Source organism: Carettochelys insculpta, chromosome 7 (assembly GCF_033958435.1).
Source record: "Carettochelys insculpta isolate YL-2023 chromosome 7, ASM3395843v1, whole genome shotgun sequence".
Taxonomy (NCBI): domain Eukaryota; kingdom Metazoa; phylum Chordata; order Testudines; family Carettochelyidae; genus Carettochelys; species Carettochelys insculpta.
In genome coordinates this window covers 57407123-57551301 of record NC_134143.1, presented here as the reverse complement: position 1 = coordinate 57551301, position 144179 = coordinate 57407123, and the positions used below count along the sequence as shown (strand labels likewise).

Sequence of the window (144179 nt, the reverse complement as noted above, 5' to 3'; positions counted from 1 at the left end):
GGTGCCAGTCAGCTGGAGCGTAGGGCCGCTCCAGCCAACAGCAGCGGGGCTGTATGATCCCTGCATCTGGCTGCCTTAAAGCAGCATGCACGCAGGAACCCCATGGCAGGAAGCTGAGAGTGTGCTAGGAGCATCTCCCGCACATGCTTCAGCCCCACTCTGTGAGCATCAAGACCATGGCCAGTAGCCAGCCCCCACACAAGCCCCCCGTCACCCCCCCACCGAGTCCCTGCAGGGCTCCCAGGATTCTGGGGGGGTAGAAAAAACAAAGGGCCCCATTCTGGATGGAGTGGGAGCTGTGGGACCTCCTGGGCCTCTGGAAAGAGGAGGAGGTCCTCCATGAGATGGGCGTCAAGCAGTAAAATGCCGCAGACTTCAGCCACCTGGCTCAAGACCTCCTCACCAGGGGCCACCCGGAGCGTACTGTGGAACAGATATGCTCCAAAGTGAAGGAGCTGCAGCAGGGCTATGCCCGGGGCCAGTGACCAAGCCAGCTGTTCCAGGTCAGCCCCAGCCACCTGGCCCTACGTCTGGGAGATCCAGGGCATCCTGGGGCCCCAGGACAGGTTGCCACCCCGGCGCTCCTGGACACATTGGCCAACGAGCTGCAGCTGGAGACAGAGGAGCAGCACAGACCAGGGATTCAGGAGGTCAAGGGCACCACAAAGTGGTTCAGTGAGGGGGGACGGGGGGCTCACCATCTACATCCCCTCCCACTCATCCAGCTGGGCAACTGGGAGCTGGGCATCCCTGGACAGCACCAAGGGACCCTCTGGTATGTACATGGTGGGGCACGCACCTGTGCCATAGGGTGGGGGCAATGCACTGACCAGCTGGCCGCACACAGAACCAGTGATCCCAAGCCACACACAAGCCAGCCCACCATGGTATGCGGCACCCTGTGGTGGCCCACCAGCGATGCCCAGTGGACAGCGCCACAAGCTGCACGCATGCCGGTGGCCAGTCGGTACTGGACAGCACCCAGGGACTGTGCACCACAGGCTGGGAAGGCCCACCCACGTAAGAGGCCCCCAGCTGCATCGCCATCAGATGGGATACCCAGCCCATGGGAGGTGGGTTGGCACCCTGTGGGGAGGGCGGGAGCCTCGGGGGGGGAAGGTGCCCTGCTGGGGGTGGGGATCGGTGCCCAGTGGGGAGGGGGGGCTTTGGAGGGGGTGGCTCGCAGCCAGACCTCTCTCCCCAGCCGTGGCACATTATCGACATGCTGCCCCCGCTCCATACAGCTGCACCATCTGTGGGCCAGGAGAGCCCAGACGCTTCACTGTTCCCAAGAGGCCCCCCAGCGGATATAGGAGGCGGCCAGGCACCACCCCACACTGAGTGCCGTTGGGGGCCACAGCCGGAGGGCCCACCGCCAGGCTGAGGAGGGCCCAGCCAGCCAGCACCAGGCTGAGGTGGCTGAGCAGCACCTGTGGTTTGTGGAGCCTGAGCTGCAGTGGCGGAGGGCGGTGTGGGAGAGACTGCTGCACACCCTGGAAGGCATTGGCCTGATGCTCCAGCAGAATGCAGCCAATGTTGCTTGCCCCCCCGACAGCTCCCCCCCACCAAGCCTGCACTTCCACTGCCCCCACCAAGACTGCTCCCACTGCTCCTGCTGAGCCCCTCCCCGCCACTGGCACTACCTGCCAGTGCTCCCCGCACCCTCCCCTCCCAGCCAGGGACCCCGCACCCAGGGCAGCAGGGAATTCAGGGGCTGAAGGGGGTCACAGTCCACCACTCTGGCCCCAGAATGAGACACCCCACCCCCTCCAGGTTAGGTGCCCCCCATCCCACTCCAGGTTCAGAGCCGCCTGTCCTCCTCCAGGATGGGTGCCCCCCACCCCGCTCCACACCACATCCCCTCACCTGTACATAGTTCAACATACCATCACATTCTTGATAAATGTGTATTTACCATACACCTGCTTGTGTTGTGCTCCTCGGGGAGGGACAGTGAGTGGTGGATATGAATGTGGGGTGGGTGTGGGGGTGGGAGTGGGTGCGGGTCACAGGCAGCCATCCACAGAGGCCTGACTGAGGGCCTCCCTAATCCAGTGACTGCCCTCATGGGCCTGGTGGATGGGGGCAGTGCCCGGATGCTCGTAGCCATAGCCAGCCACAGGGCCCCCCCTCCAGGGACATAGGTACCCCACCTTTCCCTTCACAGCATTGTGGAGGACACAACAGGTGACCACCACTTTGGGCACATTGAGGACACCGACCTCCAACTGCATGTGGAGGCACCTCCGCCACCCATTAAGGCACCTGAAGGCCTGCTCCATGACATTGCAGGTGTGGTTGAGGCACTGGTTGAATGCCTCCTGGGTGGGGTCAAGGTGTCCCATGTACAGTCACATGAGCCACAGCTGGAGGGGGTACACTGCATCTGCCACCATGCAGAGTGGCATGGTGACAAGCTCCCACACCTGGCTGTCCCACTGGGGGATGAACATGCCGTTCCCCCATATGCTAGGAGAGCCCGGAGTTGCAAAAGACCCGGTCATCATGAGTGTGGTCGGCCCAGCCCACATAGATGTCCATGAACTAGCCCCTAGCATCCACCAAGGCCTGGAGCACCACTGAATGGTAGCCCTTCCTGTTGACTTACTGGCCAGTGCTGTGTGGTGGGGCACAGATGGGGATGTACATGCCCACTAAAGCACCAAAGCAGTTCAGGAAGCCCAGGTCCTGGAAGCCCACGACAGTAGTATCTGGATCTCCCAGGCAGACGACCCTGTGAAGTAGTATTCCATTGATGGCTCTGGTGACCTACATGGGGGAAGATGGGGACACGTGCTCTAGTGCGGATGTGGCAGGCCATCTTTTCCACTGGACCCCAGCCCCATCCTGCCTGCTGCAGCCAGGGTTTCCCCTCACCCCTGCCCCCCCCACCAACCCATGGACGGCACATGACCCGGCCCAGCCCTGCCATACCTCCATTAGTACAGCCCTGACGGTGGCCTTGCCCACCCCAAACTGTTGTTCCACGGAGCAGTAGCAGTCTGGGATGACCAGTTTCCATATGGTAATTGTGACCCATTTCTCCAGTGTGAGGGTGGTCTGCATGCAGGTGTCCTGGTGCCAGAGTGCAGGGACGAGCCAGTAGCAGATCTTGAAAGTCTTCTTTGACATGCGGAAGTTCCGCAGCCACCTTTTCTCGTCCCGCTCCCCCAGCACCAGGTGCTTCCACCAGTCTGTGCTGCTGGGGGGGTCCAGAGGCATCGGGGCACCCAGGGGAACCCCAGTGGTGCCCTGGGTATGGGAGGCCCAGGGGGACTGCCCAGCCACCCAGGTAGATCGGGTGCAGCTGTGGCAACAGTGCAGAGCACTTGCAGCAGGGTCTCCAGGATGAGGTTGTCCTCCTGCAGGAGCTGTGGCTGTGCCTCCATCTTGCAGCACAAGTGGGCTGTGCCAGGCTGGGGCAACTGGGCAGCACTCATCTTGTGTGGCGTGGAGGGTGTAGGGAGGGGCCCTTTAAGGGAGTGTCTGGCTGCGGCCCCCAAAGGGCTTGTTGGCCATGGGACCCTGTCTGCTGTGTTTCCTGCCTCCCAACCTTTGAAGAAGAGCTTGGAGCCATGTGGACATTCCCATTCAAAAGATCATGGCAGCACTGAGAAAAGGTGGATCGACGGGTCGATCTGCTAATGGCATGCGGTCGCTCCCTTTCGATGGCCACTATTTCAACTGCCGATCATCGATTTTTGCTCTTTTGAAAAGGTGCTCATGTGTAAACCCAGCTTATATGTATTCCATTTAGGTTTGAAACTTGTACCATATAGTACCCGTTTTACTGTCAGTCTTGGACTCTGTGTTCAGTTGCACATTTCTTGCTTTACCATAGGCTTAACATCATGTTTTCTCTCCTAGAGCACCAGCCCTGCTGAATTACATCTAAAGACTGCAAAATCCACAGTGACACAGCTTGTAGAATTTGTCAATTGAACTCAACAGATATTTGTCAGAACCTGTGCTGCAAATATCCCTAAAATGATGTCGAGTTCACAGCCCTTTTTAGCTGACAACATTTTGTGTGTCTTGGACATCCCTTTCTTTGTCTTGATCAGTTTCTGTCTAGTCCTGGTCATCCACAGTCACCATTTTCCACAATTAATTTATCTATCAATTGCAAAAGATACAGATACTCATTGAACGATGGGGTCCCTAATTAACCTTTACAAGTTGTCGCTTTCTCTAGGCCCTTATGGCCTTTTTCAATTTTCCAGTGCAATTTGCTTATCGTTACAGCACATTCTTATGAAATTATCAGCAAAAAAGACTCATCAGAATGCTGAATTCTCCCAGCTTTTTATCTTACAATTCAATTAAACAACAGGGACCCAATATACTAACACAGTAATGAAACTCAAGACTCTAGTGGAGCAGAAGTGAGCTTGTAAATAGCATATTTAAATGGACTATCCACTTCCTGTTCTGTTTTCATGGGTGGTTCTTTCTTATGAATAAGCACAAAATCCTCCTCTCAGAGCTGGTAACATGCAGATCAGAGAGGAGAATTTGGCTCTTCATAATTTCAAGACATATGAGTCACCTGTTGTTGCTCTACCAAATTTGTTACATCAGATAGCACCCATAGTGGGCACATAATGATATTGCAGTTAGTTTAAGACAGACTACGTCTGTCTAGAACACTGGAAGTAGGGATACATGGCACCTTACTGGATAAGAGGTGGATGCACCAACAGTTACAGACTATACCTCCAGACCCTAAATTTATCCTACTTCAGGGTGTTACTCATAATAGTTTTACATCTAGAACAGAATTAAAAGCTGCAGCATGGCAAATCCATCGCCTATAGCTCTTATGGAGTGCACATGTGAACAACAACGAACCAGAATTTGATTCACTGTGCTTTAATAGGAAAATGATTCCTCTGGATCTACAAGTCCCATTGAAAGCTGACATAATTGCAATGATAAGATGAGAGGGTGGCGGGGGGGCATCTTTTATCTTTTATAACTGAACCCCAAGCACTAAGATTAATAATTTTTGTTAAGTTAAATTGTTTTCTGGACTAAACTTCACACCGGTGTCAGAACACTATGCAAATTGATTGTGCGTAACATTTTTACTGAACTGACTGCTTAACAAGACTTGAAAGCTGGAAGAATGTTAGAATGCTAATATCAAGAGACAAGACAATCTGGAAGGATCTATATATTTCCAGTTGGCATTATCTGATTCAGTTTTCTGTGAGTCCGAACTGTAGCTTTTTGAGGTTGCAACCTTATAATTGGCAGACTGTACGCATCTGAAATAATAAATCTTGGAGTCATCATTAATTCTGCATTGACACATCTAAACTACACTCACTCATTCTCAAATGCTTATAATTTACTTGAAGACCCTTAAAATTCTCTCCTTATGTGACAGCATTTTTTAAAGCCAGAAAATTAAGCTTGCTGAAAAATGTACATATTAATGAACAGTCAGTATTTAAATTAATGTGACTGTAGTATATGGCTGCATGGCATGGTAGAACATCACATACCCACAGCCAGAAAGTGGGCAGGCAGGAATTTCAATTAGGAAGGATTATCTATTGCTGTTGTTTATCTGGATAGGACCAACCATGTGCTAAATACTCTACAGACACTTTTAACCAGTTTCCTGACACAAAAGAGTTTATGAGCTAAGATCCCAATGCTATGAGAACTGCACGCTCAGGCACTTCCCTACTGCTTGCTAGGCTCTGGAAGGGACTCTGGTCAGTTGAGGGATTCATTTATAGGATCAGGGTCTTCGTAGACATGCAAATGCAGAAAAAGAGGAAAGGAAGCATGGGAAAGCAGTGTGAGGTTACGGTTACATTACAGAGGTATTTTGAAGGGTATTTTATTTCAAAATAACACAGCTACACACAAAATGCATTTTGAAATAGCACCCAGCTACTTTGAAATAGCATTTTTGGACACATAGCGCTATTTCAGAATATTTCCATTGGGCGCTATTATAGCTTATTTCAAAATAGCGCTATTCCATGTCTTAACAGTGCCTATTTTGAAATAGCTGCTTTGACATAGGCACTATTCTTCCTGCAATGAGGGTTACCAGTTCTGAAATACCTCATCTGCTATTTTGAATCTTTTTCTAAAGAGCATGTGCGTAGTGTAGAGGCACATCTATTTTGAAATAACAGCTGTTATTTTCAAATAACTCCGTAGTGTAGACATGCCCTGAATGAACAATGGACTTTATCCCAGTGATTGGGAGAGAGGCTGTGGAGGGACAGAAATGCTGGCCTGTTGGATAATTCTGCCTCTTGTAACTCTCAGGTGCAAAGCAAGATTTTTGTGATGTGACCTTCCCCGTTAGAAAAAAAATGTGAAACACATCAACAACCCTCCATATTACAGACACTGCCTTACGGTGATGGATTTCCTCTTTTCTAATGCAAGCTTGAAAAGCTGGATTGGATAAATCCCAGTCTACAGGAAAACACTTTCTCTTAAATTACAATTGTTGTGGGTAAATGGCTGTAATATAGATTAGTAAATGGTAGAATATAGTCTTGTTTTCAACATTTTTCTCCCAAGGGATCAACAGGAAGGAACTGTCTCTCAGTCAGAACAGCTAAGCTAAAAGAATAAGTGAGTTACCATAGCAATCTTTTGTTCTAATGGGGGTTCCTTCTGTTCACAGTACCACTTGCCTTCCCTTTTTGCAGCTGAAAGTTCAGTCCCTAATCTTTGAAATTTCCCCCAGTGCCCAAATGACAAGTGAACGTTATGGCTTTTACTGAGCTTCTCTGCCTTTCTGAAAGTCTGAAGCAGGGAACTTCTACAGTCAGAGATGATAATTTTCAGCCTCTCTCCAAGCTGCCACTTTCCCTCTCATTTTCAAAGCACTCTAAAAGTCTTTAGTTGTACAACTCCTGCTGGTGTTAAATGGAGTTTGTGCAACTTCATCTCTGCATGGGGCTTTGAAAAAACGGAGGAATTATTGTTTTCAATTGATACTACTCATCTTTAAAACTGCCCCTTGATTTTAAATGTATGAATGCAGCTGTGAGTACTGTGTGCTATGCATTGAATCTAGGATAACTTGGCTTTGCATGTCAAAGGGAAGGAATAACCAAAGAGAGGACCTTGAGAAATGAGGGAGAAGTTGAGTCTTTCACTGAAAGGTTCTTTCACTAACTGCAAGGCAATGTGCTTTATATTGTTAGCAGTGGGATTATTTTCCACATTATCTGCACATATCTTAGGCAGCGGGAAATGAAGAATCATAGAATCACAGAACACTAGAACTGGAAGGGACCTGGAGAGGTCATCAAGTCCAGTTCCCTGCCCTCACAGCAGAACCAAGCACCATCTAGACCATCCCTGATAGGTGTCTATCTAACCTTCTCTTAAATATCTCCAGTGATGGAGCTTCCACAGTCTCCCTAAGCAATTTATTCCAACGTTTAACCACCCTGACAGGAAGTTTTTCCTATTGTCCATCCTAAGCTTCCCTTGCTGAAATTTAAGCTCATTGCTTAAAGGAGGGAGGCATCAGAGTAGGTCCTGAAATGAGTGGCCATCTGTGACCACACATGGGAGTGCCATCTTATTTTAATCAATGTACTTTTTTAATCAGAACATTGTTTTACCTCTCAAAATTTTGACTTTTCATCAAAAAATGAAAATAAAATGTTTCCAGCTGAAAAATGGTAGTTTTTCCAGAAAAATCATAATCTTTTCAATTTTCAAAAGTTTGGATTTTCATCAAAATTTCTTTCTGCATCAAAAAGGTATGTTAGTCAAAAACCTATTTCCCCATTAAAACAGTTTTGACAGAAAATTTCTAACCACCCCTTGTTTTTATTACTATTTTGGAAAGACCAAGAGTTTAACTTAAAAATAAAAAAAACAACAACCTTGTGTTGATATATGTTGCAGGGTCTCTGGACCAAAGGATAAATGAAAACAAATCAGACATCAGGAATGGTAACACACATAAACCTGTAGGGAAACATTTTATCATCCTTGGACATTCAGTAATAGATTTAAAATGGATTTAAAAGTAGCAATTCTTCTACAAAGAATTTTATCACCTAATCACAGAGGAAGACATCTCAACTGGAGTTTATTTACAAATTCAACACTATCATCTTAGGCTTGAATAAAAATATTAACTGGTTAACACATCACAAAGGCAATTTCCCAGCCTTTGATAGTCACATTTCGACATCACACACTATGAATGAGACACATGCAGGCTGACTTAATCAGTTACATTAACACTGGTCCTACAATTGACATATAACTTCTTTTACTCTTATACGTACCCTGGATTTTGTAATTGTCACTTGAATTCATCTGATGGAGTTTTACTAATAAATTTGTTAGTCTCTGAGGGTACATGTTCTCCAGCCAGATGGACCTGGTCAGGGTTAATCTTTCAGGGTTCAGTTTTTTGTGCCAGTGGACCCCTGGACTTGTCAGTCTCATGAGAAGTAAGGGAAGTTGATGAGACAGTTTCTCTCATTGACCTCCCTCTGTGATGGGGGCCAGGTAAGTCGAGTGTAGATAAGTTGATTCTAGCTACACAATTGCCATAGCTAGAACTGTGTATCTGCAGTCAACTTTAAAGTCTAGTGGAGACCTGGCCTAAGATGCCACAGGACTCCTCATTGTTTTTAAAGTTATAGAGTAACACGGCTACTCCTCTGAAACCTAGACGTCAACAGTGCAGGCTTTACAACTCTAAGCTGCTGCCATTGTACGTGGGAAAATGTAGGATTAAATTTATTCCATAATATGCATTTTCCTTATCACTGATATGAATAATTGGCAATTATATAGCTGCTTCTATCCAAAGATCTCAAGTTACCTCACAAACGCTAGTACCTATGAGATAGGCAGGTGCCACTATTTCCCTTTTACAGCTGAGGAAATTAAGCCATAGGGGAGCCACCTGTGAATAACTCTCAGGGTGTGTCTGTATTAGGAATGAACTTCGAAGTTAACTTTGAAGTTAGGCACTACTTCGAAGTAGCGACCAGAGAGTCTACAGACATTTCTCCTTACTTCAAAGTTAACTTTGAAGTTGGGAGCCCAAATTCAAAGTCCTTACTCCATTCCCAGGAATGGAGCAGTGCCCTACTTCAAAGTATAACTTTGAAGTAGGGTGTGTGTAGACTCTGAACTTCAGAGTTGCTTACTTTGAAGTTGTACTTTGAAGTAAGCAACTCCGAAGTTCTTTTTGAAGTGTAGACACAGCTGCAGTGCCTTTTGAGATATGTTCAGATCCCTGAACTCCTACTCAGGCTAAATAACTTGCCTGGTGTCATGCAGAAAGTTAATAGAATTGCTGGAATAGAACCTGGAGCTTTTGATTCCCAGTCCTGTGCCTTAACCTTCACCCACTGCTGAGAATAAAAATACATTAACTGTGTCATCATGGAAATTCATTCCCCAAATGCATTTAGGAACCAAGAACCATTCTTTAATGTTTAGATGAAAAAATACCCTGTATTTAACTAGCAAATTGAAAAAAATATCAGGTATCTTATACAGTGTGAGACTGTGCAGTTTTCACACATCACTAGAATAGCTTATGCCTTTGGGTGATTGTATGCAGCAGCCATTATTACTGTGATGTATTGTCAATTAGCATATGGAATGTCCTAAAAGAGCATAGATGAATGGCCAGTAGTTCATGAGTTATTGCAACATACATGATCCTTGGTTACAGCATTACCCACAAATGCATTATCAATTACCCTATGCACGTTTTACAGTTTGGTAAAAAAAATTCCCAGCTTAGTATGCACAATGCAAAATACTCTCACTAGAGGCAAATGTATGGCAGGAGAACTGTGGATCACATTCTGGGTACATTTGTAGCACATTCACCTGAGAGCTGGGTGGCTTCCTGAGCTGAACCCTCTGGCATAGATCTGACTGAAGTCAGCATTGACAACTGGGAGTGGCCTTGCCTGGGTGGGTGCTGGAAAGGGGATTAAGAGCCCCTTAACAGCAATGCGGTGCAAAGGCAATCCAGGTTGGCAGGGGTGGCAGGCCCTTTGGGACTCTAGCACACCACACTGCATCCCAGATCAGCTGGGGGAGGGGACTGTGTTCCAACACATTACAATATTATTACCATTAACACCATGTTGGCTTGTACCGCTCACCACAGTGGTCCTCAGACATTGTAAATTCAGGATTACTTCTTGTAACAGGAGCTCTTCATCTGGGCCCCATTCCATGCCAAATTCCCAATTTTAATTCCACACCTTGCCAGGGACAGTTATAATCCTTGGCTCAATGCAAAGTTAATATTAGGGCACTGAGAAAGAGCAGAAGTGAAAATAATCTCACTTTTATCCACTTGGTACAGTGCCTGGTTACAACTAATCATTTCTGTGCTGTTTATGTAGTTCTTTCTTGACACTGGGCTCCAATTTGACATGAATTAATGTCACTCTCAGAAAACCATCAGCCAGTATAGTTGGTCAAGCTCTCCGATGGAACACTCAAGGAAAACACAAAAAAGGAAGACCTCGGACAATGTGAAGATCTACTGAGACTGAAGGACAACAACTGGGGAACTCCTGGGGTCAGAGAGAAGTTTTGTCCTACAACAGAGTGAAATGGAGGAGACTTGTAGATGACCTATGCTTTCCACTCCGAGTAAAAGTGTTGAAGTCAAGTAAGTCTTCCCATTGCACTAATTTCTCCAGGTAATGGTGCAGTTGGACTCTCTCCTCCTTCATGTTTACTGCTTCAGGCGGGCAGAGAAAGGAAACTTTATGCCATGGAGAATATTGTTATTATGAAATTTGCTTTTATTTCCATTTGAAACAAAAATAGAAAAATATCTTCTGTTGAGAATGGAAAGAACCCATGGAGGAATTTCATATGCCACACTATCCCAGAGTTGCAGACCTCGGAAGCCCTGCAGCCCCCAACTCCAAGGCAGTCCATCCTTTTTTGTAACCAGCTCTATTTACTAGCTCCTCCAGTTCACCCCATCTGCAAATTGGCTTGCAAAGACATTTCTGAAAATTACACAAATGAAGCAGCTGTAGTGAGATGCCAGCTTCTTTTGACTGGGCCAAATAAACCTTTGGGAAGCAGTGGAGTCCTGGATTAGACTCCAGGTTCACTACTCGAAGGCTGAAAAATGCTTCACTATTGAGAACAAGACCATTTGATGGACCACCTGGAAGCATTCTGTGGTGTGGACAAACATATAACCATAAATTTTGCAGTGCTGATGCATACCTATCTTCATTAAAGCAGGGAATGTAAAATTGTACATTAGGGGGCTGGTCCTTAGCTAGCTGAAGATCTTGTCTGATATAATTTTTACATATGAATTGCCCTACTTTTTAAAATTGGGTTTATTGCTGGAGTCCCTCTTTCTCCTTGTTTTGTTGGCAGATTTATCTGGGAAGTGTCATGGATGCTTTGATTGACTTGCTTTGTGATCCTGTGATTACTCTCTAGAAAGGGCTACAATACTTCCCCTCTCTCGTTGATGGAAGCACCTGTCTAAAGTGACACTGAGGACAGAGAGCTGTGTCCAAAATGAATACTAGAAATAGAGATCAAATTTGCATATATTTAATCGCGGCTGCCAATAAATGGAATGCCCCAAATCCCTGCAGATCCTGTAGGCTGGCATTGTGCAGAGCATACTTGATGCAGCTGGAGGAGAAACAGTCTCATCCCTAGCAGTCAGCCAACCAATTTAAATTCCACATAAGGGGAAAGCAGCAGTCTTGGTAAATAATGTGGAGTGGATATAATGCTTCATCACAAACCTGAAGTGAACAACCCATTTTAGCCTCAGGCAAGAGAAAACTGTTTGAAGCCTCGAATCAGATTTCTAATTGCATAATTAATTATGACTCTCCCTTTGCTCCCCCTTCCATTCAAAAGCAATATAATGAAGAATCTATTACCACCCCTCCCATCCCAAAAGAAGGAAACAGAAAAACAGAAGATGAGGCAAAGATAGAAAGGCATATTTTAAATAACCATTGTTTGTAGTCTAAGGCACTAAAGAATAGACAGCCAGACACAAAGCTGGGGTAGGATTGCTTCTCTGATGTCAATAGAACTGTATCAGTTTACACCAGCTGAGGATGTAGCTCACTAGGTCTGGGATGCAGCAAAATGAAAAAGGGCTAGACTGAATTCTAGCCCTGAGCTGTATGTATTGTATAATCATCACTCAGAACATCCATATCTGACAATCAATACAGTTCACATGTTGCAAAACAAATCTTCTTGCAGTGAAAGGAGGAATTGTTTTGTGCCTGAGCGCCTAAACCTACCAGTCAAAAGCATAATTTGTCGGACATTTATTATTAACATAAGTAAGTGAAAAGATTTCCTTGGAAACTCAGTGAACATATAGGCCTATATAATGCAAAAGTAAAGCTACTGGCTCCAAAAGCTTATATTGCATTTCTGACTGTCAGTGGCTTAGAAAGAGGTGGATGCTCTCCATTTTATGTTGCTAAGTGAAAATGGGCTATCTATGGTACTAAAAAGCAAGGAGAAATAATGAGACATTCTACATCCAAATATCTGTTACTCATATAGCTGTCAGTCATGCATAGCCAAACCTAATGCTGTATAACAAGATTTACCCATTAAGTCACACTTCAGATATCTTTAATTCTCAAATCCATTCTGTTATATCAGGACACGGGCTATAAATCTAAACTCACGTAACTTTCAGACAGTGTTTGTTGTGTGAACAGGTTAGTGGGTTTAGGAGAAGAATGGACACCTCACACAAACTTTAAGGTTTATGTATTACTACAATGAGATTTTAATACCAGATTACAAAGGGAGACATCTGAACTAGAATTCATTTGCAATGCTTCTTTTTTTTTTTTTTTGCATGAAATGTGGAGATATACACATCTAATAAAACTGAAAGGGACCTCAAGAGCTGAAATCAGTGGAGTTTCGCCACTGACTTCTATGAGGCCAAGAGTTCACCTCAGATGGGCAAATGTTGGAACTTGGACAAAACCCTTGTGTGCAAACAACTCACCCAGATTTTACAACTTTTTGGGCAATATTAGCTTGTCCAATCATGAAACTACCTATTAATCTTTGAATTAAATGTATTTTTCCATTTTAACTTGTTTCAGTTAACTAGTCTTATATTGTGCATGTATAAGCAATGAATATTTAATGTTCAGTTATGTGAAATCCAAAGGCAAATAATAAATATTAGGAACAAAAACTGTTGCGGTGGCTAATATAGGCAAAAGGTCATGAAACTGGATCATAAAAGGAGGAAGAGTTGAGAACCCCTGAAACAAAAAGAGTAAAATACATTAGCAGAACTCTGTCAGGACATTTTGGTCATTACAGGGTGCTTTGGTGTTTTACATTCTTTTTCTGCACCAAGTACAATGTTGAAACAATCAGTTACTCCCCCACACCACTCTCATATCATCAACAATACTGAGGGATGAGAGAGAGAGATGGTCATAGGGCTGACTGTATAATTGGAAGGCATAGTTGTTTTCATGTGTCCAAAGCCTTTTTTGGAATAGCAGTTTTCTTTTCTTTTCTCTCTCTATTTTTTCACAACAATATTTGAAAGAAAAACCCAGGTACAAGAGAAAGAGTTTCCCATCTCTGAATCAATTACAAAAGTCAGTTTGCTGGAAGAATAATAAAGCTTTATTCTTACACAGGAATTCTCTAGTGAGCCTAATCAAATGCATTTCTAAGAATAGTTTTACAAACATTTTATAGATACTATAAATCTATGATACTTTTGCAGTGCAACCTCAGTGAAGGAACCTCTAGGATTGAGTTACCCTTACTGTTTACTTGTACCTCCATGTCTAACTGACACTCAGTAAAAAGCTTCCTTTAGAACAAATGAGAGTGTAAAACAGTTCTGCACCTTGGAAATTTTGGCAGAAATTATGTTATGGTTATTAGCTAAATTATTAACAGAAATGTTCCTTTGTGCAGAGTCGGAAAACTCTGAGTGGTGTTAGGTTCTTCAGTAACACTCAATAATAAGTGGGTAGTCCTCATTAATTCCTTTTAGTATTCATTGGAACAACAACATTAACTATGATGAACGCACTTAGAATTAATTTGAATGTAGTACAGAATTGGGTAGGCATCTCCTCTTGTGTAGTTTTAATTGATATCCACTTCAACACTGTTATCCTCTGTGAAACTGAGGATACCCACAATATTGTCCTTTATAAACACTTACAGAAGAGAGTGTGGGATATTTCACTAATTTCATATTTGTATACAACAACATTGGTTTCTAATAACACAGTGTTATATGCTTTCTTTAGTGGGTCACGACTGTGGCTAATAGAATAGGGCTGAAATAGGATCTGAGTAGATAAATCACAGGGTGAGATTCTGCTCTTAGTTATGCCAGAATAACATCCATCAATGCCTGTGGAGTTACTCTGTATTTGCACTGGTGCAGCTGAAGCCAATGCTTCTGATCTCACACAGAGACGAATTCTGCCCTTAAATTACACCCATCTAACTTCTTGTAAGCAAGACATGAGGAGTGAGTCTTCCACTCTGCTCAGAATGGATAAGGCATGAACTGGAGGCCTCTGTCCAGTTCTGGGCACCACCCTCCAGGAAAAACATGAGCAAATTGGCAAAATGATCGGGGAGAGCAACAAAAATTATTAAGGGCCTAGAAAGCATGACCTAGGAGCTGGGGAAAAATAGGTTTGGTTAGTCAGGAGAAGAGCTGACTGAGGAGGGACCTGATAACAGTCTTCAGATAAGTAAAAGGCTGTTATAAAGAGTAGGGTGATAAATTGGACTCCTTAACTGCTGAGGACATAACAAGAAGTAATGGGATTAAATTGCACCAAGGGAGATTTCGGTTAGATGTTAGAAAAATCTTCCCAGCTGTCAGAGTAGTTAGCCCCTGGAACAAATTGCCTAGGGAGGTTGTAGAATCTCTGTCATTGGAGATTTTAAAGAATGGATTAGACAAAAACCTGCCAGGGATGGTCTAGATAACACTTCTGACACACCACAGGGGATTGGACTAAATGACCTGTTGAGGTTCCTTCCTGCCCTGCCCTTCTGTTTCTATCATTTACTGTAATTGCATAGCTGGAACAGAAGCCAGAGCTGGACACCATTGAGTCAGTCTAGTTGTCAGTTAGGCCTGATCCAAAATCAACTAAAGATAATGGGAGTCTTTCCAATGGTTATAACGGACTTCCAATAATAGTCTGGTGCATTAGTACAGGGCTGGAGTGACTCTGCTTTGATGTTACATCAGACTGAAACCAGTGTAACTTAGTGCAGAATTAGGCTCCATTGTGGCATTAGTCTAAATTTACACGAGGCCCATTGGTGTGGGAGTCCCTGGGTGTGTTGCAGAATGAGCCCACCTTATACTCATTCCCACATGACAACCATGTGGCTGTACTGACACAGGCAAATGGTAAAAGAAAAAATTACACTATTACCTGTGGGTGAACACTTCTCAGAACAATTATTGTGTCTCTGACCTGTCAGTCCGTATCCTTGGGGGAAATCTGCACAACTTTTTCAAAAGATGAGTCTGGGAGCTTAAATCCATAACTGCTAGAGACTAAAATCATGTGACGTTCTGAGGCATGGAGAAGGGTTCTGAGTTGCTCAAAGGCTTGTTTCTCTTATCTGCTGAAGTTGGTCCAATAAAGATATTACCTGACTCCTCTAGTCTTTCTAAATCTAAAATTAGGGCTGTCAAGTGATTAAAAATCAATTGTAATTAATTGATTGGTTAAAAATGTGATTAACTGCACAATTAATCATTTCATTAAAACATAAAACTTTAAATATTAAAATGTTTAATTAAAACAATAGAATACCATTTACTTTAAATATTTTAGATGTGTTCTACATTTTCAAATATATTGATTTCAATTAAAACCTAGAATACAAAGTACAGTGCTCACTGAATACTTCTTTTTGATTACAAATCTTTCCAATGCAAAAAAAAAATGTTTTTTTTCAATTCATCTTTTATTGGTATTAGTGCAATCCTTTTATCATGCAAGCTGGACTTACAAATGTAGAATTATGTACCAAAACAACAGCAGTAAAAAATAAAACAACAAAAAACTTTAAGCTTGCAAGCCTACTAAGTCCTTCTTGTTCAGCCAGCCTCTCAGACAAACAAGGTTGGTTACTACTTGCTGGAGATACTACTTCCCCCTTCTAGTTTACAATGTCACCTGAAAGCCAGAACAAGTATTTGCATGACACTTGGAGCTGGCATTGCAAGATGTCTTAAAGATTCATATGTCCCATTCCAGATGACCTGCTTCCATGGTGATAAGGAGTTCTGCTTGAAAATGATCCAAAAGCAGCGTGGACTGATGCATGTTGATTTTCAACACCTGAGTCAGTTGCCACCAGCATAAGGTTGACTTTTGCTTTTGGTGGTTTGGGTTCTGCAGTCACAAAGTTGCTCTTTTAAGACTTCTGAAAGCATGCTCCACACCTCATCCCTCTTAGCTTTTGGAGGGCACTTCAGACTCTTAAACCTTAAGTTGAGTGCTGTATCTATTTTTAGAAATCTCTCATTTGCATTCTGTCAAATCTTGCTGTGAAATCATTCTTAAAAAGAACGTGCTGGGTCATCATCTGAGCCTTCTACAACATTAAACATATGGCAGAATGTAAGTGAAACAGAGCAGGAGACATACAATTCTCACCCAGTCCCTCAGTTTCAAATATAATTTATGCATTATTTTTTAATGAACATCATCATCATCATCATGATAGAACCGTGTCCTCTGGAATAGTGGCTGAAGCATGATGGAGCGTACGAATGTTTAGCATGTCTGGCAGTAAATACCTTGTACCTCCAGATAGAAAACAGCCATGCAAATACCTGTTCTCATTTTCTGGTGATATTATAAAGAAGAAGCAGCAGCACTATCCCCCATCAGTGTAAATAAACTTGTTTGTCTTAGTGACTGGCAGAACAAGTGGTAGGACTGACTGGACTTGTAGGCTTTAACATTTTACATTGTTGTTTTTTAGTGCAAATATGTAATTTAAAAAAATTACATTTCTAAGTTACATTAATTGTAATTACATTACAATTCTAAGAGATTGCACTTAAGCACTTGTGTGAGATGAATTGAGAAATACTATTACTTTTGATAATCATTTTACAGTGCATACATTTGTAATCAAGAATGATAACATTATGTTAGCATTATAATATTATTATTATGAAATGAGCACTGTAAACTTTGTATTCTGCATTGTAATAGAAATCAATATTGAAAATGAGGGAAAACATCCAAAATGTTTAAAACATTTAATAAACTGTTATTCTATTTTATAAGTACAATTAATTGTAATTAATTTGTTAAATTGTGATTCATTTTTGTATTACTCACATAAGTAATTGCAATTAATCAATAGCTCTACTTAAAATAGTGTTCTGATTACACTCTTCACCTTTATTCCCTTCACTTTAATTCTAAAGTCCTGTGGCCATGGTCTTCCCTCCTGTATAAAAAAAACAAACCTCATGATGTGTATCATCTGAGAAGTAGTAATCACAGTTCAAACAGAGATATATATTGGTCTTTAAAAATGTTGGCTGCTAAAAATCTTTCTGGCATTGTGGATGTGAAAGCAATCAGAATGATGTGAGGTTAAAGAATAGATGTCATTATGGTGTTTCTGAATTTTAATTACGTAACACTCCTCAGTATTTTAAAATATATAGAGAAATTATTAATATTTACACCTGAGCCTATATTCTGCTCATCAAGAAAGTCTGTTTATGTCCCATCATGATAATTTTCTAGCTTTTTATCCAACAAGAGCTACACCTGCCCAGTGAAATAAAAATCTAAATGTGCATCAGACCCAAACAGAGGACTAGATCCTTAACTGGTATAAATAGATTTTGCTCCACTGAAATCAGTGCCAGCTAAAAACAGCTGAAGATGGCTACGTCTACACGTGAAGCCTCCATCGAAATAGCTTATTTCGATGTAGCAACATCAAAATAGGCTATTTCGATGAATAACGTCTACACGTCCTCCAGGGCTGGCAACGTTGATGTTCAACTTCGACATTGCGCGGCACCACATCGAAATAGGCGCTGCGAGGGAACGTCTACATGCCAAAGTAGCACACATCGAAATAAGGGTGCCAGGCACAGCTGCAGACAGGGTCACAGGGCGGACTCAACAGCAAGCCGCTCCCTTAAAGGGCCCCTCCCAGACACAGTTGCACTAAACAACACAAAATACACAGAGCTGACAACTGGTTGCAGACCCTGTGCCTGCAGCATGGATCCCCAGCTGCCGCAGCAGCAGCCAGAAGCCCTGGGCTAAGGGCTGCTGCCCACGGTGACCATAGAGCCCCGCAGGGGCTCGAGAGAGAGCGTCTCTCAACCCCTCAGCTGATGGTCGCCATGGCGGACCCTGCTATTTCGAAGTTGCGGGACGCGCAACGACTACACAGTCCCTACTTTGACGTTGAATGTCGAAGTAGGGCGCTATTCCTATCCCCTCATGGGGTTAGCGACTTCAACGTCTCGCCGCCTAACATTGAAGTTAACTTCGAAATAGCGCCTGGCGCGTGTATCCGTGACGGGCACTATTTCGAAGTTAGTGCCGCTACTTCGAAGTAGCGTGCACGTGTAGACACAGCTGATCTGACATAGTATCTTCTTATCCAGCTTTACCAGTAGCTATTGTTACTTTCAGGATATTTGGGCAAGACAAGCAAACTCCTGCTTAAATTTTGAAATATATTTGTCAAATTCTTACTTGGTGATAAATTGTAGGATTAGCAGACAATGGTTTAAATGAGTAATTCTGCACATTGTAAAATGTGCATCAAAGTGACTAGTGAATTTAACTGATATGGAATAAGAGGCTGATTTGCATTGTGAGCTGGAACAATACCTGCTTATTTACTTAATAACCAGTTTTCCCTTCGACAAAATGCCGTAGGTTGTTTGAAATTACCAGGAACACACACATAAAATCAGTTGTGTAGTCTGCTCACTGTCTGCTGTTTTTTCTCATCCTTTAATGCAGGCAAGTGAAAAGGCAAAAAAGCAAATTTAAAACAGAAAAAAAATCAAGCATGGCACACTAATGGTAAAGCAAATATAAGCACCAGAGTCTCATATGAATTTCTAAGCTTTATTACAAGGAATAATTACATTATTAATACATTTTCCAGGCATCTAATCAGTAATACCAAGTATATGTATGAAGACTGTCTTCAGGTACTGCGTAGGCTGTGTCTGTTCAGAGAAGGCAAAGCTTGTGGGTGAAACAAAACAGTAAATACTGGAAATCCTTCTTATTAACTCAGTCCTAATCCTCAGCAATTTTGTTCTCTGCCTGATCCTAGCCAGCCAATCACGTCCTGTAATTCAAGTCAAAGCAGCCTAAGAGTTGCAGCACCAGAGTTACTCTGGTTGCTAATGCCCCCCCCACCCCAAATTCACAGAGCAGCCGGAAACTGCCAGGATGTAAAGATGCTCTGGTCATGCCCCCTTTTCTCAAATCACACCCCATATGCCTTAGAAACCATTAGGTTGGCCTTCTACCATCAGCAAAGCACATAAAGTGGTATGGTTGTTTCAGTGCTGGCTATGCCAGCTCTAGGATCGCTTTGCTTCAGCAGAATGGGACTGGGGAAGAATTCTTGTTCATACAACTCTTTTTTTTTTTGTCTAAAGCATCGCTTTCCTGCCACCACCTGGTAAAATACTTCGGCAGCATCTCCATTAGAAGCATCTGTTGACAGCAGCATCTGTCGACAGAGTTGTGTTGACACAACTCTGTCAACAAAGTGTATCTATACATAAAAGAAGATGGAAAGAGCGATCCATTCTGTTGACAGAGAGCAGACAGACTGCCCAGCCCTCTCTTGACAGAACAGCCAATACTGTTGACAAAACTCTGTAGCGCAAACACAGCTTTGGGCGAAAATGACTTCTGCAATTTGCGGGAAGCAAATTGTGTAAGTTATTCCAAGCTACCTTATTTCAAAACAAGTGAAGGTTTATTTCAAACCTGATACAATGAGGGTTACCAGGAATGAAACGCTGCACTTGAAATATCCCTATATGGCGTTTGGCCACACAGTTTCTATTTCGGGATACAAATGATATAGAAACTGTAGTGTAGCCTTAGCCTTGAAGTACCAAACAACCTTAAAAAGCAAATTCACATGAAGGAAAATACCCTGTATGTTTCAAACAGTTACAGCCAGATAAGAGGGACTAATATGAAGAAGTTGCTGGGAAAAGTCACAATAAAAACATTTTTGAATTTTAAGACGGTACATGTTCTTTAGAGCCGGGGAGAGATGGACAGAGCTGGTACTTTGCAGGCTGAAAAGGAAAGACCTGCAAATATCGAAATCCCCTTATTCCTATCAGCTGACCTGTAGACATAGCCATTATCATGGACCCTTAATTAATTTCAGGATAAACCAGCTGGCTCTTTCCATCTTTAGACCCAATCTAGCTTCTGCATAAATATTGAAACTTGTCCATGCTTATTAACCAGAAGACTCTGAATGAGACACTGAGAGAAATCATAGTACAAAATACTGAATTTTTACTATGTAAAAAGGGATTAAGTCCTAACTAAATAACTCCAGTACACCACCACCCCCTTGAAAAAATAACCACGTAGTTCTGTTATACCAGTTACATAATATATGCTTTTAAAATGTTGTATTATTATTAAGATTATATACATTGCAAAAGAATCTAGGAGTCCTAATCATGAACCAGGACCAATTTGTGCTATGTAATACACAAGCACGAAAGCAAAAGACAAGAAGACCCTGCTCCAAAGAGCTTACAATCTAGTGTTGTAAGCCAAGGGAGGTGGTAAAATCTCCATCACTGGAGATATTTAAGAAGAGGTTAGATAGATGGCTTTCAGGGATGGTCTAGAAAGTGCTTGGTCCTGCCATGAGGGCAGGGGGCTGGACTCGATGGCCTCTCGAGGTCCCTTCCAGTCCTACTCTTCTATGATTCTATGATTCTAGTATACATATTCAACCAAAGAATATCTTTTGTTACCTCTGCTGACCTAATGTTTACAAAGAACCACGAGATGTTTGGGGGAAATAATAAGCATTTTTTATCATCTTGAACAACTTTTCTTTACTTCATCGTAAATACATAAAACACTTAAAACCCGGGAAATGCAAAGGAAGGGCTGACCCTTGGGAGCAGGTATTAAAAGCTGATTCCAATTTTTCAGACACAAGTGTATAGGTACCTTCACTCCTGGTTAGCAACTAACAGCGACCCCTTCAATGAACACTTAATTGTTCATCAAAACACTGTAGTAAGAAGAAGATGTAGTATCTTTTAAAGATATCACCAGCTGTAGGGTGCAAGAAGACATTGTGACGGTCAAAAGTGCAGTCCGACCCCTCTGTGAACCCTCAGGAGAATTCCAAACAGACCAGTCTGTGCAAGGTGAAAAGCTGCAAAAAAACTATCCTGCCAAGGCGAACAGCTGCGAAACAAAGTACGATTGCTGAAACTTCAAGGCTACGCTGGCAGTAGGCCACAAAAGATAGTAAGAGTAGTGCATATGCAATTTTAAGCAATTTTATGTAAATAAGTTTAAGGGTTATTAGTTAGTGTTAGGAGGCCCGTTATAGAGCCTCTCCCCAGAGCAAAGCTCCGATACGTTGGGTTTTCCCCCACTGGTGACTGCGGCATTTCCGGGGCTCCCATCGCGGGTGTCACGCTTTCAATAAACCAAATATAGCACTCGCCTTCTGGGTGCAGCCTTGTTTCTGGGGAACCCGAGCCTGGTTGGTTACACCAGCATTTCCCCAAGTTCTGGGGGTGTGAAAGTCTTGTTGCAGGAAGGAGGAAGTTGCATAAATTAATATTCACAGGTCTCCACCACACTGGTCAAGTTGCAGGGCAGGGTGTTGTTTGTTTTTTTTTTAAAGGGAACTTTCCAGTACAACAAGCTCCACTTGCAATACTGCAAACTGGGAACATACCACTTTATTCAATTGCATCACTGAACAGAGTTGATAATGAAAATTCTCAGTAACTAAAGAGTTAACCTCATAAAGGCCACTTTACAACTGGTGGGAATTATTTCTGTTGGGGACTCAACTTTCAAAGGGCTGAAAGCATTCCTGTAAGTGATCTGCAGAAGCTGACATGCTACCTGGGTATTACACGTCAAGTTAAACAAACACTTGACAGCCTGCGAGGATCAAGATTTTGGTTCTCATTCCATAAACTGGTGAGGCCTTTAATTAAATAGAAACTGCATCTGCATATTGTTCAGAATAAAGGTCACATTAACCAGGCTCAGACTTAAGGCAAGTTGAGCAAGGTGGTTGCCTTAAGCCTCGTATCTTCAAGGCCTTGCTCTCCAACTGATGATAACATTCACCACCCACCAGCCAGGCCCTGCTGTCAGCATGCTGCCTTGGGCCCTAAAAAGCATTTGGCCAGACTGGATATTGACTTATACCTAATCTCTCAAGGCATTTCTGATGGGTTTATCATCTGGGACAGTAGAGCCAGCTGATATTGCAAGATGGCAAATTCACACTGGTGCTGTGTTTTTCTGGTTCATGGTTTCCATGTGAGTGATAATAATTTTAAACGTCATCTGCACAATCTGTCCACTAGTTCCCTGGTAAAATTACAGGAAAGGTATGGGAAGTAACAATATGTTTACCAATTAAGCAGGATATTTTCATTTGTCGAACTCTACATTTCCTATGATAGTTTGAACAGCAATGACCTGTACGTATATTGTGTGTAACCCTTCTGCCAGAAGGAGTCAGCAGCAACCAGGGCTGGGTTAAACATCTAGGGGGTCCTTTTCACTCATCTCATAGAACCGGCTCAAGCCCCCACTCAGTAGCGTGGGAAATTTACACACCCCTGGGCACCTCAGAGAGGCAATGCTTCCCCACTCACAAGCACAGAGTCTGAGTGTAGGAAAGAAACTTCTAATGAAAGAGGCAGAAAAGTCAAGTGGCATAAGCTTGGGAAAATACCACACCCAGAGCTCATAACCAATCCTCAAGTAACTGTCCCAGCTCAAATGGACTGAGCAATGTCCTTGGCCTCTCAGGTTCACCAGTCCAATACTGTAAACAGCCAATCCACACACACAACTTTCTCCACACCCCCATTTCAAATGCCCCACTTACAACTCGGTCCAGTCCATGCGGGCCCCGACACCTCACGCTGATGCATTCCCTCACGGAACCTGAGGCAATGCCATCTTTGCGCAGGTCTGGCATTCTGCTTGCTCCTACCAGCTGTCCATGTCGGCTATTCACCAGTCGCACCATCCACCCTCTGCTCCTCCTACCATCAGTCTGCCAGTCATGCCATCCCTCCACCGCTGCTCCAACCAGCCATCTGCTGGTCACACTGTCTGCTGTGGGTTTGGCCTGAGGCAAAACCCTCTGATTTCAGCTCCTAGTGGCCTTAGCTACCACCCTGTGATTTCAGCTCACAGTGGCTATGTCTACACTAGCCAAAAACTTCGAAATGGCCATGCAAATGGCCATTTCAAAGTTTACTAATGAAGTGCTGAAATACATATTCAGTGCTTCATTAGCACACGGGCTGCCATGGCGCTTCGAAATTGACGTAGCTCGCCGCCACGCGGCTCATCCTGATGGGGCTCCTTTTCGAAAGGACCCTGCCTACTTCGAAGTCCCCTTATTTCCATCTGCTCATAGGAATAAGGGGACTTCGAAGTAGGCAGGGTTCTTTCGAAAAGGACCCCCGTCGGGATGAGCCGTGAAGTGGCAAGCCACGTCAATTTCAAAGAGCCACAGCTGCCCGCATGCTAATGAGGCGCTGAATATGTATTTCAGCACTTTATTAGTAAACTTCAAAATGGCCATTTGCATGGCCATTTTGAAGTTTTTGTCTGGTGTAGACTCAGTCAGTATCTACCAAAGTAGAGTTGCATACAAGATACAAACACTAGCATCCCACTCTATTTTTTTAAACAGGTAGGGAGAGCTAATTAAACCAGGCTTATAGTTACAGCACTAAGACTTAGGCCAGGCACTCAGCTAATTAATCCAACCCATATCCCTCCTCTTCTGCTTTACAAGGCTTTAAAACAGGGGAGACCCATGTAATCCATGTCTCACACAGTTATAATGACTGCCCTGCCCCCCACAACAACTTGAAGCATTGGTGAGATTTCACAACTCTTATACTGAGTGTTAGCATAAATTGTGATTTTACAACAATGTGTTTACAACTGACAAAATCTCATTGCTTCTTTGCTACTCATCAGGCTTTGCACACCTTTGCATTCTCATGCAGATGATCTCTGAGAAACACATTTCTCCCAGCCTTCAGCAGCATTGAGTTCCTGCTGGCACATTCTTTACATGTGTCTTCAGTGAAGCAACAGCTCTACCTTCTGGGATGCAGATCACTTAGGTCAGATTTTGCCACCTTCAGAACAAGCTGTGGTGTGAGATCAGTTAACAAAACTGGGTTACCAGCCTAATAAAATCATCTTCACAAGAGGTATGAAAAACTGATACAAAATCCGAACTTCTTCTACGCACCACGGACCTACCCAAAATGTCTAACAAAACATCATCTGCATGTCTCTGATCCATACAAAAGAAAGGTATGCATTCTAAAAGTTGCAGCTTTTGAGCATCTAGTTCAGCTAAGATAAGATTGTGAGATAACAATTCACTCTGCTGGTTCTGTGACAGAGGTACATGCACCAAAAATCTGACAATGACCTAGGAATTCCAAGTAGGAAAGAACTTTCTTGTTAGCATTATCTGGTCCCTGATTTAGGAAGAGAATTCACATCTTATTCACAGAAGCAGTAGCTCAGCAGCTGCTGCTATCACAATTAGCCAGCAGAGAAACCTTCCCTGCCACATTATCACTGACACATTCTGGGGTGGTGGAAGCCTGCTGAATGATAATATAACATGATTCATAGTGGGAAATCCCCTGGGCATAGTACTTCTGCAACTTGAACATATGGTTGCAATGAGTGCATCCATAGCTGTGTATTTTAATTTCTTCCAGCATTGTGAATGAGTTTTACTGTGCATTTGGGAATACTGTTGCTAGCCAGTGAGCCAGTCTGCCTACTGAGAGTGTGCAACTCAGGAAAGATAAGTACAGTGTACTGGACTAGGTGTATTCCTCGTATAACTCCACTGAAGTTACACCAAAGATTATTCTGGCCAGAGACTTTTCATTGAGAAAATATTACTGATTCTTATACTGTTACTGTTATAGAGGTTCCTGGAATGGGTGGAGGAATATTATGACATGTCAAATCAAGATTAGAGCCACTGTATTATCACAAAAGACAAATCCTCAGGGTCTATCTTCCTGGCATCATAACAATATTCATAACTTTGGATTTCCTGATTGGAAGATGATAAAAGTCCAAGTGTGTCACTCATTAAGTTATTGGAACCCAGCTCTTCTCATGACTTCTGGGGGCTAGTTCCAAGCACAGACAAGACAGAACCAAGCCTCCAGAGCTGAACAACCAAAGTTCTGGCCTAGTCAGCATCATAGATCCAGATAATTTTTATGAATGGCCCCTGGCTTTTACAATGTGCCACTGCAACTCTCAGGGGTTCCAGTTTTGCAACATGCATGTATATCATGAGGTAGCTATGGCTGGGTGTGGGCCCAGAAGACCCCTTGAGATGTTTCCCAATGTGCTGATCATGCTGCTGACACCCACCTTCCTGCTTTCTCGGGATCCCACCACCCTGTCCTGTTGAGCCAGATCCTTTGGTCTCCCACAGCTAAGGCACAGGGTTGGGGTTACCATCCCCCAGCAAAGCAATCAAGACACTATCTCTCTGCAAAAGTTTTGCACAAGGAAGGCTCATTAGGTAAACTCCCTTTATCAATGAAAGGAAGACATGCACAGATATTACTTTCTCCAGGTAATAATAACTTAAACTGGTCTCAATTATAAACAAAATAGTTTTTATTAAGCAAAATAGTAGGATTTAAGTGATAATAAATTAGAACAAGCAGATCAAAGTGAGTTACTAAATTAAACAAAAGAGAAAATGCCTAGCTAATTCTGTTCCCCTAAGAATCTAGTTACTCATGAGTTCTTACCCTAAACAGCTGCCTTTATAACAGGTGAAAATTTCAGGTCAGAAATGATCTTATCCAGTCCTGGGTGTCCAGTAAAGTTCTCTATCTTTCTTAGGCTGAAGACAAAAGATGGAGGAACCCCATGGCCCTTTTTATACCTTTTCCATGTGGTGGGAATTCCATTGTTCTTTTTGTGCAAAAGTATTCTCCATGATGAGGATTATCAGATGACTGAAATCACCTATCCCTGTCCTTTTAGGCAATCAGCCATTGCCTGCCTGGTAATCTGAACATAGACAGCAAAGTTATTCAGGTGCATATTGTTCCCCCATTAAAGGCCCTTTGTTGGCTAACTACTACTATCTCCACATAAGCAATACGCTCAGTAGAGTAGGCACCCTTCCGGCTGAGGTCTTCAGAAAGACAAATATTTGGTACACAGATATATAGACAATACTTAAACCTTCAATTACAAAATGATACCTGCATAAAAATAGGATTTAAATATTCAGCAGATTTTGCCATTGAAAATGATAAGTCATAAGACACATCTCTGAATTACACATATTTATATTCATACCCCATTCTACATAAAGCATGGAGGTGGGGGGGTGGTCCATCACCCTCCTTGGATTCCACATCAGTTTTATATTTCTTGTTTAACTTTTTTTCACCTGGAGGCCAAATATCATATCTCAGCAAATGATCTGAAGAAGAGCTCTGGGCATTTGAAAGCTTGCCTCTTTTTCCAGAGGAAGTCTTGGTCCAATAAAAGATATTCCCTCACCTGCTTTGTCTCTCTCATTTTCAACAAAGTCAGTAGAAGGGCCAGATTATAACTACTTCAAAAAACTTAATAATCACTTAACACACGAATAACACCAATGAGGTTATGGTACAGTAAGGTCTCAGGGTACATGACCCCAGAGTACGCAACCCTGCTCTTACGCGGCTGACCCGAGTCCTACAGTAAACTCTGAAAATGCTCAATTTCCAGTTGTGCTTAACTCACTCCCCCAGGGCCTAGCTCAACCCCCCACCCAGCTTTGTATGGTCCTGGCTCAGCCCCCATCCCCCCAGCTCTGCTCATCACCCACACGTAGCTTCTGCTCACCCTCAACCCCCGCCTCTAGCTCTAGCTCACCACCCTTCAGTCATGACTCTGGCTCAACCTCCCTGGCCCTGGTTCAATCCCCCACTGGCTTACCCCCCACGTGTGGCTCCAGATTGACCCCCAACCCCATGCCTGGCTCTGACTCACCACCCCCCATGTGTGGCTCCAGTTCAACCAACCCCATCCTGGTTTAAACCCCCCACATGTGGCCCCAGTTCCATCTTTCTGCCCTGGTTTAAACTCCACCATGCGTGGCTCTTGTTCAAGATCCCCTTGCACAGCTCCAGTTCAATCCCCCCAAAGCCTGGCTTACCACCTGAGCAGGAGTCTGGCTTATCACCCTTAGCACAGCTTCACCCCTCACCCGCCTGCAGCCCTAACCTACCCCAGGCTTAGTCCCAACCCACTGCCAGGCTTAACCCTCCCCAACTACGCCCCACCCCAGAACTTACCTGTCTGCTGCTTCTCCAGCTGCAGAACATGTGTTCTGCCAGGAAAAAAGCTGGACCCCCACTTATGTGAAATCTGGGTTACGTGAGGGTGTGTGGAATGGACACCCTCACATAATTTGAGGGTCTACTGTATAAGGTGCAACTAAGAGTAAAGTTATCAGAATTTGGCCTCCGGTGATTGTCTATTCACTATCTTGCAAAATTGTATTGTTTAGTTTGGAATTATAATAAGTGCCAAGAAGAAAAAATGATTGCTTCCTGGGGCAGGAGGGGAGACTCTAGATCATAGAATCATAGACTCATAGAACAATAGAGCTGGAAGAGACCTAAAAAAAGCCATTGAGTCCACCCCCTGCTCTAAGCAGGACCAAACCCATCAGATCAGCCCCACCAGGACTTTGTCGAGGCGAGACTTAAACACCTCCGGGGATGGAGACTCCACTACTTCCCTGGGTAGACCATTCCAATGCTTCACCACCCTCCTAGTGAAAAAGTTTTTCCTAATGTTCAACCTGGACCTTTTCAGCCACAACTTGAGACCATTGTTCCGTGTTCTGCCATCCACGACCACTGTGAACAGCTTCTCTCCAGCCTCTTTGCAGCCTCCTTTCAGTAAGTTGAAGGCTGTTATCAAGTCCCCCCTCAGTCTTCTCTTCTGCAGACTTAACAGTCCCAGTTCCCTCAACCTTTCTTCATAAGTCATATGCTCCAGCCCCCTAATTATTTTGGTTGCCCTCCGCTGGACCCTCTCCAGTGTATCCACATCCTTCCTATAAATGGGGGCCCAGAACTGGACACAGTACTCCAGATGCGGCCTCACCAAAGCCGAATAAGGAGGAATAATCACTTATCTGGATCTACTGGCAACGCTCCTCTTGATGCAACCTAATATGCCATTAGCTTTCTTGGCTACAACGACACACTGTTGACTCATGCCCAGCTTGTGGTCCACTACAACACCCAGATCCTTTTCTGCAAAACTACTACCAAGTCAGTCGGACTCCAGTCTGTAACAATGTTTGGGATTCCTCCGGCCCAAGTGCAGGACTCTGCACTTGTCCTTATTGAACCTCATCGGTATACAAATGCAGCAATTGTGAAGTCATAGAAAAAATAAACTTTTGTGTGTACCTAGGAAACTTGATTGGTGCCAATGGCTCCATCAAGGGTAAGATATTAAAAAAAAATGTGCTTTAATACAACAGCTGAAGAGACATTGATGAAATTATGGCTTGATAAAAACATTACAGTTGGCAACAAAGTGAAAATGTCTGAAACCCTTTACTACCACCATTATTCCTGGGTCTGCAAAAAAGCTGCATTTAGTGAAACAGACAACAGAAAACCAGATGCAGTGGAGATGAGGGTTTTACAGAAGACGGCAGGTAGGAAGTGGAATAATAAGGCAAATGAAAAAGCTAGCAGGTGAACAAGATGTGATTGGCTTCCATGGAAAAATAGAGACAGTGTGGACACAATGGAAACCAGATGGCAAAATAATGTGAACACAACCAAGGCCGATCAGACTTAGATGCAGTCACTGACTCAGTGCCAGGATATTGTGTGCAGAGACATGACCAGGCTGGATTTAATGGATGAACAAGCCATGGACAAAAATGAATGGTGGCCAGCTACCGTATCTATAAAGATACTTTGTGATAAGAAGTGATTCCTCTGTTACATATACAGCCCTATGAAGGCTTTAATATAGGTCACCATGCAGTATATTATGGTTATAAGACTGATTTAGCGCATATATTTAGGATCATTAATTGTTTTTATGAGCAGTAAGTCATAACAGAATATGAAGTGCATGCTGTACTGGAAAACGTGCTAACTGCAGTGCCACAAATAGCCAACTGACTCTTTAACACATTATATGCATTGCACTCATTGCATTCAGCTTGGTTGCTGCTACTTCTCCTATAACAGAGCCCTCCAGATCCTGCAGTCTGGTTGCCACATAAGTCAATCAGCACTGGAGGGAGTGATTTCAAGATGATTTCTTGAGTATGATTGGAGAATCCTGAACATGAGCTTCAGCAGTCCTCACTGGAGTATAACTCACATGCAACTGTTGTAGAGTGAAGATAGGCCCACATCCATTAGAGTAAATATGGAACTATAAGACCTATTTCAAAGCTTTTATTCCAAAGGCCGGTGAGAAATGATGAAATCAGCTGAAAACAATGTTACACTTTACTGGGCTCTGTAACTAAAGCCACTTACAGTCCTTACTTTGTTCATTTAGTGGTATGTGTAGCACTGTTGCATACAGTGCTTTTTTTGTGCCAGTACTTGCTGGTACTGAGTACTGTCACCTTGGCAGCCCCAGCTATGGGACTGGTTGGAGGACGGCAGGGAGCTGGCTGAGTACCGGCACCTCTTTTATCACAAAACAGGCACTGGTTGTACGCATCAGCAAATTATCTCTGTTTCTGTAGGTAGATGCAGTGGGTAACCATATTTACTGTGGTGTAGTTCTAGGCCACAAGGTGGCTCTAAGCACATGCGTTCAGGGCCTAATAAATTTTTAGCATGTGCACTTGACATAATTTCATTAAATGAGGAAAAGTGAAATGCACTGATACTTTTAATTTTCAGAATAACTGTCTAATTAGACACAATCATGAGACTATTAGAGACACTTACACAGTAACTAAAGAGAAATGTTAACAAATTTCTTGTGTAAAGGTTTAAATAAGATATTATTCTAAATGATTACATCAAAAGGACTAAGGTTTGTAATTCTTCTAAGCTGTAATCAGTGAAGTTTCTTTTGCTCATGAGAGCCCGCTTTAAGGTAAGAAACAATCACCAATGCACAGAGAGTAGTTATTTAGGAATCAAACCCTCAGCAGTTCCACTGGATATAGCTAGACTAAAAGCCAAATGCTAGTGGCCATGTGCATCAAAGCGTGTTTTCCTTGATTTTGGTTCCCTTTGGTTTTCTAATGGAATGTGTAAGGTTGAGGGTTATTTAGTAAAATAACCCAATGTGTGCAATGCAGTGTCTAAACTCTATAATCCTGCATTGGCAATTATATGTCTCTACCTGCACAGGCTATACTTGTCCCTAGAAGGAAAACATTTCTGTATGTGGCAATAGTACATATACAGCCAGAATTTTAAATCAAAACATTTAAGATTTTTTACAATGAAAAGCTTGGTTCATGTTCACTCAAACCTTAGCAAACCATTTGACAAATTTGGGCTGATTGAAAATCAAACCAGGTGAGACTTTGGTTTCAGATTTCATTCCACACATCTTGCATGATTTTGATGGAGAATTGATTTTCTTGTTTTCTGAAGTATGTTGCTATGGCTTATAAAGGTCACTTACAGGTTGCAACAAATAGGGCTGTATGCCAGATTTTCTAACCAGTGGGCCTGATTTTCCCTTTATGGAAATAAATTTTCTATTGCCTTTAACAACAGTTGAACCAATAAGAAAAAAATGTAGAAGAAAAAAAGTTTTGCTCTGTTATGCCTATGTATAACCAGAGCTAATTTTCATTTAGTGGTTTCAACTGAGTATAGAAATTCAATGGAAAGGCTTAGTGTAATTACGCCCCATTTATACAAGTGTTAGAGACAGCAACATCCACAGAAAGCAAGAATGTCTTAAGTATTCTAGTTGTCTTTTTACCAGCCAACTCTCAATATCTGGGCTTGGCTTTCCACACTGGAGGACCTCTTTGAGATCCCATATGCTCATAACACCTACATTGTACATGTAAATGTGGCATTGGTCATCTCGTTCTGTTAATTAAGACTGGGTGCTAGCTCTGTCCCACTTCCTATGGTTTCTCTTTACAGCTAACTGAAACCATACCTCTGTAAGTATGCTTTCTCTCACACACCTTTCAGAAGCAAAAATATAGGTTAGTTCATTCTGGAGTTAATTTTTGTAATGACTTGGATAGATCTGAAAGTTCTCCCAGGGCTTTTTCCCATATACATCATGATTTACCCAGAAACAACTGATCCAAACAAAAGTAGTCCATGTTTTCCATCACTTTCACTGCTTATACTTCTGGTTTTGAGAAATAACCTGAAATAACAGATGGTACCTTGAGTTAGGCTATAAGACTTTCCATCTAGAAGACTATGCACAAAGTTCATTCCAAGTGTATAGTGACAAAATTGTTCAATGATGCATGTAAAATGAGTTGGTGGTGACAGTCTAGTTCCTAATGCATGTGTAGGCACATCACTTAAACCACAATCTCTGAGCGTGGTCTTGCACTGAGAAGGACGGATGGATTCCTGCAGCTGTACATCTACTTCAAGGTTTTGGGTGGATGCAGGAGTTTGCCTGTACAGTATTCGCTGCTGGGTGAAAGTCTGAAATTGAATGTATTGGTACCCTTGCTGAAAATCTGAAATCAGAGTCCCAAGACAAGGTTTTGAAATCCATCTCCTCCCCCGCATCCCCTCCCCAAGATGCAATAACATTAGCAGGGCAGTATAAGGAAATTTATACTGCTACCGCCCAAACAGGACATGTTCTGTGTAGAAGATGGGCTTGAATTTCTAGTGCTATCAATTATTTTCACCATCATTAAAATCACTAACTGAAGTAGGAGAGGAAAGGACAGAAAATGGACTGGAAAAATTATCATTCTTAAGACTAGAGCAAGTTGTGAGTTGTTCAACAAAAAGTTTTCCCATTGAAAGTACTGGTTCAGAGACACCAAAATGTGGCACTGGAACTGGACAGTTTTGATGCATTTAAAAAAATCAGGGAAGTTTTGAAGTTGTTAAAATGGGACATTTTGATGTCTGCAAAATGCAAAGTTCAATTTTCTTTGTTCCAAATTACTATCTGTTTTGAATTCTAAATTAATTTAAATTAAAAATGTGTTTTAACTAAATAAGATCAACATCAAAATGAAATACTTCAACTGACTCAAAACTATTTGGGCTTTTTCGAGATAGTATGAGACAAAAAATTGAGATTTTTATATTTGTTTTCTAGTTTGGGATAGGAATTGCTTTTTTCAAAATCTTGAACCTTTTCCCGGGACGGAAAAATTATTCCCCATCCATTTTTACTTAGTTCTTCAATGAAAAACCTTTTATAGTTATGACCTTCTGTGTTTATAGCCACACAGCATGGACAAGGAGGTAGTAATTTTTGTTTAGTGGCATGTTTACAGCCATACAACATGGACCTGGAGGTAATTACTTCTGGTTAGTGGTTGAATATCAGCAGAAACCATGGGGTCACATACAGATACAACTAACATTGAAATGAAAGAAGTCAACTTACAGCAGGGCTGAATTTGGCATAGGAACTTTAATGACAACCTGGCGCTGCTACCCAAAAATCAATGTTAATGGAATCTGGCTTAACAAAATGTTTGGCATTATAATGAATGATAACAGAATGTGTTTAAATCCTCATCACATATAACCAGTGAGAATGTTAAAGAATTTCTGTGTATGGTGCCTTAAATTAGAAGATGTCAATTTACTGAGAAACAACAGCTGCAGAGACAAGGGTGGGGGGAAGAAAATCAAGGTATTTGCATAGCTCTCAACTGTAAGGTGAGCCTTTTCATTTCATGTCATATAATTTGTTTGTTTATTGTGATTGTGATTGATTTTGGCTATTTTTTGATTTTGCTGTAACACTCAAATCCTCACTGAATAAACCCAAACTCCTGTAGACAGAGTTCATACAACCACAAAGAACTGGTGGGATCACAGCACTGAGGCAACAAAACTAAAACAAAGACTGAAAGAGCTGTTTGATTCTGTCTCCCTACATCGCTTACAGCAGTTAGTGCTCCATTGGGATTGAGCAACCCTATTCTTGCTTTTTGCTAAAAGGTGATTTTTTAAAAAAAATTGTAATTATTATCTACTTTTCACATTGCGGTAGCACCTAGGAATCCCAGTCATGGACCAGGACTCCAGTGCACACAGAATCAAACAAATGGCTTGTGCCCCAGGAAACTTACAACCTAAATATCATCAAAATTCATACAACTGCTGTAAACGATAAATCTATGATAAAAAAGTCACATTTCACAGTATCAGACACTTTGACTTAGTTTTCACCCTTCCTTTTCCAGCCCCATTTAGAAATTACAACATGTGTAATTCCAATGTATTTTCTTAGGCATCCTGGCTCTCAATACAATAATGAGGAACCACACTGTGGCAAAAGTTTTTTGATAGAAACCCTTGGGCAAGAACAATCACAAGGAAAACACACTACTGAAGATACCGCTGGTAACTTCCATGCCTATTCATTCTAGAGCAACCTCTTTCTTTGGGTGCCCCACCCCACCCTGAAACGTCCTACAAAAACTCCACAGTCCACTGGTGTCACAACTACTACTTTTCTGCATATAAATGTTAGCGGGAGGCAAATAGGGCCACTTGCTTATGCACTGGGGCTTTGGATTTCTCACACTCCCTCCCACTCCTGATCCAAAGCCCAGTCTAGTCAGTGGACAGACTCTTGTTGACTTCAATAGGCTTTAAATCAGGCTGTCTGTCATTTACTCTTTCACAGTGCTGTGGAGATGAGAGTGGCTTTGAAATAATCAACATTCAGAATTCTGGGGTGCTCAGATCTGAGTCACCTCATTACCCTCCTTGTCTTCCTCCTTGCTTGTATTTGACTAGGTGTAAGCTCCCTGACATTACCAGTCTGTTGGTCACCCCAACAATCTCCTCAAGGTTCTGCCAGCCTTTCCTTTACCTTGTGGGGAAATAGTAGATGAACTTTGGCCCTCAAGTCCTTCTTAAAGTAGCCTCCTGTAGTACCCAGCTTCTGTCACAAGATGTGCCCAGAAATTACCAGGTTAGTTGTCCCGAGGAGGACAGTATTTACACAATTTGGCCAGTGTAATTCAGAATCAGGTCCTTTTTAAAATCATACCACTGAGATAGAGCTATAGTGAAAATAATCATAAATTTACTATCAAAGGCTAAGTCTGAAGTGATATTAAAGGAGAATAATAGAAACTGCAATCCTGGGTCCACACGTATCATTAGTTATCTTTCTTACATAACGAAGCCACTTTGCCCACGATTCAATCCTTTGCAGAGGTAGATAGGTTTCAGTTATCCAGAATTCCTGCATTCATGAATATCTCTGAATGGATAACAAAATGTATTTTTACTTCTCGTTGTAGTTACCAAAGCTAATTGATTTGACGGAGTCAGGATGCGCCTCCCTCTTGCTCCACTCCATCATTCCTGTCCTGACTCCAAGTTGTCTGTCACATCCTCATGTTGATTCCATGTGCAAAAGACAGTTTGACTAAAGTGACTTACTATGAACCAAGACACAAAGGTGAGTTTATGTTCCTTTGTTAGGCATAGCATGATAGTCCTCCTTCTGTGGAACGCATATTTTAAAAATCTTTTCAGTGCATATACACAACACCTTAAATAACATCTGTACGTACATCTCACTACAAATATGAGAACTGGTACCTCAGTTGATATTCTTTATAGATGAATACTGGGAACGTGATGTGCTAGATATAGTGAGTTTATCAGGCCTGCCAGGAGTTACTGAAACAGATTAATGAATCCCTTACCAGTTGGCACCAAAGGGCTCTATCTGATAAGTTTCTTTGGGAATTGTCCATTTTTGAGAATATAGTTTCCAATTCTTCACGGAAGACATATTAAGGTTTTCATTTTTCGAAGTTCAGGAAGAAATTTATATTGATTTTCCTGCAGACTGGAGGGGTTTGCTTCTTAGTGATTGTACACGGCAGTAGTTTAATTCTTCTCTGGCACAGGAAGCTTCAAAACATGCAGGATGGTGATGTCATTAAATAAACCAGGCATATTAGGTCTATGGTTTGCTTCTTGAGTGACATAACTAGCATCTAGCAACATCTCTGGGCTGCATTATAAAAGAGATATGCCTTCTAATCATCAGTCCATGAAAGCTCTAAGGGATGCAGAGCTACTGCTGGGTTTAGGAATGAGTCAGGTTGCCATACATTACTGAGAAGTGTTTTCTTCTTTAGGAGCCCAGGAAAGTTGCACTCACTTAGGTCAGCAAAATGACTCTGTAAAACTATGACCTAGATGGGTCATGTTAAAGGCTGAATTGTGCTGGGGCGTTTTGTGTTTTAAGTTCTGAAAAAGGCACAAATATTCTCCATCTTTGTGCCTCCAACCATGACCCAGACACAATTAGGCTTGGTCTACACTGCTGAGGGCCACTGATCTAAGTTACACAACATCAGCCATGTGAATAATGACACCCATCTGATGAAATGGGCTCCAGCCTACAAATGCTTATTCCCAAATAAATTTGTTAGTCTTTAAGGTGACATCAGACTCGTTTTAATTGTAGCTGAAGTCAATGTACCTAGATCAGTGTCTTCACTGTGGTAATGGTCTCCTGTTGACTTCACCCATGCTTCTCATTCTGGTGGCATCAAGGAAAGAGCACTCAGTGATCAGTTTTGGGGACTAAGTTGTGCCGGTACTTTGAAGCGGCCACAGCTACACAGCATGCCAGCACTTCGACGTTTGCAACTTCGAAGTTGCTGTGTGGAGAATTAACCTAATGAGGTGCTTCATATTCATCGCAGCACTTCATTAGTATTCTCCAATCAGGCTGATTACCATGCCCCCTTTGAAGAAGGGGGCTAGTCTAGACGCTGCCTAAAAGAAGCAGGGAGAAGTTGGAATCAGAAGCACATCTCTTCGCACTAGGTAGCCGAACAGGGCAGCCATTGAGAAAAGAAAAAACACATGCTGCACCCCCTTCTGGGGCAGGACAATGGCCAGGCTCCCACAGCAAGCTGAAGAACTCCAGGAGGCATGATGTCTTTCAGAGACACAGTGTCCGCAGAATAATCTGCCGGTGAAGAGGGACCTTGCACCAGTCACAATTCAGAGCTTTGGCTTAATGAAGTCCGTGTAAATTTGAATATATTCCCCACCAGTTGCTCCTATATCCAATTTGTGTGATTGAAAAGTCAGCACAAGTTCTATCCAGAGGCACCACAAGTTCAACTTCATCTCAGAAAACCACTCGGAGACATTTATATTTCACCAATTACCGATAGCAGTTAAGATTTTGGAATCAGAATTTAGCAAACAGGTAACTGCAATAGGATAATTTCTGTTTTGTTTTTAAATTGCTGTTTTACAGAGGGGTAGGGATAGCTCAGTGGTTTGTGCATTAGCTTGCTAAACCCAGAGTTATGAGCCCAATTCTTGATGGGGCCATTTAAGGATGTGAGGCAAACAGATTAAAAAAGAAATCTGTCAGGGATGTTGATAGGCCCTGTCCTGAGGACAGACAACTGGATTCAATGACCTCCCAAGTCCTTTCCAGTTCTATGAGATGGGTATAACCTCTCTAATCTAGAGCTCTTTTGTCCAGCAACATCCGTAATCAGACATGATTTTAGCTAGCTGGCTGGCCACTTATCATGGGTGTGGGTACATTTCCCATGGTCCCATAAAGTTTGTTTACAGCCACCAGTTCTGGCTCTCAGTGTTCTGCACTGTTGTTTAGCTGTGATTCACCCCTAAATATCTCCTGAGAGACCAGTGAGCAGTGGAAGTGTTGGTAATGCTGCTAGACAATATTGGCCTCCTGTAGTTGAGCTAATTCTCTCATTTGGTACCAGTCAGGTTTCAAGGATGTCAGACTACAGAGGTTTAACCTGTATTCAAATAAGAGTTGACTAACACCAAATGAAGACATATAGATAATATGCACAGATCTTAGGTTGGTCATATAACACAATTTTCGGCACATGATCTTGAGACACCTTCCATGTGTCTCAGCTAGAGAAGCCTGTGAACATCCACTGTAGTCTGCATAGACTATAGGCTGCTTCTCTCAAGGATCTCTCTACAAGTTCTATGTAACTCCAAGGGTTTTTTTTCTGAGACAGCAAAGGTAGAATCTGTTCAGTCTGTGCTCCTGGAGTATGTGAACCAGCTTTTACAGCTGTGAAGGAAGGAACTGAGGATGCAAGCCTAATCAATGGACACCTTTATGCTCAGAGTTAGAAGCTTGTTGCTCCAGACACAAGGTAAGTTTGCCAAAAGCGACAGCTTTGCTGATTTTCACATCAAGGAACTATCAAGGCTAAGTGCGTTGGTTAAAATTGAACTGAGATAGCAGGAGTGATCCACCTTATCTGAAGCTTCATTACTGACAGAAATTTGAGAATGGGATGATGGTGACATGTGACATGATGACTGTTTTCTTGATACAGTAGGGTCCCCACATTTGGGAACTTAAGGTTCGCAAATTCAACTACTCGCAAGTGGCTGCTTTCCCAGGGCCCTGGGAAGGGGAGTGTTGGCAGCCACCGCCTCGCTGGGGTTCTAGCCAGTAGCCCTGGCATCTGGGTTCCAGGAGGGTAGTGCTGGCAGCTGCCATATTCATAAAATTCAACATTTGTGAGGGTTCTCAACACAGAACCCTTGTGAGTGTTGTGACCCTACTGTTCTGATCATCATACTGAACTGGATATGTGCCTCAGAGGAATTATTCCTCATGACCTGAAATTTACCAGGTGAGTTAGACAACAACACAGCATCATCTTTGAAGATCTCATACAGTAAGTTGGGCAATATGACTTTTGCTCTGAAATCACTGTTGAACAAGCTGTCATGTTTCCTCAGTTCAATTAATACTGCAGATTAAATATTTCCAAAACTATACTTAAGAAAAATAGAGAAAAAGATGCCAAAGCACCATTAACTCAAACATTCATTGCTCAAAAAGTAGAACCACTGGTTTGGAAAATGACCATACATTAGCAGCTGCTTTGTGGAACTGAGATACACATAACTCTCTATTAATATCACTGACGATACAAAGGACATAACAGAGTACATAGTGGAAACAGCCTCATGTTGCCTCTCTTTGTCTGTGCATTGACAATAGGGGGTCAGATTCTGCCATACTTGCTCTACAAATAATGACACTGAAGTTAACGGAGTTACTGATTGAGCAAAGGTGGCACAAGTTAGCACTTACAAACAGAAATTTGACTTTTCCCATGACTGTGAAATATCTAACACAGTTTCAAGTGCTGTTCAAATAAGAGCATACAGTACACATGATCAGAATTAAGATGTTACTTGTGTTGACAGCAACAAATGTGATTAAGAAAAGATATTGGTGCCCCATGCTGGTAGAAAACATACTATACATGGCAAATATTGTGAAGAAAGTATCCAGGCACTGCTGATCCATTAGACATACTGTACCCCATAATGCTGCCCCAGCTCAGTGTCAGCATAAAGTTTTGGCTTGTGATGTCCCACAGCACAAGTTACCAGCAATAGAAGAAGCTTTAAAGAATATCCTTTGCTCCCACCTTCCCACCACCCCTTTGTGTGTGTGTGTGTGTGTGCGTGCTCAATTTTGTACTGTAAACTCCATCTTTATGAGCCAGTTACAAGCAAAGACACTCAAGCTTCTGAATAATGATATTAGATGCTATCGGTTTATATTACGCACTATTAGAGGGGACTGTTTGTGGCTCCCCCTCCTGCATGCTCCTGAATAGATGCCCCAAGGAAAAAATGGCAACAAACACTCTACAATAAAGGCCAAATAGTTAATTTCTTTGTCTCTGAGGGTGCAGATTTCAATTGAACTGCCAGAAGCATTCTACCTTTGTTCCCTGAGTTCAGTGCAGCAGTGACTAGGCAGCAATATTTTCTCCCATGGGTACCCAATACAACTGGAAGGCTATTTGATGATTTTTGAGCATCCTTTGCTATGCAAGTCCCACTTCTAGGAAGGAAGGGTGGGACTTAAGATCAGCTTTGAGGGCTTTTCATGTTTAAGAAAATGTTTATTATTTGTGCATCAAAAATAACACAGTTGTCTAAACCATAAATTAAAGCTGCAGAGCAAAAATATCTACTGTATACTCTTTCCTATCCTACATTCTACTATCCAGAACTCTCAAATAAATGCCAGTTTAACCATAAGTCAATTTTAGTTAGGTTTTCCATAAATACAGGATAGTGAAAGTAAGTACAAATAAATGCAGCCAATACAGTGTAAGTTTACAGTGTACAATACAGTCTTCCCCCCGCCTTATAAGGGTAATTTGCTCCTGAAAAAGCCCTCTTAGGGCGAATTCTCGCAAGTCAAAAATGTAATTACCATTAATTTCAATGGGAAAAAATTGTATGCTTTCCTGAGCCCCAAAATTTATACCCCTTTATGCTAAAACAACACCAAATCCCATTAAATCCGGTGCAAGGGGTCAAGCAGGGCAGAGCAGGGCATGGGGAGGCAGCCTGGCCTAAGCGCAGCTTAAGTGGGGAGGGGGCGCTGCCAGGGGCTGGCTGGCGAGGGGTGGTGCCTTGCTCTTATGGGGCTGCATGGCGGAGAGGCCCCGCCAGCGGCAGCAGCGGGTGAGCCAGGTGCTAAATGGGAGGGAGTGCTTCAGACAGTGGGCAGCGCCCGAGGCACAGCTGCATGGGCTGGGCAGCGGCGGCCCCCTAGCCGCCCAGGGGGTGAGCGGCAGCAGCGGGGCTGGGATGGGCTCTGCGCCCAGCATCCATGTCTCACATAGCAGTGTGATATACTGCCGGAACTCGGACGAATCTACCTCCCCACACCAGACTGACGTCCTCTCGCAGGACAGTGCCACCCCCCTGCACGGCCTCTTCCTCAAGACCAATGCAGCTGACTCCGTTCCCTCAGTGCTTGCCTACCAGAGCCCCCAGCCTCCAAATCGGTCCTCATAAATACGAAGAAATGCCTCGTAAGCTGAAGTAGGGGTATTAAATGAAACTCCTTGTAAAGTTGAATTCTCATAATTCGAATGGGTTTATCTAGGGGTATGACTGCACTGCTGTTGCTGCTAAACAAAGTACTCTGTACACTTTTTTGTTTATTTCCTAATATCTAATCTTGTTTTTCTTCAGTTATGCATTACAGTACACCTCTCTATTACCCAGGGTATTTGAATATCCAGCAACTTCCTGGTCCCAAGGCTGCCAGAGATGAGTTTAATGTAACATACAAACTTAAGGATAAGAAAGGGGAATGCAGCTGAGGTTTTACCACTGTGTTGCCTCTTCTCCTCCTCTGCGTTACAGTGACAGCATTAAAACTACAACCTTGTCTTCAGCCCCCTCTGCCCTTTGCTAGCTATACACAATGACATTCCCTGTTACGGATGGTGGATTCTACCCCCCTGGAATAAAGCAGCGTTTCTGGAGGTGACAAGAGCAGGCTGGGACCTACTTTCTCCCTGCTGCAGCCAGAGACAGGCGCCTGGCAGGGCTGTCTAGTGAGGCGAGGCTCAGTATTGAGACGGGAAAAGTCCTATGATCCTGCCCCAAAGGGGCCAGCTGTTGGCCGGGCTGTTGACCGGCTCCTCCAGCGGGGGCCGGGGGTCTGCCCGGGAGCTGGGAACCCCTCCGGCCCAGCGGGCGTGGGAATTTCCCACTTCACCCAACCCGCGACGGCGGCGGCGGGAGAACGACCTGCGGGGAGCTGGCGGGGTGACCTGGAACCTCGGGGAAGCCCCGCGCTGCTGCCCCCTGGGGGTGACGGGAGCCCGTGACCTGCGCGCAGCCGGCTGGGGGTGGGCGGGTCCCCGGGGCGGGGGGCGGAGCTTGGCGGGCAGGGCGGGGGAGGGGAATTCCCCAGGACTCTCCCCCGCCCCCGGCTGCGCTTGGCTACCAGCCGAGCCCAAGCTGCTGCCGCCGCCGCGCCGCCCGGTGCAGGTGCCTGCGGCTCTGCTCCCGGGATGTCCCGCTGAGCCTCGGCCAGGGCGGGGAGGGAATGGGCGGGGAGGGGCCGGGCTGGCTCTGGCTCTGGCTCTGGCTCGGCGGGGCGGCAGATCTCCCCGGCGCCGGGCGGCGGGCGGGCAGCAGCCGATCGCCCCGGCGCTGGCGCAGGGGCTTGCAGGCGGGCTGCTGAAGTTCGCCCCGCGGAGGAGGAGCCATGCGGGAGCTCGCCATCGAGATCGGGCTGCGGGCGCTGCTCTTCGGGGTCTTCGTGTAAGTACCCGCCGGGCGGGGGGGGGGGAGACGCTCCCCGCTGCCGCCGAACTTTGCTCGCCCCCTTTGACTTTCTTGGGCCCCATTGCTCCAATCCCCCCCGTCCCTCCCCTCCCCTCTGTCTGTTCCCCTGGCCGTCGGTCCTTCCTCCGATCTTCTTTCGAACTCAGCTGCTGCCGCCCGGAGCTGGGGATCTGGGAATCTGGGGGAGACCCGCGAAGAGTTCCTCTGCGTTCCCGTCCCGATCCAGGCTTGCTCGGAACAGCTGATCTCTCCCCGTCTTTGGCTGCGCGCTCTAGGTCTGGGCTGCTCCCAGGGAGAAGCCGCCCACCCGCCTGGGGGTGCCCGGTCGTTTGCAGCGGGGGGTTGCATTGCAGTACACGGGCGGTGCCCGGATAACTGTTGCTATTCGCCGCCCTAAGGAAATGGGAACGCTGGGAAGCAGGGACCGATGGGTCCGACCTCTTTCTGAAACCAGGCGGGTTTGCAGGCGCCGAAGTTGCTGCAGTGATTTGTGTCCCGGGGATTGTCTGTAAAGAACGCTTATAAGAGACAGGGATGCTCGGCTCAGGCTAGGACAGTGATGTGCTGAGGACCTCAAGGCAGTTACTGTACAAAATTCCCAATTTGTGGTGGAGAGAAGATTGCTTGTGAGCGTGTACAAAAGGGAGAAAGAGAGAATTCCAGCCCGTGTTATTTTGGAGCCGGGTGATTTTTAATTTGATAGCTAATATATCACAGCCTCCAAACAATTAGCTCAATCTCAGAATGTCCTGTTTCTTTTAGATCTTCTCTGTGTGATCAGTAGTCCAAGGACAGGACCAGAGAATAGCTGGGTTAGTCTGTATTCCAATAAAACAAAACAGTGGTCATGTAGCACTTGAAACACTAACAAAATAATGTATTAGGCGATGAGCTTTTGTGGGAAAGCTCATCACCTAATAAAGTATTTTGTTACTCCAAGGACAGGTATTCATGGGGACAGAGCAATACAATTATGTCATGATTCCTAAGAAAGGCTTTTCACATGAATATAAAAAAAAATGTAGCTTAGATTGTGAGGGATGTGTGTGCGTGTATATATATATATATAAAGCAATGGTGTTGAAAAACTGACTTTTTAACAATCTGTAAATACTTCTTCTATAGCTACACTATTTTTTAAATGTGTATTTCTTGTCAAGTAGTACCAGTCTTGTAGAAACAGTCATAATGGGATTTTCTGGTACAGAGAGAAAGCCGTGCTAGTCTGTATACTATCAAAACAAAAAATCAGTCAAGTATGTCACATATCAACCCAATAAAATTTAATCCTCTTGGGACAGGGGAATCCCTCATTTTTTTAAAAAAACAAATTGAACAATGAAAAACTTGAATATTTTAAATGAGTTCATAATTCAGCTGCTAAATGTTTAAAGACGCGTATTCTCAAACTTTGTGATCTCTTTATAGTGCGTTAGAAACCAGAACAGTGTGATCTTTGATCAAATAAGAGTTACTGTTACTGGGTGGAATTTTTAAAAGCCCTCTTTACCTCTTCCCTACTTAACTATGGATCTAGTGTGACACAAATACATATAAAAATAGTAGAGGATGTCTATCCTTTAAGCCATGACACTGCCTTACAACTAGTCATATTTGAAATCTTCGATTGTATTTATACCGGAGCCTGTCATTGCTAATGAGTCATTTGCCTAATATACTTCTAGGTGACATATTCTTCAAAGCTTCTCTGTAAAAATATTGAGACAGGTCTTTTGTGAGAAGTGCATCATGTTGGATAAATGTGACATCTTTGTTTTGATAAAAATTCTGATAATTTCCATAGACTCATAGAAGTGCGGGGCTGCGCCTTGACAGTTCAAGTTTAGACCCCTGCACTGAGACAAGATCAAGTAAATGGAGATCATCTTAGGGCAAATGTTTATCCAACCTATTACTACAAATCTCCAGTGATGGAGATTCCCCTTTGAAAGCTTATTCCTGAGTTTAAACTACTCTTATAATTAGAAAGTTTTTCCTGCATAGTAACCTAAGTCTCCCTTGTTGCAGATTAAGACCCTTCCTTCTTGTCTCACGTTCAGATGACATGGAAAACAATTGCTTGCTGTCCTCTTAATAACAGTCCTTAACGTATTTGAAACTAAGTATCAGGTCCCCTGCTGAGACTTCTTTTCTGAAACCTAACCATGGTCTGCTTTTTTTCTTCATCTTTCCCCATAGATTAGGTTGTCTAAGTCATTGATCATTTTTTGTTGCTCTCCTGTGGACTTCCTCTAATTGTCCACATATTTTCTAAGGTATGCTGCCCAGAATTGGACACAATACCCAGATGAGGTCTCACCAGTGTGACAATTATTTCCTGTGTCTTACATATAACAATCCTGTTAATTTAACCTTCTCACCAAATTTGCCTTTTTCATAAATTCATTACATTATTGACCCATATTTTTTGTGATCCTCTATAACACTAAGATTCTTTCAGCAGTACAGGTTGAACCTCTCTCATCTGACACCCTTGGGACCTAATTGGTGCCAGACAAAATAGTTTGCAGGACCATGGAGATCTGTATTGTCTAGGAGCATTACCAACACTTCCAATGCTTACTGGGCTCTTGGAACACATTTAGGGGTAAATTAGACCCAAAAGCCAGCACAGAACACTGAAGCAGGATTGGTGGCTGTAAACAAACTTTTTGGCACCACGGGAAAGTTGGCCACACCCATGGTAAGTGATTGTCCGGCTAACTAAAATCATGCCAGATTACAGGTGTTGCCAGAAGGCAGTGTAACACTCAAGAGGTTCAATTTGTACTCCCACATAGCTAGTTACTTCCCATTGGAGCTGTGAATTTTAACTTCCTAAATGAAGTATTTTTCACTTGTCTTTAGTGATTGTCATCGTTTTGACTTCAATTATCTAATTTCTCAAGGTAATTTTCTATTTTAATCTTGTCCTTTAAATTGCTTGTAACACCTCCCAGCTTGGTGTCATTTGCAACATATAATAAGCTCTAGAGATACATAGTGTGACAGTGTCACGCTATATGGCAACAGGAGAGGCAAGTAAGTATATTAACCCCAGGGCAAATAGGTCTCCTTTCCCTAAGTAAAGTTACAAGGGCTAATCCAGACCAGACCCTTACCAGAATCCGTAAAGGCAGACAGGCCAATTGAGATGCCTGAAGTCAACCAGGAATTTTGCAGAACAGGTAAAGACAGGCTGATCAGGACACCTGGAGCCAGTTAAGGACCAGCCAGTCCTGGTTCTAAGAAAGATTTCCCTGTTGTTAGCTCATGGCATGCAAGGAGCTTGGGAGAGAAGGTGCTGTGGAAGGTCTGGCAGGCACAAGCTCAAGCAGGTGCCAGGAGGAAGAGCCTGTTGTAAGGAAGGTGCTGGGGAAGGGTTTGGGGAAGTGGCCCAGGGAATCGTAGTTGTCATGCAGCTGATACTGGAGACATTAAAGATGGCTGCTGTCACTGGGACTAGAGTAGCTAGCTTGGGACCCAGAGTAGAGGGCAGGCCCGAGGTGCCTTCATCGCCAGCTCCCTATTTGCCATGGGTGAGGTGATCCCAACAGCGGGATGCACCATGGAAGGACTAATTATTTTATTAGTCTTTAAAGTGCTACTTGGCTGCTTTTTTTGTTTTGATAGTATATAGACTAGCACGGCTTTCTCTCCGTCTATATGCAGCCAGTGTTGGTGACAGCTGGCAAATTGACAGTCCCTGGAATCTGAGGCCTCTGTCTATTCAGGCAGAGGTAATACAAATTTTTGTAGGCTGTGCCACAGTCTTGGCCTGAGACAATGACCTAGGATTGAGAACCTCTAGGAATGAGGGCATTGTGATCTCCACCCTTCATTGGTGAAAGACTCCCATTTATTTCAGTGAGCTCTGGAGGCATCCTCTGTGCTGAAATTGCCCGTTGAAATGTGGATATTTGTGGAATCATAGGGTTGGAAGGAACTTTAGGAGGTCATTGAGTCCAACCCCCTGCTGAAACCAGGACCAATCCCAACTAAGAGAACAATAAGAAGTCTTGTGGCACCTTATAGGCTAACAGATATTTTGGAGCATAAGCTTTCGTGGGCAAAGATACGAAAGCTTATGCTCCAAAATATCTGTTAGTCTATAAGGTGCCACAAGACTTCTTGTTGTTCTCGAAGCTACAGACTAACACGGCTACCTCTCTGATATTAATGCCAACTAAATCATCCCAGAGAGGGCTTTCTTAAGCCTGGTCTTAAAATCGACAGGGGTGGAGATTTCATCACCTCTCTAGGTAATCCATTCCAGTGCTTCACCACACTCCTAGTGAAATATTTTTCCAGCAAAAACTGGACCGAGAAAATACATTCACTTACAGAGATTCTGTCAGCTGTCACTGCTGATTCTGGATCACTACCAGCCTTCACAGAATTAGAATGTTGACTTTAGAAAGATCCTAATAAGCAATGGGACCGATCCTCTGAGAGTTGTCCATCTCCCACAGATGGCTTTTAGCATCAATCTTCTGACTAACTCAAACTAATATCCTGGAGCATTTTTCACCCTGAGATACAAAGGAGAAAAAAAATGCACTCTCTGTTTCATAACGTTGCCTAGTGATATTCCTAAAGTGCTGAAAAATATAAAAGTGGGATAATTGGTACAGTTGTTCAGGTAACTTTGCTGACAGTTGTTGAAATCTACTATATATCCATAAATCTACTATATATCCCCAGTACTTAAAAGAGTCTGGCAACTTTTTCTCTTTGCAGAGGTGGTAATCACCATCCACACTCTTCTGATGATGATAAAAAATTGTACTCTGGAACATACTGAAAGTTCTTTTCAAAATGAATACCAACACCCACCATAATTTATGCACCAGTATGACGTGTATTAGCCTGGAATTGGAATAATACACAAACTCAGACTAATACAATAATACTGCTGTGGCAGTCTGAGAAATCATTTAAGTTACTATCTTCATCTGTGCTTGATAAGCAGTTAAGGAACATTTGAGCTTTAAAATCACCTGACAAACTCCTCTGCCTTTATGGGGAATCATATGACGAAGATTATTTTACTCCTTAGGGTTTATTGCTACTGCAGGAGAGATGAGTTCAGTGATACTTATTTGAAGATCTCTGGCTGCCTATAGTTCTGAAACACAACTTGCTAAACTTTTTAAAAGGAAAAATGTAGGATGATGCATGCTTTCTGGGAAGGAAAGATAGATTTTCTCTGAGTGCATTCAGTAAAACAGTCCTCCAGCTGTAAACAGAAGAATGTGTGGTATTGTTCTGTTACTCCATAAAGTTTTCTCCTGGTTCTCCTCTGATTAACTATGAGTCTTTCCATTTTGAAAAAATAGTTAGCATCAAAAAATGGGCTGTCTGAGTCCATCCTTCTGAGAAAAGATGTGATCACATTTTGGCAAAAAAAAAAGGAAGCATTTAAATGGTAGGAATTCATCAACTTCGTAGCTTAAGTTTACGCAAATTGTATATACGGTTGGTTGAAATCGAATGCCTTTTAAAATCATCTCAATCAATTTAATAGTGAATATGAACTTCATAATGATTAAAGTTACTCTTCAATAAAAATAAATACCATATTATGTCTACAAAGCAAGAATTTTAGAAGAATGGAGGACTGTTGCTGATATAAACAACCTTAAGAATTTAATCCTTTATATTTTAAAGAATTAAAAAAAATAGTTTGGATGCTCCATAATCTGAGTACATTTTGTGCCTCCTGTATTTCATAGTTATTCCTATGGCACTGTGTTTTTCATGGTCTCTTATTGATGCTAAAGCATGTAAAATTTAACCTTTCAACCGCTATGTGGTGACTGTGACTTTTGCTAGTCATTGGAGATTTGATCGAGCTGACTTTACTGCACTGACAATTAGAGGAATCTACAGAAATATTTCAGGGCATATTTGTTTTTTTATGTAAAAAAGGAAGTAGTACAGGCAATGAAATATTCATGGATTGTGGCTGTTGTACTTTAAGGAAGATTACAGACAGGAATTACCTAGTAAGTTACTATCTTGAAAGAGGGTCCATTTCGGTCATTTCTTGGATGTTTCAGCAGGCCCTCTCAGAGGTCCAAGAGGCTCAGGCTTTTGAGGTTCCTAACCATAATAAGGACACTAAAATGTAACTCTTCTTTACCTTTCCATGTGCACTTAATCCAGAACCAACCAATGGTAGTGATTTGTTTATATAATCAGCTGATCTGAGAGGATAATGCTCATCATGGTCTAATCTTATGCCCTCAGAACCAATATATTTTTATTAATGTTTCTGAACATTTATAGCTCTTTAATATGACAAAATCTATCTCAGTTAACAAAAAATGTCTTTTTACCAGCTCATATTTCTTATTTGCTTAAGTCTGTAGCTGTAAGCTGAGAGTGAGACAACTTAGTGAAATTTATCTGATGCCAAAAAATATGTCTAAAGTTGAGGCCCACTCTGCTCTTGAGGCCAAGGCTAAATAGCCCTCTTCCTCCCCTCGTTTTCTGACTGGCCTTGTATTTCAGAACATCACAATAGTGGGTTTGAGTGGGTTCTGGGTACTGGTATCCATTGTTGACGTTTTAGCATATTGACTGTTAGTATGGACAGTCAACTTCCCTAATGTTACTAGAGCGACTTCTAACTGATTAAAAAGGAAGTCTTTCCATTGTGCTTCATCAAACCTTGAGGTTTTCAGTGAATGTGATGTAATTACAATATAAATGCTCCTTGGGTATTTGGACTTCTTCCCAACAGCACAGTTATGTTAACAGCATTCCTTGAAGATAAATTTTTATCTGCCAGCTAATAAATGTATGTATTACATACATGTATATGTATTGCATTAATATTATAGTCTGCTATACTAGTAGTATAGTGTGTGTCCTATCTACAGCAGACATCAATATTTCTAAACAACAGATCATATCACTAATTAACTCAGTCTAGAACTTGCCATAATGTGTTTTTGCTCTTTCATTATAAATATGTCTTACATTATTCTTTCTTTAGTAGACTTTCATTATCATGGATGAGACTTATTTGAATAGTCTGTTCCAAAGTAATCTTTCTGAATTAGACTGTTGCTGTTTCTTATTCTGCTAAGTCTTACAGAAAACCAGTTAGTTCAGCCATCTCCCCTTTCCAGTGCATGTTACAGACCCTGTCTCTCCCCGACTTCTTTGCAGTTGTCCTTCTCCCCATTGCACAACAGACCTGGTGGGAGGGACGATGAAGAGCCAACAGGCACCAGAGAAGGGAAGTAGGAGAGAGCTGAAAAGAAGACTAGGTCAGCCACCTGAGTGATAAGAGATTTATGTTTAATTGTTGACTTTGCCACCGACTTTTTGCATGTCCTTGGTCAAGTCATTTAGGGCCAAATTTGCAAAAATGCTAATCTAAATTTAAGCTTCTTGGCTGAGATTTTCAAATGAGCCCAGGTGAGTTATATGTCAAAATGCCATTTTCAGTAGGATATGGGTGCAGAACTGTTCTATGAGCCTTCAGAATGTCAGCCCTAAATCTTTATCTAAGTGCCTGAATAAGTGGCCTTATTTTCAAGTGTTCACAACTCAGTAACTCCCATTGATTTTATATTGGAACTTCAGGAGTCCTGTCTTTGAAAATCTGGGCTTTGCTTTCTCTGTGCTCTACATCCCACTCTATAACACAGGGACAACCTTTTCTTTCTCCCTTCTATTGTATATTTCGACTGTAAGACCTTTTTGTGCAGGTCAATGTTCCCTCTAATTTTTTTTCCATCCCTGAGGATTTTTTAATAGCCACATGCAGAATAAATTTTTATGTGCACCAAGGCATATGCAAATATGCACCATCAGTAGAAACAAAAAAATTAGCTGTGAGCGCTCTGCCAATCAGCTGGATGGTATTTAAATCTCCTCTGAGTGGCCACACAAGCATGCACTTACTGGCACAGGACATATTCTTACACTGTCGATGTACAGCACATATACCACTTTGGTCTCAGTTTAAACAAGTTTTTATGGATTTTACCAGAAGTGTTATTATTATTATTATTATTATTATTATTATTGGTTTTGTTTAAGATTTTCACCCTACTTTTGTATCATTAAGATTCACCCCAAAACCCTAGCAAGACAAAAAGCAGTCAAGTAGCACTTTAAAGACTAGCAAAATAGTTTATTAGGTGAGCTTTCGTGTGACAGACCCACTTCTTCAGACCATAGCCAGACCAGAACAGACTCAATATTTAAGACACAGAGAACCAAAAACAGTAATCAAGGAGGACAAATCAGAAAAAGATAATCAAGGTGAGCAAATCAGAGAGTGGAGGGGTGGGGTGGAAGATCAAGAATTAGATTGAGCCAAGTATGCAGACGAGCCCCTATAGTGACTCAAAGTTCCCATCACGATTTAAACCATGTGTTAATGTGCCGAATTTGAATATAAAAGTCAGGTCGTCCACTTCTCTCTGTAAAACGTGGACAACCTGACTTTTATATTCAAATTCGGCACATTAACACATGGTTTAAATCGTGATGGGAACTTTCTGAGTCACTATAGGGGCTCGTCTGCATACTTGGCTCAATCTAATTCTTGATCTTCCCCCCTACCCCTCCACTCTCTGATTTGCTCACCTTGATTATCTTTTTCTGATTTGTCCTCCTTGCTTACTGTTTTTGGTTCTCTGTGTCTTAAATATTGAGTCTGTTCTGGTCTGGCTATGGTCTGAAGAAGTGGGTCTGTCCCACGAAAGCTCACCTAATAAACTATTTTGCTAGTCTTTAAAGTGCTACTTGACTGCTTTTTGTTTTGATAGTGTATAGACTAGCACAGCTTACTCTCTGTTACTACCCAAAACCCTAGTTTTATTAAGAAAATGCAAACCATTGCATGAGATGTATGTTCTACAATAATATATCTGTGTGTGCATGCAAAGCTGTCTGTTGAAATAAGGCTGTTTATTATTTTAGAATATACATACAGTCAACAAACAAGCACACACACAATCTTTGAAGTGCGAGTACATCTGAATGTACTGATGAATGTCATGACAGTCACCCACTTCACACTGTTAGTAGATAACAGCTTAGACATCTGACAGTAAAATTGCAAGAAAACAAATAAATCTAAGAACACAAGAACGAGTTCAAAAGTAAATAAAACCTGAAAACAGGAGAACAGGATGGAGTCTAGTATATGTGCTGCAAATGGTGTGGGCAGTTATTCAGTTTACATATTTATAGGTTTAGTTCTAAGCATACTAGGCTAATAGTTCTAAGCATACAAACTGTGTATTCAAATTAAAAGCTTTGTTTGGGGATTAGGGCTGTATCATTTTCTTAAGCACAGAGTTGTTGTGTTTTGAGTTCTGTTTTAGTGATGTGGCATACCACACTGAAGTCCATTCATCACAGCATTAATATAGGTAATACTTTTCCTCTCATCCTTCCATCTACCAAAATAAATCCTGATTTTTACCCCAAAATATGAATTATTTTTTTCTAGCAATTTTTACCTATTTTATTGTTGTAGAAATAAATACTGATAAATTCTTGGAGAAAATGAAATGAAAACTGAAAATAAAGGGTCCTTGCAGCACCTATCGTTATAGTAACAGTAAATAAATAAATAAATAGTAACAGTAAGTACCTATCATAATAGTGTCTTTATCTTCCTTGGGCCCTTCAAATGTACAGGGGTACAAAGAATGATGATAATGCTAATGATAAAGTTAAAATGGCCAAGTTACAAAATCAGCTGAAACTAGCTAGAGATGTAAAGGATAACAAAAAATATTCTACAAATATATGAGGAGGAAGAGGAAGACCGAGGACAGGGTAAACCCATTGCTAAATGAAGAGAGAAAAACAATAACAGAAAATATGAAAATGGAAGAGGTGCTTAATGTTTTCTTTGTTTTGGTTTTCATCAAGGTGGTTGGTTGTTATTGAATACCTACATAGTGAATGCCAGTGAAAATTGGGTAGGATCAAAAAGTAAAATAGGAAAAGAATAAGTTATAAGTTACTTACACAAGTTAGATGTTTTCAAGTCACCAGGGCATGATGGAATGCTTCCTAGAATATTCAAGGAGCTTACTGAGGAGGTATCTGAGCCATTAGCAATTATCACTGAAAAGTCACCTACAGGTGAAATTCTAGAAGATTGCAAAAGGGCAGATAAAGTGCCTGTGTAAAAGGGGAAATAAATACAACCAGGAAATTACAGATCCTTCAGTTTAGCTTCTGTACCAGGAAAGATAATGGAGCAAATAATTAAGGAATCCATTTGCAAATATCTAGAAGATAGAATGGTGGTCTGTAACAGTTAGCATGGATTTGTGAAGAATAAATCACGTCAAAACAACCTAATAGCTTTCTTTTCCAGGATAACAAGCCATGTGGAGAAGGGACAAATGATAGGTGTTTTCTACCTAGACATTAGTTAGGCATGTGATACAGTCTCTCATGAACTTTACATTAATAAACTATGGAAATACAACTTAGATGGAGCTACCATGAAGTGGGCTCACAAATAACAAGAAGTCCTCTGGCACCATAGAGGCTAACAAATGTATTAGGTCATGAGCTTTCATGGCTAAAACCCACTTCTTCAGATGACAATCAAGAGGAAAAAAAGAATCCAGGGTTTATTTTGCAGGGGAGGGAAGCGGGAAAGTTATGTGTCACTAGCAGGACTAGTTAACAAATCAAATTAAGTAGGATGTGACTCATTCCTTTGGCTGTGTCTACACTTGCATTCCTCTTTTGAAGGAGACATGCAAATGAGGTGCAGATTTACATATCTGGCACCATTTGCATATTCTTATTTCAAAATAGCTTCTTTTGAAAGAAGAAAACCAGTGTAGATGCTGCTCTTTCAAAAGTAAACCCCATCTTTGAAAGAATTCTTCTTCCCATAAAAAGAGGGAAGAAGTATTCTTTCAAATATGGGGTTTACTTTTAAAGTGAAGCTTGACTGCTTTTTTGTTTTGATAGTATGTAGACTAGCATGGCACCCTCTCTGTTACTATTTTGAAATAAGTATATGCAAATGAGGTGCCAAATATGTAAATCTGCACCTCATTTTCATTTTCGATTTCCCTCATTTGCATGCCTCTTTTGAACAAGGAATGCAAGTGTAGACATAGCCTTTGAGTATCAAAGGTGGAGAAATTGCCTTTGTCATGCATAAGGCAGTTAAGATCTCTATTCAGGCCAAGGTTAAAGGTGTCACATTTGTGAGTGAATACCAATTCAGATGTCTTGCTCTGTAATCTTGTGGTAAAATTCTTTGGTAGAAGCATGGTTACTTTTAAATTCATTATTGAATGTCCAGGGAAGTTAAAATGTTCCCCCGTAGGTTTGTATGTGTTCTCATTCCTGATGTCAGATTTATGTCCACTAATTCTATGGTGCAGAGACTGTCTGGTTTGCCCAGTGTACATGGCAGAGGGGCATTGCTGGCACATGGTGCCATATATCACATTAGAACATGTGCAGGTATATGAGTCCCTGATGGTGTTGCTGATGCAGGTAAGTCCTGTGGTGGTATAGCTTGTATAGATAAGTAGACAGAGTTGGCAACAGAGTTTGCTATAGGAATAAAGTCCTGCATTAGTGTTTCTGTGGTGTGGTATGTGGCTTCACAAAAGATGTGGACGAACTGGAGAAGGTTGAGAGAAAAGCAACAAAAATAGTTAAAGGTCTACCAAACATGGCATATGAGAGAAGACCAAAATAATTGGGTTTGTTTAGTCTGGAAAAGAGAAGACAGAGGGAACATGGTAACATCTTTCAACTACCCAAAAGGTTGTTACAAGGAGGAGGAAGAAAGTTTTTTCCCCTTAGCCTCTGAGGGTGGGACAAGAAGCAATGGGATTAAATTTTAGCATGAAAGGTTTCGGTTGGACATTAGGAAAAACTTCCTAACTGACAGGGTTGTTAAAAACTGGAATAAATTGCCTAGAGAGGTTGTGGAACCTCCATCACTGGAGATTTTTAAGAGCAGGTGAGATAAACATTTCTCAGGGATGATCTAGGTGGTGCCTGGTCCTGCCATGACGGCAGGGGACTGAATCTGATGACCTCTCGAGGTCCCATTCTGTTCTAGTAGTCTATGATTCTGTCATTCTTTGGTGTCTGGGAGAATAAACGAGAGATTATGATACTTTCCAGAAAGCCAGATGATTGTGATCTAAGTGGGAAGAAGCAGTTGTCCATTTTGAATCTTTGAGATATGCCCGATAGAATTTGTGGATTTTCTGTAGTGCTGCCCTGTTTGGTCCTGAAATAAATTTTATGCATATCATCATCTCTGGATGGCAAATAGTGTTATTTGCTGCAGAGAGTGATCCCATGTAGCATGCAGAAATTTGTTTGTTATGCAAGACTAGGAGATGGTTATTTGTCAGTGGAAGCCAAGTAATTTTTCTGGTCTGGAATTGGATTGTAAAGGTTCTGGGATGTTGCTGCTGGAGCTCATATCCCATCAACTTCTCAGTCACCTTGCCAAGAAGAGTGAGTTTAGAAACTGAGAAGTTGCTGCAAAATGCAATGGCACTGAGTGTGCATTATTTGAGATAAGGTACAATACTGTATTGTGTAGAGCTGTGTTCCTTAAACAATGTTCCATGGAACACAACTCACAGGTGTGTCACAAGTGTTTGACACTTTTTTGATATATACACTGGTGGTATATATTTTCTGTTATTAAAACCAGATACAAAGTTTTTTCTTCATTGTTGTTATACCTGATTAAATTATATCATTTTGGTTTTGCTGTATATGTTGCTGTTTGTTTTGTTTTGTTTTGATCTGACAACAATTTTTTGAAGAAAATTTTCATAGGTGCTCTGTATAAAAATATTATTGTTTGGTGTTCTGTGATCTCAAAGTTTTAAAAACACTGGTGTAGAGTGTCTGTTATCTCATCTCTGGGGAATGCACTAATGTGATGCTATCCCAGAAATATAGGGAGTTTGAATGTAGCAGCCACATTAATCAAGGATTCATGGAGAAGGGAGAGCAATTATTACACATACAATGTTTCCAAGCTATTGGTTGGGATCCACATAAAGGATATATAGTAGACTTTGTTGAAAGGTTCAGCATATTTTGCTTAATGTTAGAGCAGCTGCTTCAAAAATTATCTGCATGCCACTGTCGTCCTAGAGCAGACAAGTGGTCATAACACTTTTGTGGCACTTGTATTTGCAGCAGGTTCTCAGGTTTCCAGGATTTTTACCTTTATTGTTTGGGTTTTTTGGGTTTTGTTTTTGTATTTGAATAGCATATCACTAGGTTTGCTTCTTTTTTTTTTTTTTTTTTTTTTTTTTGATTCATTCCTAGGCAGGTGATCTTATGGATGACCTGGACATATTTCTGTGCCACTAAATAAACAGTGGATGCATCTACACTAGCAAGTTCTTTTGAAAAATTTTTCAAAAGAAGGGGGCTCTTTTGAAAGATCCCATGGAGCATCTGCATGCAAAAAGCATTCTTTCAAAAGTAAATCGAAGAATGTGGCACTTGTTTTGAAATCACTCTTCCTTTCCCATTTCAGGAAGAGTGCCTAATTTTGAAAGCTTTTTTTGAAAGAGAATGTGTGTAGATGCTCCACAGGGTCCCTCTTTTGAAAGAGCAGTCCTCATGTGGCCTGATTTTTCAATCCCTGGCCCGTTCTTTCGAAAGAGTGGGGGCTGTGTGGGTGTTTTTTTGAAGGATCGAATCACTCTTTTGATCTGCTTTTTTGTGTGGATGCACTCTTTGGAAAGAAGTGTTTCAGAAGAGACCTTCCGGAAGGGCTTCTTTCGAGAGATCTCTGTAGTGTAGACATAGCCAATATGTTTTCAGGTTTTGAATCAGACTGTTACATTTATTCCTTATAATGTATTTTACTGTCTATTTGCACTGCATGACAGCATAAACTTCAATAGTCCAGGTGGTCAAACATTCCCTTTTGTTTCAATACTATGTCTTCATTGAATTTTGATTATAACAAAACTGAAGACAAAGAATCCAGAATAACTGAATTGCTTATGCTAGGGATAAGGGTTACAGTATTTACAAGCTGTGTCATTTCTTACATTAAGACTGCTCATGCAGTGAAATTAATCAAATGGCAATATAGCTATGAATCAGAAGAGTGCCCCATCACACCGTAGGAATAAATCCTCAGCTAGTGTAAATCAACATGAGTGGAGCTACTGTGACTTCCCCTAGTTGAGCTCTGGCACAATATGTGAAAGCCATTGAAAAACCTAAAATTGACTAACAGCAGCTTTCTGTAAAAGAAATGCCATTCGCATAGACAGGTATTGGAAGGCAAGGACAGTAGTAGCATACACCCTCCTTTGGAGGGAATTGAGCAGGTTCAGGAACTGAGCATGAACTCATCAGCAGGCTTGTATAGACATGAGGGACACTACTTCAGTCATATATCATCATTTAAACACCATGTATCTATGAGTGACTGCGGGAAATGGAAAGCCCAGACTTGGCAGCATTGCTGGTTATGGTTGGATGTATTCCTAGAGGTTTCATCAGATGACATAATATTTAATTAAAGATTAATCTTTAATTCCTGGAGATTCTGAGAGAATCCTGGAGGTTTGGCAACCCTAGGACTTGGCTAGCCTCCATCGTACCCTGCAACCTGGTAGTCAGATATGTTTACAATATTCAGAAGGAACAAGAGTTTTGCTGCTGTCCTTGAAATTTACAGCAAAGGGGTCATTGTCAGCTAAACAATATTTCTTCTTTGGAAGGATTCCCAAATGCGTATGGGATCCTGCTCAGTGTATTAGCGAGAGCATGTTTCCTCTAGATGCAATGGGCTAGATCCTAATGTGGAGAAAATTGGCATATTCTGACTGGCTTCCAATTTATCTGCCTTAATATTTTCATATTGGGAATTGTATTAATACACCTTATTTTTCTAGTACCCGAGTCACTTAGTCAGGACAGATGAATTCTGCTAGACTGGCAAATAGTGCAGAAACTGCAGTCTGGAAGAGAGAGTCATCTTGCCCATATTGAGGCTCCTTTTCATTCACTATTGACAAGCCACTTTGTACACATCTTTGTTCAGGCTGATGTCTGCAGAAAGGCTAGTCTTAGTTTACCTGGAATTGCTTGTGAATACATCTGATTGCTCTTCATTGGTCTACTCTTTCTAGCATCCTATGGTAGAGCAGATATAGTACTGTGTGATTAAGGCGACTGATTACACATCGTGAATAATAAAGCCTGAACATTCAAAAAGAAAATGTTATGAATGACTCAGAGGTTGAAATTTGTTGTCTACGTCTAGAAAAGGGATGGACATAAAAGGTACAATGTTCATCTCTCCTTAGCTGCGTTTGAAGCCCTTCAGTTGTGGGAGTTTGAAGAGCAGAAGCAAGGGAGGTTAATGGTGGAATGTGTCCCTCAGTATGTAGAAAATTTAATTGTTAAAGCAGATGCTGCCCCTGGATAAGGTGCTAGAACTACGCAACTTCTACCTGTTTGTTAGGTTGGGTGAATGGAAGCCAATTGCTTGAGTAGGCAGTTATGTTAACACAGGAATGCCTTTTGAGAAGTTCCTTTTTTTGCTGAAAGGCTAGAATGGATTCCGTCCCATCTAGCTATCCAGCCATCCTCTGCACTCTGTTTACATGCATTCAGGGGACTCCTGAGACTCCATCAGTATCTCACATGTTAATTCATGCAAGGCTTGCTGTTCTGCTTAGCACCATCTTCTAGGACCACATGTGTTCACAGAGCCTTGACATGGCATGGAGTCTATATGTCTCTTTATGTTAAACAGAAAAGTGTGCTTCTGATCTGCATCTTTTGTGCAGCAGAAGAGCAAAAGCTGAAGATGTAATGGCATCACTAAATCTTTTTATTCTCCCTCATCATTATGGCTGGGTGCCAGTGAAAGCTACAAAAGGAAAATGTTTTGATAGACCAAGAGACAGCCATAAAAACTCACACTAGGAGGACTTAATGTGCATCAGTTGAGTGAACTGTACAACTCTCAGTTGTGTCTGTGCACAAGGATGTACGTGAAAATGAAGATGTACTCTTCAGTTTTGATTTCTGCTCATCGACACTATCTTAGTTTTGAGACTCACTCAAAAAGTGTCCCTTTGTTTCACATCAACAGAAAGGAAACCACTTGTCATAACTAAAAAAGCCATCAGTTTCAACCAGTGGCTCAAAGCTGACATGCAATAGAAACAGATCAATAATGAGATGCAACACAGCGACTGTCACAGCCTCAGTGCTCAGTGGCTAGATTTTAAAGAAGAGGGAAGTGCTTATCGGTTTAAAAGTTAGTAAAGGGAAGACAGTGAAGTACAAAGGGACCTTTACCAGGGGTTACTGAGAGGATGAAATGAAGCGGGTAGGAAAATTTATGGTCACCACCAAAAATCAAATATCTTGTGTGTCTCCACTGTTGCTTCAGTTCCTCATTTCATAGCCAAAAGATGACAATATACAAGTACAGTGGGAATGTGAGCTGCTTTATCAAATTATCTGTAAACATTAAGAAAGTGTTCCAGGGAATTCTGCGGGTAATTTCATTGAAAACAAGGACTCTGTGAGGTATAAGAAAAATAAAACATTAAAAAATATTAACAATAAAACATTTTGGCTGTCTTCAGTATATTTTGATTACTTATTAATCTACTTGGGCGAGTAAGTGTATAATATGAATTATGTTCTTCATTAAACTCTGAAGAATAGAAAACGACTGGCTTTCAATTAATTCAGCAGCAGAACAATGCCTTGTGAAGTCTTCTATTGATGTGTCAGCATTTTAATGGCTTAGGGCTGTGCTTATCATCACAGAGATGAAAAGGACACTGTTAAATAGCTTTAGCACCAAAATTAAGTTTAGTTAAAAAAAGAAGTTTGTGGGCAACAGCAGTTAACGTAAATCAAGTATTGATGCATTGAATGAAAATTAATTCAATACAAATATTAGCTGGAGGAATAAGGTGTCAATTTCTTGAAATCTGTGCTACCACAAGACTACTGTTCAGGCACACTCCACTGAAGGCACACTCCAGTGTGTTCTGGGCACGTCCCAACCAGGTATTGAACAGCTTCTGGCATGGGTTCAGGTGCCCCGTGTAGGGGTGCTGCAGCCATGGCTTCAGGGGATACACCGGGTCGGTTACCAGGCATAGTGGGATGGCGATGATGCTGATGACGAGTTCCTGTTGGGCAATGTGTGTGCCTGCCTCCATCTGGTGGCACAGGGAAGAGTTCCAAAAGATGCGGGCATTGTGTGCCAGGCCAGGCCAGCTGACATAGACACTGGTGAACTGGCACTGAGCATCCACCATCGCCCAGAGCACGATTGAGTGGTGCCCCTTGCAATTGACATATTGGTTGGCGCAGCAGACTGGGGCCCTGATGGGGATATGGGTGACATTCAGTGCCCCGAAGCATTGGAGGAACCCGAGCTCCATGCTGCCCGCCACGGCCATGTTGAGGTCCCCGAGGTGCACAAGCCACTGCATGAGCATGCCATTGATAGCCTTCATGATCTGGGGGGGAGAGAGAGTGTGCATCCTTGTGGGTGTGCCCAGGGGTACCCTGAGCTGGTGTCCGGCTGCCCCCTCCCACCTTCTGACTCTCCCTCCCTATGGCCCTCCAGCAGGATGCACCTTTGGGAGCAGGCTTGTGTATTTGTGGGATATCCCGGTCCCCTGTGGCGGGCCGCTTGGCCCTTGTGTCTGGACCCTGACTCTGGGTCCCCAGGGTCTGCATTGTCTGATGTCCCCCTCCCTGGTCCCTGAGCTGGGCTGGGCCCAGCACGTGGTTTACCTTGAGTATGACGGCCCCAACGGTGGACTTGCCCACCCCGAATTGTTTCCCCATGGAGTGGTAGCTGTCTGGGGTAGCCAGCTTCCAGATAGTGATGGCTGTGCACTTCTCCACTGGGAGGGCTGGCCACATCCCTGTGTCCTGGTGGTGAAGCAGGGGGACCAGCTAGGCACAGATCTCAAGGAACGTGCCCTTTGCCATGCGCAGGTTCCGCTGCCACCGTTTGTTGCTTCTGCTGGTGGCATGGGGCCAGAGTTGGGGAACAGGCTGTTGGGGGCCTGGCAGGGCCAGGGTTACGTCAGGGCCCTCAGCTCTCCTGCTGCGTTTGTGCAGAAGGCTGAGGAGGGTGGGTGGCTCCCCAGCACCCTTCTCAGGGTGAGCCTGTGCTGCTCAAAGACCTCGGGGTCCATGGCCGGCATGTGGGCTGTTGCAATAGCGATGGGATGGCAAGCTATGCTGGAAGCAGCACAACGGGCCTCAGCAACTAGTGCGGGGAGGGGCTGTTGTGGGGGGCCCTTTAACCGGCTGGGTGGCCGGTGTCCCGGAAGTGCTGTCTGGCCTTGCAACCCCATCTGAGGAGTTTCCCGCCTCGCTCTTCCAGAAGGGTGCCCGTGCATGTGTGGACACAATCTTCTGGAAGACCAGGGAGCTCTTTTGTGTGCCACTTTGTGTGTAGATGCTCTCTTCCAGAAGATGATATTCCTGAAGATGGCTTCCAGAAGATCCTCTTCAGGAATATTCAACATGTGTAGGCAAAGCCATGGTGAGAAAAATTGTCTGCTTCAAAGGGCTTACAATTAAACAAGACAAAGGGTTGAAGAAGGAAGTATGATCCTCATATGGGCTGAACTAAAGCTTAGGGGAATTAATTTATTGCAGAGAGTCAAACTGGAAGTCCAAGGCACAGCTAAGAATTGAACCACTGTCCCTCTGAATTCTAAAGTAGTGCCTTACCCATAAGGCTGGTCTTCTCTAGTGGCATGTCAGTCATGCACAGACTCTTGCACAAGGCAAAAAATAACCATCTTCAGTGCCTCCACAGAATTATGGATATCAACTGGCAAGATAAAGTTTCAAATGTAGATGTCCTGTCAAGATCTGGCATACCCAGCCTCACAGCGATCCTCAACAGCAGAAGACTACGTTGGCTTGGTCATGTGAGAAGAATGGGTGACAGCAATCTTCTTTGGTGAAATGTTATGTGGGTTGAGAACAAGAAGAAGATCAAAGCGGAGATTCAAGGATACATGCAAAAACGCCATGAAAAAATTCAACAGCAGTCCAAAATCGTGGGAGTTTACATCATCAGATCGAGCTACCTGCTGATGACTGCTATGACAGGGCACATCATCCTTTGATAGTATATATGCAAACCACACAAAAGAACTTGGTCTTAGAAGGAAAAGTTCTCAGACACAAGAATTTGGAAATAGACTGACATGCGGTTATCGCTGTTGACCATGCAAATCCAGTATTGGATGGATAAGCTGTGAGAGAAGCGGCAGACTCAATCACTGCCCATAGATCCTCACCACCGCTGCTAACCTCTTTTTACAAAAAGAGGTTGTATTAGTACAACTCAGTTAACAATTTTTGCAGACATTTAAGTCACCGTAGTGGCTTTCAGCCTTTCCAGACTACTGTTCCCCTTTAGTCGGATTTATCCTGAATACTCCTTAGTTTCACCTCACTGAGAAACTACTTGTTTAAAAATCAGGCATAAAAAGACAATGGTTTCATAATACACAATCACTGAAAAAATTGCTTACTTTCTCATTTCACCATACAATTATAAATCAAATGGAATATAAATATTGGACTTACATTTCCGTGTATAGCATACAGAGCAGTATAAATAAGTTATTGTCTGTATGAAATCTTAGCATATACTGACTTCACTAGTACTTTTTATGTTGCCTGTTGTCAAACTAGGGAAATATCTAGATGAGCTGATGTAGCCCTGGAGGAACTGAATCCCATCATGGGTGTTTTTATTTTAAATGATCCTTACATATTGAGATGAACAAGAAGCAAATGGTGCAAAGACAGAATTAAATGGATTAAATAACTTACCTTTTAAGAAAAGAAGCAAAGAGAACTAAAAATACAAGAACTAGACCAGTCCAGCTCTGCAGCGATTTTTCCTGTTCATCATTGTCACCCTGTCATCTGCTACCTTGTTCAGAGCTGTTGTGTAGTATTATCCAAGTTCCCATCTATGTCTCCTTCTCGCTCTGCACATGACCCTCTATCAGACCTGATGACAAGGTGGAGCAAAGCGGGAGAGTTGCTTGCAGTTTTAAAGGGGCCCAGAGCTGGCTTCCACCACTGTCAAACTAGCAATGGCAGTAACTGGAGCTCTGGGCCCCTTTGAAGTGCTAGGGCAATGCTGCTCCAGCTGTGCGTAGATGTGAGGGAATGGTGGTGGTTTGGGGGAGTGGCATTGTGGTCCAGGTGGCGCCGAGAGCTGACACTTCTTGGCCCTGCCCCTTCCACTCTTGGCTCCGCCCCTTCCAAAGCATGGAGCTGGCCCCCCACTCCCATATTGCCCTGGGACACAGTGGCTGTTGGTACTACTGCCATGCCCTCTATAAAAGTGAGGCAGTCATGAAAAGGTTTGAGAACAAGTTGCCTAACTCCCGCATAAGAAATCTCTTGTTTTTCATTGAGGTTTTCTTGGTCCATTTATTTCCCTTTGTATACACATACTTAGGAAGGTACGGTGCTTATGCAGGTTTCATATGCTTACCAAACCTTAGCTTCGTCATCAGACCAGGTTCTAGGCTTTAGGACCTCAGATTCTTTTGGAAATGTAAAACAAATGTTAGAGCCATGTCAGTGAAATTAAAAGCATTTGTGTGGCTCATGCACATTAACTGCTGCCCTTTCCTCTTAGAACTGTATGAGTTAATGCAAATGTGTAGTCAAATTGGAATCGCATTCTAGGGCTCAAGAAAGCAGTGGACTTGTCACCTGGTATTGAGAAGGATCACACTGAATTATTAAGCTTTAGGCTGACATTCTTTCACACAGATTTCATTCAGAACTCAGTCATTCACCTTTAGAACCATCTTTGAACTGAACTTGGTGGTGGGGGAGGGAGAAAGCCCCCCTGAAACTTTCCAGCTCCCATTCCTTCTGTGTTTGTGTAGGTGTGTGTGTGTGTGGGGCAGGTCCTTTTCCAAGTTGCAATATACATGTAAACTTTGTTAAGGAGAGAATGCAGTTTAAAAGCAGCTAATATGGGTTGTGGCCCCCAGGTAAGAGAATTATTTTGCAGCCATGTTAGAGTATTATTTCCCAATAGGGCTGGAGGGGAGCCTTGGGCATGGTAAAGCTGAATATAATTTACCTTCAAGTGAGGTCATTGCAGTATGGACAGGACACTGGAAGTTCTGCTCCAGTAACATTTTACTTGATGTCATGAAAGCACAAATGTTTTATGTATGAGGAAACCTGGTGAACAGTAGTGAAACAACGGCTTGAGAGCAGGAAATCCAAAAATCCCTCTTTGGCTTCCAAGTACCAGTTGTGGCAATTATGAGAGAGACAAAAGAACCAATCTCCAGGCACAGATCGAAAGGCAGATATTTATTATTTTGTATGTATTTTCTGGTGAGCAGCTCTCATACTTTTCCATTCCTTGACTAATATGAAAACAACTTGCTTGTTTGGGTTCTTCACCTTCCAGCTCCAAAGTCACTTCTCATTGGGTTCACAATTATTTGATACTGTCCCTACTGATTTCCATCAAGGATCACCTGGGCAAAACCATGCTGAATTTTTGATGTTTTAAATGGAGCGAAGTTTGATGCCACAGAGGAAGTGTTGTTATTTTTGTATTAACACTGCAAGGCCACAGCAGCTTATTTATTCATGACAAAAAAGAGAGTGTGAAGACTAAAAATCATTGGGAGGCTGAGTAAACACAATTTCTCAATGATAAAAGATCATCCAATCACTGGTCCAGGGTCACAGCTTGGAAAAGTTTAGTGATCCTGAAAACATCTGTCCTAGTCTGTTAGCAATGTTCCTACCACAGAACGCCAGTGAGCGGCACTGCCTAGCTGGTTGTTGTGGTCTCTCCAATTAAACCTACATCCTTCTCTGTGCTCTAGCAACCTTAATGACACTGTGCCTTTGCAACTTTCTTTCCCATTTTGGTTTTAGCAGATAATTGTTATTATTTATTACAGAGGTTGTCTTATTGCTTACCATATGGTATGTGCTTTGTAAGTACAGAGGTTACTGTTCTTACTCCAAAAAGCATACAGCCTGTAAAAGGAAGGACTTTTGAGGGTGTGGGTGTGTGCAGGGGATGGTCCTGTACTTTGCAACTGTGTCATTTCAAAGCTTTTTCTTTCTGTTGCTTTCCCTATCAGTCATAATAAATACCAGCCCATAATCACAGAGTCACTCTGAATAAAGTGAGGCACAAGACTTTTTCATTTCTGGTACAATAAAAACAATTTTTGGATTATCTTCAGATGGCGAGTCTGATGAATGTTAAATAGCTTGTGTTCCTCGGGGCAAGTAAAGTTTCACATCAGCATTATAGACTGCTAATCAGAAGTGAGAGTAGATATTCCACATCATTGTATCTGGAAGTATATAAGGCAGTATTTTAGCTATTATAATGGAGGGATCAAGATTCCTTTTTAGTCAATATAGCTGTTGCTTTACCTTTTTTCAGTGCAGGTGGTTTGATGTTTGACGTTTATTTTAACTTATTTATTTCAGTGCAGCTGCAATGTGTTGTCACAACAACCTCCTATCATATCATGCCATGATGCTTTACCAACATTAATAGCTGACTTCTCAGAACCTCCTTGTTAAGAATGGATATAAAGACATTTTTACAGACAGGGAAACTAAGGCACCAAGAAGTGAAGGGCATACTTTGATACCAGTTAGTTGTGGATATTCCACATCTGTGAAAATTAGACCACTTACTGAGATGCCCAAATACAGACTTAGATTCTTAACTTTATGCACCAAACTTTTGACTAAGTGACTTGAGCAAGGTCTCCTTGCAAGTCAATGGCACAAATGGAACAGATTCCAGGTCTCCTGAGTCCTAGCCCAGTGCTTTAATCACAAGGCCAAGCTCCCTTTGCCAACTAAATAAAATTTAATTGATTTAAGATTTATTGACATTGTCACTTTTTCTTTTAATGAGATTACAGCTCATCGATGTTAATGAGACCTTAGTCATTTCGCTGTACTTCCAACATATTTGCTTTCAGCTAAGGAATTTGCAGTCTCTCAAATGACTTCATAAAAATTTGATTAAGGGCATAGCTTCCTCCTGAGATTAACCTTTATGCTAATAGAAAGCCAGGTTTGCTTCCCAATACAGCTGGTCAGCCACATTTTAGTAGCTTTGATAGAATTCTTGCAGCTTCCATGCAGCAAGCAGAATAGCAGTGTTGACCCACAGTTATCGATTTTTATTTGGTTTTACCACTGCCTCAGCTACCTGCTTTTGCTCTGTTAACTCCGCTCTACATCACAGCCACAATCCATCTCAAGTGTGTCATATTTGCCCTTTTATTTGCAGAAGACCACAAAGGGACCAACCCTCCTTCCCCCAAAAGATAGGCAAACCCATGTAATAGTAAATAGATGGGCGGAACGGTGTCCCTAGCCGCTCTTTGTCAGAGGTTGGAAATGGATGGTGGGAAACGGGTTACTCAGTGACTGCCTGTTATGTTTGCTTCCTCTGGGGCATCTGGCATTGGGCACAGTCAGAGGGCAAGATACTGGGCTAGATGGACCTTTGGTCTGACCCAGTATGGCCATTCTTATGAATATTAAATCCAGGGAAGATATGATAGAGTTATCCCATAGGGAGGTGGACATCACATTAGGTGTGAGTGACATGTCATATTAGTACCTTTTAAGTTATTATTTTGGAGGCTACAGGGGAACAGGTTGCATCTGGAGGAGATGATTTAGGAATCTAAACCTCACAGTCAAATCCTGGCAATTCATTCCTTACAATGGAAAATAGAGTTCTTTACCATTTAACAACATAAGGTTCTTTCTGCTCTCTAAACATTAAAGATCTCAGGGCATTTTTTCTATGAGTGAAATTTGCCCAGTACTCTGTGGCCACATTTTCCTCTCTCCTCACCTGTTGCCCTTTGTGTATGTATGAAAACACACACACACATATTCTGTAATCAAATCAATCCATAAAGAACTTCCTTGACTTCTGGAGTTTCCTCCCACATGGATCCAATTGCACCATCAAGGTCATAATTTGCAAAACAGTTTGGCTACGGTTATACTAGCGAATTTGCCGACAAAATCCCGGTTTTGTCAACAAAACTGGTGGAATGTCCACACACACAAAATGCGTTTTGTTGGCAGTTTGTTAACATAACTCAGCACTTTTGCCAGCAGCATTCTGCCTGTCAGCCATGACGCATAATGCTGCTATCAACAGATTCTGTCAATAAAAAAGCTGTGCAGATGCTCTGGGGGGAGACTTCTCTTGACAGACAGGGTGCCCAAAAAATGGGCAGCCTTGTCTGCTGTGCTTCCACATGCCTGTCTTGTTGGGAGAGCAGCCGGGCAGTCCGGCCACAGAGCTCTTTTCTGATTGGCTTTGTGTGTGGCCTCACTCTGCCGACAGAAGTTTTGTCGGGAAATGTCTTTTGACAGTGACTTCTGGTAACAGAGAGCTGTAGTGTAACCAGATCCTCCAAGGTTAGAGATGTGCTCTAAATGTTTTTCTTATTACATTCAACTACCGAAATCCACAGTGGCTGTGAAAATATTCAGGCAGAGAAGTATACATACTAGAAACATTAATTCGCTTAAAAGGGAATGAATCTAGTACATTGGTAGTCTTTGCCAGTGAGGCACATCTTGATAAGTTAGCTCATGCTGAGAATTATGAAGAATGCTAGACAACTCATTTTAAAGAGTGAATATTTATGTTTATTTTAACTGAAATGACTCTAATTTCCATTCTTGTATTTTAAGCAGCCCTCTTAAGTGAGAGATTCATTGACCTTTCCAATTTTGCTGTTACTTCCCTGGTATTTAATAGGGCATGTAGGGAACTATATTCAAAGCAGTTGCAGGCTTAGATCCACTTGTCTACAGGTATTGCTTAGAAGAAAGGAGATCTAATCTCCTGGTGTCTGAGTATAAAAGAATCATCGACAACAAAGACCTGCCACAATTAAAAAAAAATTTCTTGCCTGTTTCATTTTCACATTACTCTAGTTCTAATGCTCTTTCTTCTTCTCTTGCTTGTATAGTGTCTGGCTGGACTTAATTTTGTGTCAGCTACTGTAACAGACTGCTTGGTGCAGCACCAGGTTTCAGTAGGGGAGGCAAAACAGGAGTCTGAACATTCCAGGTCAGTCACAAAAGGAAAGGCTTCAAAGTAGTGACAAAAAGGCGTGTGCTTCCTGCAGCTCACAGTTAGTAAGGAGAAGCATCCCACACCTTGAAGTGCACAAGTGGGCTCTGTGAAGGAGTGGCCCTAGCACAGAGTTGCCAACTCCCCTGTCTGGATGGATCAGATGCCATTGCTCTGAATGGCATCTAATCAGTCTGGTCTGGAGAGTTGGCAACCTTCCCACCTGCCCTGCTTAAATTCTCAGGAGCAAGCCCTTCTCTTCTCTTCTGGGAACACAGCTGCCAACTGCAAATACCTTTGTAACTCCATCAGGGCTTACCAGCTCAATGGGTGGGAGCTGCCTGGGCCAGGATCTTAACCTTTAATTTGCCAGGTATCATGCTGAGCCCTTCCATTCTCTGAGTTTCTATTACTAGTTATATATTGACTGATATATTATGATGTTGCCCAGAGGGATACCATTTTAATGTCACTGTTTCATGATGTAGATACCTCTCTACAATTCTTCCAGACATTAAACTCTATTTCCTGACTCCCAGTCTGGGGTCACAGTGATAAAGGTTATATAATAGGGGTTATTCCTTTAAAAAAAAAAAGGTCCTTCTTTGACTTGTTCAGCTGCTAAGATTGAACCTGGATTTGGTCCTCTTTGGCTATGTTTACACTACAGCAATCTGTCGACAGAAGTTACTGTTGGAAGAGATTTCCCAACATAACTTCTGTCGACTGAGTGTGGCCATGCACACAAACCAATCAGACGAGTGCTCCACTCTGTCGACAGAGCTGCCACACTGTCCAGCTGCTCCCTTGACAGAACAACCACCGGGAAGCCAATGGGAAGTACTGAGGATGGTATAGAGGCTGGGGCCAGTGTGCGGAGGCCCCCTCCTGCTCAGGCGCATGCAGTGACATGCTTTCCCCAGCAGCCCCAGCTCTGTGCAGTGTGTGGGACTGCAGCAGCCAGGCAGGCTGCCTGAGCGCCTGGCCTGACCCTGGGACATTACCAGCCCTGAGAATCCTGACAGGCTGATGCAAATGTTTGGCAGGCTGCATTCAACCTGAGGACAATATTTTGCCTGTTCTGGTCTCGTTGCAACTTTCAGGCACTGGGTGATATTATTTACGCCTTTCACAGACAGATGGAAGTGTCCAAGTTCTGCATGCAGCTACCTAAATGTAATCTAGTCACCCGTTAGTCGTCCCTCTCTTAGAGTAACTAGACTGAATTTCCTGAGTTTATCTAATCCTCTAATCATTCTCCTGGACCTTCGTTTAACCCTTTGCAACTCAACATCTTTTTTTTTTTTTTGTTTTTTGTTTTTGGATTATGGACAACAGAACGAGATGAAATATTCCTGCAGCGAACACTCCACTGCCAAATTCAGAAGTGAAATCATTTCTGTAGTCCTAGCTCTGTGTCACGCTGGGATCTTATGTTCAGCTGATTATCTTCTACAACCCTCAAATTGTTTCAGAGTCTCTGCTTCCCAGGACAGAGTCCTTCCTGTTTTAAGCTGGCCTAGTTTCTTTTCTCTTCAAAGTATTCATTTACAGTTAGTTCTATTAAAACTTTAGCAATACCAGAACATGCAGTCTGCATGCCTGTGTGACATCTAATATTTGGGTAATGGAAGCTACACCTTATTATAAATTTAGTAGGTGTCTCACTCTTCTTGGTCTCTCTGCATTTTGCACTCGCTTTCACTCTCCTGACATGTCTTCCTGGTTGCTTTTCTATTTTTACCTCCACTCTTTTTCATCCCAGCAACTTTCTGAAGTCCCTGGTTCCTTATGATTTCACACTGGTGAATATCAGTGCATTGCAGATACCCTGTGTCATCCGTTTGAAACCACTAAAGGTTATGCATCAAATAGCAACCCAGGCCTGTATTTGTGGGTTTTTATGCCGCCAATGGCAGCAGCTACAGAGGAAGCGCAATTCCCATGGGAAGTTTGGTAAATTCTGGTTTCTACTGGCAACATTATTTAGGCCAAACATTTTAAATCCTTATCTCTAGTTTTAGGCTCATAAATCTGTGGTAGGCACCTATATAGAAGTGGTCTTAGTTTTAGAAGGGCTGAACAGCCTTAAATCCAGCTGAAGTCGATGGGAACTGTTGGTGGTCAGTGCCTTTGAAAAATCAGACCATTTTTATTAAGTTGCTGACATACCAGTTTAGGAAAGTATTGGTCAACCCCAAACCTAGGATTTTCAAAGAAGCTTGTGTGAACTGGGCACTCAGTTTCATTTTAGTTTTAATGGGATTGGAATGCTTAACTCCTTTACACTTCTTAAAATATCCTAAGGGTTTCATCCAGGCCTATGGGGGTCTTTCTTTTCACTTAAGGTGTTGGCTGCAGGCTTTTTTGAACATTTCATCCATTTGTCTATTAGACTGTTACTAACAAATGCTGTACATTTCCAAACCTACGAAAGTACCAAAAGAGAGGGAGAGAGGAAAGCAAAGTAAATCCTATATTTGGTTTTAAGAATAAAGGACACATTTTCTAAGTTACCCCCCAGGCAGGGCTGGATTAAGAAAAGGGCTTTAGGGTCTGGAGCGTAGGGCCCAGGGCCTAAGAGGGCCATCTAGAAAGAACTGTGGGATGCCAAAAGAGCAGATTGCTTTTCTGGGCTCCCTTGGTGCTGGGCCCTGAAGCCACTAATCTCCTTGCATTCTGCCCCTGCCTCGTGGGGTGCTGCGGGGAGAGAGTTCTGAACTCTGCTGTGCCCCCACCCCCACTGGGCAGGTGCTGCAAATGCTAGAAAGTTCCACCTACACATCTCCTTCCCGCATGCCCAGGCTTTGTCCCTGCAGCTCCCATTGGTTGGGGGTCATGGCCAATAGGGACTGTGGGGGGCAGTGCCTGCAGGCGAGTGCAGGACGGTGCACATAGCCATTTGTTCCCTCTGCTCCGCAAGGCCCAGGCCTCCAAAGGGGGCCTGATCCAGGTAACAACCTCACATCCCAGTCTCTTGACCCAGCCCAGAACCCTCTCCTGTAGCCTAACTCTCACCCAGACCTCACAGGCCTATCCCTCCTCCTACCCTGAGCCCCCTCATAGTCCAAATCTTTTGGCCTCAGGCTCAAGTCCCCTCCTGTACCCAAACACCTCATCCCCAGCTTATCCCAGAGCCTGCACCCCTAATCAGAACCCCCCACCTCCTCCCACACACTGACCTCTACCTCAAAGAGCAGCTCCCTCCCACACGCTGAACCCCTCACTTTTGGCCCCACACCAGTGCCTAAAGCACTCACAAAACCCAATAGTCCCTGGCCCCCAGAAGTGTTCATCTGGACCTCTACTCAGAAAACATGAGCTTTTGTGCTGAAGTTTTGATTTATACTACAAAATATATAGAAACCATTTTTCTTTATGTAAGTCCTGGCAAAAAAAATTATAGTCATCTGTTACTGATATACATACTCATCCAAACGAGCTTGCGTTAGCTTATGAGTAATAATAAACTTCACCATCAAACAGAACCAAGGGACATAAATCATTCAGTAGCAGGAAACCAGTGTCTCCACGTTAGCGTGTTTTGGGATGTACGCGTTCAAAGCTGCAGAATTCTTAGATCCTGTTGCCGACCTGTGATGTGAACTGGTAAGAAAAAAAATGGTCTTTCTATACAAAAAATGTGATTTTCTTTTCTCATACAGTCCCTTTGTTTCATTCCCTCTGAGTCTGTTGTTTCTTCTTTTATTGCTCGTATAATGTCCACCTCCACTCCTACTTCCTTTGCTTCAGTTATGACTGTTTAATTAATTGTTGTTCAATTTCAGCAAATTGCTTTCCTTTTTGTTCATTAGGCTCCAATGTGGTGCGTGACCATATTTCACAGAAACAAGGGAGTACACAAAAGGGAAGCAACATATTCATAATCAAATTTAATAAGCTATCTGGACACAGGATTTTCATTACTAATTACATAATTATAATTGTTGGTTTGGTGATAAGACAAAATTAAGTCTGTTCTTAGAAGATTACAAAAATTTTGGAAGCTTAATAAACAGAAAATTGTAGAGCCAAAATATAACAACATTTATTTATTATAATTTTTTGTCCTCTGCATATATAGTGCTGTGCATTATTTTTAATGGGGTAATTTTTATGACTTAATATGCATTTGCAGCATGGTTGGGGACTGGTTCCAAAGGAAACTATACATTTGTATTTGTTTACATTTGTTTAACTTCTCAGACAAATGTTTAATTAAAAGGAGACAGGATGTAAAGAAGCAAAAAGCCCCCAGCCTGTCATTTAGTTGTGCTGTCATTTGTTCATACAATCCAGTGTGTGCTTATATAAATGTATGGTCTAATGTGACACATTTCAAGAGGTGCTTGCATGCTCATACAACTAGGTGCCAGGAGCACTGCCTTGAAACATCAATGCACGTGTATCCATTGGTCTTTGTAGCTTGAGGAAATGCATCCAGGCTTAGCGATATCAAAGAATGTGGCTGTGCTTGAAGGAATCCCTTGGTATGTCTAGCTTTTCCAGTGCCTTGAAGCAACATATCACTGGGTCAGTGAGACCACCAGGGAAGATGTCATTTAAGATGTGACATTACGACAAATATATTAGCTGAAATTCTAGCAGCAGCTTTTATTTCACTGCTTGGTGTGCTTGTCTAGATGGGTCTGGATAAGCACTCTCAGGAGCAATTCTTGCTGCTCCACTTCACAATCAGGGGTGTGAAGTGCCTTAGATATAGTAGAACTGTGATCCTTGGAGGCCTTCAACTTCCCCAGAATGACTTGAATGAGCCTATCCTTTCCAAATCACGTAGTTCTACCCCTGAATGCTTCAACCAAGGATGCTTCACCTCCAACTCGCATGTGTTTTGTCCTGGGCTCTGAAAGCTGCTTGGTGTAGAGGAGTGCAGTTCTCCAGATTGACCACTGATAGAGACATAATCACTGCCGTACTCACAGCAAGCTGCTGAAGAGGCAGGTATCTGCAGTCTGTCCAAGCTGGTGCCTTTCCACATTTTCAACATTCAGACCCATATGAAGTGAGTTGGGCATGGCTAACATATGCTTCTCTACAGCCAGATTTGCAGTACAATGGGAGGATGGTGTTTCCTACAGAGCTACGGGAGTGGAAAGAATTTTTTCACCACAGAGAATATCTTCATCGGAGCTGTGAGGCACCAGGCCTATCTTGTATAGATGTACCCATGGTAGCTTTGCTTGAGCTAGTGCTTCAAAATAACCCCAGCTCTGGCAGTGCATGCAGCCCCTTGCCCTAAATACCATCCAGTTCTAAACCTCTGCCTACATTTTTGGGCCGCTGTTCCATTTTGCTGGCTGTGCTGTCAAGGACACACTTTCATTTTTGGGTGCTCGCATGAGCAGCACTAGCGCAGGTATGTGTACAGGAGCTGAAAATCACACCTGCCAGCTCAAATGTAGACATATCCTGACTCGACCTGGGTCAAACTGGATCCCAGCACTTTGTTTAGCTTTGATGAATGGTGTGCGTGTGCGTGTGCACACGCCTCCACTTTCAACAGGCAGGAGGACAGGGTCTGGCTAGTTCTCGGTTTTTTCACAACCACTGGGCAGCATCATTGTGTCACAGTCAGACCTTCTTAAATGATTCTTTTCAATCTTAGCAAATCACATATTTCTCAAAGAGGACTGCCCACCTGCATAGCACATGAGATGTCAGAGGTTTTCATGCATAGCCACAGGAGGAGGAGGAAGGGTTGTGGCCTGGAAATAAGGACTAACATCTTTCCCAGCCCCCACCCACCCACCTCTTTGTGGAAAGACCTTGCCCTGATGTGGCAGCAATATCTCCTGGGTAAGAAGCCTGCTTATTTGGACGAAGGACTTTCAGCTGCAGGTGTTGCCTGCAGCCATTAGTAAGGGCAGGCTTTAAACCAGGAGGCCACTGCTGCTGGCAGGTCACACCGAAGGGGCGAGCAAAAGGGAGCTTCCCCTTTGGGTAGACTGAGGGTGAGGATGGATGTTGTGGTGGTTGAATGGTAAATTGTAACTTTTGTGTGTGTTTGTGGGTGCTGGGGAGAGCAGCACACATGTTCATGTGGTGGTCTATTCTGTTTCCAGTGAGAGCAGGGAGGCCAGGGGAGGGTTCTTGGTGAGAGGAAGTTTTCCCTTCCTGCTCATACTGAAGGTCAAAGAAGGATTTTGTTTATTCTTTTGTTTTGTTATGTGTTTGGCAAAGATGGGGTGGCTGAGGGGAAGGGTTTAGCTAGCACTGTGGAAGTGGTAACAGGTAGGCTGAGATATGGTAATAAGATTGGGAATGGTCAGCCAAGAAGAATGAGATTTCAGCAGTTGTGTACAATTCCTTGTTCCGGTCCTGTTCCAGCTTCAATGACTCTGGGAACCTTTATGCCTGGCCATCATACTTGAGGGTGCTGTTGCTGAATAGCAGGTCAGTATCCCAGAAGACAACTGTCATCCATGATTTAATCCTGGATAGAGGGGCTGACTTGGCTTGTATTACTGAGACCTGGCTGGGAGTGGAGGAAGGCTTTGACCTTTCCCAATTGTGCTCATCTGGGTTCTCAGTACAGCGCTAGCCACAGCTCAGTAGTCGGGAGGAGTGAGGGGTGGGGGTGGAATTGTCTGTCAGGATTCAATCTCATTGACCCTGGCCTTGGTTCAACAAGGTATTAGATCTGAGTGCTTGTACCTGATTTTGGGTGGTCAGGATAGGTTGGGTATTCTGCTTGTATATCATCCACCTCCTTTTACGGAAGATGCTCTGCTTGAGCTGCCTGAGGTCATCTCAGATGTGGTGTTGAGGACCCGAAGGCTTTTGGTCTTGGGGACTTTAATATTCACACCGAGGCTGTCCTGTCTAGTCCAGCCTGAGATTTTATGGATATTATGACAACATTAGGACTATAACAAGACCTAACTGTCCCAATGCATGTTGCAGGTCACGTGCTTGATTTGGTCTTTTGGACTAAGAGTGATAGAGTTCTTGGGATAGTAGTAGTAGTAGGCATCCTTCAGTCTGCATAGACTATGGATTGCGCCCTTTATAGTTTCAATTGAGGACTTCATTTACAGCGTCTACTGTGACTATGAAGACCCACACGAGAGTGACAGTCCTTGCTGCATCTCTTGCAGATGTGGTGGGTGTCTGGCAAGTCCTTAGTGTGCTTTCTGTGCACTCGCTTCTCCTCTTGGGATAAGGGATGTGGTTATACTCCCTTTGTCATGGACTGAGCACTACCTTGTCAAATTTAGACTATCTGTTGACCTTCCCCTCTGCATAGGCAGGAGGTTAATGGACCCAGAGGGCTTCTTGAGGTCCCTCAGAGATTACTCAACTGTTATGACAAATGGTCCTGGTGATGCTCTAGTTAATATATGGAACACTGAGGTAGCCTGAGTAGTTGACATGATTCTCCTCAGTGCCCTCTTTAAGCTAGTTGAGCCAAGTTCTCTCCCTGGTTCTCTGTGGACCCAGGCAAAATGGTCTGTGCAATGGCTAGAGAGCGCCACTGGAGGAGAACCAGAGCTGAGTGTGACTGACTGTGGGTTAGAACTGAATTGTGAGTTTGCTCTGTAGCTGTGTTGACAGTGAAGAAAAACTGTTTTTCTATATGTATTGCATTTGCTCAAAGCCATCCACCAGAGCTGTTTCGAGGGGCGCAGGGCCTGTTGCAGTGTGGCACTTATGATGAAATGGGGGCACTTTCAGCTTCCCACTGTGATCAGTTTGCAAAGCCCTTTGAAGCTAAGATTGCTTACATTCAGTCTGACTTGGACTCTGGTTGCCATGTAAATGGGGTAGAGAATGTGGTGAGTGCACAATCCAGTCATTCTTCTTTGGAACATTTTTAGTCATTGCAGACCAAGGATGTGGACAAGGTGCTTGGAGGAGTGCATCCAACCACATGCTCTGTTGACCCTCGCCCTTCCTGGCTTATTAAATCTAGCTGAGAAGAAATCACTAGTTGGATCCAGAGGCTTCTTTTAGATCTGGTATAGTTCCAGATGCCTTGAAAGAGGGAGTGATAAAACTGCTACTTCAAAAGTCTCCTCTGGACCCACATGACTTGAATAACTATTGCCCAGTTGCTATTATTCCGTTCTTGGGCAAGGTGCTTGAGCAACTGGTGGCATTGCAACTTCAGGCATTCTTGGAAGAAACAGACTATTCATATCCATTACAGTCTGGTTTTAGGCCAGGCTTTGGAACTGAAACCACTTTGGTTGCCCTGGTGAATGACCAAGATGGGGAAGCAGACAGGGGAAGTGCGTGCTGTTAATTCTCCTGGACCTCTCAAAAGCTTTTAATACCATTGACCATGATATCCTTCTGGAACATCTGGGAGAGTAGGGTATTGGAGGCACTGTTTTGTAGTGGTTCCAGTCATACTTGTTGGGACGTTTTCAGAAGGTGGAACTAGGGTGCTGTTATTCAACTCAATGGTAATTGTGCTATGGAGTTCTGCAAGGTTCCATATCATCCCCTATGATGTTTAACATCTATATGAAGCCGCTGGTAGAAGTCGTAAGGAGTTTCGAGGACAGTGCCACCAATATGCAGATGATAGCCAGATTTAATTCCCTGTGACACTGGAACGAGGTATGCCAAGGATTGTTCTAAACCCGTGTCTGGAGGCGGTGATGGACTGGATGAAATCTCACAAGCTGCAGTTGAATCCAGATAAGTCTGAGGTCATGTGGATCAGGAGACCATAGCTGTGTCTACATTAGGCCCTTGCTTTTGTTGTTAGGAAGAAGGGGCTTTCGAAGACTGGGGGGGGTCCTTTCAAAAGACCCCCGTCAACACGGGCAGCCCCTGTCAACACTTTCGAATTGCCTCAGCTGCCATTATGCTAATGAGGCTCTGCATATTCATGGAAGTGCCTCATTAGCATCTTCCAACCTCGCTGATTACCATGCCCCTTCTGAAAGGAAGGGACTAGTGTAGACACAACTCATGTGTTCAGGAAAGTGGCATGGTACCCGTCTTAGACGGGGTTCCTCTTCCCCTGAAAGAACAGGTACACAGATAGGGAATCCTTCTGGACCCTTTCTTAATATTTGAAAGTCAGATTTCTTCGGAGGCTAGGAGTGCTTTTGGGCAGCTTCATCTAATCTTCCAGCTGTAACTCTTCCCGAACAAGCATGACTTGGTCAGTGAGTCACGCTCTTGTCACATCTCAGCTGTATTACTGTGATGCGCGCTATGTGGGACAGCCTTTAAAGAGCCTTCAGAAACTTCAGCAGGTCCAGAATGCAGCTGCCCGAGTTTTAACTAATGCTCGTTATGCAGTGCACATTATGCCAGTGCTGCAGTATGTTTCCGGGCACAATTTAAGGTATTGGTGATGACCTATAAAGCCCTAAATGGGTTGGGTCCATGGTATTTAAAGGACTGTGTTTTCTTACTGTTCCCCCACTTAGGGAAATAAGATTAACATCAACACGGAGGAGGGCAGTCTTAGCCTTTGCTCCCAGGATACGGAATTCTCTTCCCCAGGATATTTGCATAGTGCCAGCATTAACATTGTGTCGGTGCCAGGTTAAAGCCACCCTTTTTACTTGGATTTTTATTGGTGTTTGTGTGTGTGATCCTTCATTTGAGATGTTTTAATAGGTTTAATGTCTGTTTGGAGTTTAGTATTTTTACATTATTCTATATGTCTTTATATTTTTAAAAATTTTTGTAAGCTGCCTAAAATATTTGAAATAGAGAGGTGGGGTAAAAATATTTTAAATAAATAAATAATCAAATCTCCATAAAGCATTTTATAATAAAAATCTTCATCATCTTAATCAGTTTAGCTCAAGTATTTTAAGAGGCTTGATCAAACCCTACTTGAGCAACAAGAAAAATATTGTATGACAAGTGTGTGTGGAGGGGAGTTGTTTGTTTTAAAACTTAGGGTGCCATTTGGTTCTTTCAAAATCTCCCACTGAATATACATGGCTTTCCCCATCCTGCAAGAGCCCTCAGCAGGGATGGAGGGGGTGGGGCTGGAGCCCTCACTGAGGGTGTGGGGGCTGTGGCCAGGACCAGAGCCCTCTGTGGGGGGCTGGGACTGGAGCCCTCAAAAGCAGAGCCACAGGTGGGGCTGGAGCTCACCGCTGATAGCGGTGGGGCTGGAGCTGAGGCTGGTGGCAAGGGATTGCACCTGCCAGCAATGAGGCTGGAATCATGGTGGAGGTGGGCTGGAGGCAGGGGTCCTCCCCTGGTCCAGCAAATCTCCTCGTTAGAGACTAGTCAGGACCTGAGGGTTCCGGACGTGGGAAGTCCAACCTGTAACAGCTCTTTCCATTTTCAAAGGCTAGATGCTGTTACTTGCCCATATTCCAAATCCAAATTGGTCACCAGCTGGCTTTTACTAGGGGACAAATATCTTTTTGGAAAAGATGTTTTGTAAAGATTACCCTGGTCTTTCTGTCAAGGGAAGACATTCCCTTCATTGTATCTTTCTATCTGCCCAATAACCACAGGACTTCTAGGTTTTGAACCGCAAACTTTGGATTCCAGGACTTGAAATTTGGACACCGTGACTAATCAATTTGCTTGTTTGTGAGTCTGGCACTTTCTTCCTATGCTATCCTGTTCTAGCATTGTATCTTGAGCAGCAAATAATGATAATTTATCTCCTTGAGTGCGGTTTAAGATACTCTTATAGAAGGTACAGTTCATGTAATTTTTGAAATGATTTTGCCAAGTGTGTATGTATTCAAGTTATATAACTATCGCAGTGCTGTAGGTTTGCAATATGAGTGGATGATTAATGGATGTAGTATGTTAATTAGTTTTGCAGACAGTTTTCTGCAAGGGCTATTATTTTAATATCTTTCATTTTTCTGAACTGGAAAAAATTCTTTTGTTGTTATGTTCAGTTTTACAGAGTTTTTGGATCCATTCCAGAGAGTTATCCAACCCGAAGAGATCTGGCTCTATAAAAATCCTTTGGTACAATCAGACAATGTACCTACACGCCTCATGTTTGTAAGTACCAGAGATTTAATGGATCATTTGTCAGCTACATGAACTGTACACTAAACACACTTTCATTTGATAACAGGAAAACGTGTAAATATTGGCTGTTCCTTGGCTTCAGATTACAATAAGATTCAAACCCACATAAGCCTGAATTTATTCAGAGTAGAAGAAATGTTACAGAGCATCCTAAGCAAAAAACACTATGAACAATACTGTGGGAGCAGAAGTCCTGGATCCCGAATTCTATAACTATAGTGGGTGCAGTTTCAGATTTAAGCAAGGGTTCCCTAATGGATGTATGACTCCTAAATTACCTTTCCTACTGCCCTTGAAAATGTTACCCCAAATCTCTACACTGTGATTTGCTTATAGTCACATGTCCTTTAGCCTGCTTTTCTGTGGTCAGTCAAGGGGTCAGTGGGAGATGAGGGTGTCCAGTATATCACAAAAACCGGCTACAAAGCATCCTAGCCCTAACCTGAAATGACAGAGCTGTTGTTCAACCTGCCAAACACAGGAGAGTTCATATGCACATGTAGCAAGAGTTTAGGCTAGTGGAAGCAACTAATATCAAGGTACCTTTAAATTATAAGCACTCAGAATTTCTGTGGAGAGAAATGGCTGTTATTTAATCTAAGTCCCTCCCAGTGGGTACCCCCATCATACAAATTACCTCACATACACAGCAGTATAGTTTTAGAAGTTAGTGGATATAATTCCATGAGTGAATTCAGCCCTGTAGTATTTCCACAAGCTTGAGTGGAATTACCTCAAAGATGAGTGTGATGCCAGAATGGAAATTCGTGTTTCCCTGAAGTCAAAGGAAGTTTGCCACTGACTTCACTGGGCCAGGCTTTTCTTGTGATTCTGTATTTAAGGTCAGTGACAATTCTGAAGGAAGACAAGGCAAAAGATGAAATTTGATGGTTTTTGTCTTTGGACAAGAGACTTCATGTGAAATTAATACATATTTTTAATTATGTAGCTGATAACCTGTGTTTCTTGTTTACAAGACAATAATTGTACTGTATCCAAACAAATTCAGAAACTGAAGTCCATGATGTTTAATCACCCAGGGTACAGTTATTACTGAGTTAAGAGGAAGTCTGATTAAGGATTTTCCAATCACAATAGGGTGAACAATGTTTATATCCCAGTTGAAATGAAAAAAAAAATTGGACAGTGTAAAAAGAGAATCTCTGTGAAAGCCCTACTCAATGTGCAGCAGCAGTCAAAAAAGCAACTACAATGTTAGGAATAATAAAAAAAGGATAGCACATAAGACAGAGAATTTCTTACTGCCTCTGTATAAATCCATGGTATGTCCACATCTTGAGTACTGAATACAGATGTGGTTGCCTTATCTTAAAAACAATATACTGGCACTGGAAAAGGTACAGAAAGGACCAATAGAAATTATTAGTGGTTTGAAATAGGTGCCGTATGAATAGAGGTTAAAAGGACTTGGACTTTTCAGGTTAGAAAAGAGAAGACTGGGGGTGATATATAGAGGTTTATAAAATCATGACAGGTATGGTGAAAATGAATAAGGAAAAGTTATTTACTTGCTCCCCGAATATCAGAATTAGGGATCATCAAATGATATGTAGCAGGTTTAAAACAAACAAAAGGAAGTATTTCTTCACATGGTGTACAGTCAACCAGTAGAAATCCTTACCAGAGGATGTTGTGAAAACCAAGGTTTTAACAGGGTTCACAAAAGAAAGGGATAAATTCACAGAGGTTAAGTCCATCAATGAGTATTAGCCAGGATGGGAAGGAATGGTGCCCCTAGCCTTTTGTCAGAGGCTGGAAATGGATGATAGGATTCCCTCTGGAGCATCTGGCATTAGATGCTGTCAGAAGACAGGTTATGGGGCTTTGGTCTGACCCAGTATAGCCGTACTTATGTTCGTAGGGTGATGTATCCAGGATCCTAATTCTGCTGACTTTACTCACAGAGTAGCATCCTGTTTCATGAGCAGTCCCCTGAAATGGGTGGAGTAAGGTACCAATCTCCATGTTCAAAAGAGACAGAATCCTGCTCAAAATTTGCTTTGGGCATATAGTTGATGATTTATTAAGGCAGTAGTGAATAGCTGTGCCAGGGCTGCAGCCTAGTGAAAAATCACTTTAAAAATAAGATGACCATGGGGGAAGTATTTAAGATAATGCATTATATGTCATAGGGAACATTCAGTGAGTGGTAAATGGCGGGAATGTAAGAATGGTACATTTGATCGTTGTCATTTTCCTACTCCAAATACCAGTTTTTGGCATACTTTGTAACAGCCAAAACCTCCAATGCCTCTGAGTCAGTAACTTGACTCTGGCCTTGTCTATACTACATGATGAATTGACGCTGAAGCAATTGATCCACCGACTCTTAATTTATTGTGTCTGCTGTAGATGTGATAAATTGACCCCTGAGCTCCTTCCTGTCGATGCCACTGTTCCATCAAAATGAGAAGAGTAACTGGCGTCAAAAGGAGAGCAGCTCCCATTGACCTTACTGCACACAAAACACCACAGTATGCTGATTTCTGCTACGCTATTTGAGTAAGCGAAGTAGGTCGATGGTGCTGATAAGTCTAGACTAGGCCCATGAGTCAACAACTGTGTGCTCTGATTGGCTTAAGGCTAGTCCAAGTAGTAAAGGGCAACTTATCTGTAAGTGACTCCTGGAATTGAGAAATGATAGATAATTTCTAAATGGTTTGATTTTATTTCTTTAATTTAAAAAAAGACACTCTCCCACCATCTATTATTTGATTTTAGAATTTAAGGTGTTGCCCGTTACCAGTGTCGTAAACCAATTTTAAAATCAATTTGCAAACAAAGGTTTGTTCAGCATTTGTTACAAAGTCTGACATTGAGAACCTGGGGAGGTTTTAAAAATCTAGAGGAAATTCATGAATGGTCTTTTTCCAGTCTCAAGTTAGGCTAAATCTGCATGTTGGCAAAGGGGAAGAACTGGAAGGGACTTCTTCCTTGCTCCCTTTCTTCAAGGCCTGGGACTATTCCTGGCTGACTCTGCAAAATGCTGAGTACCCTCTGCTCCCACTGAAGGATGAGAAACTGCCCCTCCCAGGAACTGCTCAGCACAGCATCATGTAGCTTAAGGCATTTACCTATCTGTTAATTGTTTTATAAGACGAGCAAGCGCTTTACTTAGTACCAGTTGTATACTTAGGTGGATTCCACTCCAAGTTCTAAACAATAGAAAAAATTGCCCACTCCAATGGTTCTCAACCTGTGGCCTAATCAGCATATAGCTTCAGCCCATGTGACTTAACCAGGGTGGTACAGGTAATATTGGATGCGGTCCACGTATCACACACTAGGCCAAATGTGCAGCCCATAGTGGCACATACGCTGAGAACGACAGCATCATAACCTGACCTACCTGTGTGCATACTTCCCTGCTTGAGTTCCCAAACTTTGGCTCCAGCCCTTAAACAGACCAGCCAGTGGGACTAAGATGTCATGGAAAGGTAGTATTCTGGTATAACTAATAGCACAGTACTAGGCTCTGGAATAAGGAAAAGCATAACTCCTTCCACACCCTGCTTCCAGTACCACACACCTATGCTGCCCTTTACACAGGGCCGAGAATGAAAACAAACTGTTACTCTAAACTATTAAAAATGTTGTCAAGCAATAAAACAGCACATAAGTGAAAATCAGTATTTCTCGGCACACAAATCAAACCTTGTGTGTCAATGGACTTTATTGAAGTAATCAGAGACAACCACAAGTGCTTTCTGGGAGATATGTGCAACCTCCATAGGCTGTCAAGATGAATAATGAATGTGCTTGACTTTTATTGGTGTCTCTCCCATCACAGCAATATTAGAAGTTTTCACTGTAGGAAAAGAAAATGTGACAGAATGATGGGGGGAGTGGGTGTTATTATCTAGACCCTTGTGATATATATTATAGCTGTGAGCTTGCACGGTTCTGTTGTGGAAGCAAAAGAGAATCTCTTGCTGGTCAGGCTGAGCTTATGCATATAATGCACTGATAGTAAATTGATCTCCTCATATAAGAATGGCCATACTGGGACAGACCAATGGTCCATCTGTCCTATTCTCCTGTCTTCCAACAGATGCTTGAGAGAGAATGTACAGAATAGGGCAATTATCAAATGATCCATCTCCTGTCACCAGTCCTTGCTTACGACAGTCAAAGGTTTTGGGACACCCAGAGCATGGGGTTACCAACTGATGTTTTCAAACGAGCAATAACAGCCAACACAATGAGTTGCAAATATGAACAGCTCTGAATCTCCAGCACAAATCCATCAATTTGTTAGAAATATGTGAAATCTGTAGTGTTACCATATTGATTGTGCAACATTCTGAATTTAGTTTCTGCTTTACTTCTATCCTTCTATGCTGTGTTCTGCTGCTCCTGCCTATTCAGATGATTTCTGTCTCTCTTGTTTCATCTCTATAAGTTATTAAACTATCACTGGGGTTATCGTTTGACATGCTCTTCAATATGGGAAGCACATGATTTTTGTAGAGAACCTTCCTTTTAGACATAATAATTCTAGATTTTACCCTGACCATTTTTTCACTGTCTCTAATGATAGGGTTTCATATCTGTTTTCAAAGAGTGATGGGGATATTTGCATTCTTAGGGTACCAGAAATAAATCCCATTCTTAGTACTGCATTTTGCCACTGGTCCACATATGCGATTCAACTGAAACAAAAGGTGCCCTTCACAAAAATTGATGGCATTCTTAATAAAGTGTAAAAACAGGGAGCCATTGCCTGTCCTCAATTTTGCCTTTATTATTCACTCAAGTCAAGGGGGTTGCATGGACACAAGAGATTGAAATCTGGCCCAGGATATATTATAACAGCAATAAGTGCTTTGGCCTTCTATACTACTATCTCTGATGATTTAAAAGAGCTTAACATTGCCTCAGAGCATTGGGTATTATTTGTTCTACAGAAAGGTGAATGAGGACACAGAGTCCTCTTTGACACAGATTCCCAAGTTTCTATCAATTGTTCCGTCTTGTATTTAAAAAGAGACTACTCCAAGGGTAAGATTCTACTCAGTAAGTAAATATAGTACAGTTTGGCCCAGGTTAAATGGCTTGTCCAAGCTCGCATGGCAGACAAATCAGTATGATGATCTACAGTTTAATTTTCAGGTTCTTAAAACATCCCAGGCAGCTTATTTTCACTTTACTTTGCTCTGCAATATAATTAACTCCCTGCTGTAGCTGAGCTGGATGAGCAGCATCCCTGATGAAGGGCACTCCTCACAAGAATCTAGACTGGTTCTTTACAATCAAACATTTATTGCAACGTGATCCATCAGTGAAAGACCAGATTCTTCCTTTAATTAGAGTGTTGTTAAGGTGCATGAGAGTCATGTACTTGTATCCAAAGTAGATTTTAACTGCAAATTCCTTTGCCAAACAAGAATGGTGCAAAATAAACAATGATGTACCTTGTACCCCTTGAGTAAAGTTGTGTATTTCCCCTTCCCCAATTTCTGACCAAGATTAAACAACCTGCTATTGGCTCCAGCCCAGTACACTTGTACTGTATGTGAGAGAATCATAAGGTGCTGGTCCCCTAATGCTCCAGTAAAGTCAGCTCCATGTACTTTTTCAGACTTGGAAAAAATATTACAAAAAAAAATGTAAGCCTCCACCCCCCCAAACTCTGAAAAGTTTGTGCTCGATTCTTCTATCTTTATTCACACTAGCTGTGTCTGGACTAGCCCCCAGCTTCAAAGGGGGCATGGTAATTAGGATATCGAGAGATTACCAATGTAGCACGCTAGAGCTCCCCCGCGGCAACTTCGAAGTGTGAAACTTCGAAGTGCTGGCTTGTGTGTAGCTGCGGGTCAGCCACTGGTACTTCAAAGTGCCTGTGCTACTTCAAAGTCCCTTTACTCTTCAAAATTTTGGGGAGTGACGGGACTTCAAAGTACCTGCGGCTGACCCATGGTTACAAGCAAGCTGGCACTTTGAAGTTTCACACTTCGAAGTTGCTACGGGGGAGATTTAGCCTAATGAAGTGCTGCATATGCACCGCAACACTTCATTAGTAATCTCCAGACGCTCTCATTACCATGCTCCCTTCGAAGTTGGGGGCTAGTCTAGACACAGCCTCTGAGTAGCATCTTACTCCACAAGCGGGTTGATTGTATCAAGTGGGTTTTCTTGTGTAGAAAAGCACTATTCAACACAAGAAAATCAAGGAATAAATATGAGGCTTTTTTTTAAACTCAGGCCCATCTCAACTCTGAAGTAACTGTCAGGTTAGTAACAAGAAGTCCTGTGGCACCTGATAGACTAACAGGTATTTCAGAACATAAGCTTTCGTAGGCAAAGACCCGCTTCATCAGATGTACCTGATGGATCTGATGAAGTGGGTCTTTGCCCACGAAAGCTTCTGCTCCAAAATATCTATTAGTCTGTAAGGTGCCACAGGACTTCTTGTTGTTCTCGAAGAAACAGACTAACATGGCTTCCTCTCTGATACTTGTAGTGTTAGCAGACCTCCTTCTTACAGTGCAATGAATGAGCAGTAGTAAAGAATGACAGCCAAATTCCAACACTAATGGATTTTGTGAGATATGTGATAAGTAGGGTAGGATATGTGACAGACTGCGTATTTCATAGCAATGAGCCCATGCATTTCTGAGTCCAGCTATTTAATTTCTAGACTCTAAAGTGACCCATAATCCTGTTATTTCTGGAAACCAGAAAAAAGCACAGTTTTAGCTAGATGAAGCAAGTTTTCAGAAATATTTCAGTTAGAAGTGTTTTTCTCTTAGGAGAAGCTGTACAGAAGAAAGCATTGGAGCAGAAAAATAGTAACTAGGCTACTGGCTTTTATGTACTACCAGTTAAATTTGCTAAATAGTTTGCTCATTTTAGGTGACATTATATTTATGGTGAGTTTTTCACCAATGATTTTAACTGGGACTAGTTTGCATGAAAAACAGCACATACAATGCACATGTCTGGCATCCTTTGTCATCCTGAGTAGTATTTCATTGTGAACAGCCCCACTGATGAAACTGGATTCATTGGGACTACCCACGTACTGAGATTTTTCTTAACACAAGGGTGTCAGAAACAGGTCCAGTGCTGTTTTCTACTGTCTAATTTGCAAACGGTGGTCTGGATCCTACAGTTACTTAAGCACATGGGCACCTTTGCTCAATAAATAAAGTTACATACTTACTTCTTTGTTTACAGGCTCAGCAGCTACAATCTGATATGTTTTATTGTATTGAATATTAAATTGTTGCAGGTGATGTATGTTTTTCTTAAAGGATGGGAAAGTGAAGAACTTTCTTTCCCACTTCTAGGACACACAAACTTAAAGAGATGTAGTTATTGGCAACACCAAGTCATGATCTTTACAGACTGTCCTTTTTCATTTGCGAAGCTGACACTTTAAATGTAGCTTCAAGTAATTACAAATTAATTATAACCCACAATTAAGTTACAGTTTTTTAAGTATATTTGTTTCCCTCTAGTTCCAGACATAAATCATCCCACTTAGCTCAAGGTCAGGAATTCGATAAAGATTAGTCAGCCATCCAGTCTAAATGGCACGAACTGGAACTAATTATTAATCTGTGGGGATGACAGGGTGTTGATGCTCTCATACGTGATTATTTGTTATCTCTTCCAGGCAATTTCATTCCTTACACCATTGGCTGTCATTTTTGTGGTGAAAATTATCCAAAGGACAGACAAGACTGAGATTAAAGAAGCTTTCTTAGGTAAAATATATTGATTTTTTTTAAATGGCAAGTGCATAAGAGTTCCTACAGGTATTGTTCTAATTAATATTCTAACCCTTGAAAAAGCTCTCTGTTACGTATAGCTCTAAGGCTGCGTCTACATGACGAGATAAAATCTAATCTAAAAGAGTTAGCTCAACATTAAAATGTCACTGTCTTTAGTGTAAATGTCATTAGCTCAATTTAGCCTGCCCTAATATTGATAAAAAATGTTGATATTAACAGACAGGTATAGCATCAATCTCGAGTTTAAAATGTCGAATAAAGGCTAGTGTGGAAGAGCTATGTCTTTCATTTGAATTTATTAGCTTCTACAAGTGCCCCGTATGTATCCCACAAAGCTTCATGCTGCACCTGACCCCCAGCTCCCTGCTACCAGTGGGAGCCAGACAACTGACCAGGGCTGCTGCACTGTCAGTTTTCCAGGTCCCCCAAACTGCAGGGACCCGGGAAACTAACAGCACTGCTGCACCTGGCTCCTGGCTCAGAATGCAGGGCTGAGGGAACTGTGGGATAGATTCCCACAATGCACTGCTGCAACAGTCGACGTTTGGTGATTTCAGTGTGGAAGCAATATGTTGAATATTTTGGAAGCCTATGGGAACTGAGGATATTCAAAATCAAATTTTAAAAAAAAGCGGCATTATAAAATTGATTTCTAATACATTTGATTTGATCTTGGAGTGCAGATGTAGCCTCAGATTGAGAGTTCCATGCCTTGTTTCTACATTCTACTGATCAAAGCAGATTCTGGTTGTTAGTGGGTAAGGTAATGAAACTCAGCTGAAATCTTTCTAATGCCAATTGGCTAGGATCTGTGAGAATCACACCCGTATTCTCTGTGCTACAGTGGATTCCTGTTTATTTTCAACTGCCATTTAAGGCAGTGGTGTTAATTTTTAAAGCTGTCTGTGCTCTGGGTCCTTGTTGGCTACAATAAAGCTCCTTCACGCTGATTCTGTAAACTTCACCCCTACCACTGTGTGCGATCCAGTAGGCTATCGTTTCAGACATTTGGAGTTTAGTGGCAGGACATTCATAATGAAGTCTCCATGACTTGAATTCTCTCCCCTTTTGCTGATGAAGTAGAGCTCAAGTCTGTTGATTTTCAGCCTGTATATTTTCCCAGACTTTTGCCTGTGCTAGACGAGGGGTAGAGAGTAGTAGTGCTAAAATCGATTTTTGGAAGAGTGGAATTCACTTTGAGTTTGTTCATCTATTTTGGTACTATATCAGCTGGAGAAAAGATCATAGGGATTTTTTTGATGCTGCCAGTACTTGGCAGTTGGTTGTTACATTTATCATGAGTGATATTTTATTGATGAAAATGTGTTTAGTAGGCAGGAGGAACATGCATTTATACATATAAAACATAGTCATGGCGCTGGTTTTCCTTGTGTGTGTCTCATTTCAAAAGCAAAGGAGTTCTATATCTGTCTCCATTGGTTATTCTCCCGCCATGGCTCAAGGATACTGTAGAGTCTCTCCATTTTTTCTATTTTGGACTGCCTTACATTTCCAGATAATAAAAAAAAAATCCTAAAAACTGCCAAATTTCACAAGAAACCACATTTTTAATGTTTCACAAAGTAGCTACATGTTCAGTCGTTGCACTAATTCAGGACCTTTTGTGAGCTGATCACATTCAAAGAGATCCTTCAGACTCAAAATAGTAGTGGGCATGATCATCAGCTGGTACGAATAGGTGTAGGAGCCACTGACTTTGATGATGGTAGGCTGATTTACCTCAGGTTAAAATCTGTCCCACTGCACTCTGCCCAGAAAACAAACAAGTAAACAAACAAACAAACAAAAAAACCCAAAGAAACTGTTACTCTGTCACTATTGTTTTCTTTTGGACTTGTGATCCTGTAGGAAAAAATGTTTGAATATGCTGGTTCTGAGTCACAGCTTTGCTCCTTGTGCAGCCATTATCATACGTGTTAAGTGAATACAAGGCTTAGTCCTGCACCCACTCACACCAGTGTGATGGTCAGCAGGCAAAGTAGGAGAGCTCCCAGCACTGCCCCCGGCTTCTCTGTGGAGCTGGGTCTCTGGGCACAGGGCTAGTGCAGGGGTGGGGAAAGCTGGCAAGTCCACTCCTTTCCCCACTGCCCCTTCCAGCAGGGAAAGGAGTGGAACTCCTGGAACACCCCGCCCCAGCCCCATACACAGATGTGACAACTTCACTGAGGGGCCAGGGTGAGGGGAAGCCGTGAAAGAAATAGAACTGCCAACAGCTCCTGCATATGGTCCCCAGCGATCCCGCCCCTGGGGAGTGCGGGATGGGGAGTGGAGCGGTGGGAAAGACCATGGGGGTCGGGGACACAGTGGAATCAGGTGGGGAGGTCAGGTGGCCACTCTGAGCTGGTATGCCCTCCCCCTGCTGCACCAGTAAGAACGTTTCTTTACTTGCACCACTGAAGGGAGAGGACGATAAGGGCTACTGTAAGGTGGATGCAAAACTGGCTGGATAACTGTACTCAGAGAGTAGTTATTAATGGTTCTCAATCCTGCTGGAAAAGTATAACAAGTGGGGTTTTGCAGGGGTCTGTATTGGGACCAGTTCTGTTCAATATCTTCATCAATGATTTAGATATTGGCATAGACAGTATGCTTATTAAGTTTGCAGATGATACCAAGTTAGGAGGGGTTGCAACTGCTTTTGAGGGTAGGGCCAAAATTCGAAATGATCTGGACAAATTGGAGAAATGTTCTAAAGTAAACAGGATGAAGTTTAATAAAGACAAATGCAAAGTGCTCCACTTAGGAAGGAACAATCAGTTTCACACATACAGAATGGGAAGCAACTGTCTAGGAAGAGTATGGCAGAAAGGGATCTAGTGGTTATAGTGGACCACAAGCTAAATATGAGTCAACAGTGTGATGCTGTTGCAAAAAAACCAAACATGGTTCTGGGATACATTAACAGGTGTGTTGTGAACAAGACACGAGAAGACATTCTTCCGCTCTACTCTGCGCTAGTTAGGCCTCAGCTGGAGTGTTGTGTCCAGTTCTGGGCACCACATTGCAAGAAAGATGTGAAGAAATTGGAAAGGGTCCAGAAAAGAGCTACAAGAATGATCAAAGGTCTAGAGAACATGACCTATGAAGAAAGAATGAAAGAATTGGGCTTGTTTAGTTTGGAAAAAAGAAGATTAAAGTGGGGGGACATGATAGCAGTTTTCAAGTATCTAAAAGGGTGTCATAGGGAAGAGGGAGAAAACTTGTTTTTCTTGGCCTCTGAGGATAGAGCAAGAAGCAATGGGCTTAAACTGCAGCAAGGGAGGTTTAGGTTGGACATTAGGAAAAAGTCAAACACTGGAATAAATTGCCTAGGGAGGTTGTGGAATCTCCATCTGTGGAGACATTTAAGAACAGGTTAGATAAATGTTAGATAAATGTCTATCAGGGATGGTCTAGACAGTACTTGGTCCTGCCATGAGGGCAGGGGGCTGGACTCGATGACCTCTCAAGGTCCCTTCCAGTACTAGCATTATATGATTCTATGATTCTATGGAACTGTATGGAACAATGGGAACCTACAAGAAAGAACATGGGCCATCAACTATTGTAGAGGAGCATTAATATACACATTGAATAATATCAAAACAAAAAGCAGTCAAGTAGCACTTTAAAGACTAGCAAAATAGTTTATTAGGTGAGCTTTCGTGGGACAGACCCACTTCTTCAGACCATAGCCATACCAGAACAGACTCAGTATTTAAGACACAGACAACCAAAAACAGTAATCGAGGAGGACAAATCAGAAAAAAATGATCGAGGTGAGCAAATCAGAGAGTGGAGGGGTGGGGAGGGAAGGTCAAGTATTAGAATCTAATTAGAATTCTAATTAGATTAGAATCTAATTCTTGACCTCCCCCCTCCCCCGATTTGCTCACCTTGATCATATTTTTCTGATTTGTCCTCCTTGATTACTGTTTTTGGTTCTCTGTGCCTTAAATATTGAGTCTGTTCTGGTCTGGCTATGGTCTGAAGAAGTGGGTCTGTCCCACGAAAGCTCACCTGATAAACTATTTTGCTAGTCTTTAAAGTGCTACTTGACTGCTTTTTGTTTTGATAGTAGATAGACTAGCACGGCTCCCTCTCTATTACTATTCAGCCTTTTAAATGGCTGTCAAAACACCTTTAAACACTTTTTATTTCTTCTCTCCAAAGACTTAGTATTGGACTTTAAAACAAGGAAAAAATAGACAAATCTTACAATGTACAGAGCCCATTAGGCAAGGATTTTGTGGCTACAGAATGGTGAATGCTAGTATAATGATGGCATACAACAATTAGGATAGCAATCTAGTGACACAATAGCCTGATACCGTCTTCTTCTAGCTTTAGTCACATCTATAAGAGTTGTCCTTCAACTCTTTCCTTTCTGTTCCAGTTTGTGCATAATGGCCTGATATAGGTGTCATAATCATTATGTCACATTGTCTTGACTGTTCTCCAAAAGTAAATGGCCTCTCTCATAGGCTTGCCGAGAAAAAATAGAATGCAATGGTTTTTGCATGATAGCAAGTATCTAAAATATAGACTACAGCTTGAAAACAGTTTAAAACCAAGCAGAAAGGAATTTATGAACCTGATGAAGTCAATGGAAAGTCTTGCAGTAGATCAGGCACTTTGTGAACACTGGTGAACTTTTATTTGAACAAATATGAAGAGTAGGATATTTTCCAAGCATAATAGAATGACATTTTATTAGAAAGTTCCTCATTAATGTATTATTAATATTATCAAGTCTGCACTATGGGTGGCTGGAAAACAGGAATGTTTTTCATTATTTTTTTGCAAAAATAATTGTTTCTTTTTTCCTTTGGCACAACAGACGAGACCAGGATTATTACCTTTTCTGCAATTTACTCTCAGCCACAATAATAAAAGAAACAATGGGGTTTTTAAAACCTTTCGGCTATGCCACAGAATCCAATTTCAATCTGTTAAAAGTTTCAGTTCATAAATCAAGTGCTGTAACAGGAGAGTTTATAACTTGTTACCTAGGGTTTTATTGTTCTGTTTGTTCTTTTTGTTTTTAGCGGTTTCCTTGGCTCTAGCTCTGAATGGAGTCTGCACAAACACTATTAAATTAATAGTCGGGAGGTAAGTCTTGTCATGCTGAAAGTGATGGCTTAAACATTCAAAGAAATTAAGACCATGTTGAGAACTGATAATCCTTTATATACAAAGACTAATCCTGGCTCCAGAACATGGATTAGCAGAGCTTCCTGTTACCCTTTTCTCACCCCTATAAATGTTGATGTATACCTTCATTATGTGACATCTGACTGTTGCAGGATTCTTTGCTGCCAACTTTTGGAGCTTGCATGGCAGGTGGATTAGGCTGAAGATCCAGGCAAGCAAGACAATCTTATAGAAAAGGTGTATAGAGTCCAATTTACATTTCACTGGTGGTAAAGGGAATAGTTGCCATGCGCTGGGGGGTTAGCTGCCAGATCCCCCTAAGACAATTAAATTGAAATCAATTCATGGGTTTGCATTTCATATAATGTATACTACTGTCTGTGAGATCCTGTCCATCAGAATTACCAAGCCCAGGAGTGCGGTAACCAATGGACTTCTGAAAGAGCTTCTGGGGTGAAGCATGCAGAGCATCTTCGCTTGTATTTTGACACACTCCCAGCTCCACCCCAACACTGCTCTGATGGCCATCACAATGCTTAGCACTTTTCACTTACAAGTGTTTTAGAAATGTAACTAACAGATCCTCGCAAGAGCCCAGGGATGTGGGCAAGTGTCATTAGCTCCATCCAACGCATAGCAAAACTGAAGCAGAGAAGTGAATTGACTTGTCTGAGGTGTCAAGTCCAGATCCTCAAAAGGTATATAGATGCCTGACTCCCATTGGTGTCATTGACCATCTAGACCTCAGCACATAGTTTGGGACTAGAATTCTATAGTTCCTTTTTTTCCCCCAGTCTTTTAATCTAACCAGCAGACTCTCATTCGCTCTCACAGTAATAACAGGTAAGGGTGCTACTGATGAGAGAGCCCACAATAGCTCGTGCAACCTTTTGGAACATGTGTGATAGTTATTGCTATGTTGGAAAGCTTGATTGATCACTGAGCATGGCATGCAGGTTGGATGGATTATGGGATGTGCAATGAGTTGCCCTGCACGTTCCCTTTCAGGATCAAATCTAGATATGTGCATCAAGAATGAGCCTGTCAGAACACAGAGAATGCAGAGATACCACCACATGCTAGCACACTTTGCTGGAAGTTTTCCCACGGAGCTTATATGTACAAAAGTTTGGCGGGAGGAAAGGAATAAAGAGACCCAGCTATTGCTATCACAAGAAGGATAAAAAGAAGGAAATGAACTCTCTGTGTGATAGTCAGTAAATTTAATAATCACTTTGAGGTTCATTCATAATTACAGCTCTTATATTTCAAATGTCCATGGTGTTTTTTGTAGACCTCGTCCCGATTTCTTTTACCGCTGCTTTCCAGATGGAGTAATGAACTCTGAAATGCACTGCACAGGTGATCCACATCTGGTTTCTGAAGGCAGAAAGAGCTTTCCCAGTATCCATTCTTCCTGTAAGTTCATTCAAATTCCCACTCCTCTGTGACAATGTTACCCTCATCTGTGTGTTAGCAGTGCTATTTCTGATGGATCGTGCACTTGGTTTTAGCTAGAGGCTCCAACACATTTGCAGAAAACATCTGGTTTGAACTTTTTGGTGTCACCTTCTTGTGAACACTAAGACTCTGACTCTGTCACCCTTTCTTGCCTTGAACTCTCCCTCACTCCACAGGCTGTCCCACTCAATTCATCTGGACTATCTGCAGAGTAAGGAACTGTTCAAGGTAAGAAGATGTGTTATAGGCTGGGCTGTAAGGGGTGTTAAAAGGAATAAGACTACACTTGCACCCTTGAGTTCTTATCTAGTGTCACTGGCTCCGAGCACACAGGGATAAATGAGAGCTGTGAGCTCACTCCAAGAAGATAGGTGGGGCGCATTGACTCCACCCTTAATGTCCTAGCACAGATGGGTCAGTAGTTAATGAGAGACAGTAGATTAATAGCAAATGACTATCCACTGGGCAGAAGCGTAGTGGGAACTGAGGCCCAGTTCTTTCCATTGGTTGCTCGTAGAAGAGTGTGGCTTCTCACCATGCTGTACAGAGGGCTTATGACAGGCCCGCAATCTAGCTCGTGTATGTTGAGCAGTGCATGCAGATAGTACCTGATATGTTATACTCAAGTAAATTGTAGTACTTGCAATATAGCCCTCAACTATTTGGTTGTGATGAGTGTGGTTCAGCTCTGTGAAGAATTACACTTGCTACAGATTTAGATAACAGTGTGCTCACTTAAAGTACTATAAATATACAGTGAAGTGCTAATAAGGGACCCATTCTGACAGCATATTAAAAATATGGCGCCAAGTCTACATATTAAAACATGGCAGCAAGTCAACTAGTTCAATGCTAGTATGATGTGAATTACAGTGTGACTTCTCTGTGCTGGAACATATTATATTATACATTGGGGGACATCAGAGTCTAGGTCCCAGAGGACGTTCAGTGTACTTTTCCACAGAGGATAAGAACCTCATGGCTGTAGTGTGCTTGGGTCTGTATTGTCTCACAGCTCAGAAACCAGTTCCTGTTCCTATACCAAGATTCTCCTGCCATGTAGCAAAGCACATTACGGTTGTGCCCCTGGGCCAGAGTGTACATTTGCGATTGATTTTTTTGAAAACTATATTAGATTTGTAAGCAGTGAGTTGTAAATTGACTTTGAGCAGCATCAGTAGAGTCACAGACCAAACTGATGAGAACAGCTTTTTCCTTCACTGGTTATTGTACCTCTCAGATAGTTATATTTCCAATCACAAAGACTTTTATTAGTAGGTGATATGACTGAAAGGATGTTGTATACACAGCAGGTTTTATCTGTTGGTAATCCTATGCTAAAGCACAGCAGTTCAAAAACCGCTACAAGTTTTTAATTGTGTCCCATTTGATGCTATTATGACAGTGTTGTATGCTCTGAAGACTTAGAAAGTAGTTTGTAACAAATATTTGATTGACGCACAGGAAAAAAACATTCTAGGATACATTTTTAGATCAGTAAAAAATCAATACACCAGTATGCACCAAAATTTCTGCACGGCAGGGGAGATATCTGGATTACAGGATTAACAAGAGTTTGTAAAATTACATTTAAAAAACCATAATAATTGTAAATTAACTTCCTTGCTGCCGCTTCATCCTTAACTTACTCCACTGGGTTTAAGTGTGGCAAGCAGCAAATGTGTAAAATGCACCATCCGACAACGTTCCTGTTGTGATTTAAGCACTTGTACAGATTACTTGGGAAGGTTTTTGAATCCCCATCATTAGACAGTTTTGAGAACAGGTTAAACAAACAACTGTGGGGATGGTTGTGTATATTTAAGTCCATCTCACAGCAGCAGAAAGGATTAGATAAACTTTTTAGGTTCCTTGCAGCTCTTCATTTCTATGATTGGAGTGTCAGACTGACATGCGGGATTCCTATTTTGCATTTAAACACCACTTTTATGGGGGTTTAGGTGAGTTAGATGGTTGCAGATTAAAACACTGTGTAAAAATACAACCATTAACTAACAAAAGCTCTGGGGAAAAGTTTCAACAGCGCAGTCCTTTGCAAACAGCTGGCCAGATTCACTAGCAACGGAACAGGAAAGTGTTTAAGTTACGGCTGTCTGAATCAATAAGACCATCTACATCCAGAGCGGGAGGAGCGATTTGATCTAAAAGTAGACAATGATATTCTACCTTCTCCTCTGAATGGGGAAGCTTTGATTTGAGGGCAAGGCCTCACCTGTGAAGGATGCTGAGGCAATGCATGGAATCAGCACCCACCCATCCCCTTCCTCCCATGCTATTGTTTGTGTAAGACAACTGTGGCTATGGAGTCTTTATACCAATGCAACCTCTTACCCTGGGGAATTTTTCATTTGGGGGTTCTGCTCCAGATTTTACCACCAGATTTAACCCTGCACTGAATCTGAGCAAAGTCCTTCTGAGATGCAAGGCAACTCTTTGAATTTGATGTTCCAATGCTCCTACATTTTACTGACTACAGTACAAGCTTTGCTGTCCGACATCCCTGGGGGATGGGGGTTGCTTGATAATCAAATGTGTCAGTTATTCGAGCTGGGGCAGCTGGCTCCACTCCACTGGTCCCAGCTGGCCCCACTACCAGCCCATGGTTTTTTACTGTATTTTATTTACTCTTTTCTACATTACTTGTAAAGCAGATAGGAACAGAATAAGTTACAGTACACTTAGAGCCATAGGAGGTGAAGGAAATCAGCCATGCCACTGGAGATGGCTGTCAGTAATGTGCCTTTCAAAGGCATAATGCATCCTGAATGATCAGTGGAGTGTGTTGAGCAATGCCCCTTATCACACCTGTGTAACAGAGCTAGCTAACATTCCTCCTCATTCCCAATGCAGTCACTCCAGCGTCCAGGGGAAGGAGAGTCTGTGTCCCCATACTGGGGCACTCTTGCCAGTGTGAGGAGGTAGTTTATTCTGCCCTGAGAATAGGTGCAGTAGGAAGGCAAACATGCTCCTAGTGTGAGACACAGTTCAGCCCTGTCATGTTGTGAAATGAAAGCCGATCAGAATAAAGGACACAATGGACGGAGATGCAGATTTGATGTTGTGCAGCACTTAGTAGAACAAACAGCATGGATTGGGCGGAAAGCAGTAAACACTATTATAGTCTGAATACGTTGGATTTGATATCAATAGCAGAATGATTATCTGGGATATTGAATGGGGAGAAATACAGTGTATAGATAAAGTTCACTTGATTAAGCCATATACATGATAGCTGATGAATGAAAAGTGTATTGAACTTGCAAGCACACGGGATACTGATGGGGTGGACAGAAAGCTTCCTGTAATTGATTTCTTGCCCTTTATCATGTGGTTGATGTCATTTTGATGGCTGTGTCAGGTTCACAAAGCAAAGTGTGCCCCAGAGTTTGGTCATGTAATTTATTGAAAAATCAGAAATGCCTGACTCTTTGTTCATCTGCTGTTAAAAAGTAACCGCTGCACAAAGGCTCCTTGTTAAGTTTCATTATTGCCTTTGACAATGGAGTGCAGGGAAAGTGCACGGGAAATAAACCCTTCTAATGCTAGTTTTACATTCAGTAAAGCAATTGCAAGCAGACCAGATGGCTAGTGATAAAGACTGGAAATGAAATCAGAAAGGTTCTTTTCAGTATCTGTCAGCCCTCTGTTGCTGTAAGTAGCTTTGTGCATTTACCATTTCAAGAGAGGTTTTGCAGAGCATCATTTTTGTGTGCAATGCTTGCAGTGAATATTTGATATTAGCCTTCAGCTAATACTTGAGGGATAAGAGGGGTCTGAGTTTGCTTGTGTTACAAACTTTGGAAGAGAAGAGCAGAATAGTTTTTCAATAGTTTAAATGACACCAATTTCCAGTTCTATACTTTAATAGTCACTAACATTCATGACTAATTAAATAAATGTGCTTTAGCAGGAAGACAACCTAGAATATTTTTATTGAGTTATTTTATTCCTTATGATCACCATAGGACTAAGGAGAATGGAGTCAATTTACTGTTTCCTCTTCAGTGCAAATAACTGGAATAGCTTGTGAAAAAATGACTTTCCATCTCTGCCATTAAATGATACCTATAACTCAGGAAGAGATTCACTTCATATAGGCAATATTTCTAAATTCCTTGTGCATTCAAAACACCTGTTGAATTCAGTAGGAATGTTGAATTTGCAAGGCATGAAGAATTGGGCTTTGTCAATCCCTCATTAGTAAGCATTAAGAATATGACAAAGTTTCTGACTTTCTGCCACATGGAAAGGCAAAGGGCCATATCTCAAGTACCCAGTGAACCAATGTGACAAGAATCCAAAATAGGTTCTCCAACACAAGGCCCTATATTTCTATAAAGGAGAAGAGGCTGACACATGAAACTGCAGCTCACTTTTCATTCAGAGGCAAAGGAGAAGTTAAACCTGATTTCATGGTAAAAAGCTTTAGGTCGGGGTCTGCAACCTGTGGCTCTTTAAGGACTTCTTTGTGGCTATATTTGCAAAGTAAAAATCCCCTTTCTGATTATTTTTGATAAACGTTGAACATCCTACCGTAAACATTTATTGCATTCTAAATCATTGTGCGTGCGCACTGTTCTTAAACGTAAGGGTTACAAAAAGTATGGTTTGACTTTAGTTATTAAGGACTGTCTCATATTCACATGTATACAGCTCTGGAGCTATTGAGTTTTTTACCAAATTCAAAAAGAAAAAAAAAAAAGGCTCTTCTTGCTCTTGCGGTTGCCGACCCCTGCTTTAGGGATTTCTGGGGGACAGAAAAACGCAAAGAGAACTGGGAGAGCTGCTAACAAGAGCGGTAACTTTCCTGCAGAATTAACAAATTGTTGTAAGATGTTTTTGTGTGCCTTACTTTAGATTGCATCCAAATTCTAAGTCATGTTTAGAGACTGCCAGGGTACAAAAATGTGGATCCACATCTCATCCACATCTGCCAGGCCCAACTCCTCATCTGATCTGCAGTCGGTGAGCCAGATTTTGCTTGCAGCCAGATAACAATTCATCCAAGGGGAGGCAGCACAGATGAGCAAGGAAGGGGCAGGAAGAGGTCCCAGCTCCAGCAGCAGCAGCTGCCAGCCTATATAGAGCAGGGTGCCCAAACCTGTCTCCAGCCCAGGGCACAGCACAGCCAGTGAGTGGCTCCCTTTGGCCCCACCGCCGGTCTTCACCTCCCCCGCTGCTGCCCAGTGCTGCCTGGGAGCCCGCCAAGTTCTGCTCCCTCAGCCAGGGTAAAATAGGATAAAATGATATTCATGAAATTCACCATTCGCGAGGGGTTCTCAACACCTAACCCTCGCCAATGTCGCGACCCTACTGTAATTGGATATTTCTCTTGGTGCGTCGTTTCAGTATGTTCTCCTCTAGTAAGCTATTCTGTATTACTTGTCGGTTTACTAAACACTCCACTAATTTGTTACAAAGCCTGCTTTTTGCTCTTATGAAAGTGTAGCCTAGTCTGTTACCTCAAATGCCATTGGTAGCATGTCACATGTTCTTGGTGCCTGAACAAATAGTAGTTAGGAACTACATATTACAAATTCCGCTCGACGGATCTATTCAGGTATCAAACACCTGAGGAGAAAAATCCCTCCCTGATCCAAAAAAAACAGATTAAGATTGCTGCAGGGAGTGGAGCAAGCTACCACCCAGCCCTAAACCGTCCTGCAACTTATGGGCAGAATGGTTGAAAGTGTAGTGCTGAAATAGACAGCCAGCAGCTCTTTATAACACCAGATATACTTCCTTGGCCATTATGGAAACTTACCTTGTTGTTTCCATAGAGGAGAATTCTCCCTCAAATTATTTCCTACAAGGGCAGCACAAATAGGGACTTAGCGACAATTTTTCAAAGGTATTTTGGCACCTAAAAATGAAGTTCAGCATCTGGTGGGAATTTTGAATGTTCCTTGGGCTAAGATCCTCAAAAGGTATTTGAATGCCTACCTCCCACTGATTTCAGTTCACTCTGCAACGAGGTGAAAATCCTGTTCCGAATGTATCTGCTTCTTTAGCACCTAAATCTCTCTCAAAAGTTGGTCACTGTTTAGTCTTGTGATTTTATTCTTGTAGCTCCTCTCAGCAAGGGCAAAGTGTTACCCCAGAAAAAACTGTAACTGAAACTGTAATTGAATTTATGTAACATAACAAAAACCATATTTTATAAGATGAGGTACAGTTTTGCGAAGAACAGATTGAATCTTTTGAGCAACAGTGAGAAGGTTCAAGCAGAAATTCTCCCTGGAAACCTGCCAGTTAGAATTACAAAGGGTAGTTTTAATATTAATCATTGTGAATATAGCGAAAGAGGCAGCTGGTGTGTGAAGCCTGGATTGAGAGCCAGTGTTTTCCCAAGTTTGTGGTGTTCTGCCTTGGGGTTAAGGTCTCAGACAAATGAAGAAAGGCCTGGCCCTGACATTTAGCCCAAGCTCTGTACGTACTTTCCCAAAAATGCAGATTCTGTTTTGATTTACGTCAATCTCTTGTAAAGCATTTCCATGTAAACTTCATAATTCTTTATGCAGGTAACGACTTGGTGTATAGGACATTTTAATAACTGTAGCAGCTATCAGCATGTTACCCTGGCTAGAAGCTTAGGATAGCTAATGAAAGTCCCTCTATAACACTGTTATGCTGCAATGCAGATGAGACTTCTCAGCAGTGCCTGTAGTCTTTCCTCCCAGGTCTCTGGGTAGCACAACATCCCTGAGGGCATTGCCTCTTGTGAATCTGATCCTGCTCTCTATCTGTCAGGAGGAAATTCTAGCCCCTACTGAAGAACCAAGGATAGCTGCCTAGATTTTCTGCTTTTTCAAACCTGGTTGATGTTATGATGGGTGTGGACACATTCACAGTTCAGTTGTGAAAAAAGCGTGTGCTGTGGTTGTTTAAACCATATCAAATAAAAGCATTGTGGTGTGTTATTAAAAGTTGGATGCACTTGTGGTCCAGGTATAGCCTTAACAAACAATTGCTCAGATTCATATAGCAGTTATTAAGCATGTCGATCAATAAAGAAAAAAATCAGGCACAGTTGAGCAGGCTGCCAATACTGTTGTGTCTCTAATCTTCCTGCGGAGGAGACTGGGTGTCTTAATTCTGGCTCAGAGCTTAAAAATTATAGCAAAAGGGAAAGCTAAGGGAAGCAAAGTCTTCTGAGTCTTCAGACCATGGGACTCTTAAGCCACATGAAAAAGGCAGCAGCTAGTGGTTATTAACTGTCCACTGGATAGTTAGGAAAGCTAAAGTGAAGATTTTTAGACTAGATTTTCCAACTCAAAGAATGTGTCCAGCCTAATTCTATATGAAGGGTCTATGCAGGTCAACAAGTAAATCTATGAGGCCCTGCCCATCTCAGTTTAATAACGAAATGGAATGTTGTGTTAGCTCTAGTTGTGTAATATCAGCAAGAAACATCTTTGTAAACACACATCTGTTATTTCCTGGCATGTTGATATACTTAACATGGAATATTGCTAGAGAAAGTAGCTAGTAAAAGTTTTTTTAGAGAGGTGCAAATAAATACTAAAGTGAAATTACTAAAAAATGCTGTATTACTTTGGAGCCAAATATTAGAGGTTATTTGCCAATTAGTATGTGACTAGCCAGTAAGTAACTTTTCCAATGGCTTCCTTTTTCTAAAATACTGAAGGAGGAATTTGTAAATGATGGGACAGAAGACAATGTCTCACTGAAGACAATAGACTTTGTTGGAAGCTACTGGACCAGATCCTTAAAATTATCGGAGGTGTATATAGTGATAATGATACAAAACCCTGTGTTCCAAACACTCCAGAAATTCTTTGCAGATAATATACCAAATTCTGGCCCTATTTTCTTGCTTCGTAGAAATGAGTCACTAATTTGTGATGAATAATTTATTTCTCTTTTTAGCCTCTTATTTTTTTTTCTGCTCACAAAAATAGCTGTGAGCAGATTGTGGCTGTTTTAAAAATTTATTAATTATTCTAATTCATTTACTGAATGTTTTTAAATGTTTTGCTTTGGATTGAGCAGGAATACACAGCCTTTGTGCTGTATTTTTGGGTAGCAGATCTTTCTCATGCAGTATGTGATACTCATTCCGCTGCCTGTTCGATGAGCACATAAGTACTTTTTGTGTGAACATGTAAATATGGACATTTAGAATGGTTGGGGCCTGACCTTTCATTCTGTCACATTTGTTCTATTCTGGTTTTATTCTGTAACTCCACTGAATCCATGTTTTGGGGGTGTAACTCTGGAGTAACAAGTAGAGAATCAGGCCCTTAAGTTCCATGATGACACATATGTGGAACTTAAAATTTGCTAACGTCACCCATTTTTACCAGTAAAATTCAGTCCCGAAAGGGACCATGCATATGAATGCAGCTTTTACCAATCTAGGCTTTATTGAAAATGGGTCTGAGCCAAAAGCCATTGGTCCTAATGGAAAGGCTTCACTTGACTCTTATGGGCTTTCAATCAGGCCATAAATAGGACTGATACAAATAAAAGTGGTTAGAAACAAAGTACAGGCAGGTGAGGTTTAGCTTAATTATAGAGCAATGTAGACATTAAACTCAAGAGCAAATGTACTGTTTGGTATGCATAAGTCTCACATTGGCAGGAACCTGAGCAAAATGTCCAAATAGATCTCTGGCACATGCCATTTCCATGATTCTATTATTTTAGCTTAAATTCAGTAATCTAAATCATTTTGAGACATTGACCTGAAGCCATCTAGCTTCATGGAATCCTCACTTATTTCAAAGACCCCTTGTTTCCAGCGTAAGTTTTGATGTCCTCTTGGTTCAACTTGGTCTGTTTCCAGAATGAATCTTAAACTCTTACAGCACATTAAACCTTCTCTTTTCTGTTTATTTTTTGCTATCCCAAAATTGCATTATACTGGCTGAAGAATAGTTGTATACAGTTGAAGGATTCTGAGAATTTAATTAGAAATCTGAGATGAAGCATATAATCAGCATGTTTAGCTCTAAGTGCAACAACAGTGGCTTTTGTGTCTTATGCTATTTTAATTAGCTACTCCCTAATGAATCAAGGGCTCTTGCTATGTCTGAAAGAATTATGACTTTTTGGAAGTGGAAAAGAAATGATCTTCTTTCTCTTTCAAAGTAAGATACATTTACCTCAACATTTACCTCCTCATCACAACAGCAAGTGACTGGAAAAAAGTTCACTGATATATATAATCCTAGCATGATCCTTTCAATGCTTTTAAAAGCAAGTCTTAAATAGTCCCATTCAGGGACGATTGTTAATAAAGTGAAGAAACTTTTTGTATACAAAAAACTGTACATGACAGCACATAACTGAGGATATTTTTGATTCACGATTGATCATATCTGCAGAGCCTTCAAAATTTCGATGGGATAATATTGGGGTGATTTTGGATTTGTACCATCTCATCATTCACAATTATCTTTTGCAAAATTAAACCAAAACTCAAGATGGTTTTGAGGCCAGTTCCATTTTGGAGGGTGATCTTGCTCCAACTGAAGTCAATGGCAAAACTGCCGAGCTTAGAATGAAAATAAGGCTGAGCTTAATATGAAAATAGCAATTTATTATTAACTACTGCAAATGATTCAAAAAGGTGTCAGTGGTTGAAGTCCGTGGCAAACAATAACAGAAGAATCAATCAGACCTTTCAAAGAGCCACGGGATTCCATGACAGTTCTGTGCTGTTTCTGAATTGGGCTCTGGCACATCATCACCTTTGCATTGTGTGTCTGAGGCTATGTCTATACTAGACATAGCCATCGACTGCTGATACATGATTTTAGCCACATCAGTTGTGTAACTAAAATTGACATATCAGAGGTCAACTATAAGGGGTAAGCGTTTCTCTCGTCGACCTTCTTTAATCGTCGCCACTCATGAGGAGTTCCAGTGTTGAGTTTGACCCCAGAAAGCAGTTTTGCATATGCATGAAAAAACCCTGAGGGGGGTCAATCTTCCATGGCAGCGTAGACCTAATCTGAGCTGCACAGTGGATATTACTGGGCATTTAGACATTTTTGCCCAGATTTGGGGAGAAGTAATATAATTTCCAATAAGAGAGGTGAAAATAGTAAGAGAAAAGCATCCATGTTATGTTTACTGCTGGAATGAGATATGACATCTTACAATCCCAGTTTTGAATGGTAATGTCCTACTTAAAATAGCCAGATTCTATGTCACTACAGTTGCTCACTTCAGCTATTATAGCAACCTTAAATATATTTAAGCGACATTCTTTTTTTTTGGAGATCCATGTAGGGGAAACTCGATAGAAGAGGAACATGGGAGAAGAACATGCCCCTAGGCACCTCTCACAGGGTTTCCTTCAGGTCCTCGTTGTAAGGTCCTTCCCCACAGAAAATACAGGTGCTTACTTCCAAGACTGTCAGATCTTAGGGAATACACATTGCATCCATATAAACACCAAGGCCTTCTGTTCTGTTGCCTGGCTTTTAGGCACCACAACTCCCTCCTCCTTGTAACGCAGTGGCTGTGTCTACACTAGCTCCCTACTTCGAAGGGAGGATGGTAAGTAGGGTGTCGGGAGATTATTAAAGAAGTGCTGCATTGCATATGCAGCACTTCATTAAGCTAATTCTCTCCCGTGACAACTTCAAAGTGTTAAACTTAGAAGTGCTGGCTCGTGTGTAGCTGCGGCTCACCCGCCGGTACTTCAAAGTGCTTGAGCTACTTAGAAGTCCCTTTACGCCTCAAAATTTTGAGGCGTAAAGGGACTTTGAAGTTCTCAGGCACTTCAAAGTATCGGTGGGTTAGCCGTGGCTACACATGAGCTGGCACTTCTAAGTTTAACACTTCAAAGTTGCCGCAGGGGAGAATTAGCTGAATGAAGTGCTGCATATGCAGCGCAGCACTTCTTTAATAATCTTCCGACACCCTACTTACCATCCTCCCTTTGAAGTAGGGAGCTAGTGTAGACACAGCCAGTGTGTTCTTGTAATGCAGTGGCTGTGTCTACACTAAGAACTAATAAGTGAATCATCGAAGTGGTCAGCAGAGAGTCTACACACATTTTTCCCTTATTCTGAAGTTAACTTACTCCATTCCCAGAAAAGTAGTAGTAGCCTACTTTGAAGTTTAACTTCTAAGTAGGGTGTGTGTAGATGCTCAACTTCAAAGTTGTGTTCTTCAAAGTTGTACTTGGAAGTAAGCAACTTCGAAGTTATTTTTGTAGTGTAGACACAGCCAATGTGTTGCAAAGAGGAAGGAGAAAAGTTGGTCTCGTTGGTCTCCTTGACCTCTGATGACAGGACAAGCAGCAATGGGCTTAAATTGCAGAAAGGGAGGTTTAGATTGGACATTAGTAAAAACTTCCCGCCTGTCAGGGTGGTTAAACGCTACAATAAATAACCTAGGGTGGTTGTGGAATCTCCATCACTGTTGATATTTAAGAGCAGGTTAGATAAACATCTATCAGAGGTGATCTAAACGGTGCTTGGTCCTGCCGTGAGGGCAAAGGACAGGACTTGATAGCTTCTCGATATTCCTTCCCGTTTCTAGTGTTCTGTGATTTCCTTATTAGTAACTGCTACTGGAGCATCCCTTTAGATGGGAGCTCTCCAGCATAGAGGGGTATGATGAACATTAACACATCTCCTTTTAAATTGTGGTGTATTTCCACACAGAATGGTGATGGTGGTGGGGACAATTCTCATTCAGCACTGACCCCATCCGCAACCCATCCCTTTCCCCCTTTCTACAGAGAACTGCCCATTGGGTCCAGGAATGGAAGGGTGCTAGCACAGAGTCATTGTGGGAAATATAGCTCTGTGCTGCAGATGGAATAGAGTGCACAGAGAAGGTCCTTTGTTTGTGGGGATCCTATGGGCGTGGTCCTCTGGTGACTGGCCACCAAAAAATAACCTCATGTTGCTCCACAGTGCTATTCAGCACCTGCCTTCAAATAAATGACAGTTAATTTCCATGAGTTATTAAGATCTTGAGTGCACAGAGTAGAGTGGGAGATAATATGTGCAATGGTCTGTAGCCATGTCAGTCCCAGGACATTAGAGAAACAAGATAAGTGAGCTAATATCTTTTATTGGACTTGTTTCAGTTGGTGGGAGAGACAAAGTTTAGAGCTACATTGAGTTCCTCTTTTAAGTCTGGGAAAAGTACTGGAGCATTACCATTAAGTGCAAGGTAGAACAGAATATTTAGAATTAGCAGTTCGCACACATTTTAAAGGACCGTTCAAGACAGAGTGGCCCATTAACCCCTCTGTAATCATAGAACAAAAAGAGGGCATATGTGGGTTATAGATTGTTTCAACAAGCTATAAATCCAGTGTCTGTGCCACATGACATATGATCTAGATTGTAAGAAGGAAATAGCGAAAGCAAGAGTGAGTTTGAAGGTGATGGATAAGACCTGGAAAAGCAAAGCCATTAGCTTAGGAATGAAGCTAAGTGTCTTGAAAACTTGTATATTCAGGAGAGTGTTGTACGGATGTGAGACATATTGGAAGAGAAGAATGTTGGCCTTTGAGACGAGTTGTTACAGAAAGAGCCTGAGAGCAGGATGTTTGCAAAAGGTCACCAATGAGGAATTATATAGCAAGATACAGCCAAAAGAGACCCTGCTGCAGAAGGTTATACAACCGAAGCTACAGCTATTTGGGCATATCTGAAGAATGAACGATGAGTGAAAAGTCAAGATTCTGGTATTGGGCATAATGGACGGCTCTTATAGGAGAGACAGACTCCCACAGAGCATGGCCAGATGATATGGCAGATTGGTGCAGAGCTAGTCTACAGAAACTAAGCCACTTTGCATTAGAGAGGGAAAGATGGAAGGAAATAGCGAGGGACACATCAGACACCAAAGGGCACTGAGCCCATTGTTGTTGTTGATGGTGATGATGTTCTGTCCAGGATTGTTAGTGTCAGCAGAGTATTGAATTTAAGCTCCCTAGCTTGTCTTTTGAAAGTGTTATGCAGCTTCCCTTTGAGGATGAGGACTGATAGGTGAGTGATCGAGTGGTCACTTTGTGAAGTGTTCACCCACAGGCAATCGGGTGTTTTGGCAAAGAAGACAGCTTTCCAAAATCATTTACTGAGTTGTTTTATTTATGAAATAGACGTAATCACACTCGTTTGCCCTTTATCCGACTCACAACACTTACCTGTTGGATGAAATACTGAATCGGAAGTGAAAAGGAAAATGAGTTCTTATCTTTCTATTACAGGCCTTCCGTGGGTCCTTTATGCTCTCAGGGACCATATCTTTTAACTAAGCACACTGAAGGAATTATAACAGATGTTCCATATGTCTGCTTTCTCAATAGAAATCTACAGAAGGCTATACAACAGAAACCCAAAATAACTTGATTGTTCCCAGTCATACACCGCAGGGCCTATAGCCCTGCCAGGCCCCTGGGCAAGATGTGGAGGGGGGATATCTGCTCCATGTCCCCAGAAGGCGCAGGACCTCAGGCAGAAGGGGTGGGGTTGGTGCAGCCTGCTCACAGCATCACCTGGATTGTAGGGTCACTCCCCTCCGCCCAGTGCTGGAGTACTACACAGCATTCTGGCAGTGTTTTAAAAGGCATAGGGCACTGCCAGCGGGAGCTCTGGGCCCTTTTCCATCACTGGGCCCTAGGGCAATCGATCCTTTTCTCCTCCCCATCCACGCCCCCATCAGCAGGCCTGGGTAAACACATTCCTTAACAGTACTGAGGACGTCATCAAAATTAGACATTGTTTATACACATGTACAAAATTACCTCCTTGATTCAGATGTTGTGGTGTGCACCTCATCTAATCATCTGCTCATTTAGCTACCTCAGCTGTGTGGAATGGCTTAGCTGAACCTGAAGGGGAAAAAAAAGCCTCATGCCAGGTTCTCAGCAGTGAAAGGTGAAACTGGAAGGGACAGTTTTAGTCCAGGGGTAAATTGGGTTCAGCGTGTTAGACATTTAATGTGAACTTCTGTAAACCAGTGTGAATCAATCAATGATGTTAAAAAGTGAGAGCTGCTGGGCAGCAAAGGCTGGAGTAAGAGCAAGGGTACTGGTTCTTTTCAACAGCTCCCAGTTCGCCCAACTCTCTGGTCTAGGGGGAGCTCTCCCTCCTTGTTCAGTCTAATGGAAGCACTTCTGAGCAGGAACCAAATGATCTCTCCACTCATCTCTTTAACTCTACTTCATCAAAATGTTTCTTGTAAATGAACAAGTTAGGTTTGGAATGTATCCCAAATTTCATATGAAATTTTGCCTGAGCAGGATTTGGCTGTGATGTCACCTACTTAAATGCTGTGCTGGACCAAGATCATTGTCCCTTTGTACAACCTACGCTTTTTAACCAGAGAGAGAGAGAGAGAGAGAGAGAGAGATTTTAAAGTTATATTCCATGCAGAATACAAAGGTTAAGAAGTAGTAGTAGAAGATACACAGAGTTAGAAGAAATGACTCCTGGACAGTTTATGATACTAGTTTAATCCTTTATTTCTGTTTGTTCAAGCTTTTAATGTATCAAGCTCCAGCTATATTAATCATTAAATTTTGATATCTGTGACGACTTTGTGCTTCAGGAACAAATCATGAAGCCCAAGGTAAAGTATGTGAGATTTGGGAACCCTGTTCCCAGTTTTGGGGATCCTGCAATAGAACTAAATCCTAGGTGATCATGCAGGGCCACAGTCTGGCCATCTTTAGAAAAATTATCAAGCCTTCTTTCTAACAAACAAACAAACACTTTCCATCCTAAAAATAATATCTTCAATGCTGACACCTATCCAACTGATCCCAGCCAACCAAACCAATAATTAAAAACCCTGCAACAAATGAAACTGTGCAAAATAGAGATGAAAACATTCATTAAAATCTGAAAAACCCAAACACAAACATTTTTATAAAGGAATTTTTAGCCAAAAAAGGGACAAAGGGAGAAGTTCCAGAGATAGCCAGAGATATTTGTGACTTAATTATTGATATCAATTTTGTGTGGGTGGTTCTCGGATAGTACAGTGGTAGACAACGACATACAATTTTCAGACAGACAGGTAACTGAAAGTCTTGAAATTAGTGTTAATTAATAGGCCAAATAGTAGTAGTAGTAGTAGCATCCTTCAGTCTACGTAGACTATGGATCGCGCCCTTCGTAGTTCCGTTTTGGCATCCTCATTTGCAGCGTCGGCTGTGACTGTGAAGATCCACAGGAGAGTGACAGTCCTTGCTGCATCTGTTGCATATGTAATGGGTGTCTGGCAGGTCCTTGCTGTGCTTTCTGTGGGCTCGCTTCTCCTTCGCTAGCTGTCTGATCCTCAATGCACCCTTCTGAAGGCCCTTGTATAGTTCCTGCCTCCATCTGCTGCGATCGTCTGCCAGCTCCTCCCAGCTGTCTGGCTTGATGTCTACTTCCCTGAGGTCTCTCTTGCAAACACCTTTGTAGCACAGCTGGGGGCGTCGGGGAGGTCTTTTGCCAGAGGCTAGTTCGCCATACAGGAAGTCTTTTGGGATCCTTCCATCATTCATCTTGTGGACGTGGCCAAACCAGCGGAGTCGCCTCTACCTGAGGGGGGTGTGCATAGTTGGGATTCCAGCTTGCTCAAGGACAGTAGTGTTAACTCTGCCCTTCCACAATATTCCAAGGATGCGCCTGAGGCAGCGCAAGTGGAAGACGTTCAGCCTCTTTTCCTAGCAGGCATACAGGGTCCAAGTCTCGCTGACGTAAAGAAGGATGCTGAGGATGCAGGCTCTGTAGACTTGCATTTTGGTGTGAGTGTGCAGCTTGTTGTTATTCCGCACTCTCTCCCTGAGTCTGGACAGAGTTGTGGCTGCTTTACCGATCCTCCTATTTAGTTCAGTCTCCAATGACAGGGTGTCAGTGATGGTGGACCCGAGGTAAACGAACTCATGGACGACCTCTAATGTATAGTTGTCAGTGCTGACTGATGGAGAAACAGCAACATCCTGAGCAAGTACATTTGTCTGCTTTAGGCTGATGGAAAGCCCGAACTCCTTGCATGCTTTGGAGAACTGATCCAGTAGCTTCTGAAGCTGGTCTTCTGTGTGTGACACGACAGCAGCGTCATCTGTGAACAGCATCTCTCTGATGAGGACTTCCCGCACCTTAGATTTAGCTTTCAGCCTTGCAAGATTAAACAGTTTCCCATCAGATCTTGTGTGCAAAAAGATGCCCTCTGATGAAGATCCAAAGGTGCGTTTAAGGTGGAGTGCGAAGAAGATCCCAAACAATGTTGGAGCAAGGACGCATCCTTGTTTGATGCCGCTCCTGATGCTGAAAGCATCCGATAATGTGCCATCGTATTGGACGGTTCCTCTCATGTCTTCGTGGAAAGACTGGATCATCTTGAGTAACCGTGGAGGACATCCTATCTTGTGGAGCAGTTTGAACACTCCATCCCTGCTGACCAAGTCGAAGGCCTTGGTTTGGTCGATGAAGGCAATATAGAGTGGCTTCCTCTGCTCCCTGCATTTCTCCTGCAGCTGCCTCAGAGAGAAGACCATGTGGACAGTAGATCTCTCTGCACGGAATCCGCACTGTGATTCAGGATGCACCCTCTTAGCAATCTTCTGGAGTCTGCCGAGGATGACGCGAGCGAACAGTTTACCAGTGATGCTTAGGAGGGAGATTCCACAGTAACTGTAACAGTCGCTTCTGTCTCCTTTGTTCTTATACAAGGTTATGATGTTAGCGTCGCGCATGTCCTGTGGAACCTCTCCCTCTCTCCAGCACAGGCACAGTAGCTCATGTAGGGGTTCCAGGAGAGTGTCTGTGGCGCACTTGATTATCTCTGGTGGTAATAGGCCAAATATTTTCTTAAAAAGGATACAGCTTATTATATTTACATCACAGCTTGTCCTGGAATAAAACAATTTGCATATTTCCCTTCATTTATATGGCTCTTTGAAGATGATTTTAGAATTTCCTTTTTTTCATTTGAGCTAAATCAAAGTTTACCAAACTCTGTGGCTGGAATTTTTGCAGTTTGATAGATCAGTCAAAGTCTTCAGAACATTTAGATGTTGCTAATTTCCATCTTTACTTTTCATGTAAAGCTAAAGTAATTTATTCTAACTTGGACTTTAGTTGCGTTTGCATGATTAATAATATAATAGCTTTCCTTTGTAGGTTTCACATGAAATCACACCTAGAAAATGCATCCACCCATGAAATTATAATCAGCATAAAAATAAAATCAAATGGTTTTCAAGAAGCTTTTGTGTATTAGCATTTCCATAAACAGAAAGGGTTTTATTCTGCATTCTTTGTTCTAGCAGCCTTCCCTGTCTGCCATCCACCATCCCTATACACTAGAATCAATGAGCGTTTTGCCCAAGTAATAACAGCAAGATTGGGCTTAGGATCTGTCTTGGAAAACTGAATATCCCTTTAACTATTAATTGCTATCAAGAATTGAAATACCAGAATGCACCAATTAAAACACGAGGCAGCGGAAAAAGATCTCCCCCTCTGATGGTGCTCAGTATGGCGACAAAAGGCTAGATCTTGCAAATATAGGTAACCATGAGGAGCTCCACTGGAGTCATTATTTCATGCTGTGAGGAAGGGATGTGTTGGGATGAAACAAAAAAGCAATTCTGTGTTGGGATGAGTTCAGTTGCAGGATCTAGCCCTGAAGCAATAACATAATGTATGTATATTTTGCAAGATGTTCTAAAGCGACACTCCCTCATGTACACAGGATGAGGAGATGGCCTATGCGCCACCAAAATTCCACTTATGTTGCAGTTTCAGGGGGATTCACATGGTCAGAGTTGTTGGCAATGATGAAGCTGCACAGCCATGTTTCCTGTATGTGGTTTGATGGGTGCATCTGCCTCACATTCTTTTTTTTTCTTGCATGATGGGTGGGTTTGTATATTTTGTATTTAATTTTGGCTTCTGGTGTGACACTAGCATGGAGTCTTTCCTTTTCCACAGCCAGCCTCAATCACGGGGTTATCATCTGTTCTTTTCTCTGCATCCCTGCATTCTGGATTCCCCAGTTTAGTCCATCCCCAGTTCAAGCTGCGACCACCATTGTGAGGGAATATTTGCTGTGAGAATGAAACAGCCATTGAATGTACAAATTTAATTCAGACAGCAGAAGCTGCTCAGAAAATCTACTGAGCTTTAGCCATTCTCTGAAAGTGAGCACCTCCCTCTCACATTTTGTCCGAACACCATTGCTCTGCTTAGGAACAATATTGGAGGTGGCTTCTGAACATTCCGGAATTGTATGGGACGATTCTATTGTACTGTACTGCTCCAAAACAGTTTCAATGTCATGAACCATCAGGTGGTGGATTGAAAGACAATGTGAAACAACTTTGTGGTTTCAGCTGAGATCTTAGTGAAGACTTGTCTGCACAACCACAGCCACCACAACAATTAGTAGAGAAATCCCTGTTGTCAGCTGACAGCCTGCTGAGTCTAGGGTGAATGAACGTTTCCCACTGTATAGTTTATTATCATCATATTACCCCCTGGAGTAGTCTTCCCCTATTATGACATGAAAGCCAGTTATGCTAGCGCTATGTTTGTCTTGTGAACCATTACTATTATGAGCAGAGAGATTGTTGCATGTCTTGCTGTGTCGTTGAAAAAAAAGGAAAATGGATGACTGAAAAATACAGCACAGCAGAAGTAAAAGGACAGCAAGATTCTTCTTTGTTCCTTTTTCAGAAAATAATTGGAACGCTACTGAACAGTAAACAGCACAAATATTTTTAATTTTTAAAACAAATTCATTAGCTTAAAAATTTAAGTAGTGTGGAAAAATTATTTAGTTTCAATAGGGCTGTTTGCTGTACTGAGTGAATTGATATCAACTATTACTCCAGGCCATGTAATTATAGTTAGATATCTGAGTTTGAGGTGTTAATTATCTTCCCTTAGTAATTTTATGGAGAGTAAGCATATTACCTTCTGCACTAATAGTTCACATTAAGAAATAGTTTAGCTATGACCCCCAAGTTCTTGGCTGTAATTGCGTCTATTTCCAAGATAAATCCATTAATTAACCACTATATTGTGATGCCTGTCTAAAATATTTGGTCCCCTTAAAGAAGTGTCCAGGAAAATAAACAAAGTTTTTTTCAGAGATACAGAAAGAAATATCCTTTAGAGCATATTATTTTGTTAATTTGGTCCAAGGCATATATAGAAACTTTCCTGTTGTACCCATATATGCAGCAACTTAGGTCTGCACAATGAAGTTTAGTTCTCAGGCACTAGAAGCGAACCAGCTCCTGCAGATCTATATGGAGATGTAAAAATTCAGGAGAAACCCACTCCTCTCTCTGCACACAGATGACTTGCCTTCACTGGGAAAAATGGGTGCTTTTAACAGTGCTAAATTTGTGCCAGGCCTGAACTGCAGCCCCTCTAGTTTTTGCAGTTCTTGGCACTGGCCTTTGTGGGCTTGCTGCATCGGTTATGAATGTAAAAAATTGCTTGAGTCCCAGCACCTCCTTCATTACTAACTGAGCCCTGGCTTTTAACACATATTAACTGCTTAAAGAAAAACCTAGGGTCTCACTAGAGATGACCTCGACCAGCTAATGTGTTAAAAATTACAGCTTGCTGTGTCTACACTAGAATATTGACAGATGTGAACTAATCTGTTATACCTGTTCTTGAGTGTAGACTTAGTCAGAGATACTCTATGTCCAAATCTACTGTTCACTCTTTTCTTAGTTTGTTGGCTTCCTTCTATGGATCTGCATTCCCAGATGATGTTCTCTCAGGGTAGGTCTACACAGCAAAGTTATTTCAAAATGACATCCCTTATTTTGAAATAACTATCTTAGCATCTACACAATGCAACTGCTATTTCGAAATAATTTTTAAATAGCAGTTGGCTTATTTTGAAATTGGTAAACCTCATTCTGTGGGGAATAGCAACTATTTTGAAAAAGCTATTCTGAAATAGGTACCATTAAGAAAATGAATAGTCATTGGATGCACTCTCTATTTCTGAATAGGCTCTATGGCCATTTCCACACAGGCCACTTCCTTTGGAAGTGGCATGCTAATACAGGGAGCGAAAGATGCTAGTGAGGCGTGGATGCAAATTCCCCGCACCTCATTAGCATAATGTCACGTGATTTGGAGTCTGGAAAATCATTCTTACAGACTCCAAAATGCTGTGTAGAAGCGCGGCCGCCGGGGCAGGGGGGGCACTTCCAGAAGGAAGTCCTTCTTCCGGAGGCCCTTCTTCCCGAAAATTTTTGGGAAGAAGGGGCCTCCAGAAGGAGGACTTCCTTGCGGATGCACCCCCCGGGGCTGCGCTTCTACACGGCATTTTGGAGTCTGGAAACGGTCTTCCGGACTCCAAATCATGTGACGTCATGCTAATAAGGTGCAGGGAATTTGCATCCACACCTCATTAGCATCTTTCGCTCCCTGTGTTGGCATGCCACTTCCGAAGGAAGTGGCCTGTGTAGAAAGGGCCTATGTGCGTAGATGCTGTATTTCAAAATAGCTCAGTGCTATTTCAAAATGCATTTTGTGTTTAGCTGTGTTATTTTGAAATAAACTGTTTTGGAATAGCTCTTCTACAATACCTTATTTCAAAAATAAGGCTGCTGCGTAGACATACTGGTTGTGTCTACACTAGCCCCCTCCTTTTGGAGGAGGTATGTTGATGAGGGATTTTGGAAGATACTAAGGAGGTGCTGCCATGAATATGCAGCCCCTCATTAGCATAATGGCAGTTGTGTGCGATTTGAAAGTGCTGCTTTCAAAATGCACGCCGCCCATGTAGACGGGGGGACTTTCAAAAGGACTCCCTGATTTCGAAAGCCCCTTCTCCCCCAGACCAAATGAGAAGGGGCTTTTGAAATCAGGGGGTCCTTTCAAAAGGCCCCATCTACACAGGCAGCATACGTTTCAAAAGCAGCACTTTTGAATTGCACACGGCTGCCATTACGCTAATGAGGGGCTGCATAGTCATAGCAGCGCCTCCTTAGCATCTTCCAAAATCCCTCATCAACATATCTCCTCCAAAAGGAGGGGGCTAGTGTAGACATGGCCACCCTTAGTCTGCTACACATGCCTGGCTTCCTACCATTTCTCCCTTCCTGCAACCATGACTTCAGGATCTGAGAATCACTGGGGCATAGTGGATTTAGCTTTGTATCCTTAACCTCTGAGACTTGTTGTAAAAGGGGCTATCAAGTGAAAAAAATTAAATTTGTTTCTCAGATTTGGTAGCAAGAAGCAGTGAGATGCTTCTTAGTCGTACACTAGAAATAAAGTGATCATTTGGACATGACTTGGCTTAAGAGGTCTGGAACAGTTTCTGAAATAAATGGTTACAGGTCTAAACAACAACAGTGCAAATTACCTTAGTGAGCTCAATATAACTTGGTTCCTTTTTTGTAGTAGTTGAAAAAAAACAAATACAAAACAACTCAACCTTTTATCTTTTATAATAAGATAGGTACATTATTTTCCGCATATACCTCTCTTGCTCAGATATCTTCCCTACTTAGGTTTTCTGTATATCTGCATGCGTAACACCAACAAACCCTGTTTGTCAGCAGGCAGGGTTGAAACTGGGAACCTCTAGAATGAAATGTATGAGACTGTGCTGCATGAGCTAAAAACCACATTCCCTTTAACCAAAGCTGACTCAGCCTCTAGGTGCCACTAGAAAGGGGCAGAGCACCACACCAAGCAGGCAGGCCTGCTGATGGGAAGGACAGAGGAGGAAAGGGGCCCACAGCTCTGGCTACACCACTGCCAAAATATCATCAGAGGCTGGTGGAGCTCTAGGACCCTTTGAAGTGCCACAGCTGTTCAGCCGCATGGTTCTGTGTGACGGTGAGTATGAGACGGGCTCAGCGCTGCAGTCAAGGCAGTGCTAAGGACTGACTTGCCCTGTGGCCCTGCCCCTCCATCCTTGGCCACACCCCTTCTGAGGCCTGGAATCAAGCCCCCTCTCCACCTTGCCACGGGCCCATGGTGGCTGTCAACCCCTCTGCAAGCAGGCGTTGGGTTACACATATATCTGGTATTATTGCTATGGTTGTGCTTGTTCTTTAACATCTCTGCCGTGTTGTTTCCACTAGTCTTTCCTTGTTACTTCTGAAAACAAATAAAAATAAATCAAAAGAAATGTGGTTGACTATGCTGCTTGTTACGAAAAGTGCTAATGCCTGTGACATGGAGCTCAAGATATTCTCATGAAAATTTATTTCTATGAAATCATCTTTGCACTGAGTTGCAGCATTAAAATTTATGCAGACATCTGGTATCATACATTTTCCTTCAGGAAAGATAAATATCCATTCTCTGAACAGTGGGAAACTGAAAACGCATACCAGTTGTCCCAGCTAAAATTGCAGCAAGCTGCTGTGCAATTCCAGTGATGAATGGCATCTGTTTGTATTTGGGAAAATACACAGTAATCATTGCAAGTATAAAGTGTTACAAACAAAGAGAGAGATCATTTTCTGCAATTGTTATATGAGCAGTTTTGGAAATGGTTGTTTTTCAATTTCATAATGTGTTGCTATTTAGATACGTTGAGGTTTTCTTCAAGACAAAAGCTGCTTTGAGCAAGGAAGACACACAAAATGCTGCATTTAGCAAAGCAGGTATTACAATTCTGGAGCAGGTAGTTTACTTCTCAGCAAATGTCAACAAAATATTTTTCACTGTAAACTTCCATATAATATTAACTACACAATATAATGTAACACTTGTATAGTACTTTCCTTTATAATTATATAGATTGATATGTACCTAACTCATGAGTGATAGTTTGTTATTCCCAAGCAGGGATAACAGAAATTGGAAGATAAGGCGTATTAACATTAGAATGAGGATTAGAACCCAACTGGGGCCTGTTCCAATGCCACTTAATGTAAATGGAAAGTTTCCCATTGATTTTAATGGGCTTTAGATCAGCCCTTTTTTCTTTGCTTTTGGTTTCATGGTTCTCAGTCCTGCGTAAAGATCCATGCAGTTGTATCTTTGCACTCATGAGTTCATGGTGTCAGTTGCCGGATGGGTTCCATGATCCCTTCCCCAGATCACACTGTCTCAATATCCTTCCTCATTAATGACTATTTGGGGATGGTGGAGGGAGGAGATTAGAGGAAACAACAGAAGCACAAAACAACACTGTGGTGTATTGCTGTCACTTTAATTGCAAGGGATTTCCCTGTGTGCAGGCTTGCATGTTCTATAGGTGGTAGGTTGCCATCAAAAGCAATCTGCAGAAAGCCAGCCTAAAGTAAAGGGAGTTGTGCATCTCTTGAAGCAATCACCTTTGAGTTTCACAGGTTTTTAAGATTCTTGTTTGTTGGGGTTCTGAATTTTAAGGCACAAACTAGTGTTCCATTGCAACATTCCAAGAAAAGTATTTTGATATTGCTTTAAAATCTAACTTCCTTGCATAAATCTGTGCACACAGCACACACATAAAGGGCTAGACAGATTTTATTTTTGTGGATTATTAATATGCCAAAAAACAGCTTGTATGTTTACATTCCAAGGCTGCTCAGGACCTGGAATTCGCATTGCATGGGATATTTCTAAATTTTAAAACTCAATTCCATACAGTTTTGGGAATGATGACAACTTATTTTTAACTAACTGAAACATTTCACATAGAGTTTTTGCAACAAAATCGCAAAGACTTTGGCTACGTCCACACAACAGATTATTTCAAGATAACACAACCACATTGCAAAATGCATTTTGAAATAGCACCCAGCTATTTTGAAGTAACATTTCCGAATGCACAGCACTGTTCCAAAACAGCGCCATTTGACCCCGTTCTGGCGTATTTCAAATTAGCGCTATTGTGTGTCTTAATAGTGCCTATTTTGAAATAGGCATTATTCCTCATGGAATGAGGTTTACCAGAATGGAAATCACGCAGCCTGTAGTTCGAATTTATTTCAAATCTGGACTGACAACTCACTGCATGCGTGGGCTCAATCAATCCCCTTAAAGATTTTGGCACTCAAAGACTCTCACTCTTGCTTTGTCTCTTGTTTTCCCCCTGCTTTCAGTCAGCTACCCAGAGTCAGTTAGCAATTGCAAATACTCCCATGTATAGTAATAGAAGGGAAACGTATGCACTCCAGGATGTCATCGTCATTGTCATCAAGCTGAAACACGCTCCCTGAGTTGTGCTGCGGTGCAGCAGCCAGTTTTGCTGCATTTTAGTAGTCTGTGACCTCAGCAAAGCACCCATGTACATGACAGCCTGGTACTTATCCCCCTCTATTATGTTCCTCTACTGAGTCACCATAAGAGCACAGAAATACATCACATCTGTAGAACAGAATGATACATAAGGGTCTGAACAGCATATCTGATCATTTAAATTACAAGTAAAATACATGCTATAATTTACTAGGTAAACAGTGTCAAGGTGAACAATCTGAATTTTTGTAAATGGCCAGAGGGCTGGGGATTTTGTGTTAGATACTCTGCCAGTGTTTCATTATCATGGATATTTTTTCAGAAGGGAACAGAATGTTCACTTTATACCAGTAATACATTCAGTTGGCACGTAAAATAAAAGGTGAGGATTTTTCCTTGTTAACACGTTGCTATGAGATGAAGTACCTTTTTTCTAGCTGGACCCTTGATGCAGATTTAGGCCCTCATTAGCAAAACACTTAAGCCCACATGTAATGACACATACATGTGAGTCATCCTGTTGCAGTTGTGCATATACTCTAATACTGTGAAGTTAGACATCACACATGGGTGAGCTGTATGATGGATTTAAAGGATTGCTCTCAAACACACATTGGGTACTACAGCAGTGAATTAATTCTTTCCTTCATCCTATGCCAAGTACTTTGCTGAATCAGGGCTTTGGATAATAATCAGAAAGGGTCCAACATGGTCATAATTTAGCCTTCTTTTTGGTCAAACAAAAATAAGTCATGTGTTGTTTGCTTCTGACTGAGCCCCACTTCATCTGCACCTGAGATGTTCGGCAGCAAAGATGAGTTATAAAAAGTTTCTCTTTCATCCCATCTCTAGGACTAATCCCTTTACTTTAATACATTAGCATCAGAACAGTAAGTTGGTAGCAAGTCAGGAATAAGAGCAAAAAGGGAGGCAGCTTCATTTACCGAGCTGACTCATAAATTTTAGAAATATGGGAGGTTGTGCTTTGCTCAAAGGGGGCTCTTCTACAGATCCAGAACATTCGTGAATGGCTTCATTCTGAGTAAATACCTTTTCCTTTAAATTGATATTCATAGGACTTGCTCATTTGCTGATGAACACAGAATCAAAGTGTTCATCTCAGTGTTTTGAGAGCAGGATGGGGAAGTGATTATGAGAAAGGGGTAGATAAAATGTACCTACATCATATAATTTGGGGATCATTTCACAAAGCAACTTTACAGATGTATCCAACCAGACAGACGTATGTTTACGTAAAAAGCAAAGGGCAAGGAAGAAGCTTGTTGGGGGATTTTTAAAGAGCCCTGACAGGGTGAAGTGGAGGAGACTTGTAGATGACCTATGCTCCACGTGGAGTACAAGGGTTAAGTAGTATTAGTGCAACTAATGAGCTAGGTAGTATTCTGAGCAATGTAAGTCACAGGGGACTGTGTAAACTCAATGTGCGCTGGTCCAATCTAAGCCAGTGGCAGGTTGATCCAGTGTGTACTGGCTCTCAAAAGAGCAGTGTTCTGTGGATAAGGTAGATAGTGATGACTTGGAAGAAGATCATTTTAAATAAAGAAAAAAATTAGAAAGGGGAACTATCAGGATTCATGTAAAAAATGCTTAACAGGTACTACATATCCCAGGACTAAAAACAAAAAGCAGTCAAGTAGCACTTTAAAGACTAGCAAAATAGTTTATTAGGTGAGCTTTCGTGGGACAGACCCACTTCTTCAGACCATAGCCAGACCAGAACAGACTCAATATTTAAGACACACAGAACCAAAAACAGTAAGCAAGGAGGACAAATCAGAAAAAGATAATCAAGGTGAGCAAATCAGAGAGTGGAGGGGTGGGGGGGAAGATCAAGAATTAGATTGAGTTAAGTATGCAGACGAGCCCCTATAGTGACTCAGAAAGTTCACATCCCAATATAAACCATGTGTTAATGTTCCGAATTTGAATATAAATGTCAATTCGTCCACTTCCCTTTCTACAAAAGAGCGATAATTTCTTTTCAGTAACACACATACCTTGAGGTCATTGACAGAATGGCCCATTCCATTAAAATGTTGACTAACTGGTTTGTGGATCTGGAGTGTTTTAATGTCTGTTTTGTGCCCATTGACCCTTTGTCTAAGGGAGTTAGAAGTCTGTCCAATATACAAAGCATCTGGGCATTGTTGACACATGATGGCATATATGATGTTAGTAGAGGAGCATGAGAAAGTGCCCGTGATTCTGTGAGTAACCTGGTTAGGTCCAGTGATGGTATTTTCAGAGAAGATATGTGGACAAAGCTGGCAGCGGGCTTTGTTGCAGGGAAAGGTTCGAGGACTGGTGTTCCTGGGGTATAGACTGTGGCTGTTAATAAGGATCCTCATGAGGTTGGGAGGTTGTCTGTAGGAGATAACAGGCATGTCACCCAGGGTCTTCTGGAGTGTAGCATCCTGATTAAGAATAGGTTGTAGGTCTTTAATAATTCGTTGCAGTGGTCTAAGTTGGGGGCTGTAAGTGATGACCAAGAGATTCCTGAGCTCTCGTCCCCTATTACCACTCCTCTACTTAAGATACATTGATGACATCTTTACGATTTGGACCCATGGTACAGAGGCTCTAGAAGAATTCCACAGAGACTTTAACAATCTACACCCCACCATCAACTTATGCCTCGATTACAACATGCAAGAGATACATTTCCTGGACACTACAGTACTAATCAAGGATGGCCTGATCAGTACCACACTGTACCGAAAACCTACTGATCGCTATACTTATCTACACCCTTCTAGTTTCCATCCTGCACATGTGACTAGATCCATTGTTTACAGTCAAGCTCTCAGGTATAATCGCATTTGCTCTGATCCAACTGACAGAGACCAAAAACTACAAGAACTTTACCAAATATTCATAAACCTGAATTACCCACCAGGAGAAGTAAAAAAACAAATCGACAGGGCCAGACGCATACCCAGAAACCAGCTACTCCAAGATCAGCCCAAAAAAGCCAAGAACAGAACACCACGGGTCATCACTTACAGCCCCCAACTTAGACCACTGCAACAAATTATTAAAGACCTACAACCTATTCTTAATCAGGATGCTGCACTCCAGAAGACCCTGGGTGACATGCCTGTTCTCTCCTACAGACAACCTCCCAACCTCATGAGGATCCTTATTAACAGCCACAGTCTATACCCCAGGAACACCAGTCCTCGAACCTTTCCCTGCAACAAAGCCCGCTGCCAGCTTTGTCCACATATCTTCTCTGAAAATACCATCACTGGACCTAACCAGGTTACTCACAGAATCACGGGCACTTTCTCATGCTCCTCTACTAACATCATATATGCCATCATGTGTCAACAATGCCCAGATGCTTTGTATATTGGACAGACTTCTAACTCCCTTAGACAAAGAGTCAACGGGCACAAAACAGACATTAAAACACTCCAGATCCACAAACCAGTTAGTCAACATTTTAATGGAATGGGCCATTCTGTCAATGACCTCAAGGTATGTGTGTTACTGAAAAGAAATTATCGCTCTTTTGTAGAAAGGGAAGTGGACGAATTGACATTTATATTCAAATTTGGAACATTAACACATGGTTTATATTGGGATGTGAACTTTCTGAGTCACTATAGGGGCTCGTCTGCATACTTAACTCAATATAATTCTTGATCTTCCCCCGCACCCCTCCACTCTCTGATTTGCTCACCTTGATTATCTTTTTCTGATTTGTCCTCCTTGCTTACTGTTTTTGGTTCTGTGTGTCTTAAATATTGAGTCTGTTCTGGTCTGGCTATGGTCTGAAGAAGTGGGTCTGCCCCACGAAAGCTCACCTAATAAACTATTTTGCTAGTCTTTAAAGTGTTACTTGACTGCTTTTTGTTTTGATAGTGTATAGACTAGCACGGCTTCCTCTCTGTTACTATATCCCAGGACTGTTTCAAATTCTATTCAGAATGGCACAAAAGTTTGCAAATACAGAATCTGTGTTGAAACTCATGCAGCCCCCAGTCCCCAGTGACTTTTTGCTGATGGTGTCAGCAGAGCTAGAAGATGTAAGCATACATACTGTGGGTTGAACCTCTTTGATTTGGCACCTTTGGGACCTAACCGGTGTGGAACCAGAGAATTTGCCAAACCCTGGGAGGTCAATACTGTTGAGCAGCAGTACCAGTACTTCCACTGCTTACTGGCTCTTAGAAGATGTTTAGGGATAATTTAGTGCTAAATAACAGCACAGAAGAGAGTAACGGGACTGATGGCTGTCAACAAACTTTATGGGACCATGGGGAACTTAGCCACACCCATGATAAATGGTCATCTGGGAGCTCGCTAAAACCAAGCTGGATCACAGACATTGCTAGGTGAGAGAGTTCCAGATTAGAGAGGTTGAGCCTGTATAATTGGAGGAACAGAGTCTTGCTAAATCTGTTTTCCTCGTTTTTGGGTCTATTGTCCCCTGGTGTCAGCATATAACAACCATTAACAGTAAGAACTATACCCTCCTTCTTAACTCCAGTACTCCCTTCACTCCTGGCATATTTTATGACTAATCCAGCTTGTTTAGATAGATCTCTGTTACAGTAACTATTGAAATGCAAAGCGAAGATGCATAAATATTGTGGGGAAGCATAAGAGAGTGGTCAGAGCACTGGCTTGGGCCTCAGAGCCAGACTAAAGTCTCCTGTTGCTGTTCTGGTTTTGGCACTGTGTGAGACCTTGAGCAAGTCACTTCCTTCTCTGTGCATCTGTACTTCTCCCACCCTTTGTTTGTTTTGATTGTATACTCTGTGGGATAGTACCTTATGGCATGTTTATATAACGTCTAGCACAGTAGGGACTTAATCTCAGCAGAGGCGTCTAGGCAATGCTGCAGTACAAATAATAACAGCACAGTGCATTTTAAACCATCTGTTTTCTTCATCCAACACATGGCAAGTTCCACACAATTTTGCAATTTAGGGATGAACCAGTAAGATGCTCTTTGACCCTGTGAGGTGCTGACTGGGATCTAACTCTGCATATACACAGCAGCATTATTTCAAAATAATCCAGTCAGGAACAGCTATTCTGAAATAGCTTATTTCAAAATAACACAGGTACACTCAAAAATACAATTCAAAATAGCACTCAGCTATTTTGAAATACAGTAAACCCTCGATTTAATGGACTAATAGGGAGGAAGGGGTGTCCATTAATGTCGAAAGTCCGTTATATCTGAATGGTTGTACAGTATGATGATGCCCTGATCTTTCCAACTCCTGCCCTCTGCCCTCCTCTTCCCTTCCCCACTCCTGCCCCATTCTTCCCCTCACACCTCTATCTCCCTCTCCCAATTACCAGGAGAAGAACTGAATACTGGCCTGGCTCCTTCCACCTCCTGCAGCTCTCAACACTGCAGTTCCTCCAGCCCCTGGCTCTGAGCCGCCCCCGCAAAGGTAGAGCATGGCCACCCTCAGCCTGATGGCAGGTGGCAGCCTCCAGCACTCTGGTTGCTGCTCAGTGCCGTTGCAAGCAGCGTTGGCTCGCTACCAATATGCTCCACACGTATGGGGCTGGGGGAGGAGAACTCCTGCACCCACTGCTGCCCCCCTGCCAGCTCCTCTGGTCCTGGTGGCCCCTCCAGCCCCAGTGGCAGCTCTAGTGAGTCTCTGGCATTTATTTAGAAGGTGGTTGGGGGCTGGCAGACTGCATCTGTTATTTCCAAAGTCCATTATATCAGGGTCCATTAAGTCAAGGGTTTGTTGTAGCATGTCTGGACACATACCGCCTCGCTGGGCACCATTATGGCTTATTTTGAAACAGCGCTATGCTATGTCTTAATAGCGCCTACTTCAAAATAGCTATTGTGAAACAGGCATTATGATATTTATGACATGTGAAATAATGTGCCCACTATTTCAAATTCATTTTGAAATAGCATGTGCTTGGTGTAGATGCTCGAAAAAGTTATTCCAAAATAATGGCTGCATAGACATAAGCTGAGCGTGCAGTACTATGCGGGATAAGGTGCTTGATTTGTACCAGCAATACCAGAATGAAAAAAGGGCAGAGAATTACCACGTTCCTGTGACATGCGTCTGGATCATTCCCTTTCTTCCTCTCATGCCTTCCATAATTCAAAGCCAGATAAATATTCAAACTGGGACTTTACAACATCACCCTTAGCTTTAGTTACACTGTTTAAGCTGAATTTGACTGACTTTAATTTTGCTTTTGCTCTCAGTTTCCAAGAAGGGGTAGCTGGGATCATGCATCATTCCTTGTCTTCATTATACAGATGGTTCAGAATATCCATTACTCAGGTGCAAGGGAACAGAAATATAAATAGAGGTCAAAAGCAATGGTTCTACTGAGTGTTTGAACTCTATCTTCTAGTGCAGAATCATGAGAACTGTTTTAATGTGACACTGGACACATTTCTATATTTAGTACTTTTGCTGTGTGTATCTGCCTATTCTGAAAGACACAAATAAGTGGTTAACTTTTCCTGAAGCAGAAAAAAATACACATTCAAATACATGCAGCTGGTCGATTGGTTCTTGAATGTGAATCTAGCCCGAGTAAGTTTCCTTTGTGTTTATTAAACAAGCACCCCAAAATGAAATAAAGAACTTCATTTTGAAGGAAGTATTTCATTCCACCCCAATGACTTTTTCCAACTTTTATAATTTGCTGAAAGTTCTGAAAAATGTTGATTATTTACAAAAAACCACCATGGAACTGCCAGAAAACTGAAAAGTCAGTTTTCTGTACTAATAACTGCAGTATCCAGTATGTTTGCCATCACATGTCACAAACAGGACACCATGGTATGGTGATTCCAGCTCTGGAGCCACATGCAGGTCTTGGAGCCTTTAAATATGGCTCCTGCCAGAGCTTCAGGCAAGAGCCACCTGCCCACTTGCACATGCTCTGTGGTGTGGCTCTGGCCCAGAGGGCGCCTGCTGCCCCAGCTCTGGCCCCGGCAGTGGGGGCCCCAGCAGCTCCAGTGGCCCTGGCTGCTTTAGCCACCCCTGTAGCTCCTCCAGCCACAGTGGCTTCTTTGGCCCAATTGGCCCCTCCAGTCCCAGTGGCGGCTCCAGCAGCTCTGATGAGTCACCAGCATTAATTTAGAATGGAAAACAGGGGAGTGCCTGTCTCCGGAAGAGGGTGAGGACATTTATTTAGAGGAGGAGCTGAGGGAGCCTGGCTCTGAGGGAGAGCGTTTAGCAGGGGAAGATGGGGGAGCCTAGCTTTGGGGGAAGGGGAGGGCATTTATTTACAGTGTTGGATGGTGCTGTGGTGAATATAGATGGACGGCAACCACAAATGTGGCCGATCTTTCAATTCTCATTAGACACCACTGGTTTATAATATCCATGGTGGGTGAAAATCTGCCACTACTGAGCTGTTCAAATTTTCACCGAATGTCCGATGCAAACTGCACCACATTTCTCATTTCATTTGCAAATCAGGCATGTCAACACAATGAAAATCAGTTTCAGCGTTTCCAAATTACATAAGTTTCTCTTCTCAAAGAGAAACTCGGAAGGGGTTCCGTATTAAGAATGTTTTGAAGCCCCCACTGAAGCATTGTTCCCTTTTGCTTTGCTTTCCTCTGTATTTGGGGGGAGAAGAAAAAGTTTCTCCAGCTTTGGATTCCCTTCTGTCATGAATTCTCCTGAGGATCCCCCTTAGGTGATAGAGCAGATGATAAAATATCAGACATTCTGTACTTACCACCCCCTTTTTGAAACTTATAATGATCTTATCTGAAGAAAACACTTTGGTTTTGTTTTCAGTCCTTTGTCTTTAGGGGCTAATTAAGTTTGTTGACCTGCAATGCGGTGCGGGAGGGAGGCTACTATTCTATGCCTTTGTAAAAAAAACTGTGGCCCCAGCTGCACTATGAATGTGAAAACTACGTTTCTGGAAATAAAGAAAGGTTTAAGGAAATTAAGGAAGCATCTCCCATTTTTTTAAGTTGTGTGATGTATAAGAAGTAAGGTTTGCCTGTATCTCCTCCCAGTGTATACATATGGAGACAGGCATCCTGAAATTGTTTTTTTTCTGACTACCAGCTGAATTTTATATTTGCATAGCATTAATATAATGTGCTGCTGATACAGCATTTTAATTGCTGGGGGTTTTTTCACTTCAGTGTTGGTCATGATCCTAAGGGTATGTCTATACTTACTGCATATTCGATGCACCACGATTGAGCCTCCAGAGTTCTATTTTGTCATGTCTGTGAAGATGCAGCAAAATCGATCTCTCTGGGCTCGCCTGTCAATGTTGGCATGAGCCCGAAGAGCCCCAGTCTACCCACTGGGCAGAAAGTTGATCCTGTTATGTTGAATCTAGCTACACTAATGGCATATCTAGAATTACATATGTGAGATTGACTTTCTGCCCTAGTGTAGACCAGGCCTTAGGTGATGCTAAACGACATCTTGCTGACGTTTTAACTGTGGGAAAACACACTGCATTCCAGAAGAAAATGTTAAATTGCGTTTGCTGCTTTTCTCTGCATTCAGATTGTCTTTCAAGCCACAATGGTTCTGAATATGAGTAGCGATGACCTAAAGACCTACATTACACAGCATGGTTGCTTCTGCACAAGGGTACTGGTCAGTTGCTCTGAGGCCAGGTTTGGAAAATGAGTACAAAAATCAGATGGTTATCCAAACCCTATGAACTGCTTGGGGCTGCAAATCTCATAAGCGTAGGATTTGTTGGTGAGATTTATTACGTTTTGTACTTCAACATGGGTTGGAGGAAATATTTTTGTCAAAGGATTTCAGCTTTCCCTTTTGCAGTCATGGAAAGAACCAGGCACACAGAAATTGGGAGGTGAGGCGAGAGATAGGAAAGTAGTAAACCTACTCATATTATTATTTCAAAAGAGGTATTGCATTACATTTGTGCAATGGTGAACATCTGGGTTAGATTCTGTTTTATATCCTGCTAGTCCATACGTATTAATACACATCTCACTTAGCTCTTCAGGTAGACAATGATAAAAACAGGGACCAAGTTAAGACTACACAGAAAAGTTATTTTGGAATAACTGTGCTTATTCCAAAGTAACTGCTAGCATCTACACAACACAACTGCTATTTGGAAATAATTTCAAAAGAGCAGTTGGCTTATTTCAAAACAGGTAGACCTCATTCCATGAGGAATAGCACCTGTTTGCAAATAGTTATTTCAAAATGGGGTTGTGCAAACAAGGAACAGAGCCTATTTCAAAATAAGCCGTAGTGTGCCCAATGGCTTTATTTCGAAATAGGCTTTATATGTGTAGACGCTATATTTTGAAACAGCTGAGGGCTATGTCAAAATGCATTGTGTGTGTGTAGCAGCATTATTTCAAAATAAGCTATCCTGGAATGTCTCATCCAGAATAGCTTATTTCAAAATAAGGCTGCTTTGTAGACATACCCTAGCTTTGCACATGAGACAAACCACCCCAGCACTTCCTGTACAGTTAGGAGGAATGTTTACTACCGATTGGCACCTTCAGGTTATACCCACATCTTAGAAATCCTTTTTTGAAATGATGGTAAAAACACGTTTGCCAGCTGCAGGAGACCTTCATTGTCTATTAGTTTCAGAGGGCAATTCCCACCTTCTTCAGCCAGAAGAATCATAGGTTACAGGGAACTACCAGAAAAGCAAGTATTTGGTGCCCCACTTTGATGCTTAGTATACATCCATTCTCAACTTGTTACTTCTGTTCAGAAGAGACCATTCATTTGTGAATTTAAAGGTGAAAAACAAGTCTTCAGTAAATACATTCAATTGTTGACATGTGTAAGAGGGTAAGAGCAAGGCCAGGCAGGGCAGGGGTTAAACAGGGCCTGTTGACCCAATCAGCTCCACCCTGGTTCACCTGCAGCCAGTGTCAGGCCTGGAGGGGTATAAAGGGAGGGAAGCCAGCCCAATTGGGCTACGTCTACACGTGCCCCAAACTTCGAAATGGCCACGCAAATGGCCATTTCAAAGTTTACTAATGAAGCGCTGAAATGCATATTCAGCGCCTCATTAGCATGCGGGCTGCCGCGGCGCTCCGAAATTGACGCACCTTGCCACCGCGCGGCGCGTCCAGACGGGGCTCCTTTTCGAAAGGACCCCGCCTACGTCGAAGTCCCCTTATTCTCATCAGCTCATGGGAATAAGGGGACTTCGAAGTAGGCAGGGTCCTTTCGAAAAGGAGCCCCATCTGGACGCGCCGCGCAGCGGCAAGGTGCGTCAATTTCGAAGCGCCGCGGCAGCCCGCATGCTAATGAGGCGCTGAATATGCATTTCAGCGTTTCATTAGTAAACTTCAAAATGGCCATTTGCATGGCCATTTTGAAGTTTGGGGCACGTGTAGACACAGCCCTGGAGGCTCAACAGCTAAGGGTCAGGAGCTGGCTCTGAGGCAGCAGATCCTCAGCCAGAGCTGCTACCCAGTTGGCTGCCAGGGGGCAGACCCTCAGGACCCTCCCCCAAGCACAAAGCGGGGGAAGCCCCTCCCAGGGAACCCTCTCCCACCAGAGGGGAAACTAGGTTTTCGGGGCCATGCCCCAAACTTAGCCAACAGACTCACAAGTGATGCTGAGGACCCACATCCCAGGCCCCAGCACGGGGGCCTAGCTACCAGGCTACCCTGTCACCGGTGGGAACCGCTCACAGCATGGTTGAAATTTATTAAAAAAAATACTCCACTGTGGTATCAACTAAAATTGACTATTCCATAGTTTCATCTGCAGAACGCAAAAGTCATTACTTTGTTTGAGTTAGCAATGGAAAATAGGTGCAGAAGGACATTTGATAGGTCTAAGTATGAATTTAGAAAAAATAATCTGTGTTTCCTCCAACCGCAATGGGAATTTTGCCATTGAATTCAATAAGAGTGAGACCAGTGGATTTTACCATAGGAACATGACCTTATACTCATGTGTCAATAAATAAGTAATCCCTAGTTCTTAAAGTGGCAAATGCATAAAAGATGTCACAGAGAGGTACCCAGGTAGCTGTTTACATTTAATTTTATTAAGTCCCCCAGGCATATTCAGTAGTCCATTTACTTACAAAATGGCAGTGTATTAGACTGCTTTCCACTAAACACATGCATAAATTAAACCAGAATCATAACCTCAAAACCAGGATGAAACAAATATATTAAAGTTATGTGCAATTATCAGTGAATTAGTTGCAGCTTCCTTCAGCTTCTTAAAGTAGGTGGTCATCAATTTACAGAATTGGGAAATTAATATAAGGATCTGATCTAACACTCACTGAAGTCAATGGAAAGACTTTCATTGATGCCAATGGGCTTTGGATCAAATGCATACAAAGGAGCTCTGGCTCCCATTCCTTCAGCTGATCCTTCCAGACTATAGGTGAGGTTCATATGTGAGCACGGTGTTACTCTCTATGAGCTTGTCTAAACTACGACTTTCCTTCAAAGGAAGGATGTTAATTAGAGTGTTGGGAGTTTACTAATGAAGTGCTGCCACGCGTAGGCAGCACTGCATTAAGCAAATTCCCCCCCTTCCCCCCCACAGCAACTCCGAAGTTTTAAACTTTGAAGTATGGGTGGGTGCACGGCCGCTAGACGCGTGCCAGTACTTCGAAGTGCTGGGACTTTTCTTTGAAGTCCCCTTACTCCTCAAAATTTTGACTACTGGTGGGTGCGCCGCAGCTAAATGCATGCCGGTACTTCAAAGTTTAAAACTTTGAAGTTGCCACCCGGTGGGGGGAGGGGAGATTTGCCTCTTGAAGTGCTGCCTATGCACAGCAGCACTTCATTAGTAAACTCCCAACACTAATTACCATCCTTCCTTCAAAGGAAGGTGGTAGTGTAGACAAGCCCTATGTGTGCCCTTTTTGTGGAGCAATAAGAGACTTTGTTTTCCAGGGCTGTCTCTTCCGTACCTTTCATCAGAACTACATTCACTATTACAATAACATTTAAAATGTATAATGAAATATTTTAATTAAAAAACAACATTTTTGTGCTAAATTGTCCTCTAGATCCATCACCAGCTGTCAGGAATGCAAACAGCAACCCATATAAAATATTCAGAATATAAACACTTGGCATTTAGATGCTGTCAAAAGTGCTTGCTAAGAATGTGTTACAGAAGCAAGTAAAGGAAACCTAATTATATCTTCTAAGTATATAAAACATACTTAGACGAGAGAATCCTTTTACACTATCAGTCCTGGACTTTTCAACATAAGCCCCAGTTCAGCAGAATTCTTAACGCTGTGCATAAAATTAAGCTTGTGTTTACATGTTTGATGGAATGGATGCCATAAAGCAAAAGATAAATATGCAACACTGGGTAGGAGGTATGAATTTTCCAAAGGAAGAGGGTTTACTGCTAAAGAAAACATCACTGAGGGTGCGTCTACACACGCATTTCATTAGATAAAGGGAAGAAGAATTCTTTCAAAGATGGGGTTTACTTTTGAAAGAGAAGTGTCTACACTGGTTTTCTTCTTTCAAAAGAAGCTCTTTTGAAAGAAGAACATGCAAATAAAGTGCCACATATGCAAATATATACCTCATTTGCATTTCAATTTCCTCATTTGCATATCTGTTTCGAAAGAGGAATGCAAGTGTAGACACACCTAGAGGCCGTGTCTACACTAGCCAAAAACTTCGAAGTGGCCATGCAAATGGCCATTTCAAAGTTTACTAATGAAGCACTGAAATACATATTCAGCACCTCATTAGAATGCGGGCGGCCACGGAACTTTGAAATTGAGGCAGCTCGCCGCTGTGAGGCTTGTCCAAACAGGGCTCCTTTTTGAAAGGAACCCGGCAACTTCAAAATCCCCTTATTCCTATTTGCTCATAGGAATAAGGGGCTTCAAAGCAGCCGGGGTCCTTTCGAAAAGGAGCTGCGCGGCGGTGAGCCGCATCAGTTTTGAAGTGCCACGGCTGCCCACATTCTAATGAGGTGCTGAATATGTATTTCAGCGCTTCATTAGTAAAGTTCGAAATGGCCATTTGCATGGCCATTTTGAAGTTTTTGGCTAGTGTAGACGTAGCCAGAAAAATTAAAAAAATGAGTTCTCCCAGGATTTTTGGGTTGTGGTGGGTTATGCATGAGCTGCACATTTTTGAAAGGCAGGTGGATTTACTCAGTTTTGTTACTTTGAAAATAACAAGCAGCACTATAGCACCTCAAAGACTAACAAATTTTTTAGGTCATGACTCATGTGGGAAAGACCCATTACCTCAGCTGACTCATCTGGGGAAATGGTCCTTACCCATGCAAGCTCATGTCCCAATAAATTTGTTAGTCTTTAAGGTGCTACAGGGCTGCTTGTTATTTGTGAAGCTACAAACTAACACAGCTACTTCTCTGAGACTCATTACTTTGTATTATTGTATAGCTGTATATCAGAGATATGGAAAACATGTATTATTAATAGGCCCAATCTTGCATGGGGCTGAGTGACCACAGCTTAGCATTTGGAGGCTTGAGCCTAATATTTGTAATGCTACTGTTTTAAAAAAATCAGCTATTCAAGACAGTTAATTTTTTATAACTGTAATAGCCAAGGTATATCAGTACTGTTAAGTTGAAAGCCGGGGTTATTATTTGGCAAGCTTCTCAGTGATTCTGTGTGGGGGGTTTACAGGAGTAGTCAATAGGCAGACAGCAGGCCAAATCCAGACCTAGAGATGGCCTGTGCCTGCCGATAATGATCAGGAGGGGGCATAGAGTGAGGACAGCATGAACAGCAAAGCCAGAGCAGGTTGTTGTATGCCCCCCCTCATGCACACATACACTCACACATGCACACACATTTTGCCTGGACTGGAAGATACATTTGAATGGACGGCAACAACTTTTTACTTATTATTACCATTACTGTGGTTATTTTTGTATTATTTTCTCTGGAGACTGGCCCTTGACAATTCTTTGACAAAGAAAATTGGACCTTCACAAAAATAATTGATTAATTACTCCCAGTTTACACAGTAAATATGCATCTGAGCCTAAAAACTGCTGAGTGCCTCCTGCCAGGTACTCTACCCTCGGGTCTCCCCCATGCGGTCATTGGAATTTACTATGCATGGCCTATGTGTCTTTCCTGCTTCTGGTTATAAGGGACTCTAACCTAAATGGTAGTGCCACGCATGTACTAGGACCAGGACCTTCCTGCAGTAGAGAGATACTGAACATAAAGTCACAGAGTTTAAGGCCAGAAGGAACCACCAGATCAACTGATCTCACTCCTGTATATCCCAGGCCCTTCACTTCTCTGTTAAACCTCGCATGGTCACACTCTTACTCTGAATGCTAATTACATACTCTGTAATTTGTGTTTTTCTTTGGCAGTTGCATTTTCAGGCCTTGGCTTTACAACCTTCTACTTAGCTGGAAAGTTGCACTGCTTCACCGAAAACGGCCGAGGGAAAAGCTGGCGGCTTTGTGCAGCAATTCTGCCTCTCTATTGTGCCATGATGATTGCCCTGTCACGCATGTGTGACTATAAGCATCACTGGCAAGGTGAGTCCTGGGGATACCTTTAACTTTTTATTAGCCTTGTATTTCAGGGGCTAACATGCTGAGAATTCCTGGGATGGAGCAGTTACTGCTTGTTTGACTCTCTGCTTCTTCCAGGCCTCTTTTTAATTTATACAACATGTAGGAATCACATATCACACAAGTGTGTCTGTGAGCTTTCGTACATATATGCATATAAACCTGTTTTGGCCTATTACAGTAGAACAGAAAGCTACAGGCCTTTTACATAATGGTACTATTTTGGCTTAAGATGACATATAGAATACAATAGGAATGCTGACAACTTTTACCCAAGCTAAAGCCTTTCTGCAAAGCTTCATGTTTTCTAGCTCATTAAAGCTTTTTAGTAAAACAGGTGTTTGGGTAAAAGGTTACAGTCGTAACAGCTCTGTGGAATGAAAACATCAGTTTCCAAATTTAGTCAGAAAAATCGATCATATTCATACTTTGTTCAGTACAAAATAAAATTGATTTTCCTTACTTTTGGGCGGATCATATTTTTATAACAGTATTTTACTTTAGAATGCACTAGTTCCTGGAGGATGTTAGCTGGGTGGACTTAATATACACAATGTATGTCGTAACAATGTCTGTTTACTAAGTTGCAACTAAATATTCAGAATTTATTTTACTGTGACATGTTCTTTATTGGAGCGACATGCAGTGTTTTCCTGATTCCACAATCAGATCTCGGAGTCAGAAGATGCTACCGCTGTCATATTAATTTTATAGAATAAATGGGTGTTAACATAAGCCCATCACAGCCCAACATTAAACAGAGTGAAACAGGCTTTGCTCTTCACAGAAGTCTGAGCCTGCTAAGTACCATGGCAAACACACCATTCAAAATTATTTTAACCTTTTATTAAAGATAAAAAGAGAAGGAAAACAGCAAAAGCATTTGAAATACAAAGAATGAAGTTAGGCTTTCATATTAACATCATCCCTTATTCACTTTCCCATTAGCTAGAGACAGTTATTAGAGGGGGAAAAATCCCTTGTTTGACAATCTTTTAGATCAGGCATGTCAAACTGAAAGTCTACTGCAGGCCGCACAAATGAAAAACGATCATCTCCTCCTTATGATGCTCACCAAAATATGCAGCACATCAGTTGCAATTCCTTATAATCCAGTTGCATATCTTTTGTCTTCACCAAGTGTGGTTTTGACCTAATCCTTGAGCTATAGCATTAGACTTTTTTGTTTCGTCTAATTCAGGAGGTTTTTTGGGTCAGGATTTTGTACCTGTTCCCATTAACATTTGTTATTGTAGGTTAATGTGACATTTTGTGAACTTTCACATATCCTTTATAGTTGGACTCACAATTAGAATAAATTTATAGGCCCAATTATCATAGTGTGACCCCCCTTCTTTTATGAACCAGTTCCACCTCTGATCAGACATTTGTTCTTAAAATCACAGTTATAAAGAAAAATCTTATCTTATTTCAAGCTTGTAGAGGGAGAAGGGGAAAGAAAAAGGTACTTCATTGAAGTGTAAAGGTTGCTGCCACCACCACTGCACTGGGCAGCATTAAAAGGCTGGTGGGAGGAGGGTAGCCCTACCTCTGCTGCTTCCCAAGACCCCAGCCCATGTGGGAGCATGGAACTGCCCTCCCAAACTTGCCCAGAGTCCCAGCAATTCTCACAACCCCCCTCCCTGATCGCAGCAAAACATTTTGAAAACAAATCAACCAGAATAATCACAAAAAAAAGGTTGGTGTTGCAAGAGCCCTTTGTTGTGATACTCAATTCGTAGTCGTACAGCAGCAGCCTTGAATGAAGCTGGTGTTTTCTTAACAAAGACAAGTTACCTAAAAAGTTATTTCAGAAAAGAAAATCTGTTTCAGCAACTTAATCTTCAACATTTTAAAATATTTCAGTTTTGCAATTCTTGCTTTTTCTTAAAAATACCTTTCTGTTAAACCTGCAAAGTTATTATCAATCATTGAAAATACAGACCCCAAAGTAACAATTAAAAGTTAAACAAAGTGTTTGTTAGAGAAATTAATAAATAAAAACTTTAAAAACCATTATTTAGCTCTTTTTAAACAAAAACGTTAATGGTGTGTTTTGCATGCTTATCTGAAACAACCTCAATACATTCAAGAATTTATCTTACATTTATCTCCAGCAAGACAGTTAACATTCTGCACCCTCACCCCATCCTTCAGTCCTATGTAGTTGTTTCGTCAGTTTTTATTGCAATTTTTTTTTGGACCTGTGTACTTATAGGTGTCAATCTGTACTGGTAATGCGACTGGTCAGATGAAGTGGGTCTGTCCCACGAAAACTCATCACCAAATAAATCATTTTGTTAGTCTTTAAAGTGCTGCATTTCTGCTGTTCTGTTTTGTTAGAATAAAGGCTAACACGGCTACCTCTCTGTTACATTTAAGAATTGTAAAACCAAAAGATGGGAAAGTGGATTTTCCTATGAAAAACACTTTTTTCTCTTTTCTTTGTTCGGATTAGAAAATTTTAAAAATCTAGTCAAAATCAACATTTTCCGACAGGAAAAATTTGAATGAGATGAAACCACGTTTTCTGAGAGAAGAAAATGTCGGTCAAACAATGCTGACCAGCTGTACAAATAAGCAAGAATGTACATTAAAATAGCAACAATTTCACATGTACAGAATATCTTTTTATAGCAGTTTATCCACACAACATATTAAGAATGGAGGCACATGGCAAGTAAATTAAAATATCATTTAAAAAACTCTGATAAGCATTTGAAAGTGTAGACCAATTATTTCTGCAAATTCACAAGCACAGTGAAGGATATGCTGTAAAATGTAGTATTAAAACTGTGTGTGTCCACCTGTGAGAAAAGATTTCATTGTTCTTCTCTAGCTTCATCTACGCTTGTTTGCAATGTGTTTTATCCTGCCAAGAGCAAGAATTATTTATGGACTAAAATGTGTGCTCTGAGGCAGATAATTATGATGTGTTTTATATGTTGTGGAAATAGATTACACCCAAGGGGTTACCACTATGTCCATTACAGATGAGTTGCGTTTGTTTGTCTTTGAAGCTTAAATAGATTATGCTGAAAACTCTGCTGGCTGTTCACAAACCAGGAATTATTCAGGCAGCCATGGTATCCTGCTGGTGACCTTAGCTCTTAGCAGAGAAGACCGCATTCTCTAGGGAAGGACTAAGTCACTCTGTAAAATTTAGCATTGTGTCTCAACCCCATCTTTTGTGCTCAGCAGAGGCAGTCAATTGTGCTAAATTACTTATGGCAGCTTTGTGATACAGCCTTAGCTGCCCAGTGGGGAAAGTACGAGAACCATCAATATACTGGACAGGATTCAGTGAACTGTAGGTGAAAACGGAACTAGCATAATCTTACATTAAAAAGCCATAGAATCGGCGTGAACATTCTCTTAGTCGTCTTCAGTTCTGATGGAAAAATACAATGTTCGTAATCTTGATGTTGGCATTCGTGAACTATAACAGATTTTAGCATATTCCATGTTGAACCCCAATCATATGACTGTTTTAAGACCCCCACTTTCCACATGGCTTTTTTCTCATCGGAAAAGATTCCAATGAATTTATTACCTAGATAAATGGAAATATATAGAACCAGGGTGAACAGTGAACAATGTTCCTTTTCTGTGATTGGTAAATGAATTAAAACTACTATTGTGCAAGCTTGTTTCTCCTAGGATCTCCAACAAAACAGGCATCTTCATGGAGAAAACCAGAGTGAAAATCCTTATTCTAATTTTGCTGATTACATGGAGCAAGGTCTGCAACCCAGAAATCTAAAGCACTACAGCAATGTGGTTAGTTTGTATTGTGGTAGTTTCCACAAGCCTTGGTCAGGATTAACGTCCCATGGTGGCCGATGCTGTACAAATATACAATAAAGGTAGTCCCTAGCCCCAAGAGTTTATGAATGACCAGACTGTGAAAACACTTGCTCATACTGGTGAAAATTTACTCACACAAACAATCCCTTTGATGTCACTGGGGTTCTACTTGTCAGCTTGTGCTTACCAATCTAAAGATTTTTACAATCAAGCTGTAATTTAAGGAGATGTAACTGGTGGAAGTAGTGTACAGTACACAGTAGTAGGAACACATGATTGTAAAATAAAGATCAAAGGGATGGGATTTTCCAGTGACTTTCAATGGAAATTTTGCCAAGTCACTGCAGCACTGTTAGCTTTCTAGTGTAGACATACTAAGCCAACAAGAGAAACGCTGCCACCAACACAGCATTGTCTACACAGACACTTAAGGCAGCATAAGTTATGTTGCTCGAGCTAATTCACACCTCCGAGTGCAGAAAGGCTGGGCCGCTGGGCAATAGAGGTGGGGCTAGCTCCACACCGCCAAAAAGGGCAGGACTGGGCCCAGTTTTCCCCAACTGGCCCTTCAGCACTGCCGTATTTTAAATGGCCCAGGACTCCAGCCACCATCACTGCCATAGTAGCAGCTGCAGCTTCCAGAAGCCCTGGGTCCTTTTAAACTGATGAGCCCCTGAGGTAGCTGCCTGTTCCCCCCACCCCACCCCTCAGTCAGCAGGCCTGCCCAAGTGATATAACATACATCAGTTTGAGCCATAGTGTAGCCATAGCCTTAATCTACATCAGACTGACAGAATTAGGACTTCAAATCTAAATTACTCTTTAATTAAATCTAAGACTATAAAAGCTTTTCATTTGAGTTATTTTCTCGTCTTTATAATCAGACATAACAATATCGCTATTTTTATTATATTGTCATTCCTTCTAGGAGAGTGCCAAAGAAATCAGTGTTAAAGTTCCAGAACAAAATTAAACATATGCCATTTAATAGTATCTTTCACTATTGTTGCCATATGACTCTATGGGGCCTTCCCAAGCCAATGTGTATTTGGAGGGAATTTTTTGCCCCTCTTGAAAATAAATAATTTCTGAAAGACGATCTAGAAAACTTAGTATTAAGGGGCAAGTTATGACTTGAAAAACTGCTAAAAATTTCTTGCAATAGAGACTGTTCTCTCAGGGTGTGCCTACATGGCAGCCTCATTGCAAAATAAACTATTCGGGATAGCTAATTTTCAAATAACGCTGCCACACACAAAAACGCATTTTGAAATAGCACTTAGCTATTTCAGAATACATTGTCTAAACACATAAGCTGTATCTACACATCCCCCTGCTTTTCAGAGGGGGCATGTTAATAAAGTAGTTCAGAAGATGCTAATAAAGCACTGATGTGAATATACAGCACCTCATTAGCATAATGGCAGCTACGTGTGATTCGAAATTGCCGCTTTTGGAATGCACGCCACCCATGTAGACGGGAGCCTTTTGAAAGGACCCCCTGACTTCAAAAGCCCCTTCTTCCTAAAATCAAAGAGGAAGAAGGATTGTTCAAAGACGGGGGTCCTTTAGGAAGGTCCCCATCTACATGGGCAGTGTGTGTTCCGAAAGCAGCACTTTCGAATCGTGCACGGCGGCCATTATGCTAATGAGGCCCTGCATGTTCATGTCACTGGCTCATTAGCATCTTCTGAACTGCCTCATTAACATGCCTCCTCTGAAACGAGGGAGCATGTGTAGACCCAGCTATAGAGCCTACTTCAAAATAGTTCCAATAGATGCTCTATGGCTTATTTCGAAATAGGCTCTATTTCCTGCCTTAACAGCACCTATTCTGAAATAGGCACTATTCCTCATGAAATGAAGTTTACCAATTTCCAAATAACTCAACCGCTATTTCAAATTAATTTCGAAGTAGCAGTTGTGTTGTGTAGATGCTCGCATAGTTATTTTGAAATAACTATACTCTGTAGACCTACCCTAAGGCTATGGTTACATTACAACGCTCTGTCAACAGAAGTCACTGTTGGAAGAGATTTCCTGACAAAACTTCTGTTGACAGAGTGCAGCCACACACAAAAGCCAATTGGGAGAGTGCACGACAAATAAGGCACCCAGAAGCACAGCAGACAGGTCTGCCCATTGGTCTGGATGCCCTGTCTGTCAAGAGAATCCCAGCCCCCATTCCCTTCCGAGCAGACACACAGCAGCATTATGCCTCACAGCTTTGAAGCAGAACGCTGCCGACAAAAGTGCTGAGTTTTGTCCAGATACTGTCGCTCAATCCCATTTTGGATGTGCACGCTCCACGAGTTTTGTCAATAAAACCGGTGTTTTGCTGGCAAAACTTGCTGGTGTAACTGTAGCCTAAGAGAATGTACACAAAAAACCTAAGGAAGCAAATCCCCTTCTTTTTTAAAGATATTTGTTGTTGTTTACATTGTCATGGTGGTACCCAAGGTGAGGAAAACTACAGGAAGCATTTTTAATGATTGGGCTCCTTTTAAACCAATGCTTGTTAGTACCACTCCAGGATCTGCAAGTGTGTTCAAGTCTTGAGTGGGTTTTTCTCTTTTTGTTGTTGTTATTGCCAAGAATCACTGCAGGCTTGGAGAGGGAGGTAGTGTCAGAGAGAAGCAGGAAGACAAGATCAAAAAAGCCAAACTGTTTAATCAAGGTTTGGTTTTCCAAAATATTGTATTGGTTTTCAGATTAACTGTTTTTTAAAAAATATATGTGTAAAAATGCAACTGCAGTTGCTACAATAAAATCTATATTGTGGATAGAGTATCCACGTAGTTTAGTAGCTTTGGGAATACCTGCCCCTCATTTAGGACAAAATGGCTAAAAGATATTAAAGGTGCAATTCCTGTTAGGACACAGGGTGCTGAGTGTCTCATGGGTACAAGAAGACAGGCTAGGTGAGTGGCTCTGTGCAAATTCCAGATAGCCGAGTTGGTTGGTGTGCAGTTATAGATGGCAGGATAGGGGTCAAAGAGGACTCTTAAAGCCACCTGTGGATTGAGTGTCTCAGAGCTCTTGTAGGGAATGCAGAGATAATGCAGAAGTCTATTGATTTCAACCACCCACAGCTTTCATGATGTCCCATGCCCAAAGAAAATATTTGGTAAAGACTTCCTCACAGAGATTTCACGCACCAGCTCTTGGACAAGGCTAACATCTCCTGGGCAGCAACCCACTGGGTTCTTGTGGGCCTCCCTTGAGAGATCAAGAGGATAAATCCAGGGGCAGATCAAAGGATGCAGGGTGCTTGCACCCAGGGAAATATTTTGCAGCCCCATGAATGCAGGCTTTAATTCCTCCCATCTACTCCCATCAATATGGGCTGCTAGTTCAGTGCTAACGTACTTGATATTTTTTCCCCTTTCCTTTCTAGATGCTTTTGTTGGCGGAATCATTGGCCTCATTTTCGCTTATATTTGCTACAGACAGCACTACCCACCTTTGGGTAACACGGCTTGCCATAAACCTTACGTCAGCCTCCTAGTTCAGACCTCAACCAAGAAAGAAGAGAGACCCACAGCAGATAATGCTACTGGCCTGCCTCTAGAAGGAATAACTGAAGGACCAGTATGACTAATGAATGTGCACAATGAACTTTTAGCCCTTCTCACATTCCTCCCAACTGGTCTCTTAACATGAAGTTTCCTACAGTACATTTGAGCAGTGATTTTTTAAAGATGTTCTTTTTCACAGGGTAACATCCTCCTACTTTTAAGCTTCAGTTTTCAGTGCATATTGTTTTGTTCAGGTGTCTGTTTTCAGTCCAGTGCCAGAGCAAAGGAAATCGAAAGAGGAGAGGAGCATCACTAGAAAGAACTTGCCAAATCCAGAGTAGTCAACTGTCTAGTTTTGACAGAGAGAGGTATTGGAAGATACAGTTAGTCTGCAAATCGTGGATGTTGGGTGATGCTGAATGCCTCCCAGGAAGCAGATTGTCCTCAACTCGCAGTGACCAGCAGGTGTTGAGTGGGGGCATCATGTTCCAGAAGGTTTCAGCAACTGCCATGATCAGTCCTTGGTTTGTTTCTTTATGTCATTTGATGTGTAAGGGGCAACATTCTTATGTTTATGTTGTGGTCTTCTAACATAATAAATCTTCCACATGATGTGAATCTTTTGTGCTCATTGTCAAGTTTTGGCAGGGTTATTCTGAGCTGGTAATTAAACAGTTGCTGAAATGTATGAAGAGCTAGAGTCAGAAAAGAGCCAAGTTTACTTACATCAGATGTTTTGGAGAATGCTTCTTATAGCAGACTGAGCAAAAAGCTGTGGAAACTGTCAGATTGCAATAACATATGTTTGTAGACTGGATTAGAAACTGGGTATTAAAATATCAGTATTTTTTCCAAGCACTCACAAAATAATTATTTTCAGGATTGAATGAAACTGCAGCAATTCCCATGACATACAAACAAACAAGCAAGCCAGCAAAAATCCTTAAAATGTGCAGTTGACAAACTATCAGGTTTTCTGTGAATCTGAGTATGCCACAGCTCTCTTGGTGGAATCGTCTCTAATGACTCACTGCGGAATGGGTGCTGATCTTAAGGGATGCAAGGACTTTCATTCATGAGCATTCGTTTCATGTGTATATGAATTCATTTCTCAGTTTCCAACACTGTAGTATGCTTGGATGAATCCTAAGAAAAATATTCCGTTTGCTCCATTCCCCATTTTCAATTTGTCATAGTCCTAACCACAGCATTTGTACAGTCAATCTTCTTGCCTGATGCAAAGCTCATTAAGTTAATGGGAATCACTTCAAAAGCTTTGGATGAGGTACAAAAGAGGTAACCAGGTGTATGGCCAACCTATGTTAGTTAATTTGTTGGGGGAGGGGTTCATGTTTCCATTCATGATTACCGCACTACAACACACTAAAAACATATGTCACTCCAGTGAAATGTACTTGAGTGGCAGAGTTGTCAGCTTCGAGAATTTCCTTTAATTGATATACTATGAAGGAGCAGTAAAATGTTCTACAGCCACATCCTGACAGTAGAACATTTCTTGATTAGATCAGCCAGCTAAGGCGCGCACGACAGCTTTGCTCAACAATATCCATAATGGTGCTTTAGACTGGAGGAGACCGGTACTGTAGCTACCTTACAACTTATGTGTTCCTGTTGGAATATGTACTGGCCTTGCAGGCGTTCTGTGATTCAAAAAAGCTGTGTGTCTCCGTGTGCAGGCTTGTAATTTATTTTTGTCAAAGGTAAACTTTGTAGATTTATTTTGGGAAGAGCTATTTCCTGATTAGCAATGCTTGAATTTTTATAGAAGAAATACAAGTTAGAGACCCCTTTTCTAAATAAACTCATTTAATGAAAATATACAAAACTGTGAAATGTGCATTAATACAGAAAAGTTGTAGAAAACGTAATATGGATGAGATCAAGAGGGGTTCTATAGAAATTAGGCCTGCACTGTACTTATACTATGTCAGTGAGAGATATCATATTTTACGACCATAGAAAATTTGCTATAGGCCCAAGTGTAGATGTACTTATACCAGCATAACTGGTTTTATATTCCACTATAGATTATGCCAGTTACTCAAAGTGACAAATTCAAGCAATATGATAGTGGTTCACAACCTGGGGTCTATAGACCCCTCGGGGTCTGTGGTTCCCAACATTGGGTCCATAGACCCCTGCGGGTCTGCGAGGGTACTTCAGGTTGTCTATGGGGAAAAAATAAAAATGATCATAGAAAATAAAATTGCCTTTCTGGGAGTCCTTGAATGATCTGGGGAGGTGGTTGGGGATCCACACGAGTGAAAAGACTGGGAACCACTGCAATATAAGCATGGTTATGCTGGTTTCACTACAACAGCACTACCAGGGTTTTGCCAGGATAGCCTGATCAACAAACTCCAGCTATGGTAGACCAATCATTACGCTAAAAACCTAAACAAATGTAATAAGGACCGATCCCCATGAGATAGAGTTTTTACACTATTTGATAGAATTCTCTGAGAGAGAGATAATTTTATATAGGATGATTAAAAAACTCTAGCAAAGTTACCATTTCTATACATTCTCTAGGACTTTTCCATTAGCTTTGTCTTTCACTGGAAAATCTTGGCTTCCAGCAGGCATGCAAATATTCCAAAAATTCTTAAGCTCAGATTGAAAGTTTATTACTAGAGTCTAGTGCATTTTGCACATTTTTATATAAACCAGCTGTATTCTTAAAAATGCATAGGGCCTCCTCAATGTGCTGTGTAAATTCACACTATTTGAATGGACTTTGATAGAAGCAAGCTATAGTTCCCTTTTTAGTTGTTTGTGAAAGGCTGACACAGCACTTGGAAGAAACACAACTGGAATATGACATGTTGTGCAGCATAAAACTTACATTGTAAGATAAATGGGAGGAAAAGACTTTGCAATGCAGCCAAGGAAGTAATTTTAATGGATGTAATTAAATTGAAAGTAATAAAACAGACTATGTAAAAAACTTTTATTAAGGTGTAATTAAAATACGAAAGATGTAATGAAAAGAAACTTGGTCCGTAGGAGTTATAATTACCAGTGCAAGTCAGCGTAAGGAAGGGATTTTTGTGGATCAGTGTATTTTAATTTAATGTTCTCTTAATGTGAAGGAAATGTAATGTTGTAATGCAACAATAAAATTACACATAAATGTGTTTTTGTACATCTATGTGTTATAATTTTTTTTGGAAAGGAGAAAGGTCACCAATCATTTGGTTTGAGCATTGGCTTGCTAAGCCTAGGGTTGTGAGTTCAGTCCTTGAGGAGGTCATTTAGGGATCTGGGGCAAATAGATTTGAAAAAAAGAGAGAAAAATTTGTCAGGGATGGTGGTGGGTTCTTCCGTGAGTGCAGGGGACTGGACTCGATGACCTTGGAAGGTTCCTTCCAGTTCTATGAGATATGTAATTTTATTTCATTAGTAACCCATAATGAATATTGCAAACCACCAGTGGTATGCTCCTTGCAATCACCTAGGAGCAAGAAGCAGTTCCAAGAGTCTGATATGGTTACTACAAGAGGGATTTGTCCCAATGTTTACCTAGTACACATTATACAATTTCATTCCAGAAAAAACACAATTAAAATATTAGAATCTGAATTTTATCTCAGAACATTCAACCAGTGGAACTAGAATACAGCTCTTTGTGAGGTTCAGAGAGTTATGTTATTTTTCATAAAACATCTGATTAGTATATGAGGAATGATAAGCTGTTATGGACAACTGTGGAGCAATCATGAAGCCAAGAGCAGCTAAGAGACAGATCAACTCAGGAAATATCTGCTGGGGTGGATGTATGTTGAAGGCCTGGTCTTCACAAACCGTCTGCCTCCTCCCATCAATCTAACAACCGAAGATGACATACTTCTATGTGGTAAGGTCAGCAGGGGCAGATCTCCCACTGACTCCAGCTACTCTTCTGAGCCTTCTGGAGTACTGAACTTGACAGCAGCAGGCTCGGAGATGGGTTTATTATGTCTAAGTAGACACGATAAATTGACATCTGGTGGACTGATCACTGCAGCATCAATCCACCATGTAGTGGAGACAAGCCCTCAGAGTAGAAAGAAATCTAGGATTGTAAAGCCATCTATTTCATATTTTCTTGGCAGGTTCATGGTCTCTGTTTTTTTTTTCCAGTGCAGGATAATAGGACCATATTTTCTAGCATGGTGAGAGGTGGAGGTTTCTAGAATTGTTAGGAGGAAGAAAATACTGTGTCAAAACACAAGCTAGAAATTGGAGGCCTGGTTCTGGTCGACACCAGTTAATTCCACTGACTCCCATTTACACTGGTATCAGAAAGACCAGAGTCAAGCTTCTCATCCAAATATTGGTTTTGTGGGCAAGGTTAAAACAAATTAGATTTGGCTGCCGTTTGGGGTTCTTGGGACTACTAGTGCTTGTCTAAAAGCAGCCATAAGGCTGTTCTGACTTGGTGAAAAAAGGAATAGCCCTGAACAGAGCAGAAACAGGAACAGGGGGATGATAAGGTCTACTTTGCTCTGTGTGGTTAGTCCAGAATGTTTGATGTTCAAAATAGAATAAAAGAAACATATAATACATGATTTGCAGTGTTCTAGTCCAGGTATATAATTACTCTGCAGTAGCCCAGTGTCTTCTTGGACAAATATGCTCATACTAATCCCCAAAGAACCAAATCCTTTCTTCATGAAAACAATGTAAATATGGGGTAACTCCACTGGGTTACCACAGAGTAACTCCACTCTAACATGGCCTTATAACTTCAACAAAGTTCTAACAATCATTTTGTGAATCAAGGCTATAGCCCTGCAGAGCACTGTATGAGAAGATCTGAGAGCAGAAATCGAGAGTAGGCATTCAGGAAGGTCACAACCTCTTCCAGCATCCCACAGCATGCCTCGGGATCACGTGTATTACTGAGCAAGTGGATGCATTCAGTCAACTCCTTTTGCAAGGGCGGCATTATGGCAGGGTGAGTGAGGGGCATCAGCTGAGCATACCAGGACATTGCTTGCTCTTCTTCCCATTCCCTGAACTATCAGGGAGCAAGGGGAAAGTGTATGTGGCTTGTGTGAATTACTCCTCTGCCTCCTCTCCTCATCAGCCAAGAGTGAGAGGCATACACGCAAGGTGGCTAGACCTGACAGGAAGACATGGAGAGATTGTTCCTTACTACTGCAGAGGAGAGATATGTGACATATCCAGAGACCTCGGGGTGGGGCATGCTACCAAATGTGCCTCAAGCTTTGACAGTGGAACTTCTTAGACTAACATAAGTATACAATAAATATACTACTCTTAGTTCACAGGTTACAGCAGAGGTGCTCTGTGACATTAATGCAGTGCCAAAGGTGTACATGAAACAGGTTGAACCTCTAATCTGGAGCTCTTGTGGCCAGCAACCCGTAATATAGCATGGTTTTAGTTAGCTGGACAACTGCTTATCATGGGTGAGGCCAAGTTTCCCATAGTCCCATAATGTTTGTTTCCAGCCACCAGTCCTTGCTCTCAGTGTTGTGTGCTGTTATTTAGCTGTAGTTTACCCTAAATGTCTTCTAAAAGCCCAGTAAGTAGTGGAAGCATTGGTAATGTGCTTCAAAATATTGACCTCCCCTGGTCCAAAAAATTCTTTCGTCCAGGACTGGTCAGGTCCCAAGGGTGCCAGACAAGAGAAGTTCAACTGGTATTTAAAAAAATAAAATGGCCCAATACTGCTTCCACGGGAATCAATGGCAAAATTTCCACTGACCTCTAATGGGAGCAGGAACAGGTCCCTGAGCTTTTCCCAGACATGTGCATGTGTAAAATGGAAGGCTTCATTACACCCTGCTGGAATTCAGTTTCTCACACAGTCGAGTCCCTGCACTAATTTACTCCTGACATCACCCCCTTAAATACAGTGAGTTGAAGG

At 42.1% G+C, this 144179-nt stretch overlaps 1 protein-coding gene across 1 annotated transcript; it reads left to right on the top strand.

The window, feature by feature from the left end:
- The first annotated feature begins 41612 nt into the window (after positions 1–41612).
- Positions 41613–139030, top strand: PLPP4 (phospholipid phosphatase 4). Its single transcript, XM_074999765.1, has 7 exons — positions 41613–41668; positions 77732–77840; positions 85513–85603; positions 90679–90742; positions 92079–92203; positions 130749–130919; positions 138160–139030. Exons 1-7 carry the CDS (start codon positions 41613–41615, stop codon positions 138357–138359), a joined length of 816 nt encoding a protein of 271 aa, XP_074855866.1. The 3' UTR covers positions 138360–139030.
- Positions 139031–144179: the final 5149 nt, after the last annotated feature.

Coding starts and splice junctions, on each gene's coding strand:
- PLPP4 (XM_074999765.1), top strand. CDS start 41,613: ATGCGGGAGCTCGCCATCGAGATCGGGCTGCGGGCGCTGCTCTTCGGG. Junction 41,669..77,731: donor CTGCTCTTCGGGGTCTTCGT/GTAAGTACCCGC, acceptor TGTTATGTTCAG/TTTTACAGAGTTTTTGGATC. Junction 85,604..90,678: donor GATTAAAGAAGCTTTCTTAG/GTAAAATATATT, acceptor TTTTGTTTTTAG/CGGTTTCCTTGGCTCTAGCT.